Source organism: Tenrec ecaudatus, chromosome 12, assembly GCF_050624435.1.
Source record: "Tenrec ecaudatus isolate mTenEca1 chromosome 12, mTenEca1.hap1, whole genome shotgun sequence".
Taxonomy (NCBI): domain Eukaryota; kingdom Metazoa; phylum Chordata; class Mammalia; order Afrosoricida; family Tenrecidae; genus Tenrec; species Tenrec ecaudatus.
This window is the reverse complement of record NC_134541.1, coordinates 73,354,881-73,488,474: the sequence shown is the minus strand read 5'-3', so window position 1 is coordinate 73,488,474 and position 133,594 is coordinate 73,354,881.

The window sequence follows — 133,594 nt, the reverse complement described above, 5'->3', positions numbered from 1 at the left end:
ACATGCTTGCTCGCTGGCAGGCAGGCAGTCAGGCAGGCAGGCAGGCTCACACCAGGCAGGCTCGCTGGCAGGCAGGCAGGCAGGCTTGCAGGCAGTTAGGCAGTTAGGTTCGCAGTCAGTCAGGCTTGCAGGCAGGCAGGCAGGCAAGAAAGCTCACAGGCTCGCAGGCAGGCAGGCATGCAGGCAGCTAGGCAGGCAGGCAGGCATGCAGGCAGCTAGGCAGGCAGTTAGGCAGGAAGGTTCGCAGACAGGCAGGCAGGCAAGCAAGCTCGCAGGCTGGCAGGCTGGCAGGCAGGCAGGCAGGCAGGCAGGCAGGCATGCAGGCAGGCAGGCAGGCAGGCAGGCAGGCCCTCAGGCAGGCTGGCAGGCAGGCAGGCTCGCAGACAGGCAGGCAGGCAGGCAGGCTCGCAGGCAGGCAGGCAGGAGGGCAGGCAGGCAGGCAGGCAGGCAGGCAGGCAGGACAGCTTGCATGCTCGCAGGCAGGCAGACAGGCAGGCAGGCAGGCAGGCAGGCAGGCAGGCAGGCAGGCAGGAAGGCTAGCAGGCAGGCAGGCTCGCAGGCAGGCAGGCAAGTAGGCATTCAATCAAGCTTGCAGGCTCGCAGGAAGGCAGGAAGGCAGGAAGGCAGGCAGGCAGGCAGGCAGGCAGGCAGGTAGACAGGCAGGCAGGCAGGCAGGCAGGTAGACAGGCAGGCAGGCAGGAAGGCAGGCAGGCAGGCTTGAAGGCAGGCAGGCAGGCAAGGAAGCTCACATGCTTGCTCGCTGGCAGGCAGACAGTCAGGCAGGCAGGCAGGCTCACACCAGGCAGGCTCGCTGGCAGGCAGGCAGGCAGGCTTGCAGGCAGTTAGGCAGTTAGGTTCGCAGTCAGGCAGGCTTGCAGGCAGGCAGGCAGGCAAGAAAGCTCACAGGCTCGCAGGCAGGCAGGCATGCAGGCAGCTAGGCAGGCAGGCAGGCAGGTAGGCAGGCTCGCAGGCAGTTAGGCAGGAAGGTTCGCAGACAGGCAGGCAGGCAAGCAAGCTCGCAGGCTGGCAGGCTGGCAGGCAGGCAGGCAGGCAGGCAGGCAGGCATGCAGGCAGGCAGGCAGGCAGGCAGGCAGGCCCTCAGGCAGGCTGGCAGGCAGGCAGGCTCGCAGGCAGGCAGGCAGGCAGGCAGGCAGGCAGGCAGGTAGGCAGGCAGGCAGACAGGCAGGCAGGCAGGCAGGCAGGCTGGTAGACAGGCAGGAAGGCAGTAAGGCAGGCAGGCTAGCAGGCAGGCAGGCTTGAAGGCAGGCAGGCAGGCAAGGAAGCTCACATGCTTGCTCGCTGGCAGGCAGGCAGGCAGGCTCATAGGCAGTTAGGTAGTTAGGTTGGCAGGCAGGCAGGATGGCAGGCTTGCAGGCAGGCAGGCAGGCAGGTAGGCAGGCTCGCAGGCAGTTAGGCATGAAGGTTCGCAGACAGGCAGGCAGGCAAGCAAGCTCGCAGGCTGGCAGGCAGGCAGGCAGGCATGCAGGCATGCAGGCAGGCAGGCAGGCAGGCCCTCAGACCGGCTGGCAGGCAGGCAGGCAGGCAGGCAGGCAGGCAGTCAGGCAGGCAGGCAGGCTCCCAGGCAGGCAGGCAGGCAGGCAGGCAGGCAGGAAGGCAGGCTGGTAGACAGGCAGGAGGCAGGAAGGCAGGCAGGCTAGCAGGCAGGCAAGGAAGCTCACATGCTTGCTCGCTGGCAGGCAGGTAGGCAGGCAGGCAGGCTCGCACCAGGCAGGCTCGTTGGCAGGCAGGCAGGCAGGCAGGCAGGCAGGCAGGCAGGACGGCTTGCATACTCGCAGGCAGGCAGGCAGGCAGGCAGGCTCGCAGGCAGGCTCGCAGGCAGGCAGGCAGGCAGGCAGCTCGCACCAGGCAGGCTCGCTGGTAGGCAGGCAGGCAGGGTCGCAGGTAGGTAAGCAGGAAGGTCGTAGGCAGGCAGGCAGGCAGGCAGGCAGGCAGGCAGGAAGGCTAGCAGCAGGCAGGCTCGCAGGCAGGCAGGCAGGCAAGCAAGCTAGCAGGCTCACAGGCAGGCAGGCAGGTAGGCAGGACGGCTTGCATGCTCGCAGGCAGGCAAGCAGGCTCACAGGCAGGCAGGCAGGCTCGCAGGCAGGATCGCAGGCAGGCAGGCAAGCAGGCAAGCAGTCAAGCAAGCTCGCAGGCTCGCAGGCAAGCAGGCAGGAGGGCAGGCAGGCAGGCAGGCAGGCAGGCAGGCTCGCAGGCAGGCAGGCAGGCTTGCAGGCAGGCAGGCAAGCAGTCTCGCAGGCACAGACTCACAGGCAGGCAGGCAGGCAGGCTCGCAGGCAGGTAGGCAGGAAGGTTCACAGGCAGGCAGGCAGTTAAGCAAGCTCGCAGGCTCGAAGGCAGGCAGGCAGGCTGCAGGCAGGCAAGCAGGCAAGCAAGCTCGCAGGCTCACAGGGAGGCAGGCAGGCAGGCATGCAGGCAGGCAGGCAGGCATTCAGGCATGCATGCATGCAGGCAGGCAAGCTGGCAGGCTCGCACCAGGCAGGCTTGCAGGCAGGCAGGCAGGCATGCAGACAGGCAGGCAGGCAGGCAGGCAGGCTCGCACGAGGCAGGCTCCCTGGCAAGCTGGCAGGCAGGCTCGCAGGCAGGCAGGCTCGCAGGCAGGCAGGCTCGCAGCCAGGCAGGCTCGCAGGCAGGCAGACTCGCAGGCAGGCAGGCAGGCAGGCTCGCAGGCAGGCAGGCAGGCAGGCAAGCAAGCTCGCAGGCTTGCAGGCAGGCAGGCAGGCCGCAGGCAGGCAGGCAGGCAGGACGGCTTGCATACTCGCAGGCAGGCAGGCAGGCAGGCAGGCAGGCAGGCAGGCAGGCTCGCAGGCAGGCAGGCAGGCAAGCCGTCAAGCAAGCTCGCAGGCTCGCAGGTAGGCAGGCAGCTCGCACCAGGCAGGCTCGCTGGTAGGCAGGCAGGCAGGCTCGCAGGTAGGTAAGCAGGAAGGTCGTAGGCAGGCAGGCAGGCAAGCTAGCTCACAGGCTCGCAGGCAGGCAGGCAGGCAGGCAGGCAGGAAGGCTAGCAGCAGGCAGGCTCGCAGGCAGGCAGGCAGGCAAGCAAGCTAGCAGGCTCACAGGCAGGCAGGCAGGTAGGCAGGACGGCTTGCATGCTCGCAGGCAGGCAAGCAGGCTCACAGGCAGGCAGGCAGGCAGGCAGGCTCGCAGGCAGGCAGGCAGGAGGGCAGGCAGGCAGGCAGGCAGGCAGGCAGGCAGGACAGCTTGCATGCTCGCAGGCAGGCAGGCAGGCAGGCAGGCAGGCAGGCAGGCAGGAAGGCTAGCAGGCAGGCAGGCTCGCAGGCAGGCAGGCAAGTAGGCATTCAATCAAGCTTGCAGGCTCGCAGGAAGGCAGGAAGGCAGGAAGGCAGGCAGGCAGGCAGGCAGGCAGGCAGGTAGACAGGCAGGCAGGCAGGCAGGCAGGCAGGCAGGCAGGTAGACAGGCAGGCAGGCAGGAAGGCAGGCAGGCAGGCTTGAAGGCAGGCAGGCAGGCAAGGAAGCTCACATGCTTGCTCGCTGGCAGGCAGGCAGTCAGGCAGGCAGGCAGGCTCACACCAGGCAGGCTCGCTGGCAGGCAGGCAGGCAGGCTTGCAGGCAGTTAGGCAGTTAGGTTCGCAGTCAGTCAGGCTTGCAGGCAGGCAGGCAGGCAAGAAAGCTCACAGGCTCGCAGGCAGGCAGGCATGCAGGCAGCTAGGCAGGCAGGCAGGCATGCAGGCAGCTAGGCAGGCAGTTAGGCAGGAAGGTTCGCAGACAGGCAGGCAGGCAAGCAAGCTCGCAGGCTGGCAGGCTGGCAGGCAGGCAGGCAGGCAGGCAGGCAGGCATGCAGGCAGGCAGGCAGGCAGGCAGGCAGGCCCTCAGGCAGGCTGGCAGGCAGGCAGGCTCGCAGACAGGCAGGCAGGCAGGCAGGCTCGCAGGCAGGCAGGCAGGAGGGCAGGCAGGCAGGCAGGCAGGCAGGCAGGCAGGACAGCTTGCATGCTCGCAGGCAGGCAGGCAGGCAGGCAGGCAGGCAGGCAGGCAGGAAGGCTAGCAGGCAGGCAGGCTCGCAGGCAGGCAGGCAAGTAGGCATTCAATCAAGCTTGCAGGCTCGCAGGAAGGCAGGAAGGCAGGAAGGCAGGCAGGCAGGCAGGCAGGCAGGCAGGTAGACAGGCAGGCAGGCAGGCAGGCAGGTAGACAGGCAGGCAGGCAGGAAGGCAGGCAGGCAGGCTTGAAGGCAGGCAGGCAGGCAAGGAAGCTCACATGCTTGCTCGCTGGCAGGCAGGCAGTCAGGCAGGCAGGCAGGCTCACACCAGGCAGGCTCGCTGGCAGGCAGGCAGGCAGGCTTGCAGGCAGTTAGGCAGTTAGGTTCGCAGTCAGGCAGGCTTGCAGGCAGGCAGGCAGGCAAGAAAGCTCACAGGCTCGCAGGCAGGCAGGCAGGCAGGCAGGCAGGCAGGCAGGCAGGCAGGCAGGTAGGCAGGCAGGCAGACAGGCAGGCAGGCAGGCAGGCAGGCTGGTAGACAGGCAGGAAGGCAGTAAGGCAGGCAGGCTAGCAGGCAGGCAGGCTTGAAGGCAGGCAGGCAGGCAAGGAAGCTCACATGCTTGCTCGCTGGCAGGCAGGCAGGCAGGCTCACAGGCAGTTAGGTAGTTAGGTTGGCAGGCAGGCAGGATGGCAGGCTTGCAGGCAGGCAGGCAGGCAGGTAGGCAGGCTCGCAGGCAGTTAGGCATGAAGGTTCGCAGACAGGCAGGCAGGCAAGCAAGCTCGCAGGCTGACAGGCAGGCAGGCAGGCAGGCAGGCAGGCATACAGGCATGCAGGCAGGCAGGCAGGCAGGCCCTCAGGCCAGCTGGCAGGCAGGCAGGCAGGCAGGCAGGCAGGCAGTCAGGCAGGCAGGCAGGCTCCCAGGCAGGCAGGCAGGCAGGCAGGCAGGCAGGCAGGCTGGTAGACAGGCAGGAGGCAGGAAGGCAGGCAGGCTAGCAGGCAGGCAAGGAAGCTCACATGCTTGCTCGCTGGCAGGCAGGTAGGCAGGCAGGCAGGCTCGCACCAGGCAGGCTCGTTGGCAGGCAGGCAGGCAGGCAGGCAGGCAGGCAGGACGGCTTGCATACTCGCAGGCAGGCAGGCAGGCAGGCAGGCTCGCAGGCAGGCTCGCAGGCAGGCAGGCAGGCAGGCAGCTCGCACCAGGCAGGCTCGCTGGTAGGCAGGCAGGCAGGCTCGCAGGTAGGTAAGCAGGAAGGTCGTAGGCAGGCAGGCAGGCAGGCAGGCAGGCAGGCAGGCAGGCAGGCAGGAAGGCTAGCAGCAGGCAGGCTCGCAGGCAGGCAGGCAGGCAAGCAAGCTAGCAGGCTCACAGGCAGGCAGGCAGGTAGGCAGGACGGCTTGCATGCTCGCAGGCAGGCAAGCAGGCTCACAGGCAGGCAGGCAGGCTCGCAGGCAGGATCGCAGGCAGGCAGGCAAGCAGGCAAGCAGTCAAGCAAGCTCGCAGGCTCGCAGGCAAGCAGGCAGGAGGGCAGGCAGGCAGGCAGGCAGGCTCGCAGGCAGGCAGGCAGGCTTGCAGGCAGGCAGGCAAGCAGTCTCGCAGGCACAGACTCACAGGCAGGCAGGCAGGCTCGCAGGCAGGTAGGCAGGAAGGTTCACAGGCAGGCAGGCAGTTAAGCAAGCTCGCAGGCTCGAAGGCAGGCAGGCAGGCTGCAGGCAGGCAAGCAGGCAAGCAAGCTCGCAGGCTCACAGGGAGGCAGGCAGGCAGGCATGCAGGCAGGCAGGCAGGCATTCAGGCATGCATGCATGCAGGCAGGCAAGCTGGCAGGCTCGCACCAGGCAGGCTTGCAGGCAGGCAGGCAGGCAGGCATGCAGACAGGCAGGCAGGCAGGCAGGCAGGCTCGCACGAGGCAGGCTCCCTGGCAAGCTGGCAGGCAGGCTCGCAGGCAGGCAGGCTCGCAGGCAGGCAGGCTCGCAGGCAGGCAGGCTCGCAGGCAGGCAGACTCGCAGGCAGGCAGGCAGGCAGGCTCGCAGGCAGGCAGGCAGGCAGGCAAGCAAGCTCGCAGGCTTGCAGGCAGGCAGGCAGGCCGCAGGCAGGCAGGCAGGCAGGACGGCTTGCATACTCGCAGGCAGGCAGGCAGGCAGGCAGGCTCGCAGGCAGGCAGGCAGGCAGGCATTCAGGCAAGCCGTCAAGCAAGCTCGCAGGCTCGCAGGTAGGCAGGCAGCTCGCACCAGGCAGGCTCGCTGGTAGGCAGGCAGGCAGGCTCGCAGGTAGGTAAGCAGGAAGGTCGTAGGCAGGCAGGCAGGCAAGCTAGCTCACAGGCTCGCAGGCAGGCAGGCAGGCAGGCAGGCAGGCAGGCAGGAAGGCTAGCAGCAGGCAGGCTCGCAGGCAGGCAGGCAGGCAAGCAAGCTAGCAGGCTCACAGGCAGGCAGGCAGGCAGGTAGGCAGGACGGCTTGCATGCTCGCAGGCAGGCAAGCAGGCTCACAGGCAGGCAGGCAGGCAGGCAGGCTCGCAGGCAGGCAGGCAGGAGGGCAGGCAGGCAGGCAGGCAGGCAGGCAGGCAGGACAGCTTGCATGCTCGCAGGCAGGCAGGCAGGCAGGCAGGCAGGCAGGCAGGCAGGAAGGCTAGCAGGCAGGCAGGCTCGCAGGCAGGCAGGCAAGTAGGCATTCAATCAAGCTTGCAGGCTCGCAGGAAGGCAGGAAGGCAGGAAGGCAGGCAGGCAGGCAGGCAGGCAGGCAGGTAGACAGGCAGGCAGGCAGGCAGGCAGGCAGGCAGGCAGGTAGACAGGCAGGCAGGCAGGAAGGCAGGCAGGCAGGCTTGAAGGCAGGCAGGCAGGCAAGGAAGCTCACATGCTTGCTCGCTGGCAGGCAGGCAGTCAGGCAGGCAGGCAGGCTCACACCAGGCAGGCTCGCTGGCAGGCAGGCAGGCAGGCAGGCAGGCTCGCAGGCAGGCAGGCAGGCAGGCATTCAGGCAAGCCGTCAAGCAAGCTCGCAGGCTCGCAGGTAGGCAGGCAGCTCGCACCAGGCAGGCTCGCTGGTAGGCAGGCAGGCAGGCTCGCAGGTAGGTAAGCAGGAAGGTCGTAGGCAGGCAGGCAGGCAAGCTAGCTCACAGGCTCGCAGGCAGGCAGGCAGGCAGGCAGGCAGGCAGGCAGGCAGGAAGGCTAGCAGCAGGCAGGCTCGCAGGCAGGCAGGCAGGCAAGCAAGCTAGCAGGCTCACAGGCAGGCAGGCAGGTAGGCAGGACGGCTTGCATGCTCGCAGGCAGGCAAGCAGGCTCACAGGCAGGCAGGCAGGCAGGCAGGCTCGCAGGCAGGCAGGCAGGAGGGCAGGCAGGCAGGCAGGCAGGCAGGCAGGCAGGACAGCTTGCATGCTCGCAGGCAGGCAGGCAGGCAGGCAGGCAGGCAGGCAGGCAGGCAGGCAGGCAGGCAGGAAGCCTAGCAGGCAGGCAGGCTCGCAGGCAGGCAGGCAAGTAGGCATTCAATCAAGCTTGCAGGCTCGCAGGAAGGCAGGAAGGCAGGAAGGCAGGCAGGCAGGCAGGCAGGCAGGCAGGCAGGCAGGTAGACAGGCAGGCAGGCAGGCAGGCAGGCAGGCAGGCAGGTAGACAGGCAGGCAGGCAGGAAGGCAGGCAGGCAGGCTTGAAGGCAGGCAGGCAGGCAAGGAAGCTCACATGCTTGCTCGCTGGCAGGCAGGCAGTCAGGCAGGCAGGCAGGCTCACACCAGGCAGGCTCGCTGGCAGGCAGGCAGGCAGGCTTGCAGGCAGTTAGGCAGTTAGGTTCGCAGTCAGTCAGGCTTGCAGGCAGGCAGGCAGGCAGGCAGGCAAGAAAGCTCACAGGCTCGCAGGCAGGCAGGCATGCAGGCAGCTAGGCAGGCAGGCAGGCATGCAGGCAGCTAGGCAGGCAGTTAGGCAGGAAGGTTCGCAGACAGGCAGGCAGGCAAGCAAGCTCGCAGGCTGGCAGGCTGACAGGCAGGCAGGCAGGCAGGCAGGCAGGCATGCAGGCAGGCAGGCAGGCAGGCAGGCAGGCCCTCAGGCAGGCTGGCAGGCAGGCAGGCTCGCAGACAGGCAGGCAGGCAGGCAGGCTCGCAGGCAGGCAGGCAGGAGGGCAGGCAGGCAGGCAGGCAGGCAGGCAGGACAGCTTGCATGCTCGCAGGCAGGCAGGCAGGCAGGCAGGCAGGCAGGCAGGCAGGCAGGCAGGCAGGCAGGCAGGAAGGCTAGCAGGCAGGCAGGCTCGCAGGCAGGCAGGCAAGTAGGCATTCAATCAAGCTTGCAGGCTCGCAGGAAGGCAGGAAGGCAGGAAGGCAGGCAGGCAGGCAGGCAGGCAGGCAGGTAGACAGGCAGGCAGGCAGGAAGGCAGGCAGGCAGGCTTGAAGGCAGGCAGGCAGGCAAGGAAGCTCACATGCTTGCTCGCTGGCAGGCAGGCAGTCAGGCAGGCAGGCAGGCTCACACCAGGCAGGCTCGCTGGCAGGCAGGCAGGCAGGCTTGCAGGCAGTTAGGCAGTTAGGTTCGCAGTCAGTCAGGCTTGCAGGCAGGCAGGCAGGCAAGAAAGCTCACAGGCTCGCAGGCAGGCAGGCATGCAGGCAGCTAGGCAGGCAGGCAGGCATGCAGGCAGCTAGGCAGGCAGTTAGGCAGGAAGGTTCGCAGACAGGCAGGCAGGCAAGCAAGCTCGCAGGCTGGCAGGCTGGCAGGCAGGCAGGCAGGCAGGCAGGCAGGCATGCAGGCAGGCAGGCAGGCAGGCAGGCAGGACAGCTTGCATGCTCTCAGGCAGGCAGGCAGGCAGGCAGGCAGGCAGGCAGGCAGGAAGGCTAGCAGGCAGGCAGGCTCGCAGGCAGGCAGGCAAGTAGGCATTCAATCAAGCTTGCAGGCTCGCAGGAAGGCAGGAAGGCAGGAAGGCAGGCAGGCAGGCAGGCAGGCAGGCAGGCAGGTAGACAGGCAGGCAGGCAGGCAGGCAGGTAGACAGGCAGGCAGGCAGGAAGGCAGGCAGGCAGGCTTGAAGGCAGGCAGGCAGGCAAGGAAGCTCACATGCTTGCTCGCTGGCAGGCAGGCAGTCAGGCAGGCAGGCAGGCTCACACCAGGCAGGCTCGCTGGCAGGCAGGCAGGCAGGCTTGCAGGCAGTTAGGCAGTTAGGTTCGCAGTCAGGCAGGCTTGCAGGCAGGCAGGCAGGCAGGCAAGAAAGCTCACAGGCTCGCAGGCAGGCAGGCATGCAGGCAGCTAGGCAGGCAGGCAGGCAGGTAGGCAGGCTCGCAGGCAGTTAGGCAGGAAGGTTCGCAGACAGGCAGGCAGGCAAGCAAGCTCGCAGGCTGGCAGGCTGGCAGGCAGGCAGGCAGGCAGGCAGGCAGGCATGCAGGCAGGCAGGCAGGCAGGCAGGCAGGCCCTCAGGCAGGCTGGCAGGCAGGCAGGCTCGCAGGCAGGCAGGCAGGCAGGCAGGCAGGCAGGCAGGTAGGCAGGCAGGCAGACAGGCAGGCAGGCAGGCAGGCAGGCAGGCTGGTAGACAGGCAGGAAGGCAGTAAGGCAGGCAGGCTAGCAGGCAGGCAGGCTTGAAGGCAGGCAGGCAGGCAAGGAAGCTCACATGCTTGCTCGCTGGCAGGCAGGCAGGCAGGCTCACAGGCAGTTAGGTAGTTAGGTTGGCAGGCAGGCAGGATGGCAGGCTTGCAGGCAGGCAGGCAGGCAGGTAGGCAGGCTCGCAGGCAGTTAGGCATGAAGGTTCGCAGACAGGCAGGCAGGCAAGCAAGCTCGCAGGCTGGCAGGCAGGCAGGCAGGCATGCAGGCATGCAGGCAGGCAGGCAGGCAGGCCCTCAGGCCGGCTGGCAGGCAGGCAGGCAGGCAGGCAGGCAGGCAGTCAGGCAGGCAGGCAGGCTCCCAGGCAGGCAGGCAGGCAGGCAGGCAGGCAGGCAGGCTGGTAGACAGGCAGGAGGCAGGAAGGCAGGCAGGCTAGCAGGCAGGCAAGGAAGCTCACATGCTTGCTCGCTGGCAGGCAGGTAGGCAGGCAGGCAGGCTCGCACCAGGCAGGCTCGTTGGCAGGCAGGCAGGCAGGCAGGCAGGCAGGCAGGCAGGCAGGACGGCTTGCATACTCGCAGGCAGGCAGGCAGGCAGGCAGGCTCGCAGGCAGGCTCGCAGGCAGGCAGGCAGGCAGGCAGCTCGCACCAGGCAGGCTCGCTGGTAGGCAGGCAGGCAGGCTCGCAGGTAGGTAAGCAGGAAGGTCGTAGGCAGGCAGGCAGGCAGGCAGGCAGGCAGGCAGGAAGGCTAGCAGCAGGCAGGCTCGCAGGCAGGCAGGCAGGCAAGCAAGCTAGCAGGCTCACAGGCAGGCAGGCAGGTAGGCAGGACGGCTTGCATGCTCGCAGGCAGGCAAGCAGGCTCACAGGCAGGCAGGCAGGCTCGCAGGCAGGATCGCAGGCAGGCAGGCAAGCAGGCAAGCAGTCAAGCAAGCTCGCAGGCTCGCAGGCAAGCAGGCAGGAGGGCAGGCAGGCAGGCAGGCAGGCAGGCAGGCTCGCAGGCAGGCAGGCAGGCTTGCAGGCAGGCAGGCAAGCAGTCTCGCAGGCACAGACTCACAGGCAGGCAGGCAGGCAGGCTCGCAGGCAGGTAGGCAGGAAGGTTCACAGGCAGGCAGGCAGTTAAGCAAGCTCACAGGCTCGAAGGCAGGCAGGCAGGCTGCAGGCAGGCAAGCAGGCAAGCAAGCTCGCAGGCTCACAGGGAGGCAGGCAGGCAGGCATGCAGGCAGGCAGGCAGGCATTCAGGCATGCATGCATGCAGGCAGGCAAGCTGGCAGGCTCGCACCAGGCAGGCTTGCAGGCAGGCAGGCAGGCATGCAGACAGGCAGGCAGGCAGGCAGGCAGGCTCGCACGAGGCAGGCTCCCTGGCAAGCTGGCAGGCAGGCTCGCAGGCAGGCAGGCTCGCAGGCAGGCAGGCTCGCAGGCAGGCAGGCTCGCAGGCAGGCAGACTCGCAGGCAGGCAGGCAGGCAGGCTCGCAGGCAGGCAGGCAGGCAGGCAAGCAAGCTCGCAGGCTTGCAGGCAGGCAGGCAGGCCGCAGGCAGGCAGGCAGGCAGGACGGCTTGCATACTCGCAGGCAGGCAGGCAGGCAGGCAGGCAGGCAGGCAGGCAGGCAGGCTCGCAGGCAGGCAGGCAGGCAAGCCGTCAAGCAAGCTCGCAGGCTCGCAGGTAGGCAGGCAGCTCGCACCAGGCAGGCTCGCTGGTAGGCAGGCAGGCAGGCTCGCAGGTAGGTAAGCAGGAAGGTCGTAGGCAGGCAGGCAGGCAAGCTAGCTCACAGGCTCGCAGGCAGGCAGGCAGGCAGGCAGGCAGGCAGGAAGGCTAGCAGCAGGCAGGCTCGCAGGCAGGCAGGCAGGCAAGCAAGCTAGCAGGCTCACAGGCAGGCAGGCAGGTAGGCAGGACGGCTTGCATGCTCGCAGGCAGGCAAGCAGGCTCACAGGCAGGCAGGCAGGCAGGCAGGCTCGCAGGCAGGCAGGCAGGAGGGCAGGCAGGCAGGCAGGCAGGCAGGCAGGCAGGCAGGACAGCTTGCATGCTCGCAGGCAGGCAGGCAGGCAGGCAGGCAGGCAGGCAGGCAGGCAGGAAGGCTAGCAGGCAGGCAGGCTCGCAGGCAGGCAGGCAAGTAGGCATTCAATCAAGCTTGCAGGCTCGCAGGAAGGCAGGAAGGCAGGAAGGCAGGCAGGCAGGCAGGCAGGCAGGCAGGTAGACAGGCAGGCAGGCAGGCAGGCAGGCAGGCAGGCAGGTAGACAGGCAGGCAGGCAGGAAGGCAGGCAGGCAGGCTTGAAGGCAGGCAGGCAGGCAAGGAAGCTCACATGCTTGCTCGCTGGCAGGCAGGCAGTCAGGCAGGCAGGCAGGCTCACACCAGGCAGGCTCGCTGGCAGGCAGGCAGGCAGGCTTGCAGGCAGTTAGGCAGTTAGGTTCGCAGTCAGTCAGGCTTGCAGGCAGGCAGGCAGGCAAGAAAGCTCACAGGCTCGCAGGCAGGCAGGCATGCAGGCAGCTAGGCAGGCAGGCAGGCATGCAGGCAGCTAGGCAGGCAGTTAGGCAGGAAGGTTCGCAGACAGGCAGGCAGGCAAGCAAGCTCGCAGGCTGGCAGGCTGGCAGGCAGGCAGGCAGGCAGGCAGGCAGGCATGCAGGCAGGCAGGCAGGCAGGCAGGCAGGCCCTCAGGCAGGCTGGCAGGCAGGCAGGCTCGCAGACAGGCAGGCAGGCAGGCAGGCTCGCAGGCAGGCAGGCAGGAGGGCAGGCAGGCAGGCAGGCAGGCAGGCAGGCAGGACAGCTTGCATGCTCGCAGGCAGGCAGGCAGGCAGGCAGGCAGGCAGGAAGGCTAGCAGGCAGGCAGGCTCGCAGGCAGGCAGGCAAGTAGGCATTCAATCAAGCTTGCAGGCTCGCAGGAAGGCAGGAAGGCAGGAAGGCAGGCAGGCAGGCAGGCAGGCAGGCAGGTAGACAGGCAGGCAGGCAGGCAGGCAGGTAGACAGGCAGGCAGGCAGGAAGGCAGGCAGGCAGGCTTGAAGGCAGGCAGGCAGGCAAGGAAGCTCACATGCTTGCTCGCTGGCAGGCAGGCAGTCAGGCAGGCAGGCAGGCTCACACCAGGCAGGCTCGCTGGCAGGCAGGCAGGCAGGCTTGCAGGCAGTTAGGCAGTTAGGTTCGCAGTCAGGCAGGCTTGCAGGCAGGCAGGCAGGCAGGCAAGAAAGCTCACAGGCTCGCAGGCAGGCAGGCATGCAGGCAGCTAGGCAGGCAGGCAGGCAGGTAGGCAGGCTCGCAGGCAGTTAGGCAGGAAGGTTCGCAGACAGGCAGGCAGGCAAGCAAGCTCGCAGGCTGGCAGGCTGGCAGGCAGGCAGGCAGGCAGGCAGGCAGGCATGCAGGCAAGCAGGCAGGCAGGCAGGCAGGCCCTCAGGCAGGCCGGCAGGCAGGCAGGCTCGCAGGCAGGCAGGCAGGCAGGCAGGCAGGCAGGCAGGTAGGCAGGCAGGCAGACAGGCAGGCAGGCAGGCAGGCAGGCAGGCTGGTAGACAGGCAGGAAGGCAGGAAGGCAGTAAGGCAGGCAGGCTAGCAGGCAGGCAGGCTTGAAGGCAGGCAGGCAGGCAAGGAAGCTCACATGCTTGCTCGCTGGCAGGCAGGCAGGCAGGCTCACAGGCAGTTAGGTAGTTAGGTTGGCAGGCAGGCAGGATGGCAGGCTTGCAGGCAGGCAGGCAGGCAGGTAGGCAGGCTCGCAGGCAGTTAGGCATGAAGGTTCGCAGACAGGCAGGCAGGCAAGCAAGCTCGCAGGCTGGCAGGCAGGCAGGCAGGCAGGCAGGCTCCCAGGCAGGCAGGCAGGCAGGCAGGCAGGCAGGCAGGCTGGTAGACAGGCAGGAGGCAGGAAGGCAGGCAGGCTAGCAGGCAGGCAAGGAAGCTCACATGCTTGCTCGCTGGCAGGCAGGTAGGCAGGCAGGCAGGCTCGCACCAGGCAGGCTCGTTGGCAGGCAGGCAGGCAGGCAGGCAGGCAGGCAGGCAGGCAGGACGGCTTGCATACTCGCAGGCAGGCAGGCAGGCAGGGAGGCTCGCAGGCAGGCTCGCAGGCAGGCAGGCAGGCAGGCAGCTCGCACCAGGCAGGCTCGCTGGTAGGCAGGCAGGCAGGCTCGCAGGTAGGTAAGCAGGAAGGTCATAGGCAGGCAGGCAGGCAGGCAGGCAGGCAGGCAGGAAGGCTAGCAGCAGGCAGGCTCGCAGGCAGGCAGGCAGGCAAGCAAGCTAGCAGGCTCACAGGCAGGCAGGCAGGTAGGCAGGACGGCTTGCATGCTCGCAGGCAGGCAAGCAGGCTCACAGGCAGGCAGGCAGGCTCGCAGGCAGGATCGCAGGCAGGCAGGCAAGCAGGCAAGCAGCCAAGCAAGCTCGCAGGCTCGCAGGCAAGCAGGCAGGAGGGCAGGCAGGCAGGCAGGCAGGCAGGCAGGCTCGCAGGCAGGCAGGCAGGCTTGCAGGCAGGCAGGCAAGCAGTCTCGCAGGCACAGACTCACAGGCAGGCAGGCAGGCAGGCTCGCAGGCAGGTAGGCAGGAAGGTTCACAGGCAGGCAGGCAGTTAAGCAAGCTCGCAGGCTCGAAGGCAGGCAGGCAGGCTGCAGGCAGGCAAGCAGGCAAGCAAGCTCGCAGGCTCACAGGGAGGCAGGCAGGCAGGCATGCAGGCAGGCAGGCAGGCATTCAGGCATGCATGCATGCAGGCAGGCAAGCTGGCAGGCTCGCACCAGGCAGGCTTGCAGGCAGGCAGGCAGGCAGGCATGCAGACAGGCAGGCAGGCAGGCAGGCAGGCTCGCACGAGGCAGGCTCCCTGGCAAGCTGGCAGGCAGGCTCGCAGGCAGGCAGGCTCGCAGGCAGGCAGGCTCGCAGGCAGGCAGGCTCGCAGGCAGGCAGACTCGCAGGCAGGCAGGCAGGCAGGCTCGCAGGCAGGCAGGCAGGCAGGCAAGCAAGCTCGCAGGCTTGCAGGCAGGCAGGCAGGCCGCAGGCAGGCAGGCAGGCAGGACGGCTTGCATACTCGCAGGCAGGCAGGCAGGCAGGCAGGCAGGCAGGCAGGCTCGCAGGCAGGCAGGCAGGCAAGCCGTCAAGCAAGCTCGCAGGCTCGCAGGTAGGCAGGCAGCTCGCACCAGGCAGGCTCGCTGGTAGGCAGGCAGGCAGGCTCGCAGGTAGGTAAGCAGGAAGGTCGTAGGCAGGCAGGCAGGCAAGCTAGCTCACAGGCTCGCAGGCAGGCAGGCAGGCAGGCAGGCAGGCAGGAAGGCTAGCAGCAGGCAGGCTCGCAGGCAGGCAGGCAGGCAAGCAAGCTAGCAGGCTCACAGGCAGGCAGGCAGGTAGGCAGGACGGCTTGCATGCTCGCAGGCAGGCAAGCAGGCTCACAGGCAGGCAGGCAGGCAGGCAGGCTCGCAGGCAGGCAGGCAGGAGGGCAGGCAGGCAGGCAGGCAGGCAGGCAGGCAGGCAGGACAGCTTGCATGCTCGCAGGCAGGCAGGCAGGCAGGCAGGCAGGCAGGCAGGCAGGAAGGCTAGCAGGCAGGCAGGCTCGCAGGCAGGCAGGCAAGTAGGCATTCAATCAAGCTTGCAGGCTCGCAGGAAGGCAGGAAGGCAGGAAGGCAGGCAGGCAGGCAGGCAGGCAGGCAGGTAGACAGGCAGGCAGGCAGGCAGGCAGGCAGGCAGGCAGGTAGACAGGCAGGCAGGCAGGAAGGCAGGCAGGCAGGCTTGAAGGCAGGCAGGCAGGCAAGGAAGCTCACATGCTTGCTCGCTGGCAGGCAGGCAGTCAGGCAGGCAGGCAGGCTCACACCAGGCAGGCTCGCTGGCAGGCAGGCAGGCAGGCTTGCAGGCAGTTAGGCAGTTAGGTTCGCAGTCAGTCAGGCTTGCAGGCAGGCAGGCAGGCAAGAAAGCTCACAGGCTCGCAGGCAGGCAGGCATGCAGGCAGCTAGGCAGGCAGGCAGGCATGCAGGCAGCTAGGCAGGCAGTTAGGCAGGAAGGTTCGCAGACAGGCAGGCAGGCAAGCAAGCTCGCAGGCTGGCAGGCTGGCAGGCAGGCAGGCAGGCAGGCAGGCAGGCATGCAGGCAGGCAGGCAGGCAGGCAGGCAGGCCCTCAGGCAGGCTGGCAGGCAGGCAGGCTCGCAGACAGGCAGGCAGGCAGGCAGGCTCGCAGGCAGGCAGGCAGGAGGGCAGGCAGGCAGGCAGGCAGGCAGGCAGGCAGGACAGCTTGCATGCTCGCAGGCAGGCAGGCAGGCAGGCAGGCAGGCAGGCAGGCAGGAAGGCTAGCAGGCAGGCAGGCTCGCAGGCAGGCAGGCAAGTAGGCATTCAATCAAGCTTGCAGGCTCGCAGGAAGGCAGGAAGGCAGGAAGGCAGGAAGGCAGGCAGGCAGGCAGGCAGGTAGACAGGCAGGCAGGCAGGCAGGCAGGTAGACAGGCAGGCAGGCAGGAAGGCAGGCAGGCAGGCTTGAAGGCAGGCAGGCAGGCAAGGAAGCTCACATGCTTGCTCGCTGGCAGGCAGGCAGTCAGGCAGGCAGGCAGGCTCACACCAGGCAGGCTCGCTGGCAGGCAGGCAGGCAGGCTTGCAGGCAGTTAGGCAGTTAGGTTCGCAGTCAGGCAGGCTTGCAGGCAGGCAGGCAGGCAAGAAAGCTCACAGGCTCGCAGGCAGGCAGGCAGGCAGGCAGGCAGGCAGGCAGGCAGGCAGGCAGGTAGGCAGGCAGGCAGACAGGCAGGCAGGCAGGCAGGCAGGCTGGTAGACAGGCAGGAAGGCAGTAAGGCAGGCAGGCTAGCAGGCAGGCAGGCTTGAAGGCAGGCAGGCAGGCAAGGAAGCTCACATGCTTGCTCGCTGGCAGGCAGGCAGGCAGGCTCACAGGCAGTTAGGTAGTTAGGTTGGCAGGCAGGCAGGATGGCAGGCTTGCAGGCAGGCAGGCAGGCAGGTAGGCAGGCTCGCAGGCAGTTAGGCATGAAGGTTCGCAGACAGGCAGGCAGGCAAGCAAGCTCGCAGGCTGGCAGGCAGGCAGGCAGGCAGGCAGGCAGGCATGCAGGCATGCAGGCAGGCAGGCAGGCAGGCCCTCAGGCCGGCTGGCAGGCAGGCAGGCAGGCAGGCAGGCAGGCAGTCAGGCAGGCAGGCAGGCTCCCAGGCAGGCAGGCAGGCAGGCAGGCAGGCAGGCAGGCTGGTAGACAGGCAGGAGGCAGGAAGGCAGGCAGGCTAGCAGGCAGGCAAGGAAGCTCACATGCTTGCTCGCTGGCAGGCAGGTAGGCAGGCAGGCAGGCTCGCACCAGGCAGGCTCGTTGGCAGGCAGGCAGGCAGGCAGGCAGGCAGGACGGCTTGCATACTCCCAGGCAGGCAGGCAGGCAGGCAGGCTCGCAGGCAGGCTCGCAGGCAGGCAGGCAGGCAGGCAGCTCGCACCAGGCAGGCTCGCTGGTAGGCAGGCAGGCAGGCTCGCAGGTAGGTAAGCAGGAAGGTCGTAGGCAGGCAGGCAGGCAGGCAGGCAGGCAGGCAGGCAGGAAGGCTAGCAGCAGGCAGGCTCGCAGGCAGGCAGGCAGGCAAGCAAGCTAGCAGGCTCACAGGCAGGCAGGCAGGTAGGCAGGACGGCTTGCATGCTCGCAGGCAGGCAAGCAGGCTCACAGGCAGGCAGGCAGTCTCGCAGGCAGGATCGCAGGCAGTTAGGCAAGCAGGCAAGCAGTCAAGCAAGCTCACAGGCTCGCAGGCAAGCAGGCAGGAGGGCAGGCAGGCAGGCAGGCAGGCTCGCAGGCAGGCAGGCAGGCTTGCAGGCAGGCAGGCAAGCAGTCTCGCAGGCACAGACTCACAGGCAGGCAGGCAGGCTCGCAGGCAGGTAGGCAGGAAGGTTCACAGGCAGGCAGGCAGTTAAGCAAGCTCGCAGGCTCGAAGGCAGGCAGGCAGGCTGCAGGCAGGCAAGCAGGCAAGCAAGCTCGCAGGCTCACAGGGAGGCAGGCAGGCAGGCATGCAGGCAGGCAGGCAGGCATTCAGGCATGCATGCATGCAGGCAGGCAAGCTGGCAGGCTCGCACCAGGCAGGCTTGCAGGCAGGCAGGCAGGCAGGCATGCAGACAGGCAGGCAGGCAGGCAGGCAGGCTCGCACGAGGCAGGCTCCCTGGCAAGCTGGCAGGCAGGCTCACAGGCAGGCAGGCTCGCAGGCAGGCAGGCTTGCAGGCAGGCAGGCTCGCAGGCAGGCAGACTCGCAGGCAGGCAGGCAGGCAGGCTCGCAGGCAGGCAGGCAGGCAGGCAAGCAAGCTCGCAGGCTTGCAGGCAGGCAGGCAGGCCGCAGGCAGGCAGGCAGGCAGGACGGCTTGCATACTCGCAGGCAGGCAGGCAGGCAGGCAGGCTCGCAGGCAGGCAGGCAGGCAGGCATTCAGGCAAGCCGTCAAGCAAGCTCGCAGGCTCGCAGGTAGGCAGGCAGCTCGCACCAGGCAGGCTCGCTGGTAGGCAGGCAGGCAGGCTCGCAGGTAGGTAAGCAGGAAGGTCGTAGGCAGGCAGGCAGGCAAGCTAGCTCACAGGCTCGCAGGCAGGCAGGCAGGCAGGCAGGCAGGCAGGCAGGCAGGAAGGCTAGCAGCAGGCAGGCTCGCAGGCAGGCAGGCAGGCAAGCAAGCTAGCAGGCTCACAGGCAGGCAGGCAGGTAGGCAGGACGGCTTGCATGCTCGCAGGCAGGCAAGCAGGCTCACAGGCAGGCAGGCAGGCAGGCAGGCTCGCAGGCAGGCAGGCAGGAGGGCAGGCAGGCAGGCAGGCAGGCAGGCAGGCAGGACAGCTTGCATGCTCGCAGGCAGGCAGGCAGGCAGGCAGGCAGGCAGGCAGGCAGGCAGGCAGGAAGGCTAGCAGGCAGGCAGGCTCGCAGGCAGGCAGGCAAGTAGGCATTCAATCAAGCTTGCAGGCTCGCAGGAAGGCAGGAAGGCAGGAAGGCAGGCAGGCAGGCAGGCAGGCAGGCAGGTAGACAGGCAGGCAGGCAGGCAGGCAGGCAGGCAGGCAGGTAGACAGGCAGGCAGGCAGGAAGGCAGGCAGGCAGGCTTGAAGGCAGGCAGGCAGGCAAGGAAGCTCACATGCTTGCTCGCTGGCAGGCAGGCAGTCAGGCAGGCAGGCAGGCTCACACCAGGCAGGCTCGCTGGCAGGCAGGCAGGCAGGCTTGCAGGCAGTTAGGCAGTTAGGTTCGCAGTCAGTCAGGCTTGCAGGCAGGCAGGCAGGCAGGCAGGCAAGAAAGCTCACAGGCTCGCAGGCAGGCAGGCATGCAGGCAGCTAGGCAGGCAGGCAGGCATGCAGGCAGCTAGGCAGGCAGTTAGGCAGGAAGGTTCGCAGACAGGCAGGCAGGCAAGCAAGCTCGCAGGCTGGCAGGCTGGCAGGCAGGCAGGCAGGCAGGCAGGCCCTCAGGCAGGCTGGCAGGCAGGCAGGCTCGCAGACAGGCAGGCAGGCAGGCAGGCTCGCAGGCAGGCAGGCAGGAGGGCAGGCAGGCAGGCAGGCAGGCAGGCAGGCAGGACAGCTTGCATGCTCGCAGGCAGGCAGGCAGGCAGGACAGCTTGCATGCTCGCAGGCAGGCAGGCAGGCAGGCAGGCAGGCAGGCAGGCAGGCAGGAAGGCTAGCAGGCAGGCAGGCTCGCAGGCAGGCAGGCAAGTAGGCATTCAATCAAGCTTGCAGGCTCGCAGGAAGGCAGGAAGGCAGGAAGGCAGGAAGGCAGGCAGGCAGGCAGGCAGGCAGGCAGGTAGACAGGCAGGCAGGCAGGAAGGCAGGCAGGCAGGCTTGAAGGCAGGCAGGCAGGCAAGGAAGCTCACATGCTTGCTCGCTGGCAGGCAGGCAGTCAGGCAGGCAGGCAGGCTCACACCAGGCAGGCTCGCTGGCAGGCAGGCAGGCAGGCTTGCAGGCAGTTAGGCAGTTAGGTTCGCAGTCAGGCAGGCTTGCAGGCAGGCAGGCAGGCAAGAAAGCTCACAGGCTCGCAGGCAGGCAGGCATGCAGGCAGCTAGGCAGGCAGGCAGGCAGGTAGGCAGGCTCGCAGGCAGTTAGGCAGGAAGGTTCGCAGACAGGCAGGCAGGCAAGCAAGCTCGCAGGCTGGCAGGCTGGCAGGCAGGCAGGCAGGCAGGCAGGCAGGCATGCAGGCAGGCAGGCAGGCAGGCAGGCAGGCCCTCAGGCAGGCTGGCAGGCAGGCAGGCTCGCAGGCAGGCAGGCAGGCAGGCAGGCAGGCAGGCAGGTAGGCAGGCAGGCAGACAGGCAGGCAGGCAGGCAGGCAGGCTGGTAGACAGGCAGGAAGGCAGTAAGGCAGGCAGGCTAGCAGGCAGGCAGGCTTGAAGGCAGGCAGGCAGGCAAGGAAGCTCACATGCTTGATCGCTGGCAGGCAGGCAGGCAGGCTCACAGACAGTTAGGTAGTTAGGTTGGCAGGCAGGCAGGATGGCAGGCTTGCAGGCAGGCAGGCAGGCAGGTAGGCAGGCTCGCAGGCAGTTAGGCATGAAGGTTCGCAGACAGGCAGGCAGGCAAGCAAGCTCGCAGGCTGGCAGGCAGGCAGGCAGGCAGGCAGGCAGGCATGCAGGCATGCATGCAGGCATGCAGGCAGGCCCTCAGGCCGGCTGGCAGGCAGGCAGGCAGGCAGGCAGGCAGGCAGTCAGGCAGGCAGGCGGGCTCCCAGGCAGGCAGGCAGGCAGGCAGGCAGGCTGGTAGACAGGCAGGAGGCAGGAAGGCAGGCAGGCTAGCAGGCAGGCAAGGAAGCTCACATGCTTGCTCGCTGGCAGGCAGGTAGGCAGGCAGGCAGGCTCGCACCAGGCAGGCTCGTTGGCAGGCAAGCAGGCAGGCAGGCAGGCAGGCTCGCAGGCAGGCAGGCTCGCAGGCAGGCAGGCTCGCAGGCAGGCAGACTCGCAGGCAGGCAGGCAGGCAGGCTCGCAGGCAGGCAGGCAGGCAGGCAAGCAAGCTCGCAGGCTTGCAGGCAGGCAGGCAGGCCGCAGGCAGGCAGGCAGGCAGGACGGCTTGCATACTCGCAGGCAGGCAGGCAGGCAGGCAGGCTCGCAGGCAGGCAGCCAGGCAGGCATTCAGGCAAGCCGTCAAGCAAGCTCGCAGGCTCGCAGGTAGGCAGGCAGCTCGCACCAGGCAGGCTCGCTGGTAGGCAGGCAGGCAGGCTCGCAGGTAGGTAAGCAGGAAGGTCGTAGGCAGGCAGGCAGTCAAGCTAGCTCACAGGCTCGCAGGCAGGCAGGCAGGCAGGCAGGCAGGCAGGCAGGAAGGCTAGCAGCAGGCAGGCTCGCAGGCAGGCAGGCAGGCAAGCAAGCTAGCAGGCTCACAGGCAGGCAGGCAGGTAGGCAGGACGGCTTGCATGCTCGCAGGCAGGCAAGCAGGCTCACAGGCAGGCAGGCAGGCAGGCAGGCTCGCAGGCAGGCAGGCAGGAGGGCAGGCAGGCAGGCAGGCAGGCAGGCAGGCAGGACAGCTTGCATGCTCGCAGGCAGGCAGGCAGGCAGGCAGGCAGGCAGGCAGGCAGGCAGGCAGGCAGGAAGGCTAGCAGGCAGGCAGGCTCGCAGGCAGGCAGGCAAGTAGGCATTCAATCAAGCTTGCAGGCTCGCAGGAAGGCAGGAAGGCAGGAAGGCAGGCAGGCAGGCAGGCAGGCAGGCAGGTAGACAGGCAGGCAGGCAGGCAGGCAGGCAGGCAGGCAGGTAGACAGGCAGGCAGGCAGGAATGCAGGCAGGCAGGCTTGAAGGCAGGCAGGCAGGCAAGGAAGCTCACATGCTTGCTCGCTGGCAGGCAGGCAGTCAGGCAGGCAGGCAGGCTCACACCAGGCAGGCTCGCTGGCAGGCAGGCAGGCAGGCTTGCAGGCAGTTAGGCAGTTAGGTTCGCAGTCAGGCAGGCTTGCAGGCAGGCAGGCAGGCAGGCAGGCAAGAAAGCTCACAGGCTCGCAGGCAGGCAGGCATGCAGGCAGCTAGGCAGGCAGGCAGGCATGCAGGCAGCTAGGCAGGCAGTTAGGCAGGAAGGTTCGCAGACAGGCAGGCAGGCAAGCAAGCTCGCAGGCTGGCAGGCTGGCAGGCAGGCAGGCAGGCAGGCAGGCATGCAGGCAGGCAGGCAGGCAGGCAGGCAGGCCCTCAGGCAGGCTGGCAGGCAGGCAGGCTCGCAGACAGGCAGGCAGGCAGGCAGGCTCGCAGGCAGGCAGGCAGGAGGGCAGGCAGGCAGGCAGGCAGGCAGGCAGGCAGGACAGCTTGCATGCTCGCAGGCAGGCAGGCAGGCAGGCAGGCAGGCAGGCAGGCAGGCAGGCAGGCAGGAAGGCTAGCAGGCAGGCAGGCTCGCAGGCAGGCAGGCAAGTAGGCATTCAATCAAGCTTGCAGGCTCGCAGGAAGGCAGGAAGGCAGGAAGGCAGGCAGGCAGGCAGGCAGGCAGGCAGGCAGGTAGACAGGCAGGCAGGCAGGCAGGCAGGTAGACAGGCAGGCAGGCAGGAAGGCAGGCAGGCAGGCTTGAAGGCAGGCAGGCAGGCAAGGAAGCTCACATGCTTGCTCGCTGGCAGGCAGGCAGTCAGGCAGGCAGGCAGGCTCACACCAGGCAGGCTCGCTGGCAGGCAGGCAGGCAGGCTTGCAGGCAGTTAGGCAGTTAGGTTCGCAGTCAGGCAGGCTTGCAGGCAGGCAGGCAGGCAAGAAAGCTCACAGGCTCGCAGGCAGGCAGGCATGCAGGCAGCTAGGCAGGCAGGCAGGCAGGTAGGCAGGCTCGCAGGCAGTTAGGCAGGAAGGTTCGCAGACAGGCAGGCAGGCAAGCAAGCTCGCAGGCTGGCAGGCTGGCAGGCAGGCAGGCAGGCAGGCAGGCAGGCATGCAGGCAGGCAGGCAGGCAGGCAGGCAGGCCCTCAGGCAGGCTGGCAGGCAGGCAGGCTCGCAGGCAGGCAGGCAGGCAGGCAGGCAGGCAGGCAGGCAGGCAGGTAGGCAGGCAGGCAGACAGGCAGGCAGGCAGGCAGGCAGGCTGGTAGACAGGCAGGAAGGCAGTAAGGCAGGCAGGCTAGCAGGCAGGCAGGCTTGAAGGCAGGCAGGCAGGCAAGGAAGCTCACATGCTTGCTCGCTGGCAGGCAGGTAGGCAGGCAGGCAGGCTCGCACCAGGCAGGCTCGTTGGCAGGCAGGCAGGCAGGCAGGCAGGCAGGCAGGCAGGCAGGACGGCTTGCATACTCGCAGGCAGGCAGGCAGGCAGGCAGGCTCGCAGGCAGGCTCGCAGGCAGGCAGGCAGGCAGGCATTCAGGCAAGCCGTCAAGCAAGCTCGCAGGCTCGCAGGTAGGCAGGCAGCTCGCACCAGGCAGGATCGCTGGTAGGCAGGCAGGCAGGCTCGCAGGTAGGTAAGCAGGAAGGTCGTAGGCAGGCAAGCAGGCAGGCAGGCAGGCAGGCAGGCAGGAAGGCTAGCAGCAGGCAGGCTCGCAGGCAGGCAGGCAGGCAAGCAAGCTAGCAGGCTCACAGGCAGGCAGGCAGGTAGGCAGGACGGCTTGCATGCTCGCAGGCAGGCAAGCAGACTCACAGGCAGGCAGGCAGGCTCGCAGGCAGGATCGCAGGCAGGCAGGCAGGCAGGCAAGCAGTCAAGCAAGCTCGCAGGCTCGCAGGCAAGCAGGCAGGAGGGCAGGCAGGCAGGCAGGCAGGCAGGCAGGCAGGCTCACAGGCAGGCAGGCAGGCTTGCAGGCAGGCAGGCAAGCAGTCTCGCAGGCACAGACTCACAGGCAGGCAGGCAGGCAGGCAGGCTCGCAGGCAGGTAGGCAGGAAGGTTCACAGGCAGGCAGGCAGTTAAGCAAGCTCGCAGGCTCGAAGGCAGGCAGGCAGGCTGCAGGCAGGCAAGCAGGCAAGCAAGCTCGCAGGCTCACAGGGAGGCAGGCAGGCAGGCAGGCAGGCAGGCATGCAGGCAGGCAGGCAGGCAGGCATTCAGGCATGCATGCATGCAGGCAGGCAAGCTGGCAGGCTCGCACCAGGCAGGCTTGCAGGCAGGCAGGCAGGCAGGCTCGCACGAGGCAGGCTCCCTGGCAAGCTGGCAGGCAGGCTCGCAGGCAGGCAGGCTCGCAGGCAGGCAGGCTCGCAGGCAGGCAGGCTCGCAGGCAGGCAGACTCGCAGGCAGGCAGGCAGGCAGGCTCGCAGGCAGGCAGGCAGGCAGGCAAGCAAGCTCGCAGGCTTGCAGGCAGGCAGGCAGGCCGCAGGCAGGCAGGCAGGCAGGACGGCTTGCATACTCGCAGGCAGGCAGGCAGGCAGGCAGGCAGGCAGGCTCGCAGGCAGGCAGGCAGGCAGGCATTCAGGCAAGCCGTCAAGCAAGCTCGCAGGCTCGCAGGTAGGCAGGCAGCTCGCACCAGGCAGGCTCGCTTGTAGGCAGGCAGGCAGGCTCGCAGGTAGGTAAGCAGGAAGGTCGTAGGCAGGCAGGCAGGCAAGCTAGCTCACAGGCTCGCAGGCAGGCAGGCAGGCAGGCAGGCAGGCAGGCAGGAAGGCTAGCAGCAGGCAGGCTCGCAGGCAGGCAGGCAGGCAAGCAAGCTAGCAGGCTCACAGGCAGGCAGGCAGGTAGGCAGGACGGCTTGCATGCTCGCAGGCAGGCAAGCAGGCTCACAGGCAGGCAGGCAGGCAGGCAGGCTCGCAGGCAGGCAGGCAGGAGGGCAGGCAGGCAGGCAGGCAGGCAGGCAGGCAGGACAGCTTGCATGCTCTCAGGCAGGCAGGCAGGCAGGCAGGCAGGCAGGCAGGCAGGAAGGCTAGCAGGCAGGCAGGCTCGCAGGCAGGCAGGCAAGTAGGCATTCAATCAAGCTTGCAGGCTCGCAGGAAGGCAGGCAGGCAGGCAGGCAGGCAGGCAGGCAGGCAGGCAGGCATGCAGGCAGGCAGGCAGGCAGGCAGGCAGGCCCTCAGGCAGGCTGGCAGGCAGGCAGGCTCGCAGGCAGGCAGGCAGGCAGGCAGGCAGGCAGGCAGGTAGGCAGGCAGGCAGACAGGCAGGCAGGCAGGCAGGCAGGCTGGTAGACAGGCAGGAAGGCAGTAAGGCAGGCAGGGTAGCAGGCAGGCAGGCTTGAAGGCAGGCAGGCAGGCAAGGAAGCTCACATGCTTGCTCGCTGGCAGGCAGGCAGGCAGGCTCACAGGCAGTTAGGTAGTTAGGTTGGCAGGCAGGCAGGATGGCAGGCTTGCAGGCAGGCAGGCAGGCAGGTAGGCAGGCTCGCAGGCAGTTAGGCATGAAGGTTCGCAGACAGGCAGGCAGGCAAGCAAGCTCGCAGGCTGGCAGGCAGGCAGGCAGGCAGGCAGGCAGGCATGCAGGCATGCATGCAGGCAGGCAGGCAGGCCCTCAGGCCGGCTGGCAGGCAGGCAGGCAGGCAGGCAGGCAGGCAGGCAGTCAGGCAGGCAGGCAGGCTCCCAGGCAGGCAGGCAGGCAGGCAGGCAGGCAGGCAGGCTGTTAGACAGGCAGGAGGCAGGAAAGCAGGCAGGCTAGCAGGCAGGCAAGGAAGCTCACATGCTTACTCGCTGGCAGGCAGGTAGGCAGGCAGGCAGGCTCGCACCAGGCAGGCTCGTTGGCAGGCAGGCAGGCAGGCAGGCAGGCAGGCAGGACGGCTTGCATACTCGCAGGCAGGCAGGCAGGCAGGCAGGCTCGCAGGCAGGCTCGCAGGCAGGCAGGCAGGCAGGCATTCAGGCAAGCCGTCAAGCAAGCTCGCAGGCTCGCAGGTAGGCAGGCAGCTCGCACCAGGCAGGATCGCTGGTAGGCAGGCAGGCAGGCTCGCAGGTAGGTAAGCAGGAAGGTCGTAGGCAGGCAAGCAGGCAGGCAGGCAGGCAGGCAGGCAGGAAGGCTAGCAGCAGGCAGGCTCGCAGGCAGGCAGGCAGGCAAGCAAGCTAGCAGGCTCACAGGCAGGCAGGCAGGTAGGCAGGACGGCTTGCATGCTCGCAGGCAGGCAAGCAGGCTCACAGGCAGGCAGGCAGGCTCGCAGGCAGGATCGCAGGCAGGCAGGCAGGCAGGCAAGCAGTCAAGCAAGCTCGCAGGCTCGCAGGCAAGCAGGCAGGAGGGCAGGCAGGCAGGCAGGCAGGCAGGCAGGCAGGCTCGCAGGCAGGCAGGCAGGCAGGCTCGCAGGCAGGCAGGCAGGCTTGCAGGCAGGCAGGCAAGCAGTCTCGCAGGCACAGACTCACAGGCAGGCAGGCAGGCAGGCAGGCTCGCAGGCAGGTAGGCAGGAAGGTTCACAGGCAGGCAGGCAGATAAGCAAGCTCGCAGGCTCGAAGGCAGGCAGGCAGGCTGCAGGCAGGCAAGCAGGCAAGCAAGCTCGCAGGCTCACAGGGAGGCAGGCAGGCAGGCAGGCAGGCAGGCATGCAAGCAGGCAGGCAGGCATTCAGGCATGCATGCATGCAGGCAGGCAAGCTGGCAGGCTCGCACCAGGCATGCTTGCAGGCAGGCAGGCAGGCATGCAGACAGGCAGGCAGGCAGGCAGGCAGGCTCGCAGGCAGGTAGGCAGGAAGGTTCACAGGCAGGCAGGCAGTTAAGCAAGCTCGCAGGCTCGAAGGCAGGCAGGCAGGCTGCAGGCAGGCAAGCAGGCAAGCAAGCTCGCAGGCTCACAGGGAGGCAGGCAGGCAGGCAGGCAGGCAGGCATGCAGGCAGGCAGGCAGGCAGGCATTCAGGCATGCATGCATGCAGGCAGGCAAGCTGGCAGGCTCGCACCAGGCAGGCTTGCAGGCAGGCAGGCAGGCAGGCTCGCACGAGGCAGGCTCCCTGGCAAGCTGGCAGGCAGGCTCGCAGGCAGGCAGGCTCGCAGGCAGGCAGGCTCGCAGGCAGGCAGGCTCGCAGGCAGGCAGACTCGCAGGCAGGCAGGCAGGCAGGCTCGCAGGCAGGCAGGCAGGCAGGCAGGCAAGCAAGCTCGCAGGCTTGCAGGCAGGCAGGCAGGCCGCAGGCAGGCAGGCAGGCAGGACGGCTTGCATACTCGCAGGCAGGCAGGCAGGCAGGCAGGCAGGCAGGCTCGCAGGCAGGCAGGCAGGCAGGCATTCAGGCAAGCCGTCAAGCAAGCTCGCAGGCTCGCAGGTAGGCAGGCAGCTCGCACCAGGCAGGCTCGCTGGTAGGCAGGCAGGCAGGCTCGCAGGTAGGTAAGCAGGAAGGTCGTAGGCAGGCAGGCAGGCAAGCTAGCTCACAGGCTCGCAGGCAGGCAGGCAGGCAGGCAGGCAGGCAGGCAGGCAGGCAGGAAGGCTAGCAGCAGGCAGGCTCGCAGGCAGGCAGGCAGGCAAGCAAGCTAGCAGGCTCACAGGCAGGCAGGCAGGTAGGCAGGACGGCTTGCATGCTCGCAGGCAGGCAAGCAGGCTCACAGGCAGGCAGGCAGGCAGGCAGGCTCGCAGGCAGGCAGGCAGGAGGGCAGGCAGGCAGGCAGGCAGGCAGGCAGGCAGGACAGCTTGCATGCTCTCAGGCAGGCAGGCTCGCAGGCAGGCAGGCAGGCAGGCAGGAAGGCTAGCAGGCAGGCAGGCTCGCAGGCAGGCAGGCAAGTAGGCATTCAATCAAGCTTGCAGGCTCGCAGGAAGGCAGGAAGGCAGGAAGGCAGGAAGGCAGGAAGGCAGGCAGGCAGGCAGGCAGGCAGGCAGCTAGGCAGGCAGTTAGGCAGGAAGGTTCGCAGACAGGCAGGCAGGCAAGCAAGCTCGCAGGCTGGCAGGCTGGCAGGCAGGCAGGCAGGCAGGCAGGCAGGCATGCAGGCAGGCAGGCAGGCAGGCAGGCAGGCCCTCAGGCAGGCTGGCAGGCAGCCAGGCTCGCAGACAGGCAGGCAGGCAGGCAGGCTCGCAGGCAGGCAGGCAGGAGGGCAGGCAGGCAGGCAGGCAGGCAGGCAGGCAGGACAGCTTGCATGCTCGCAGGCAGGCAGGCAGGCAGGCAGGCAGGCAGGCAGGCAGGCAGGCAGGAAGGCTAGCAGGCAGGCAGGCTCGCAGGCAGGCAGGCAAGTAGGCATTCAATCAAGCTTGCAGGCTCGCAGGAAGGCAGGAAGGCAGGAAGGCAGGAAGGCAGGCAGGCAGGCAGGCAGGCAGGCAGGCAGGTAGACAGGCAGGCAGGCAGGCAGGCAGGTAGACAGGCAGGCAGGCAGGAAGGCAGGCAGGCAGGCTTGAAGGCAGGCAGGCAGGCAAGGCAGCTCACATGCTTGCTCGCTGGCAGGCAGGCAGTCAGGCAGGCAGGCAGGCTCACACCAGGCAGGCTCGCTGGCAGGCAGGCAGGCAGGCTTGCAGGCAGTTAGGCAGTTAGGTTCGCAGTCAGGCAGGCTTGCAGGCAGGCAGGCAGGCAAGAAAGCTCACAGGCTCGCAGGCAGGCAGGCATGCAGGCAGCTAGGCAGGCAGGCAGGCAGGTAGGCAGGCTCGCAGGCAGTTAGGCAGGAAGGTTCGCAGACAGGCAGGCAGGCAAGCAAGCTCGCAGGCTGGCAGGCTGTCAGGCAGGCAGGCAGGCAGGCAGGCAGGCATGCAGGCAGGCAGGCAGGCAGGCAGGCAGGCCCTCAGGCAGGCTGGCAGGCAGGCAGGCTCGCAGGCAGGCAGGCAGGCAGGCAGGCAGGCTCGCACCAGGCAGGCTCGCTGGCAGGCAGGCAGGCAGGCAGGCTCACAGGCAGTTAGGTAGTTAGGTTCGCAGGCAGGCAGGATGGCAGGCTTGCAGGCAGGCAGGCAGGCAAGCAAGCTCGCAGGCTCGCTGGCAGGCAGGCAGGCAGGCAGGCAAGAAGGCTCACAGGCAGGCAGGCTCACAAGCAGGCAGGCAGGCTAGCAGGCTGGCAGGCTCGCAAGCAGGCAGGCAGGCAAGCTAGCAGGCACAGGCTCGCAGGCAGGCAGGCAGGCAGGCAGCCTCGCAGGCAGGCAGGCTCGCAGGCAGGTAGGCAGGAAGGCATGCAGACAGGCATGCAGGCAGGTAGGCAGGAAGGTTCGCAGGCAGGCAGGCAAAAAAGTTCACAGGCTTGCAGGCAGGCAGGCTGGCCGCAGGCAGGCAGGCAGGCAGGCCAGAAAGCTCACAGGCTCACAGGCAGGCCGCAGGTAGGCAAGCAGGCAGGCAGGCAGGAAGGTTCGCAAGGAGGCAGGCTCGCAGGCAGGCAGGCTCGCTGCCAGTCAGGTAACTTCGCAGGCAGGCAGGCAGGCAGGCTAGCAGGCAGGTAGGCAGGAAGGATCGCACGCAGGCAAGCAGGCTCCCAGGAAGGCAGGCAGGCTCGCAGGCAGGCAGCTAGGCAGGCAGGCAGGCAGGTAGGCAGGCTCGCAGGCAGTTAGGCAGGAAGGTTCGCAGACAGGCAGGCAGGCAAGCAAGCTCGCAGGCTGGCAGGCTGGCAGGCAGGCAGGCAGGCAGGCAGGCATGCAGGCAGGCAGGCAGGCAGGCAGGCAGGCCCTCAGGCAGGCTGGCAGGCAGGCAGGCTCGCAGGCAGGCAGGCAGGCAGGCAGGCAGGCTCGCACCAGGCAGGCTCGCTGGCAGGCAGGCAGGCAGGCAGGCTCACAGGCAGTTAGGTAGTTAGGTTCGCAGGCAGGCAGGATGGCAGGCTTGCAGGCAGGCAGGCAGGCAAGCAAGCTCGCAGGCTCGCTGGCAGGCAGGCAGGCAGGCAGGCAAGAAGGCTCACAGGCAGGCAGGCTCACAAGCAGGCAGGCAGGCTAGCAGGCTGGCAGGCTCGCAAGCAGGCAGGCAGGCAAGCTAGCAGGCACAGGCTCGCAGGCAGGCAGGCAGGCAGGCAGCCTCGCAGGCAGGCAGGCTCGCAGGCAGGTAGGCAGGAAGGCATGCAGACAGGCATGCAGGCAGGTAGGCAGGAAGGTTCGCAGGCAGGCAGGCAAAAAAGTTCACAGGCTTGCAGGCAGGCAGGCTGGCCGCAGGCAGGCAGGCAGGCAGGCCAGAAAGCTCGCAGGCTCACAGGCAGGCCGCAGGTAGGCAGGCAGGCAGGCAGGCAGGCAGGTTCGCAAGGAGGCAGGCTCGCAGGCAGGCAGGCTCGCTGCCAGTCAGGTAACTTCGCAGGCAGGCAGGCAGGCAGGCTAGCAGGCAGGTAGGCAGGAAGGATCGCACGCAGGCAAGCAGGCTCCCAGGAAGGCAGGCAGGCTCGCAGGCAGGCAGGCAGGCATGCAGGCAGGCAGGCTTGCAGGCAGGCAGGCAGCAAGCTCGCAGGCTCACAGACAGGCAGGCAGGCCGCAGGCAGGCAGGCAGGCAAGCAGTCAAGCAAGCTCGCAGGCTCGCAGGCAGGCAGGCAGGCTCGCAGGCAGGCAGGCAGGCAGGTAGGCAGGACGGCTTGCATGCTCGCAGGCAGGCAAGCAGGCTCACAGGCAGGCAGGCAGGCAGGCAGGCTCGCAGGCAGGCAGGCAGGCAGGCAAGCAGACAAGCAAGCTCGCAGGCTCGCAGGCAGGAGGGCAGGCAGGCAGGCAGGCAGGCAGGACGGCTTGCATGCTCGCAGGCAGGCAGGCAGGCAGGCAGGCAGGCTCGCAGGCAGGCAGGCAGGCAGGCAGGAAGGCTAGCAGCAGGCAGGCTCGCAGGCAGGCAGGCAGGCAAGCAAGCTAGCAGGCTCACAGGCAGGCAGGCAGGTAGGCAGGACGGCTTGCATGCTCGCAGGCAGGCAAGCAGGCTCACAGGCAGGCAGGCAGGCTCGCAGGCAGGATCGCAGGCAGGCAGGCAGGCAGGCAAGCAGTCAAGCAAGCTCGCAGGCTCGCAGGCAAGCAGGCAGGAGGGCAGGCAGGCAGGCAGGCAGGCAGGCAGGCAGGCAGGCTCGCAGGCAGGCAGGCAGGCTTGCAGGCAGGCAGGCAAGCAGTCTCGCAGGCACAGACTCACAGGCAGGCAGGCAGGCAGGCAGGCTCGTAGGCTGGTAGGCAGGAAGGTTCACAGGCAGGCAGGCAGTTAAGCAAGCTCGCAGGCTCGAAGGCAGGCAGGCAGGCTGCAGGCAGGCAAGCAGGCAAGCAAGCTCGCAGGCTCACAGGGAGGCAGGCAGGCAGGCAGGCATGCAGGCAGGCAGGCATTCAGGCATGCATGCATGCAGGCAGGCAAGCTGGCAGGCTCGCACCAGGCAGGCTTGCAGGCAGGCAGGCAGGCATGCAGACAGGCAGGCAGGCAGGCAGGCAGGCTCGCACGAGGCAGGCTCCCTGGCAAGCTGGCAGGCAGGCTCGCAGGCAGGCAGGCTCGCAGGCAGGCAGGCTCGCAGGCAGGCAGGCAGGCAGGCAGGCAGGCAGGCTCGCAGGCAGGCAGGCAGGCAGGCAAGCAAGCTCGCAGGCTTGCAGGCAGGCAGGCAGGCCGCAGGCAGGCAGGCAGGCAGGACGGCTTGCATACTCGCAGGCAGGCAGGCAGGCAGGCAGGCAGGCTCGCAGGCAGGCTCGCAGGCAGGCAGGCAGGCAGGCATTCAGGCAAGCCGTCAAGCAAGCTCGCAGGCTCGCAGGTAGGCAGGCAGCTCGCACCAGGCAGGCTCGCTGGTAGGCAGGCAGGCAGGCTCGCAGGTAGGTAAGCAGGAAGGTCGTAGGCAGGCAGGCAGGCAAGCTAGCTCACAGGCTCGCAGGCAGGCAGGCAGGCAGGCAGGCAGGCAGGCAGGCAGGCAGGAAGGCTAGCAGCAGGCAGGCTCGCAGGCAGGCAGGCAGGCAAGCAAGCTAGCAGGCTCACAGGCAGGCAGGCAGGTAGGCAGGACGGCTTGCATGCTCGCAGGCAGGCAAGCAGGCTCACAGGCAGGCAGGCAGGCAGGCAGGCTCGCAGGCAGGCAGGCAGGAGGGCAGGCAGGCAGGCAGGCAGGCAGGCAGGCAGGACAGCTTGCATGCTCGCAGGCAGGCAGGCAGGCAGGCAGGAAGGCTAGCAGGCAGGCAGGCTCGCAGGCAGGCAGGCAAGTAGGCATTCAATCAAGCTTGCAGGCTCGCAGGAAGGCAGGAAGGCAGGAAGGCAGGCAGGCAGGCAGGCAGGCAGGCAGGTAGACAGGCAGGCAGGCAGGCAGGCAGGCAGGTAGACAGGCAGGCAGGCAGGAAGGCAGGCAGGCAGGCTTGAAGGCAGGCAGGCAGGCAAGGAAGCTCACATGCTTGCTCGCTGGCAGGCAGGCAGTCAGGCAGGCAGGCAGGCTCACACCAGGCAGGCTTGCTGGCAGGCAGGCAGGCAGGCTTGCAGGCAGTTAGGCAGTTAGTTTCGCAGTCAGGCAGGCTTGCAGGCAGGCAGGCAGGCAAGAAAGCTCACAGGCTCGCAGGCAGGCAGGCATGCAGGCAGCTAGGCAGGCAGGCAGGCAGGTAGGCAGGCTCGCAGGCAGTTAGGCAGGAAGGTTCGCAGACAGGCAGGCAGGCAAGCAAGCTCGCAGGCTGGCAGGCTGGCAGGCAGGCAGGCAGGCAGGCAGGCAGGCAGGCAGGCAGGCAGGCAGGCAGGCCCTCAGGCAGGCTGGCAGGCAGGCAGGCTCGCAGGCAGGCAGGCAGGCAGGCAGGCAGGCAGGCAGGCCGGTAGGCAGGCAGGCAGACAGGCAGGCAGGCAGGCAGGCAGGCTGGTAGACAGGCAGGAAGGCAGTAAGGCAGGCAGGCTAGCAGGCAGGCAGGCTTGAAGGCAGGCAGGCAGGCAAGGAAGCTCACATGCTTGCTCGCTGGCAGGCAGGCAGGCAGGCTCTCAGGCAGTTAGGTAGTTAGGTTGGCAGGCAGGCAGGATGGCAGGCTTGCAGGCAGGCAGGCAGGCAGGTAGGCAGGCTCGCAGGCAGTTAGGCATGAAGGTTCGCAGACAGGCAGGCAAGCAAGCAAGCTCGCAGGCTGGCAGGCAGGCAGGCAGGCAGGCCCTCAGGCCGGCTGGCAGGCAGGCAGGCAGGCAGGCAGGCAGGCAGGCAGGCAGGCTCCCAGGCAGGCAGGCAGGCAGGCAGGCAGGCAGGCTGGTAGACAGGCAGGAGGCAGGAAGGCAGGCAGGCTAGCAGGCAGGCAAGGAAGCTCACATGCTTGCTCGCTGGCAGGCAGGTAGGCAGGCAGGCAGGCTCGCACCAGGCAGGCTCGTTGGCAGGCAGGCAGGCAGGCAGGCAGGCAGGCAGGACGGCTTGCATACTCGCAGGCAGGCAGGCAGGCAGGCAGGCAGGCTCGCAGGCAGGCTCGCAGGCAGGCAGGCAGGCAGGCATTCAGGCAAGCCGTCAAGCAAGCTCGCAGGCTCGCAGGTAGGCAGGCAGCTCGCACCAGGCAGGATCGCTGGTAGGCAGGCAGGCAGGCTCGCAGGTAGGTAAGCAGGAAGGTCGTAGGCAGGCAGGCAGGCAGGCAGGCAGGCAGGCAGGCAGGCAGGAAGGCTAGCAGCAGGCAGGCTCGCAGGCAGGCAGGCAGGCAAGCAAGCTAGCAGGCTCACAGGCAGGCAGGCAGGTAGGCAGGACGGCTTGCATGCTCGCAGGCAGGCAAGCAGGCTCACAGGCAGGCAGGCAGGCTTGCAGGCAGGATCGCAGGCAGGCAGGCAGGCAGGCAAGCAGTCAAGCAAGCTCGCAGGCAAGCAGGCATGAGGGCAGGCAGGCAGGCAGGCAGGCAGGCAGGCTCGCAGGCAGGCAGGCAGGCTTGCAGGCAGGCAGGCAAGCAGTCTCGCAGGCACAGACTCACAGGCAGGCAGGCAGGCAGGAAGGTTCACAGGCAGGCAGGCAGTTAAGCAAGCTCGCAGGCTCGAAGGCAGGCAGGCAGGCTGCAGGCAGGCAAGCAGGCAAGCAAGCTCGCAGGCTCACAGGGAGGCAGGAAGGCAGGCAGGCAGGCAGGCATGCAGGCAGGCAGGCAGGCATTCAGGCATGCATGCATGCAGGCAGGCAAGCTGGCAGGCTCGCACCAGGCAGGCTTGCAGGCAGGCAGGCAGGCATGCAGACAGGCAGGCAGGCAGGCAGGCAGGCTCGCACGAGGCAGGCTCCCTGGCAAGCTGGCAGGCAGGCTCGCAGGTAGGCAGGCTCGCAGGCAGGCAGGCTCGCATGCAGGCAGGCTCGCAGGCAGGCAGACTCGCAGGCAGGCAGGCAGGCAGGCTCGCAGGCAGGCAGGCAGGCAGGCAAGCAAGCTCGCAGGCTTGCAGGCAGGCAGGCAGGCCGCAGGCAGGCAGGCAGGCAGGACGGCTTGCATACTCGCAGGCAGGCAGGCAGGCAGGCAGGCTCGCAGGCAGGCAGGCAGGCAGGCATTCAGGCAAGCCGTCAAGCAAGCTCGCAGGCTCACAGGTAGGCAGGCAGCTCGCACCAGGCAGGCTCGCTGGTAGGCAGGCAGGCAGGCTCGCAGGTAGGTAAGCAGGAAGGTCGTAGGCAGGCAGGCAGGCAAGCTAGCTCACAGGCTCGCAGGCAGGCAGGCAGGCAGGCAGGCAGGAAGGCTAGCAGCAGGCAGGCTCGCAGGCAGGCAGGCAGGCAGGCAAGCAAGCTAGCAGGCTCACAGGCAGGCAGGCAGGTAGGCAGGACGGCTTGCATGCTCGCAGGCAGGCAAGCAGGCTCACAGGCAGGCAGGCAGGCAGGCAGGCTCGCAGGCAGGCAGGCAGGAGGGCAGGCAGGCAGGCAGGCAGGCAGGCAGGCAGGACAGCTTGCATGCTCTCAGGCAGGCAGGCAGGCAGGCAGGCAGGCAGGCAGGCAGGAAGGCTAGCAGGCAGGCAAGCTCGCAGGCAGGCAGGCAAGTAGGCATTCAATCAAGCTTGCAGGCTCGCAGGAAGGCAGGAAGGCAGGAAGGCAGGCAGGCAGGCAGGCAGGCAGGCAGGCAGGCAGGCAGGTAGACAGGCAGGCAGGCAGGCAGGCAGGCAGGCAGGCAGGTAGACAGGCAGGCAGGCAGGAAGGCAGGCAGGCAGGCTTGAAGGCAGGCAGGCAGGCAAGGAAGCTCACAAGCTTGCTCGCTGGCAGGCAGGCAGTCAGGCAGGCAGGCAGGCTCACACCAGGCAGGCTCGCTGGCAGGCAGGCAGGCAGGCTTGCAGGCAGTTAGGCAGTTAGGTTCGCAGTCAGGCAGGCTTGCAGGCAGGCAGGCAGGCAAGAAAGCTCACAGGCTCGCAGGCAGGCAGGCATGCAGGCAGCTAGGCAGGCAGGCAGGCAGGTAGGCAGGCTCGCAGGCAGTTAGGCAGGAAGGTTCGCAGACAGGCAGGCAGGCAAGCAAGCTCGCAGGCTGGCAGGCTGGCAGGCAGGCAGGCAGGCAGGCAGGCATGCAGGCAGGCAGGCAGGCAGGCAGGCCCTCAGGCAGGCTGGCAGGCAGGCAGGCTCGCAGGCAGGCAGGCAGGCAGGCAGGCAGGTAGGCAGGCAGGCAGACAGGCAGGCAGGCAGGCAGGCAGGCTGGTAGACAGGCAGGAAGGCAGTAAGGCAGGCAGGCTAGCAGGCAGGCAGGCTTGAAGGCAGGCAGGCAGGCAAGGAAGCTCACATGCTTGCTCGCTGGCAGGCAGGCAGGCAGGCTCTCAGGCAGTTAGGTAGTTAGGTTGGCAGGCAGGCAGGATGGCAGGCTTGCAGGCAGGCAGGCAGGCAGGTAGGCAGGCTCGCAGGCAGTTAGGCATGAAGGTTGGCAGACAGGCAGGCAAGCAAGCAAGCTCGCAGGCTGGCAGGCAGGCAGGCAGGCAGGCAGGCCCTCAGGCCGGCTGGCAGGCAGGCAGGCAGGCAGGCAGGCAGGCAGGCAGGCAGGCAGGCTCCCAGGCAGGCAGGCAGGCAGGCAGGCAGGCAGGCTGGTAGACAGGCAGGAGGCAGGAAGGCAGGCAGGCAGGCAGGCAGGAAGGCTAGCAGGCAGGCAAGCTCGCAGGCAGGCAGGCAAGTAGGCATTCAATCAAGCTTGCAGGCTCGCAGGAAGGCAGGAAGGCAGGAAGGCAGGCAGGCAGGCAGGCAGGCAGGCAGGCAGGCAGGCAGGTAGACAGGCAGGCAGGCAGGCAGGCAGGCAGGCAGGCAGGTAGACAGGCAGGCAGGCAGGAAGGCAGGCAGGCAGGCTTGAAGGCAGGCAGGCAGGCAAGGAAGCTCACATGCATGCTCGCTGGCAGGCAGGCAGTCAGGCAGGCAGGCAGGCTCACACCAGGCACGCTCGCTGGCAGGCAGGCAGGCAGGCTTGCAGGCAGTTAGGCAGTTAGGTTCGCAGTCAGGCAGGCTCGCAGGCAGGCAGGCATGCAGGCAGCTAGGCAGGCAGGCAGGCAGGTAGGCAGGCTCGCAGGCAGTTAGGCAGGAAGGTTCGCAGACAGGCAGGCAGGCAAGCAAGCTCGCAGGCTGGCAGGCTGGCAGGCAGGCAGGCAGGCAGGCAGGCATGCAGGCAGGCAGGCAGGCAGGCAGGCAGGCAGGCCCTCAGGCAGGCTGGCAGGCAGGCAGGCTCACAGGCAGGCAGGCAGGCAGGCAGGCAGGCAGGCTCGCACCAGGCAGGCTCGCTGGCAGGCAGGCAGGCAGGCAGGCTCACAGGCAGTTAGGTAGTTAGGTTCGCAGGCAGGCAGGATGGCAGGCTTGCAGGCAGGCAGGCAGGCAAGCAAGCTCGCAGGCTCGCTGGCAGGCAGGCAGGCAGGCAGGCAAGAAGGCTCACAGGCAGGCAGGCTCACAACAGGCAGGCAGGCTAGCAGGCTGGCAGGCTCGCAAGCAGGCAGGCAGGCAAGCTAGCAGGCACAGGCTCGCAGGCAGGCAGGCAGGCAGGCAGCCTCGCAGGCAGGCAGGCTCGCAGGCAGGTAGGCAGGAAGGCATGCAGACAGGCATGCAGGCAGGTAGGCAGGCAGGCAGGCAGGCTCGCTGGCAGGCAGGCAGACAGGCTCGCAGGCAGGTAGGCAGGAAGGTTCGCAGGCAGGCAGGCAAACAAGTTCACAGGCTTGCAGGCAGGCAGGCTGGCCGCAGGCAGGCAGGCAGGCAGACCAGAAAGCTCGCAGGCTCACAGGCAGGCCGCAGGTAGGCAGGCAGGCAGGCAGGCAGGTTCGCAAGCAGGCAGGCTCGCAGGCAGGCAGGCTCGCTGCCAGTCAGGTAACTTCGCAGGCAGGCAGGCAGGCAGGCTAGCAGGCAGGTAGGCAGGAAGGATCGCACGCAGGCAAGCAGGCTCCCAGGAAGGCAGGCAGGCTCGCAGGCAGGCAGGCAGGCATGCAGGCAGGCAGGCTCGCCGGCAGGCAGGCAGGCAGCAAGCTCGCAGGCTCACAGACAGGCAGGCAGGCCGCAGGCAGGCAGGCAGGCAAGCAGTCAAGCAAGCTCGCAGGCTCGCAGGCAGGCAGGCAGGCTCGCAGGCAGGCAGGCAGGCAGGCAGGCTCGCAGGCAGGCAGGCAGGCAGGTAGGCAGGACGGCTTGCATGCTCGCAGGCAGGCAAGCAGGCTCACAGGCAGGCAGGCAGGCAGGCAGGCTCGCAGGCAGGCAGGCAGGCAGGCAAGCAGTCAAGCAAGCTCGCAGGCTCGCAGGCAGGAGGGCAGGCAGGCAGGCAGGCAGGCAGGCAGGACGGCTTGCATGCTCGCAGGCAGGCAGGCAGGCAGGCAGGCAGGCAGGCTCGCAGGCAGGCAGGCAGGCAGGCAGGCAGGCAGGCAGGCAGGCAGGCAGGCAGGCAGGCAGACAGGCTCGCAGGCAGGCAGGCTCGCAGGCAGGCAGGCTCACATGCAGGCAGGCTCGCAGGCAGGCAGGCTCGCAGGCAGGCAGGCTCGCTGGCAGGCAGGCAGCTTCGCAGGCAGGCAGGCTAGCAGGCAGGTAGGCAGGAAGGTTCGCAGGTAGGCATGCAGGCTCCCAGGAAGGCAGGCAGGCTCGCAGGCAGGGAGGATGGCAGGCTTACAGGCAGGCAGGCAGGCAAGCAAGCTCGCAGGCTCGCAGGCAGGCAGGCAGGCTCGCAGGCAGGCAGGCAGGCTCGCAGGCAGGCAGGCAAGCAGTCTAGCAGGCACAGACTCACAGGCAGGCAGGCAGGCAGGCAGGCTCGCAGGCAGGCAGGCAGGCTTGCAGGCAGGCAGGCAAGCAGTCTCGCAGGCACAGACTCACAGGCAGGCAAGCAGGCAGGCAGGCTCGCAGGCAGGTAGGCAGGAAGGTTCACAGGCAGGCAGGCAGTTAAGCAAGCTGGCAGGCTCGAAGGCAGGCAGGCAGTCTGCAGGCAGGCAAGCAGGCACGCAAGCTCGCAGGCTCACAGGGAGGCAGGCAGGCAGGCAGGCAGGCAGGCATGCAGGCAGGCAGGCAGGCATTCAGGCATGCATGCATGCAGGCAGGCAAGCTGGCAGGCTCGCACCAGGCAGGCTTGCAGGCAGGCAGGCAGGCATGCAGACAGGCAGGCAGGCAGGCAGGCAGGCTCGCACGAGGCAGGCTCCCTGGCAAGCTGGCAGGCAGGCTCGCAGGCAGGCAGGCTCGCAGGCAGGCAGGCTCGCAGGCAGGCAGGCTCGCAGGCAGGCAGACTCGCAGGCAGGCAGGCAGGCAGGCTCGCAGGCAGGCAGGCAGGCAGGCAAGCAAGCTCGCAGGCTTGCAGGCAGGCAGGCAGGCCGCAGGCAGGCAGGCAGGCAGGACGGCTTGCATACTCGCAGGCAGGCAGGCAGGCAGGCAGGCAGGCTCGCAGGCAGGCTCGCAGGCAGGCAGGCAGGCAGGCATTCAGGCAAGCCGTCAAGCAAGCTCGCAGGCTCGCAGGTAGGCAGGCAGCTCGCACCAGGCAGGCTCGCTGGTAGGCAGGCAGGCAGGCTCGCAGGTAGGTAAGCAGGAAGGTCGTAGGCAGGCAGGCAGGCAAGCTAGCTCACAGGCTCGCAGGCAGGCAGGCAGGCAGGCAGGCAGGCAGGAAGGCTAGCAGCAGGCAGGCTGGCAGGCAGGCAGGCAGGCAGGCAAGCAAGCTAGCAGGCTCACAGGCAGGCAGGCAGGTAGGCAGGACGGCTTGCATGCTCGCAGGCAGGCAAGCAGGCTCACAGGCAGGCAGGCAGGCAGGCAGGCTCGCAGGCAGGCAGGCAGGAGGGCAGGCAGGCAGGCAGGCAGGCAGGCAGGCAGGACAGCTTGCATGCTCTCAGGCAGGCAGGCAGGCAGGCAGGCAGGCAGGCAGGAAGGCTAGCAGGCAGGCAAGCTCGCAGGCAGGCAGGCAAGTAGGCATTCAATCAAGCTTGCAGGCTCGCAGGAAGGCAGGAAGGCAGGAAGGCAGGCAGGCAGGCAGGCAGGCAGGCAGGCAGGCAGGCAGGCAGGTAGACAGGCAGGCAGGCAGGCAGGCAGGCAGGCAGGCAGGTAGACAGGCAGGCAGGCAGGAAGGCAGGCAGGCAGGCTTGAAGGCAGGCAGGCAGGCAAGGAAGCTCACATGCTTGCTCGCTGGCAGGCAGGCAGTCAGGCAGGCAGGCAGGCTCACACCAGGCAGGCTCGCTGGCAGGCAGGCAGGCAGGCTTGCAGGCAGTTAGGCAGTTAGGTTCGCAGTCAGGCAGGCTTGCAGGCAGGCAGGTAGGCAAGAAAGCTCACAGGCTCGCAGGCAGGCAGGCATGCAGGCAGCTAGGCAGGCAGGCAGGCAGGTAGGCAGGCTCGCAGGCAGTTAGGCAGGAAGGTTCGCAGACAGGCAGGCAGGCAAGCAAGCTCGCAGGCTGGCAGGCTGGCAGGCAGGCAGGCAGGCAGGCAGGCAGGCATGCAGGCAGGCAGGCAGGCAGGCAGGCCCTCAGGCAGGCTGGCAGGCAGGCAGGCTCGCAGGCAGGCAGGCAGGCAGGCAGGCAGGCAGGCAGGCAGGCAGGCAGGCAGGTAGGCAGGCAGGCAGACAGGCAGGCAGGCAGGCAGGCAGGCTGGTAGACAGGCAGGAAGGCAGTAAGGCAGGCAGGCTAGCAGGCAGGCAGGCTTGAAGGCAGGCAGGCAGGCAAGGAAGCTCACATGCTTGCTCGCTGGCAGGCAGGCAGGCAGGCTCTCAGGCAGTTAGGTAGTTAGGTTGGCAGGCAGGCAGGATGGCAGGATTGCAGGCAGGCAGGCAGGCAGGTAGGCAGGCTCGCAGGCAGTTAGGCATGAAGGTTCGCAGACAGGCAGGCAAGCAAGCAAGCTCGCAGGCTGGCAGGCAGGCAGGCAGGCAGGCAGGCCCTCAGGCCGGCTGGCAGGCAGGCAGGCAGGCAGGCAGGCAGGCAGGCAGGCAGGCAGGCTCCCAGGCAGGCAGGCAGGCAGGCAGGCAGGCAGGCTGGTAGACAGGCAGGAGGCAGGAAGGCAGGCAGGCTAGCAGGCAGGCAAGGAAGCTCACATGCTTGCTCGCTGGCAGGCAGGTAGGCAGGCAGGCAGGCTCGCACCAGGCAGGCTCGTTGGCAGGCAGGCAGGCAGGCAGGCAGGCAGGCAGGACGGCTTGCATACTCGCAGGCAGGCAGGCAGGCAGGCAGGCAGGCTCGCAGGCAGGCTCGCAGGCAGGCAGGCAGGCAGGCATTCAGGCAAGCCGTCAAGCAAGCTCGCAGGCTCGCAGGTAGGCAGGCAGCTCGCACCAGGCAGGATCGCTGGTAGGCAGGCAGGCAGGCTCGCAGGTAGGTAAGCAGGAAGGTCGTAGGCAGGCAGGCAGGCAGGCAGGCAGGCAGGCAGGCAGGCAGGAAGGCTAGCAGCAGGCAGGCTCGCAGGCAGGCAGGCAGGCAAGCAAGCTAGCAGGCTCACAGGCAGGCAGGCAGGTAGGCAGGACGGCTTGCAATCTCGCAGGCAGGCAAGCAGGCTCACAGGCAGACAGGCAGGCTCGCAGGCAGGATCGCAGGCAGGCAGGCAAGCAGTCAAGCAAGCTCGCAGGCTCGCAGGCAAGCAGGCAAGCAGGCAGGAGGGCAGGCAGGCAGGCAGGCAGGCAGGCTCGCAGGCAGGCAGGCAGGCTTGCAGGCAGGCAGGCAAGCAGTCTCGCAGGCACAGACTCACAGGCAGGCAGGCAGGCAGGCAGGCTCGCAGGCAGGTAGGCAGGAAGGTTCACAGGCAGGCAGGCAGTTAAGCAAGCTCGCAGGCTCGAAGGCAGGCAGGCAGGCTGCAGGCAGGCAAGCAGGCAAGCAAGCTCGCAGGCTCACAGGGAGGCAGGCAGGCAGGCAGGCAGGCAGGCATGCAGGCAGGCAGGCAGGCATTCAGGCATGCATGCATGCAGGCAGGCAAGCTGGCAGGCTCGCACCAGGCAGGCTTGCAGGCAGGCAGGCAGGCATGCAGTCAGGCAGGCAGGCAGGCAGGCAGGCTCGCACGAGGCAGGCTCCCTGGCAAGCTGGCAGGCAGGCTCGCAGGCAGGCAGGCTCGCAGGCAGGCAGACTCGCAGGCAGGCAGGCAGGCAGGCTCGCAGGCAGGCAGGCAGGCAGGCAAGCAAGCTCGCAGGCTTGCAGGCAGGCAGGCAGGCCGCAGGCAGGCAGGCAGGCAGGACGGCTTGCATACTCGCAGGCAGGCAGGCAGGCAGGCAGGCTCGCAGGCAGGCAGGCAGGCAGGCATTCAGGCAAGCCGTCAAGCAAGCTCGCAGGCTCGCAGGTAGGCAGGCAGCTCGCACCAGGCAGGCTCGCTGGTAGGCAGGCAGGCAGGCTCGCAGGTAGGTAAGCAGGAAGGTCGTAGGCAGGCAGGCAGGCAAGCTAGCTCACAGGCTCGCAGGCAGGCAGGCAGGCAGGCAGGCAGGAAGGCTAGCAGCAGGCAGGCTCGCAGGCAAGCAGGCAGGCAAGCAAGCTAGCAGGCTCACAGGCAGGCAGGCAGGTAGGCAGGACGGCTTGCATGCTCGCAGGCAGGCAAGCAGGCTCACAGGCAGGCAGGCAGGCAGGCAGGCTCGCAGGCAGGCAGGCAGGAGGGCAGGCAGGCAGGCAGGCAGGCAGGCAGGCAGGACAGCTTGCATGCTCTCAGGCAGGCAGGCAGGCAGGCAGGCAGGCAGGCAGGCAGGAAGGCTAGCAGGCAGGCAAGCTCGCAGGCAGGCAGGCAAGTAGGCATTCAATCAAGCTTGCAGGCTCGCAGGAAGGCAGGAAGGCAGGAAGGCAGGAAGGCAGGCAGGCAGGCAGGCAGGCAGGCAGGCAGGCAGGTAGACAGGCAGGCATGCAGGCAGGCAGGCAGGCAGGCAGGCAGGTAGACAGGCAGGCAGGCAGGAAGGCAGGCAGGCAGGCTTGAAGGCAGGCAGGCAGGCAAGGAAGCTCACATGCTTGCTCGCTGGCAGGCAGGCAGTCAGGCAGGCAGGCAGGCTCACACCAGGCAGGCTCGCTGGCAGGCAGGCAGGCAGGCTTGCAGGCAGTTAGGCAGTTAGGTTCACAGTCAGGCAGGCTTGCAGGCAGGCAGGCAGGCAAGAAAGCTCACAGGCTCGCAGGCAGGCAGGCATGCAGGCAGCTAGGCAGGCAGGCAGGCAGGTAGGCAGGCTCGCAGGCAGTTAGGCAGGAAGGTTCGCAGACAGGCAGGCAGGCAAGCAAGCTCGCAGGCTGGCAGGCTGGCAGGCAGGCAGGCAGGCAGGCAGGCATGCAGGCAGGCAGGCAGGCAGGCAGGCAGGCCCTCAGGCAGGCTGGCAGGCAGGCAGGCTCGCAGGCAGACAGGCAGGCAGGCAGGCAGGCTCGCACCAGGCAGGCTCGCTGGCAGGCAGGCAGGCAGGCAGGCTCACAGGCAGTTAGGTAGTTAGGTTTGCAGGCAGGCAGGATGGCAGGCTTGCAGGCAGGCAGGCAGGCTCGAAGGCAGGCAGGCTCGCAGTCAGGTAGGCAGGAAGGCATGCAGGCAGGCAGGCAGCTAGGCAGGCTCGCTGTCAGGCAGACAGGCAGGCAGGAAGGCTAGCAGGCAGGCAGGCTCGCAGGCAGGAAGGCAGGCAAGCATACTCACAGGCTCGCAGGCAGGCAGGCATGCAGGCAGGCAGGCAGGCAGGCACGCTGGCAGGCAGGCAGGCAGGCTCGCAGGCAGGTAGGCAGGAAGGTTAGCAGGCAGGAAGGCAGGCAAGCAAGCTCACTGGCTTGCAGGCAGGCAAGCAGGCCGCAGGCAGGCAGGCAGGCAGGCAGGCAGGCAGGCAAGCAGGCATGCAGGCAGGCAGGCAGGCAGGCAGGCAGGCAGGAAGACAGGCAGGAAGGCAGGAAGGCAGGCAGGCTAGCAGGCAGGCAGGCTTGCAGGCAGGCAGGCAAGCAAGCTCACATGATCGCTCGTAGGCAGGCAGGCAGGCATGCAGACAGGTAGGTAGGCAAGCAGGCAGGCAGGCAGGCAGGCTCGCACCAGGCAGGCTCGCTGGCAGGCAGGCAGGCAGGCTCGCACCAGGCAGGCTCGCTGGCAGGCAGGCAGGCAGGCTCGCACCAGGCAGGCTCGCTGGCAGGCAGGCAGGTAGGCTCACAGGCAGGAAAGCAAGAAGGTTCGCAGGCAGGCAGGCAGGCACGCAAGCTCGCTGGCTCGCAGGCAGGCAGGCCACAGGCAGGTAGGCAGGCAATCAGGCAGGCATGCTGGCAGGTAGGCAGGCAGGCAGGCAGGCAGGAAGGCTACCAGGCAGGCAGGCTCGCAGGCAGGCAGGCAGGTAGGCAGGCTAGCAAGCTCGCTCGCAGGCTCACAGGCAGGCAGGCAGGCAGGCAGCCAGGCTAGCAGGCAGGCAGGCAGGCAGGCATGCAGGCATGCAGGCAGGCAGGCAGGCAGGCATGCAGGCAGGCAGGTAGGCAGGCAGGCAGGCAGGCTCGCTGGCAGGCAGGCAGGCAGGCTCGCAGTAGGTAGGCAGGAAGGTTCGCAGGCAGTCAGGCAGGCAAGCAAGCTCGCAAGCTTGCAGGCAGGCAGGCAGGCTGCAGGCAGGCAGGCAGGCCGGCAGGTAGGCAAGCAGGCAAGCAAGCTCGCAGGCTCGCAGGCAGGCAGGCAGGCATCCAGGCTAGAAGGCTAGCAGGCAGGCAGGCATGCAGGCAGGCAGGCATGCAGGCAGGCAAGCAGGCAGGCTCTCAGGCAGGTAGGCAGGAAGGTTCACAGGCATTCAGGCAGGCAGGCATGCAGACAGACAGGCAGGCAGGCAGGTAGGCAGGCAGGCAGGCTCGCACCCAGCAGGCTAGCTGGCAGGCAGGCAGGCAGACTCTCAGGCAGGTAGGCAGGAAGGTTCGCAGGCAGCCAGGCAGGCTAGCAAACTCGCAGGCTCGCAGGCAGGCAGGCAGGCAGGCAGGCAAGCAGGCAGGCAAGCAGGCAGGCAAGCACGCTCTCAGGCTGGCAGGCAGCAGGCATGCAGGCAGTCAGGCATACAGGCAGGTAGGCAGGCAGGCAGGGAGGCAGGAAGGCTAGCAGGCAGGCAGGCTCGCAGGCAGGCAGGCTCGCTGGCAGGCAGGCCGGTAGGCAGGCTCGCAGATAGGCAGCCAGGCTAGCAGCCAGGCAGGCAGGCAGGCAGGCAGGCAGGCAGACATGCAGAAGGACAGGCAGGCAGGCAGGCAGGCAGGCAGGCAAGCATACTCGCAGGCTCGCAGGTAGGCAGGCAGGCAGGGAAGCTCGCTGGCAGTCAGGCAGGCAGGCTCGCAGGCAGGTAGGCAGGAAGGTTCGCAGGCAGGAAGGCAGGCAAGCAAGCTCACAGGCTTGCAGGCAGGCAAACAGGCCGCAGGCAGGCAGGCAGGCAGGCAGGCAGGCAAGTAAGCTCGCAGGCTCGCAGGCAGGCAGGCAGGTAGGCAGGCAGGCAGGCATGCATGCAGGCAGGCAGGCAGGCAGGCAGGTAGACAGGCAGGAAGGCAGGAAGGCAGGCAGGCTAGCAGGCAGGCAGGCTTGCAGGCAGGCAGGCAGGTAAGCAAGCTCTCATGATCGCTCGCAGGCAGGCAGGCAGGCAAGCAGGCAGGCATGCAGACAGGTAGGTAGTCAAGCAGGCAGGCAGGCAGGCAGGCTCGCACCTGGCAGGCTCGCACCAGGCAGGCTCGATGGCAGGCAGGTAGGTAGGCTAACAGGCAGGTAAGCAAGAAGGTTCGCAGGCAGGCAGGCAGGCAAGCAAACTCGCAGGCTCGCAGGCAGGCAGGCCACAGGCAGGTAGGTAGGCAGGCTGGCAGGTAGGCAGGCAGGCAGGCAGGCAGGAAGGCTATCAGGCAGGCAGGCTACCAGGCAGGCAGGCAGGTAGGCAGGCAAGCAAGCTCGCTCGCAGGCTCACAGGCAGGCAGGCAGGCAAGCAGGCAAGCAAGCTGGCAGGCTCGCAGGCAGGCAGGCCGGCAGCCTACCAGGGTAGCAGGCTAGCAGGCAGGCAGGCAGGCAGCCAGGCCGTAGGCAGGCAGGCAGGCAAGCAAGCTCACATGCTCGCTCACAGGCAGGCAGGCTGGCAGGCAGGCATGTAGGCGGGCAGTTAGGCAGGCAGGCCGGCAGGCAGGTTCGCACCAGGCAGGCTCGCTGGCAGGCAGGCAGGCTGCAGGCAGGCAAGCAGGCAGGCAGGTAGGCAAGCAGGCAAGCAAGCTCACAGGCTCGCAGGCAGGCAGGCAGGCTAGCAGGCTAGCAGGCTTGCATGCAGGCTAGCAGGCAGGCAGGCTTGCAGGCAGGCAGGCAGGCAGGCAGGCATGCAGGTAGGCAGGTAGGCAGGCAGGCAGGCAGGTTCGCACCAGGCAGGCTCGCTGGCAGGCAAGCAGGCAGGCTCACAGTAGGTAGGCAGGAAGGTTCGCAGGCAGGCAGGCAGGCAAGCAAGCTCACAAGCTCGCAGGCAGGCAGGCAGGCTGCAGGCAGGCTGACAGGCCGGCAGGTAGGCAAGCAGGCAAGCAAGCTCGCAGGCTTGCAAGCAGGCATGCAGGCAGGCAGGCAGGCAGGCAGGCTAGCAGGCAGGCAGGCAGGCAGGCATGCAGGCAGGCAGGTAGGCAGCCAGCCAGGCAGGCAGGCAGACTCGCACCAGGCAGGCTAGTTGGCAGGCAGGCAGGCAGGCTCGCAGGAAGGTAGGCAGGAGGGTTCGCAGGCGGGCAGGCAGGCTAGCAAACTCGCAGGCTCGCAGGCAGGCAGGCAGGCAAGCAAGCTCTCAGGCAGGCAGGCAGCAGGCAGGCAGGCAGGCAGGTATACAGGCAGGTATGCAGGCAGGCAGGCAGGCAGGAAAGCTAGCAGGCAGGCAGGCTCGCAGGCAGGCAGGCTCGCTGGCAGGCAGGCGGGTAGGCAAGCTCACAGGCAGGCAGCCAGGCTAGCAGCCAGGCAGGCAGGCAGGCTTGCAGGCAGGCAGGCAGGCAGGCATGCAGACGGACAGGCAGGCAGGCAGGCTCACAGGCAGGCAGGCAGGCAAGCATACTCCCAGGCTCACAGGCAGGCAGGCAGGTAGGCAGGCAGGCAGGCTCGCTGGCAGTCAGGCAGGCAGGCTCGCAGGCAGGTAGGCAGGAAGGTTCGCAGGCAGGAAGGCAGGCAAGCAAGCTCACAGGCTTGCAGGCAGGCAAACAGGCCGCAGGCAGGCTGGCAGGCAAGCAAGCTCGCAGGATCGCAGGCAGGCAGGCAGGCAGGCAGGCAGGCAGGCAGGCAGGCAGGCAGGCATGCTTGCAGGCAGGCAGGCAGGCAGGCAGGCAGGCCGCAGGCAGGCAGGCAGGCTCACAGGCAGGCAGCCAGGCTAGCAGGCAGGCAGGCAGCCAGGCAGGCTTCCAGGCAGGCAGGCTTGCAAGCAGACAGGCAGGCAGGTAGGCAGGCAGGCTGGCTCTCACCAGGCTGGCTCGCTGGCAAGCAGGCAGGCAGGATCACAGGCAGCTAGGCAGGAAGGTTCGCAGGCAGGCAGGCAGGCAAACAAGCTCGCATGCTCGCCGGCAGGAAGGCCACAGGCAGCCAGGCTAGCAGGCTAGCAGGCAGGCAGGCAAGCAGGCAGGCAGGCTCGCACTAGGCAGGCTCGCTGGCAAGCAGGCAGGCAGGCTCACAGGCAGGTAAGCAAGAAGGTTCGCAGGCAGGCAGGCAAGCAAACTCGCAGGCTCGCAGGCAGGCAGGCCACAGGCAGGTAGGTAGGCAGGCTGGCAGGTAGGCAGGCAGGCAGGCAGGCAGGAAGGCTATCAGGCAGGCAGGCTACCAGGCAGGCAGGCAGGTAGGCAGGCAAGCAAGCTCGCTCGCAGGCTCACAGGCAGGCAGGCAGGCAGGCAGGCAAGCTAGCAGGCACAGACTCGCAGGCAGGCAGGCAGGCAGGCAGCCTCGCAGGCAGGCAGGCTCGCAGGCAGGTAGGCAGGAAGGCATGCAGACAGGCATGCAGGCAGGTAGGCAGGCAGGCAGGCAGGCTCGCTGGCAGGCAGGCAGACAGGCTCGCAGGCAGGTAGGCAGGAAGGTTCGCAGGCAGGCAGGCAAACAAGTTCACAGGCTTGCAGGCAGGCAGGCTGGCCGCAGGCAGGCAGGCAGGCAGGCCAGAAAGCTCGCAGGCTCACAGGCAGGCCGCAGGTAGGCAGGCAGGCAGGCAGGCAGGTTCGCAAGCAGGCAGGCTCGCAGGCAGGCAGGCTCGCTGCCAGTCAGGTAACTTCGCAGGCAGGCAGGCAGGCAGGCTAGCAGGCAGGTAGGCAGGAAGGATCGCACGCAGGCAAGCAGGCTCCCAGGAAGGCAGGCAGGCTCGCAGGCAGGCAGGCAGGCATGCAGGCAGGCAGGCTCGCCGGCAGGCAGGCAGGCAGCAAGCTCGCAGGCTCACAGACAGGCAGGCAGGCCGCAGGCAGGCAGGCAGGCAAGCAGTCAAGCAAGCTCGCAGGCTCGCAGGCAGGCAGGCAGGCTCGCAGGCAGGCAGGCAGGCTCGCAGGCAGGCAGGCAGGCAGGACGGCTTGCATGCTCGCAGGCAGGCAAGCAGGCTCACAGGCAGGCAGGCAGGCAGGCAGGCTCGCAGGCAGGCAGGCAGGCAGGCAAGCAGTCAAGCAAGCTCGCAGGCTCGCAGGCAGGAGGGCAGGCAGGCAGGCAGGCAGGCAGGCAGGACGGCTTGCATGCTCGCAGGCAGGCAGGCAGGCAGGCAGGCAGGCAGGCTCGCAGGCAGGCAGGCAGGCAGGCAGGCAGGCAGGCAGGCAGGCAGGCAGACAGGCTCGCAGGCAGGCAGGCTCGCAGGCAGGCAGGCTCGCATGCAGGCAGGCTCGCAGGCAGGCAGGCTCGCAGGCAGGCAGGCTCGCTGGCAGGCAGGCAGCTTCGCAGGCAGGCAGGCTAGCAGGCAGGTAGGCAGGAAGGTTCGCAGTTAGGCATGCAGGCTCCCAGGAAGGCAGGCAGGCTCGCAGGCAGGGAGGATGGCAGGCTTACAGGCAGGCAGGCAGGCAAGCAAGCTCGCAGGCTCGCAGGCAGGCAGGCAGGCTCGCAGGCAGGCAGGCAGACTCGCAGGCAGGCAGGCAAGCAGTCTAGCAGGCACAGACTCACAGGCAGGCAGGCAGGCAGGCAGGCTCGCAGGCAGGCAGGCAGGCTTGCAGGCAGGCAGGCAAGCAGTCTCGCAAGCACAGACTCACAGGCAGGCAAGCAGGCAGGCAGGCTCGCAGGCAGGTAGGCAGGAAGGTTCACAGGCAGGCAGGCAGTTAAGCAAGCTCGCAGGCTCGAAGGCAGGCAGGCAGTCTGCAGGCAGGCAAGCAGGCAAGCAAGCTCGCAGGCTCACAGGGAGGCAGGCAGGCAGGCAGGCAGGCAGGCATGCAGGCAGGCAGGCAGGCATTCAGGCATGCATGCATGCAGGCAGGCAAGCTGGCAGGCTCGCACCAGGCAGGCTTGCAGGCAGGCAGGCAGGCATGCAGACAGGCAGGCAGGCAGGCAGGCAGGCTCGCACGAGGCAGGCTCCCTGGCAAGCTGGCAGGCAGGCTCGCAGGCAGGCAGGCTCGCAGGCAGGCAGGCTCGCAGGCAGGCAGGCAGGCAGGCAGGCAGGCTCGCAGGCAGGCAGGCAGGCAGGCAAGCAAGCTCGCAGGCTTGCAGGCAGGCAGGCAGGCCGCAGGCAGGCAGGCAGGCAGGACGGCTTGCATACTCGCAGGCAGGCAGGCAGGCAGGCAGGCAGGCTCGCAGGCAGGCTCGCAGGCAGGCAGGCAGGCAGGCATTCAGGCAAGCCGTCAAGCAAGCTCGCAGGCTCGCAGGTAGGCAGGCAGCTCGCACCAGGCAGGCAGGCTCGCTGGTAGGCAGGCAGGCAGGCTCGCAGGTAGGTAAGCAGGAAGGTCGTAGGCAGGCAGGCAGGCAAGCTAGCTCACAGGCTCGCAGGCAGGCAGGCAGGCAGGCAGGCAGGCAGGAAGGCTAGCAGCAGGCAGGCTCGCAGGCAGGCAGGCAGGCAAGCAAGCTAGCAGGCTCACAGGCAGGCAGGCAGGTAGGCAGGACGGCTTGCATGCTCGCAGGCAGGCAAGCAGGCTCACAGGCAGGCAGGCAGGCAGGCAGGCTCGCAGGCAGGCAGGCAGGAGGGCAGGCAGGCAGGCAGGCAGGCAGGCAGGCAGGACAGCTTGCATGCTCGCAGGCAGGCAGGCAGGCAGGCAGGCAGGCAGGCAGGCAGGCAGGAAGGCTAGCAGGCAGGCAAGCTCGCAGGCAGGCAGGCAAGTAGGCATTCAATCAAGCTTGCAGGCTCGCAGGAAGGCAGGAAGGCAGGCAGGCAGGCAGGCAGGCAGGCAGGTAGACAGGCAGGCAGGCAGGCAGGCAGGCAGGCAGGCAGGTAGACAGGCAGGCAGGCAGGAAGGCAGGCAGGCAGGCTTGAAGGCAGGCAGGCAGGCAAGGAAGCTCACATGCTTGCTCGCTGGCAGGCAGGCAGTCAGGCAGGCAGGCAGGCTCACACCAGGCAGGCTCGCTGGCAGGCAGGCAGGCAGGCTTGCAGGCAGTTAGGCAGTTAGGTTCGCAGTCAGGCAGGCTTGCAGGCAGGCAGGCAGGAGGGCAGGCAGGCAGGCAGGCAGGCAGGCAGGCAGGACAGCTTGCATGCTCGCAGGCAGGCAGGCAGGCAGGCAGGCAGGCAGGCAGGCAGGAAGGCTAGCAGGCAGGCAGGCTCGCAGGCAGGCAGGCAAGTAGGCATTCAATCAAGCTTGCAGGCTCGCAGGAAGGCAGGAAGGCAGGAAGGCAGGCAGGCAGGCAGGCAGGCAGGCAGGTAGACAGGCAGGCAGGCAGGCAGGCAGGTAGACAGGCAGGCAGGCAGGAAGGCAGGCAGGCAGGCTTGAAGGCAGGCAGGCAGGCAAGGAAGCTCACATGCTTGCTCGCTGGCAGGCAGGCAGTCAGGCAGGCAGGCAGGCTCACACCAGGCAGGCTCGCTGGCAGGCAGGCAGGCAGGCTTGCAGGCAGTTAGGCAGTTAGGTTCGCAGTCAGGCAGGCTTGCAGGCAGGCAGGTAGGCAAGAAAGCTCACAGGCTCGCAGGCAGGCAGGCATGCAGGCAGCTAGGCAGGCAGGCAGGCAGGTAGGCAGGCTCGCAGGCAGTTAGGCAGGAAGGTTCGCAGACAGGCAGGCAGGCAAGCAAGCTCGCAGGCTGGCAGGCTGGCAGGCAGGCAGGCAGGCAGGCAGGCAGGCATGCAGGCAGGCAGGCAGGCAGGCAGGCCCTCAGGCAGGCTGGCAGGCAGGCAGGCTCGCAGGCAGGCAGGCAGGCAGGCAGGCAGGCAGGCAGGCAGGCAGGCAGGCAGGTAGGCAGGCAGGCAGACAGGCAGGCAGGCAGGCAGGCAGGCTGGTAGACAGGCAGGAAGGCAGTAAGGCAGGCAGGCTAGCAGGCAGGCAGGCTTGAAGGCAGGCAGGCAGGCAAGGAAGCTCACATGCTTGCTCGCTGGCAGGCAGGCAGGCAGGCTCTCAGGCAGTTAGGTAGTTAGGTTGGCAGGCAGGCAGGATGGCAGGATTGCAGGCAGGCAGGCAGGCAGGTAGGCAGGCTCGCAGGCAGTTAGGCATGAAGGTTCGCAGACAGGCAGGCAAGCAAGCAAGCTCGCAGGCTGGCAGGCAGGCAGGCAGGCAGGCAGGCCCTCAGGCCGGCTGGCAGGCAGGCAGGCAGGCAGGCAGGCAGGCAGGCAGGCAGGCAGGCTCCCAGGCAGGCAGGCAGGCAGGCAGGCAGGCAGGCTGGTAGACAGGCAGGAGGCAGGAAGGCAGGCAGGCTAGCAGGCAGGCAAGGAAGCTCACATGCTTGCTCGCTGGCAGGCAGGTAGGCAGGCAGGCAGGCTCGCACCAGGCAGGCTCATTGGCAGGCAGGCAGGCAGGCAGGCAGGCAGGCAGGACGGCTTGCATACTCGCAGGCAGGCAGGCAGGCAGGCAGGCAGGCTCGCAGGCAGGCTCGCAGGCAGGCAGGCAGGCAGGCATTCAGGCAAGCCGTCAAGCAAGCTCGCAGGCTCGCAGGTAGGCAGGCAGCTCGCACCAGGCAGGATCGCTGGTAGGCAGGCAGGCAGGCTCGCAGGTAGGTAAGCAGGAAGGTCGTAGGCAGGCAGGCAGGCAGGCAGGCAGGCAGGCAGGCAGGCAGGAAGGCTAGCAGCAGGCAGGCTCGCAGGCAGGCAGGCAGGCAAGCAAGCTAGCAGGCTCACAGGCAGGCAGGCAGGTAGGCAGGACGGCTTGCAATCTCGCAGGCAGGCAAGCAGGCTCACAGGCAGGCAGGCAGGCTCGCAGGCAGGATCGCAGGCAGGCAGGCAAGCAGTCAAGCAAGCTCGCAGGCTCGCAGGCAAGCAGGCAAGCAGGCAGGAGGGCAGGCAGGCAGGCAGGCAGGCAGGCTCGCAGGCAGGCAGGCAGGTAGACAGGCAGGCATGCAGGCAGGCAGGCAGGCAGGCAGGCAGGTAGACAGGCAGGCAGGCAGGAAGGCAGGCAGGCAGGCTTGAAGGCAGGCAGGCAGGCAAGGAAGCTCACATGCTTGCTCGCTGGCAGGCAGGCAGTCAGGCAGGCAGGCAGGCTCACACCAGGCAGGCTCGCTGGCAGGCAGGCAGGCAGGCTTGCAGGCAGTTAGGCAGTTAGGTTCACAGTCAGGCAGGCTTGCAGGCAGGCAGGCAGGCAAGAAAGCTCACAGGCTCGCAGGCAGGCAGGCATGCAGGCAGCTAGGCAGGCAGGCAGGCAGGTAGGCAGGCTCGCAGGCAGTTAGGCAGGAAGGTTCGCAGACAGGCAGGCAGGCAAGCAAGCTCGCAGGCTGGCAGGCTGGCAGGCAGGCAGGCAGGCAGGCAGGCATGCAGGCAGGCAGGCAGGCAGGCAGGCAGGCCCTCAGGCAGGCTGGCAGGCAGGCAGGCTCGCAGGCAGACAGGCAGGCAGGCAGGCAGGCTCGCACCAGGCAGGCTCGCTGGCAGGCAGGCAGGCAGGCAGGCTCACAGGCAGTTAGGTAGTTAGGTTTGCAGGCAGGCAGGATGGCAGGCTTGCAGGCAGGCAGGCAGGCAAGCAAGCTCGCAGGCTCGCTGGCAGGCAGGCAGGGAGGCAGGCAAGAAGGCTCACAGGCAGGCAGGCTCACAAGCAGGCAGGCAGTCTAGCAGGCTGGCAGGCTCGCAAGCAGGCAGGCAGGCAAGCTAGCAGGCACAGACTCGCAGGCAGGCAGGCAGGCAGGCAGCCTCGCAGGCAGGCAGGCTCGCAGGCAGGTAGGCAGGAAGGCATGCAGACAGGCATGCAGGCAGGTAGGCAGGCAGGCAGGCAGGCTCGCTGGCAGGCAGGCAGACAGGCTCGCAGGCAGGTAGGCAGGAAGGTTCGCAGGCAGGCAGGCAAACAAGTTCACAGGCTTGCAGGCAGGCAGGCTGGCCGCAGGCAGGCAGGCAGGCAGGCCAGAAAGCTCGCAGGCTCACAGGCAGGCCGCAGGTAGGCAGGCAGGCAGGCAGGCAGGTTCGCAAGCAGGCAGGCTCGCAGGCAGGCAGGCTCGCTGCCAGTCAGGTAACTTCGCAGGCAGGCAGGCAGGCAGGCTAGCAGGCAGGTAGGCAGGAAGGATCGCACGCAGGCAAGCAGGCTCCCAGGAAGGCAGGCAGGCTCGCAGGCAGGCAGGCAGGCATGCAGGCAGGCAGGCTCGCCGGCAGGCAGGCAGGCAGCAAGCTCGCAGGCTCACAGACAGGCAGGCAGGCCGCAGGCAGGCAGGCAGGCAAGCAGTCAAGCAAGCTCGCAGGCTCGCAGGCAGGCAGGCAGGCTCGCAGGCAGGCAGGCAGGCTCGCAGGCAGGCAGGCAGGCAGGACGGCTTGCATGCTCGCAGGCAGGCAAGCAGGCTCACAGGCAGGCAGGCAGGCAGGCAGGCTCGCAGGCAGGCAGGCAGGCAGGCAAGCAGTCAAGCAAGCTCGCAGGCTCGCAGGCAGGAGGGCAGGCAGGCAGGCAGGCAGGCAGGCAGGACGGCTTGCATGCTCGCAGGCAGGCAGGCAGGCAGGCAGGCAGGCAGGCAGGCTCGCAGGCAGGCAGGCAGGCAGGCAGGCAGGCAGGCAGGCAGGCAGGCAGACAGGCTCGCAGGCAGGCAGGCTCGCAGGCAGGCAGGCTCGCATGCAGGCAGGCTCGCAGGCAGGCAGGCTCGCAGGCAGGCAGGCTCGCTGGCAGGCAGGCAGCTTCGCAGGCAGGCAGGCTAGCAGGCAGGTAGGCAGGAAGGTTCGCAGGTAGGCATGCAGGCTCCCAGGAAGGCAGGCAGGCTCGCAGGCAGGGAGGATGGCAGGCTTACAGGCAGGCAGGCAGGCAAGCAAGCTCGCAGGCTCGCAGGCAGGCAGGCAGGCCGCAGGCAGGCAGGCAGGCTCGCAGGCAGGCAGCCAGGCTAGCAGGCAGGCAGTCAGGCAGGCTAGTAGGCAGGCAGGCAGGCAGGCTTCCAGGCAGGCAGGCAGGCAGGCAGGCAAGCAAGCTCACAGGCTCACAGGCAGGCAGGCAGGCCACAGGCAGGTAGGCAGGCAGGCAGGCAGGCAGGCAGGCAGGCAGGCATGCTGGCAGGTAGGCAGGCAGGCAGGCAGGCAGGCAAGAAGGTTAGCAGATAGGCAGGCTCGCAGGCAGCAGGCAGGTAGGCAGGCAAGCAAGCTCGCAGGCTCGCAGGCAGGCAGGCAGGCAGGCAGGCAGGCAGGCAGGCAGGCAGACAGACAGGCTCGCAGGCAGGCTCGCAGGCAGGCAGGCTCGCAGGAAGGCAATCAGGGAGGCAAGCAGGCTCGCAGGCAGGCAGGCTCGCAGGCAGGCAGGCTCGCAGGCAGGCAGGCTCGCAGGCAGGCAGGCTAGCTGCCAGTCAGGTAGCTTCGCAGGCAGGCAGGCAGGCTCCCAGGAAGGCAGGCAGGCTCCCAGGCAGGCAGGCAGGCATGCAGGCCGGCAGGCTCGCAGGCAGGCAGGCAGGCAGCAAGCTCGCAGGCTCGCAGGCAGGCAGGCAGGCCGCAGGCAGGCAGGCTCTCAGGCAGGCAGGCTCGCAGGAAGGCAAGCAGGGAGGCAGGCAGGCTCGCAGGCAGGCAGGCTCGCAGGCAGCCAGGCAGGCAGCCTAGAAGGCAGGTAGGCAGGAAGGTTCGCAGGCAGGCAGGCAGGCTCCCAGGAAGACAGGCAGGCTCCCAGACAGGCAGGCAGGCAGGCAGGCAGGCAGGCCGACAGGCTCGCAGGCAGGCAGGCAGGCAGCAAGCTCGCAGGCTCGCAGGCAGGCAGGCAGGCCGCAGGCAGGCAGGTTCGCAGGCAGGCAGGTTCGCAGGCAGGCAGGCAAGCAGTCAAGCAAGCTCGCAGGCTCGCAGGCAGGCAGGCAGGCTCGCAGGCAGGCAGGCAGGCAGGCAGGCCGCAGGCAGGCAGGCTCTCAGGCAGGCAGGCTCGCAGGAAGGCAAGCAGGGAGGCAGGCAGGCTCGCAGGCAGGCAGGCTCGCAGGCAGCCAGGCAGGCAGCCTAGAAGGCAGGTAGGCAGGAAGGTTCGCAGGCAGGCAGGCAGGCTCCCAGGAAGACAGGCAGGCTCCCAGACAGGCAGGCAGGCAGGCAGGCAGGCAGGCCGACAGGCTCGCAGGCAGGCAGGCAGGCAGCAAGCTCGCAGGCTCGCAGGCAGGCAGGCAGGCCGCAGGCAGGCAGGTTCGCAGGCAGGCAGGCTCGCAGGCAGTCAGGCAGGCTCGCAGGCAGGCAGGAAGGCAGGCAGGCAGGCAGGAAGGCTCGCAGGCAGGCAGGCTCACAGGCAGGCAGGCAGGCAGGCAGGCTCGCAGGCAGGCTCGCAGGGAGGCAGGCTCGCAGGCAGGCAGGCATGCAGGAATGCTAGCAGGCAGGCAGGCTCGCAGGAAGGCAGGCAGGCAGGCAAGCATGCTCGCAGTCTCAATGGCAGGCAGGCAGTCAGGCATGCAGGCAGGTAGGCATGCAGTCAGGCAGGCAGGCTCGCTGGCAGGCAGGCAGGTAGGCTCGCAGGCAGGTAGGCAGGAAGGTTCTCAGGCAGGCAGGCAGGCAGGCAGGCAGGCAAGCAAGCTCGCAGGCTCGCAGGCAGGCAGGCAGGCAGGCAGGCAGGCAGGCAGGGAGGCAGCCAGGCAGACAAGCAGGCAGGCAGGTAGGCAGGCAGGCAGGCTCGCACCAGGCAGGCTCGCTGGCAAGCAGGCAGGCAGGCTCGCAGGCAGTTAGGCAGAAAGTTTCGCAGGCAGGCAGGCAGACAAGCAAACTCGCAGGCTCGCATGCAGGGAGGCAGGCCGCAGGCAGGTAGGCAGGCAGGCAAGCAGGCAAGCAAGCTCGCAGGCTCGCATGCAGGCAGGCAGTTATGCAGGCAGGTAGGCAGGCAGGCAGGCAGGAAGGAAGGCTAGCAGGAAGGCCGGCTCGCAGGCAGTCAGGCAAGTAAGCAGGCAAGCAAGCTAGCAGGCTGGCAGGCAGGTAGGCAGGCAGGCAGGCAGGTAGGCAGGCAGGCAGGCAGGAAGGAAGGCTAGCAGGCAGGCCGGCTCGCAGGCAGTCAGGCAAGTAAAATGCCTGCCGGCCTGCCTGCGTGCCTGCCTGCCTGTGAGAATGCCTGCCTGCCTGCCTGCCTGTGAGAATGACTGCCTGCCTACCTGAGAGAATGCCTGCTTTCCTGCCTGCCTGTCTGCCTGCCTGTGAGAATGCCTGCCTGCCTGCCTGCCTACTTGAATTCCTGCCTGCCTGCCTGCCTGCCTGCCTGCCTGCGAGAATGCCTGCCTGCCTTCCTGCCTGCCAGAATGCCTGCCTGCCTGCCTGCCTGTCTGCCTGCGAGAATGCCTGCCTGCCTGCATGTATGTCTGCCTGCCTGCCTCCTAGAATGCCTGCCTGCCTGCCTGCCTGCGAGAATGCCTGCCCGCTAGAATGCCTGCCTGCGAGAATGCCTACCTGCGAAAATGCCTGCCGGCCTGCCGGCCTGCCTGCCTGCGTGACTGCGAGAATGCCTTCCTGCCTGTTCCCTGTCTGCCTGCTAGAATGCCTGCCTGCATGCATGCGTGTCTGCCTGCCTGCCTGTTAGAATGCCTGCCTGCCTGCCTGCCTGCGAGAATGCCTGCCTGCCTGCCTGCCTGTGAGAATGCCTGCCTGCCGGCCTGCCTGCTAGAATGCCTTCCTTCCTGCCTTCCTGTCTGCCTGCGAGAATGCCTGCCTGCCTGCCTGCGTGTCTGCATGCCTGCCTGCCTGCCTGCCTGCGAGAATGCCTGCCTACATGCCTGCCTGCCTGCCTGTGAGAATGCCTGCCAGCCTTCCTACCTGCGAGAATGCCTGCCTGCCTGCGAGAATGCCTGCCTGCCTGCCTGCCTGCGAGAATGCCTACCTGCCTGCCTGCCTGCCTGCCTGCGAGAATGCCTGCCTGCCTGCCTGCTTGCGAGAATGCCTGCCTGGCTACCTTTGAGAATGCCTGCCTGCCTGCCAGCCTGTGAGAATGTGTGCCTGCCTGCCTGCCTACCTTACTGCGTGCGAGAATGCCTGCCTACCTGCCTGCCTGCCAGAATGCCTGCCTGCCTGCCTGCCTGTCTGCCTGCGAGAATGCCTGCCTGCCTGCATGTATGTCTGCCTGCCTGCCTCCTAGAATGCCTGCCTGCCTGCCTGCCTGCAAGAATGCTTGCCCGCTAGAATGCCTGCCTGCGAGAATGCCTACCTGCGAAAATGCCTGCTGGCCTGCCGGCCTGCCTGCCTGCGTGACTGCGAGAATGCCTTCCTGCCTGTTGCCTGTCTGCTTGCTTGAATGCCTGCCTGCGAGAATGCCTGCCTGCCTGCCTGCCTGTGAGAATGCCTGCCTGCCTGTCTGTCTGCGAGAATGCCTGCCTGCCGGCCTGCCTACCTGCCCGCCTGCCTGCCTGCTATAATGCCTTCCTTCCTGCTTTCCTGTCTGCCTGCGAGAATGCCTGCCTGCCTGCATGCGTGTCTGCATGCCTGCCTGCGAGAATGCCTGCCTGCCTGCCTGCCTGCGAGAATGCCTGCCTGCCTGCCTGCCTGTGAGAATGCCTGCCTGGCTGCCTGCCTGCGAGAATGCCTGCTTGCCTACCTGCTTGCCTGCGAGAATGCCTGTCGGCCTGCCTGCCTACCTGCCTGAGAGAATGCCTGCCTTCTTGCCTGCCTCCCTGCTTGCCTGCGCGAATGCCTGCCTGCCGCCTGCGAGAATGACTGCCTACCTGCCTGCCTGCGAAACTGCCTGCCTGCTTTCGAGAATGCCTGCCTGCCTGCCTGCCTGCCAGAATGCCAGCATACCCTCCCTCCAGCCTCCCAGCATCCCCATTCATAACACCTGTCCTAAAGGGCTCATCCACCTTGTATTCCCTGTGTTTCTAGTTCCTATCTGTCCCAGTGTACATTCTCTGTTCTAGCCAGATTAGAAAGTTATAATTGGGATCTTGATAGTGAGGGCAGAGGAAGCATTGAGGAGCTAGAGGAAAATTGTGTTTCATCATTGCTGTCTAGTACTCTGTGTAGGCTTTTCTCCTCACTGAGACCTTTCTTAAGGGAATGTCCAGTGGACTACAAATGGGCTTTGGCTCTCTACCCAACATTCCCCACCCATTCGCAATGATGAGATTTTTTTTTGCGGATGATGCCTGATCCCTTTGAAACCTCGTGATCGCACAGGCTGGTATGCTTATTCCATGTGGGCTCTGTTGTTTCGGAGCTACATGGCCGCTTGCTTACCCTTCAAGCCTTTAAGACCTCAGACGCCATATCTTTTGGTAGCAGGACACCATCAAATTTCTTGACCACATTTGCTTATGCAACCGCTTAGACTTCAGGGAACGTGTCTGGAAGGTGAGCATCATAGAATGCCAATGTAATAGAACAAAGTATTCTTGCATTGAGAGAGTCCTTGAGTGGAGGCCCAAATGCCATCTGCTACCTTAATAGGAATCCTATAAAGATATGGACATAGGTGTATTTCCCCATGCTCACAGATAAATATATTTACATCTGTTCGTGCCTTTCTTTACACCTCAATAACTGGCCCGTGCTTCCTAGGTCGCTCTGCTATTTCATTTCCCTCTTGTGCCCACTGCCATGCTCAGGCTTCATTTGGGTTTCAGTAAATCCCCTTGGTTCCTTTGCCCTTGATCACGCCCTACCAGGATTCCTACATCGCCCTCACCACGGATTTGCATCCACTTGTTGTTCCCTCGTCTCTGGGTTTCTTGACACCACTTCCTTTCCCCCCAACTCCCTCTTTCCCGTGTCCCTCCCCCAAAGCGTTGCTCCCCTTTTTCTCTCCTGCAGATTGTGCATCCAGCATCTCTTTTTAGACATACAGGAGAGGTAATAACATGCACAAACACAAGACAGAGCAATAGCAAGCACCAACAGAAAGAAAACAGCCAAAATCCAATGACCATAAACGAAAACACAACTCATCAAGAAAGGAAAGCTCGTAGGTAGTTCACGGACTGTTTGTCGGCCCTTAGGAGTGTTTTCCAGTCCAGTCTGTGCGGGCACCAAGTCCTGCCCCCAAAGTCCTCCTTTGACATTCCCTGGGGACCTTGCTGCTCCACTTCCTTGCTCTTCTGCTGCACGCCCTTAGTGCTATGCCTCGGTGTGGCGAGATCCGTTCCCGCACTGTGTCTCCAGTGTTGTCCCTTCTAGGGCTATGGGTCTTTGAGGGACGTCATGCCTCATCTTGGGCTGGCCATGTGGTCTTCTGTGTGGACTGTCTTCTCTGCATGGGAACATCATCCTCAAGGCCTGGTGGGCCAGGATGTGCTCCACTCTCCCCTACACCCCCCCTCGTCTGCTCCGTGTGCTCCCATTAGCTATGTCCCTCTCCCAGAGCTGCAGATTCGGTGCCATTGTATGAAAAAACATATTCGGGTGGGGGAGGGGGGCACCTGGGCCGGGGAAGATCTGCTCAGACCTTTTGAGGGTCCAGGAGAGAGTGACTGCTCAGCTGGGCTGAGGCATGTGGGGCTCCAAGCTCTGGCTCCAGACACTGGTTGGGAATGTGGCTTTGTTGTTAACCAGTTGTGTTCCTGTGGGTCAGTACCTGTGTCTTTTTGAGGGAGTTTTCTCATCTGGAAAGTAAAGGTATTCCATGGTCTAGTGTCCCATGTCACTAAGTGATCGAGAGGGGTTAACCCGCACCTGATTCAAACCATGTGCACATGTCAAGCGCATTCTAGATCTGGGGTGGCGATTCAGAGCCCAGGACATTGATAATGTCCAAGAGGTGATATAGGTGGCTTCGTATTGAAACAAGTAGCCCACTGTGGAGGTTTTGTCCTTCCACTGATGGCCACCTCAACTCCTGCTAAAAGAGTTTCACTGGCTCCACAGCCGAGCAGGGAGCCAGTGCCATGAAAACCATGTGGCTAACTGGGACATTTTTTACCTCGATGGCTTGGGAAGCCCCCCAATCTCCAGGCAAACCATCTGGTGTGAGTTATCCTTGGAAGCACTCATAGGCTGACAGTGATTCCCATCTTTCCTTTGACAATGTGGCTGTTCTCTTTTTTAAACCAGAGAAGATGGCCCCTGTGTCCTCCAAGACATTTCCTGGCTGGCCCCCGACTTGGACAGTTAGCACGGGATCCTGGGGGCCAGTGAAACAGAGCCAAGAGACATTCCTTCAGCTTCCTCAAGCGTTATTGTCTCTAGCTTGGGTTTTTCTAGGCGAGGCCGAGGCCCGTCCTCTCTAGTGTAGGTTTGTCCGTCTCTCCTGGGGTTTTCAATGCAGTGCTTTTTTTCCAATGTCTGTCTCTTCTGTAGTAGGCACCTGGATCCTTCCTTCCTCGGGGCTTGGCGGTGCCACAGGTCAGTCTCTTCGTGAGTGGGCCAAGATCTCTTTTCCTGAGTCTCTGGTGTGTCTCATGGCAATTCCTATTATTTTAGCTATTTGTTTGTTTCTGTCGTGGTAGGGTCATCTGTGTTGTGATACACCCACTAAGACACTTCTACCAAATCACTAAGATTGTTCCCTTTAAATGCTTCCCATTTTTTTTTCATGTCTGATGCGGGCTGAGTAATAAAGGAAATACTTATTGCCCTCATGTTTTCGGGGGCCTCTGGGTCCTTGGAGGTACAAAGAACACAGGCTTCCATCAGCCACTCTAAAAAGGCAGACAGTCAGGCAGGCAGGCAGGCAGACATTCTCTTGTAGGCGCCTGAAAATTCTCACTGACCTTAGAAAAATGCATAGGTTTCCTAGCTGTCCCGTGGAGGCCCTGCAAGAGAAACTGGTGATACCTGTTTAAGCCCTCGGGGCCTTACTGGGAGTTATGTCCCACAATATTCGTGGAGTGGCAAAAAGAGTTTCTGTCCAGTGGGGAGTGCCCGCTGGCTGACCATCAGGTCTATTGACTGCTTTCTGGGCCTCTCTCTGGAAGGGCTCCCGTTCCTCTGTTGTGAACAGCACCTGGAGAAGTGGCTGGCACTTGTCTGAGGTGGGCTGATGCATGTGGAAAAGCTAGTCTAGCAAAGAAATCAGTTCTTGTGGTTTGTCAGACCGGGGGGGTTTGTTTATTCCAATTATACAATCCCTGGAAAAAAAGGGGACAGAGACCCAAAGAGGGACTCGGGGGTTTTCCCCAGGTGTTGGGGCTGCTTACCTTAAGCAGAGAATGCTGTTGCCCCGTGATCCTTTTGGGGGGTGGAGAGGACATGCCAGCCCTAGTGCACGTGTTGGGGGGTGACTTTAAAAGGGGTGGTATTTCTCTCTCTCTGGCACCCAATGAACTGATAGGCAGGTTCCGTCAGCCCTCTTGAGAGGTGTCTGAGTAGCCCCGAGTCGAATTTCCCAAGGGTTTTAAAACTTTTGCAATGTGCATGTGTGCAAGCAGGCAGAGTGAGAAGCGGGGTATTAGGGTTAGCCATTCTTAGTTGAACCAAAACTGCTCTGTTCGTTCTCGCAACCCTCTGAACATCCATTTTGTCCGTGACATTCCCTTGGGCGACATCTGCACAGCCTACCTCCCCAATATCAGCTAATTGATTTACACTTGCTAGCTACTTTATTTTCTTTTCATGGTGGCTTCTGTCAGCCCCAAATGGCTTCTCTCTTGTCAAAGCTGTTTCAGCTTTTCCCAGAGATCCTACACAGTCGCCATTGTAGCCGAGATGTAAGAGGGTCTGTGACCATGGCCAAAATGGCACCCACCAGTCCAAACATGTGGAAGGGCGCTGCCTAGAGAACTGGGTGAAGAGGCCTGGGAGTTAGCCCTGCCTTGTCCCGGGAGCCAAAAGTTTCCCTTTCCCCTCCATTCTCTTTGCCTTTCTCCTGGTTTTTCAAACAAGCTGCTCTAGCCCTATAACACCAAGCACAAAATTGTCATAATTCTTAATGAAAACGTATCTGGTACCCAAATTATAAATGTGACAATTTGGTCACATTTCAAAAACACTGAAAATTTTATGCTTTTAAAATATATTTTGAATGCCATATATTGATAAGTATGAAAGTAAAGAATAAAAACCAAAAAAAATTTCCTGAATTTAAAACCTGAGGCGTTATAGGGCTAGTGTTCTTCCAGTTTAGGTTTGTTCCTTCTTACAGGCTGGTTTTCCGTTGCCCACACTTAGGCCAATGTCGTTCGGAAGCATAGGCGGAGTCACTGTTACCTTTAGGCTTTCAGTGATGCTGCTTCAGGCACTTTTGGGGACAGCTCTTAACTTAATACACAGCTCCTCTGCCATGATGTTCCAGCCAGAAATTCCAATTTCCATTAAGATTCCCTGAGCTGCCACATGTCCCTTCCCTTCAGAGATATGAGCGTCAGCCCCGCCAGCAGGCGTCTTGGAGGGCCTTGGGGCCATCCCAAGCAGTGGTCCTCCTAGCCTGTTGTCCAGAAAAATGGTTGGAACTAAAGGTCGCCCTCGGCGACTGGTCATTGACCCCTTCCCTCAGGCTGAGGCATGAGGTTCAGGGCAACTCAGGGGTGCGCTCTCAAGTGGGGGTTATTGACCTGTAGGCAGCAAGCTCTCAATCGCCTCCTTGTTTTGTGCTTTCTGGATGGGACTTAGCAGCGTGATGCTCAGGAATTGCCCCCTTGCATGAATCCTGTCCATTTGGGATAGAGTTGATACAGAGAGGCTGGGCAACAAAAGCTGATAGATTCACTTTGCAACACTATTTGGCCACAGTATCGTTTTGAGAAAGGCTACGCTTTCCCTTCCAACCGTGATTCACCAGGAACAGTTCGGTAGAGTGCCGGGAAAGTGGGCGGAGATGCCAGAACTTAGAGCTTTTCTCCTCTCGAGGAGCTGTAGGAGACTTTCATCCCCAGTGCACCCAGGAACCCCTAAGGCAGGCGTCCTCAAACTGTGGTCCATTGGGCACATGTGGCGCGATGCCATTTATCCCACCCTCGGGGTGTTTTTGCTGCCACTGCCTGTCCTGCTAAGCAGCCGACTCGTGCAGTGTGCATAGGAATTTTTTTCATAGGTTCTTTGAAAACCATAGTCTGGCCCTCCAACGGTCGGAGAGACAATGAACTGGCCCCCTGTGTGGAGCAGAGAATGGTACGCTTTCCCTTCCAACCGTGATTCACCGGGAACAGTTCTGTAGAATGCCGGGAAAGAGTTTAAGGAGGTCTCCTTTAAGACTTAATACCTCCCCCAAAAGACTGGGTTCTTTCCCCCAAGATTTCAGGAAACATGGCATAACCGGGAAAGACAACCGGTCCAGTTCCTAAAGCCACCAAGGTGGAGGCCGTCCCTCCCCATCAACGTAGTCTTTATCCCACTTTGCAGGAGGACTCGGGGAGTGGCAGAGCTGGCGTAAGACCCAATGTGACCGCTGCCTGCCTGCATTGAAAACCCCAGGAGAGACGGACAAACCTCCACTAGAGCAGATGGGCCTCGTCCTCGCCTAGAAAAACCCAAGCGAGAGACAATAACACATGAGGAAGCTGAAGGAATGTCTCAGGGCTCTGTTTCACTGGCCCCCAGGATCCGTGCTAACTGTCCAAGTCGGGGGACTGCCAGGAAATGTGTTGGAGGACACAGGGCCCATCTTCTCAGGTTCAAAAAAGAGAACGGGCACATTGTCAAAGGAAAGATGGGAATTACTGTCAGCCTATGATTGCTTCCAAAGATAACTCACACCAGAAGGTTTGCATGGAGATTGGGGGGCTTCCCAAGCCATCGAGGTAAAAAATGTCTCTCTGCCCTATGTCCCAGTTAGCCACATGGTTTTCATGGCACTGGCTCCCGGCTCGGCTGTTGAGCCAGTGAAACTCTTTTAGCAGGAGTTGAGGTGGCCATCAGCGGAAGGACAAAACCTCCACAGTGGGCTTCCCGTTTCAATACGAAGCCACCTATATCGCCTCTTGGACATTATCATTGTCCTGGGCTCTGAATAGCCACCCCAGATCTAGAATTCGCCTGACATGTGCACATGGTTTGAATCAGGTTCGGGTTAACCCCTCTCGATCACTTAGTGACATGGGACACTAGACCATGGAATACCTTTACTTTCCAGATGAGAAAACTCCCTCAAAAAGACACAGGTACTGACCCACAGGAACACAACTGGTTAACAACAAAGCCACATTCCCAACCAGTGTCTGGAGCCAGAGCTCGGAGCCCCACATGCCTGTGCCCAGCTGAGCAGTCACTCTCTCCTGGACCCTCAAAAGATCTGAGCAGATCCTCCCTCCCCATGAGCCCCACTCCCCTGCCCGAATATGTTTTTTCATAGGATGGCACCGAATCTGCAGCTCTGGGAGAGGCACATAACTGATGGGAACACACGGAGCAGACGAAGGGGAAGGAGGGGAGAGTGAAGCACATCCTGGCCCACCAGGCCTTGAGGATGATGTTCCCATGCAGAGAAGACAGTCCACACAGAAGACCACATGGCCAGCCCAAGATGAGGCATGACGTCCCTCAAAGACCCATAGCCCTAGAAGGGACAACACTGGAGACACAGTGCGGGAACGGATCTCGCCACACCGAGGCATAGCACTAAGGGCGTGCAGCAGAAGAGCAAGGAAGTGGAGCAGCAAGGTCCCCAGGGAATGCCAAAGGAGGACTTTGGGGGCAGGACTTGGTGCCCGCACAGACTGGACTGGAAAACACTCCTAAGGGCCGACAAACAGTCCGTGAACTACCTACGAGCTTTCCTTTCTTGATGAGTTGTGTTTTCGTTTATGGTCATTGGATTTTGGCTGTTTTCTTTCTGTTGGTGATTGCTATTGCTCTGTTTTGTGCTTGTGCATGTTATTACCTGTTTACTGTATGTCTAAAAAGAGATGCTGGATGCACAACCTGCAGGAGAGAAAAAGGGGACCAACGCTAAGGGGGAGGGCCACGGGAAAGAGGGATTTGGGGGGAAAGGGAGTGGTGTCAAGAAACCCAGAGACGAGGGAACAACAAGTGGATGCAAATCCGTGGTGAGGGCGATGTAGTAATCCTGGTAGGGCGTGATCAAGGGTAAAGGAATCAAGAGGATTTACTGAAACCCAAATGAAGACTGAGCATGGCAGTGGGCACAAGAGGGAAATGAAAGGGAACAGCAGAGAGACCTAGGAAGCACGGGCCAGTTATAGAGGTGTAAAGAAAGGCACGAACAGATGTAAATATATTTATCTGTGAGCATGGGGAAATACACCTATGTCCATATCTTTATAGGATTCCTATTAAGGTAGCAGATGGCCTTTGGGCCTCCACTCAAGGACTGTCTCATTGCAAGAATACTTTGTTCTATTACATTGGCATTCTATGATGCTCAACTTCCTGACAAGTTCCCTGAAGTCTAAGCGGTTAATATGCAAATGTGGTCAAGAAAGCTGATGGTGCCCTGCTATCAAAAGATATGGCATCTCAGTTCTTAAAGGCTTGAAGGGTAAGCAAGCGGCCATGTAGCTCAGAAACAACAGAGCCCACATGGAATAAGCATACCAGCCTGTGCGATTACGAGGTTTCAAAGGGATCAGGCATCATCAGCACAAAAAAATCTCATCATTGCCAATGAGAGGGGAATGCTGGGTAGAAAGCCAAAGCCCATTTGCAGTCCACTGGACATTCCCTTAAGAAAGGTCTCAGGGAGGAGACAAGCCTACACAGAGTACTAGACAGCAGTGATGAAACACAACTTTCCTCTAGCTCGTCAATGCTTCCTCTACCCTCACTATCAAGATCCCAATTATAACTTTCAAATCTGGCTAGAACAGAGAATGTACACTGGTACAGATAGGAACTAGAAACACAGGGAATTCAAGGTGGATGAGCCCTTTAGGACCAGTGTTATGAATGGGGATGCTGGGAGGGTGGAGGGAGGGTAGGCTGGCACCAGGGAACCGATGACAAGGATCTACATAAAACCTCAAAAGAAAGGGGTCGAAGAGGGACATCAGACAGTGCAAGATATGATAAAATAATAATTCGTTAGTGATGAAGGATTTATGAGGGAGGGGTAGTGAGAATGGGGGTGGAGTGAATGAGGAGCTTAGGCCACGGGCTTGGGTGAGAGAAGATATTTTGAGAATAATGAGGGCAATGAATGTACAAATGTGCCTTATATCAGTGCTGTTTGCACGTATTGTGGTTATTGTTGTATGAACCTCTACAAAAGGAGAGAGAAAAAAGACCCTGGCAGAGGGCTGATGCTAGGATGATCTCAGGCTGGATTAGACCAGCAAAAGCAGGTGCTGCAGTCGCCTCACCCTGTGTCTATTCCTGTGTGAGGCATGAAACTTAGGGTCCACAGCCCCGGCAGCTGGACAGTGAGAGAGGCGCAGCTCTGAGGTCATTCCACAGGGGGAATGGCCCTCCGGTTCCTGCAGGGCCCAACGTCCTGGGTAGTCCTGCTGTCTGGGGCACCTCTTTCATGTAGCTCACACCAGGGGAGCTGTATAACTCATGGGGGATTGGCAGGAAGCCTCTGCTCATGCACACACACCACCACCTAGCTGGAGGACCTTGGTGAACAAAGCCTGAGGCAGACAACAAGCCCACTAACTGATCCTGTGAGAGATATAAACAGGATCCAGAAACCGGCAACTGGGAGTAAGGGGCAGCATACCTGGGTCACAGTCCCTTCCACTGCCATCTCCAAGGAGTGACATTCCAAAGCACAGTGTTTTCCAAAGGCACTGTCAGGACTTTGGAATGGGCAGCTCATTTGTGGACATGGATACTATGTGATCCAGACATACTACCTCCTCCAATCCTGTCAGCCGAGACTAAAAACCCTCCAAGAAGAAAGCCATGCATCTGAATAGTATCCACAATCCACTCACGTCAACTCCTGCTTCCTCCAAAGAGCTTTCCTGGGTTGGTCAGATATCTCTGGGGACAGATATCCCTCGGTCCTTGGTTCTGCGTGAGAAAGAATTCACGCCAAGGCCTGTTTGTGATCCAAGTGAGGTTTACGAGAGTTAACGAGGTATGGTGGGCAACCCTGGTCGATCTCAGTGGCTGAATTGAATATACTTGTCCTAGGTGGGTCGATGCAGGTGCAGCGCCCACCCAGGTGGACCTGCCCTTCCTGGCCGGAAACCTGGACCTCTGAGCACACACAGTGTGCCAATCCTTCCTGGGCCGCTAACTGGGCCCTCTGAGCATGTGTAATGAACAGCCCAGTCCCTATGCTAGCTACCTAACATTTCCACCCTGAAGAGATATGGACCCAAATCTTTGGGGTACTGGGCGACGACATCTCTCGCTACTTCCTGCTTGTTAAAGGGGCGAAGTGGGGCTTTGGGTACACACCCTTCCTGCTCTGCTGGGAGGGCTTGTCCATTCAGCGCTAAGATGGATAAGGTTGAAGTGGTCCAGGAGATGGTGGTCCTGGAGCTGGCACACTTGGATTAGGGGCCTTGGTAACTTGAGAACTTCTGGGAAAACCAACAAACGCACAAAAGGGTGAACAGTTTAACTGAGACAAGGCTAGGATTGTGAGGTGGGAGTGCCCTTGAAAGTAGGTGAGTATCACAGGAAGTAAGTAAAAATATTAGGATTATCAGGCATGTGTGTTTGTTCATTCTAAGTACCGGCATGGGGGTAAAAGCATTCACAATTTCCCCTAGGGGGTTCCAGGGTTTGGGCACTACTGGGTGCAGTGGGATCACAGCTTCACTTATGATCCTAAGGCATTGGCTCCTCTGATAAGAACCATCCTTCTTTTTAACCCTATAACGCCTCACTTAAATTTTTGGGCCAAAAAAAATTTCGTTTTTATTCATTACTTTCATAGTTATCAATATACATACATTTATATTCATTTGAATAAATGTTAGGGAAAGGTCACGCTCGGCGTTATAGGGTTAAATTGTAATATTGGGATACTACAGGCGGAGTCAACAGGGAGCAAAAGTAGAGTAACTGCCTGTGTCATTTTTAATTTTCTCAGGTTCCATCTGAGTAAAAGGCTTGTACATTATCCGGGGACCAAATGCCCCTGGTGCCTCTACTAGGGCTAGAATATTGAGGGAGGGTTCAGGGCTGGGAGAATAGTGACCTGAAGTCCAGGATCCCTTAGCGCAGGGGTCCTCAAATTGTTTACACAGGGGCCCAGTTCATTGTCCCTCCGACCGTTGGAGGGCCAGACTATGGTTTTCAAAAAACCTATGAACAAATTCCTATGCACACTGCACGAGTCGGCTTCTAAGCAGGACAGGCAGTGGCAGCAAAAACACCCTGAGGGTGGGATAAAAGGCATCGCGCCACATGTGCCCCACGGACCACAGTTTGAGGACGCCTGCCTTAGGGATTCCTTGGTGCACTGGGGATGAAATTCTCCTACTGCTCCTCGAGAGGAGAAATGCTCTAAGTTCTGGCATCTCCGCCCACTTTCCCTGCACTCTACCGAACTGTTCCCGGTGAATCACGGTTGGAAGGGAAAGTGTACCATTCTCTGCCCACCATTCTCTTTTCTCAAAACGATGCTGTGGCCAAATAGAGTTGCAAAGTGAATCTATCAGCTTTTTTTTGCCCAGCCTCTCTATATCAACTCTATCCCAATTGGACAGGATTCATTCAAGGGGGCAATTCCTGAGCATCAAGCTGCTAAGTCCCATCTAGAAAGCACAAAACAAGGAGGCGATTGAGAGCTTGCTGCCTCCAGGTCAATAACCCCCACTTGAGAGCGCACCCCTGGGTTGCCCTGAATCTCATGCGTCAGCCCGAGGGATGGGGTCAAGGACCAGTCGCCGAGGGCGACCTTTAGGTCCAACCATTTTTCTGGACTACAGTCTAGGAGGACCACTGCTTGGGATGGCCCCAAGGCCCTCCAAGACGTATGCTGGCAGGGCTGACGCTCAAATCTCTAAAGGGAAGGGACACGTGGCAGCTCAGGGAACCTTCAGGGAAACGGAAATTTCTGGCTGGAACATCATGGCAGAGGAACTGTGTATTAAGTTAAGAGCTGTCCCCAAAAGTGCCTGAAGCAGCATCACTGAAAGCCTAAAGGTAACAGTGACTCCGCCTAGGCTTCCGAACGCCTTTGGCATAAGCGTGGGCAACGGAAAACCAGTCTGTAACAAGGAACAAACCTAAACTGGAAGAACACTAGCCCTATAACGCCTCAGCTTTTAAATCCAGGATATTTTTTTTTTTTGGTTTTTATTCTTTACTTTCATACTTATCAATATATATGGCATTCAAAATATATTTTAAAAGCATAAAATTTTCAGTGTTTTTGAAATGTGACCAAGTAGTCACATTTATAATTTGGGTACCAGATACGTTTTCATTAAGAATTATGACAATTTTGTGCTTGGCGTTAGAGGGCTAGAGCAGCTTGTTTGAAAAATCAGGAGAAAGGCAAAGAGAATGGAGGGGAAAGGGAAACTTTTGGCTCCCGGGACAAGGCAGGGCTAACTCCCAGGCCTCTTCACCCAGCTCCCTAGGCAGCGCCCTTCCACATGTTTGGACTGGTGGGTGCCATCTTGACCAGGGTCACAGACCCTGTTACCTCTCGGCTACAATGGCGACAGTGTAGGATCTCTGGGAAAAGCTGAAACAGCTTTGACAAGAGTGAAGCCACTTGGGGTTCACAGAAGCCACCATGAAAAGAAACTTAAGTAGCTAGGAAGTGTAAATCAACTAGCTGATATTAGGGAGGTAGGCTGTGCAGATATCGCCCAAGGGAATGTCACGGAGGAAATGGATGTTCAGAAGGCTTGCGAGAATGACCAGAGCCATTTTGGTTCAACTAAGAATGGCTAACCCTAATACCCCGCTTCTCACTCTGCCTGCTTGCACACATGCACATTGCAAAAGTTTTAAAACCCTTGGGAAATTCGACTCGGGGCTGCTCAGACTTCTCTCAAGAGGGCAGACGGAGCCTGCTCAGGAAATAAAACTTTTTCTGTTGAACTTGCTGACGGTGTGAGTTGTTCTTTTCTGGGAATGGACAGTGGCTACAACATTTCAAGGTGCACCGAGCTCCGACTGCCACTGTCTGGGCCTGCATAGAAAGGAGACCACCTGTACAGGAGGGCTCTCCCCAGAACTAGGGGATTTCTGATTACTCTAGGCCAGGGGTCCTTAAACTCCTTAAACCGGCACCAGTTCTCTGTCCCTCCACCCGTTGGAGGGCCAGACTACAGTTTAAAAAAAAAACTAAGAACAAATTCCAAGACACACTGCACACATCTAATTGTGGAGTTAAAAAACAAACCAACAAACGGGGCACAAACACCCGGCGGACAGGATCAATGTCCTCGGCAGTCCCTATGTGGCCTGCAGTCTGTTGTTTGAAGACCCCTGCTCTAGGCACTCACAAAGAGCATGTGGGTTCAACCGAAAGCCTGGAGACTCCGCAATTGTTTTAAAGGTGATTGGGCAGAAGGAGTCCCCGATGGGCCCACGCTAGACTCGTTTTCCCTTCCCCTATTTCTCAGAAGTCATAGACCTGTTTCTGGGCAACCAGGAACCCTGATTTGTTCTCTAAAATTAATGGGGGTTGGGGATTGGGTGTTGGGGATTGGGGGTTGGGGGTTGAGGGTTGAGGGTTGAGGGTTAGGGTTGAGGGTTAGGTTTAGGGTTAGAAAAATAAATAAATAAATAAAATTGATGTGTGACTTGAATGAGGCACTAATTAGCCATCATATATAAAAGACTTACTTCCTCCCCCAACAGAATGGGTTCTTTTCCCCCAAGATTTCAGGAAACATGTCATGACCGGGAAAGACAACTGGTCCAAGTTCCTAAAGCCACCAAGGTGAAGGCCGTCCCTCCCCTCCCCTCCCCTCCCCATCCCCGTCCTCTTTATCCCGCTTTGCAGGAGGACTCGGGGAGCGGGAGAGCTGGCTTAAGACCCATTTTGACCGCTGCCTGCCTATCAGTTCATGGGGGGCCCGAGAGAGAAATACCACCCCTTTTAAAGTCACCCAACACGTGCACTAGGGCTGGCATGTCCTCTCCACCCCCCAGAAGGATCACTGGGCAGCAGCATTCTCTGCTTAAGGCAAGCAGCCCCTAAACCTGGGGAAACCCCCCTCGTCCCTCTTTGCGACTATGTCCCCTTTTCTTCCAGGGATTGCATAATTGGAATCAACAACCCCCCTCGTCTGACAAACCACAAGGTCTGATTTCTTTGCTAGACAAGCTTTTCCACATGCATCAGCCCACTTCAGACAAGTTCCAGCCACTTTTCCAGGTGCTGTTCACAACAGAGGAACGGGAGCCCTTCCAGAGAGAGGCCCAGAAAGCAGTCAATAGACCTGATGGTCAGCCAGTGGGCACTCCCCACTGGAGAGAAACTCTTTTTGCCACTCCACGAATAATGTGGGACCCAAACTCCCAGTAAGGTCCCGAGGGCTTAACCAGGTATCACCAGCTTCTCTTGCAGGGCCTCCACAGGACAGCTAGGAAACCTATGCATTTTTCTAAGGTCAGTGAGAATTTTCAGGCGCCTACAAGAGAATGTCTGCCTGCCTGCCTGCCTGCCTGACTGTCTGCCTTTTTAGAGTGGCTGATGGAAGCCTGTGTTCTTTGTACCCCCAAGGACCCAGAGGCCCCCGAGAACAAGAGGGCAATAAGTATTGCCTTTATTACTCAGCCCGCCTCAGACATGAAAAAGAAATGGGAAGCATTTGAAGGGAACAATCTTAGTGATTTGGTAGAAGTGTCTCAGTGGGTGTATCACAACACAGATGACCCTACCACGACAGAGACAAAGAAATAGCTAAAATACTAAGAATTGCCATGAGACACACCAGAGACTCAGGAAAAGAGATCATGGCCCACCCTCGGAGAGACTGACCTGTGGCACCTCCAAGACCCGAGGAAGGTAGGATCCATGTTGGGGGTTAAGTGGTAGGGGGTAGGTGGTAGGGGTTAAAGGTTAGGGGTTAGGGTTAGGGGTTAGGGGAGGGGATTGGGCGTTGGGGGTTTAGGTAACGTTTAGGGTAAGGTTTTAGGGTAAGGCTAAGGGTAGAGGTAAAGGTTTAGTGTAAGGGTTTAGGGTAAGGTTTTAGGGTAAGGGTAAGAGTAAGGATAACGGCAAGGGTAAGGGTTTAAGGGTAAGGGCAAGTGTAAGGGCAAGGGTTTAGGGGTAAGGACAAGGGCAAGGTTTTAGGGGTAAGGGCAAGGTCAAGGACAAGGGTTTAGGGGTAAGGGCAAGGGAAAGATCAAGGCAAAAGGTAACGGTTTAGGGGTAAGGGCAAGGGCAAGGGTTTAGGGGTAAGGGCAAGGGAAAGGTTTAGGGCTAAGGGCAAGAGCAAGGGCAAGGGCAAGGACAAGGGTTTAGCGGTAAGGGAAGGGCAAGGGCAAGGTTTTAGGGGCAAGGGTAAGGGCAAGGGCAAGGGTTTAGGGGCAAGGGCAAGGGCAAGGGTTATGGGGCAAGGGCAAGGGTTTAGGGGCAAGGGCAAAGGGTTAGAGGCAAGGACAAGGGCAAGGGTTTAGGGGCAAGGTCAAGAGTTTAGTGGAAAGGGATTAGGGGCAGTGAGAGGTTCAATGGTTTATGGGCAAGGGTTTTGGGGCAGGGGCAGGGGCAAGGGTTGAGGGGAGGGGAAAGGGCTTAGTGGCAGGGACAAGGGCTTCGGGGCAGGGGCAGGGGCAAGGGCTTAGGGGCAGGGGCAGGAGCAAGGGCTTAATGGGAGGGGCAGGGGCAAGGGCTTAGTGGCAGGGTGGGGGGAAGGGCTTAGTGGCATGGGCAGGGGCAAGGCTTAGGGGCTGGGGCAGGGGCAAGGAATTAGGGGCAGGGGCAAGGGCAAGGTCTTCGGGGCAGGGGCAGGGGCAAGGGCTTAGGGGCAGTGGCAGGGGCAAAGGCTTAGCGGCAGGGGCAGGGGCAAGGGCTTTGGGGCAGGGGCAGAAGCAAGGGCTTAGGGGCAGGGGCAGGGGCAAAGGCTTAGTGGCAGGGGCAGGGGCTAGGGCTTAGGGGCAGGGGAAGGGGCAAGGGCTTAGGGGCAGGGAAGGGGCAAGGACTTAGGGGCAGGGGCAAGGGCTTAGTGGCAGGGGCAAGGCTTAGGGGCTGGGGCAGGGGCAAGGAATTAGGGGCAGGGGCAAGGGCAAGGTCTTCGGGGCAGAGGCAGGGGCAAGGGCTTTGGGGCAGTGGAAGGGGCAAGGGCTTAGGGGCAGGGGCAGGGGCTAGGGCTTAATGGGAGGGGCAGGGGCAAGGGCTTAGTGGCAGGGTGGGGGGAAGGGATTAGTGGCAGGTGCAGGGACATGGGCTTATGGGCAAGGGCAGGGGCAGGGGCTTAGCGGCAGGGGCAGGGGCAAGGGCTTAGGGGCAGGGGCAGAGGATTAGGGGCAGGGGCAGGGGCAAGTCTTAGGGGCAAGTGCAAGGGCTTAGGGGCAGGGGCAAGGGCTTAGGGGCAAGCACAAGGGCTTATGGCAAGGGCAAGGGCTTAGGGGCAAAGGCAAAGGCTTAGGGGCAAGGGTAAGGGCTTAGGGGCAAGGTCAAGGGTTTAGGGCAAGGGCAAGGGCGTAGGGGAAAGGGCAAGGGCTTAGGGGCAAGAGCATGGGCTTAGGGGCTAGGGCAAGGATTTAGGTGCAAGGGCAAGGGCTTAAGGGCAAGGGAAAGGGCTTAAGGCAAGGGCAGGGACTTAGCGGCTAGGGCAGTGGCTTAGGGGCAAGGGCAAGGGCTTAGGGGCAAGGGTTTAAGGGCCGAGGTAAGGGCAAGGGCTTAGGGGAAAGGGTAAAGCGCAGCGGCAAGGGCAAGGGTTTAGGGGCAAGGGTTTAGGGGCAGGGGCAGCGGCAAGGGTTTAGGGGCAAGGGTTTAGGGGCAAGGGTTAAGGGGCAGGGGCAGGGGCAAGGGTTTAGGGGAGGGGCAAGGGATTAGTGGCAGGGGCAAGGGCTTAGGGGCAGGGGCAGGGGCAAGGAATTAGGGGCAGGGGCAGGAGCAAGAGTTTGGGGGTAGGGGCAGGGGCAAAGGCTTAGGGGCAGGAGCAGGGCAGGGGCTAGGGCTTAGGGGCAGGGGAAAGGGCAAGGGCTTAGGGGCAGGGGAAGGGGCAAGGGCTTAAGGGGAGGGGCAGGGGTAAGGGCTTAGTGGCAGGATGGGGGCAAGGGCTTAGTGGAAGGTGCAGGGACATGGGCTTAGGGGCAGGGGCAGGGGCTTGGGGGCAGGGGCAAGAGCTTAGGGGCAGGGGCAGGGGCAAGGGATTAGGTGCAGGGGCAGGGGCAAGTCTTAGGGGCAAGGGCAAGGGCTTAGGAGCAGGGCAGGGGCAAGGGCTTAGAGGCAGGGGCAAGGGCTTAGGGGCAAGCACAAGGGCTTATAGCAAGGGCAAGGGCTTAGGGGCAAGGGCAAGGGGTTAGGGGCAAGGGTAAGGGCTTAGGGGCAAGGGCTTAGGGGCAAGGGCAAGGGCGTAGGGGAAAGGGCAAGGGCTTAGGGGCAAGAGCACCGGTTTAGGGGCAAGGGAAAGGATTTAGGTGCAAGGGCAAGGGCTTAAGGCAAGGTCAAGGGCTTAGGGGCAAGGGCAGTGGCTTAGGCGCAAGGGTTTAGGGGCAGAGGCAAGGGCAAGGGTTTAGGGGCAATGGTTTAGGGGCAGGGTCAGGGGCAAGGGTTTAGGGGCAAAAGTTTAGGGGCAGGGGCAGGTGCAAGGGTTTAGGGGAGGGGCAAGGGCTTAGTGGCAGGGAAAAGGGCTTAGGGGCAGTGGCAGGGGCAAGGACTTAGGGGCAGGGGCAAGGGCAAGGGCTTCGGGGCAGGGGCAAGGGCTTAGGCGCAGGGTCAGGGACAAGAGCTTAGGGGCAGGGGTAAGGGTAAAGTCTTAGGGGCAGGGGCAGGGGCTAGGGCTTAGGGGCAGGGGAAGGGACAAACTTAGGGGCAGGGGCAGGGGCAAGGGCTTAGGGGGAGGGGCAAGGGCAAGGGCATAATGGCAGGGTGGGGGCAAGGGCTTAGTGGCAGGGGCATGGACATGGGCTTAGGGACCGGGGCAGGAGCAGGGGCTTAGGGGCAGAGGTAGGGGCAGTGGCTTAGGGGCAGAGGCAGGGGCTTAAGGGCAAGGGTAAGGGCTTAGGGGCAAGGGCAAGGGCTTAGGGGCAAGGGCAAGGGCGTAGGGTAAAGGGCAAGGGCTTAGGGGCAAGAGCATGGGCTTAGGGGCTAGGGCAAGGATTTAGGTGCAAGGGCAAGGGCTTAAGGGCAAGGGAAAGGGCTTAAGGCAAGGTCAAGGGCTTAGGGGCCAGGGCAGTGGCTTAGGGGGAAGGATTTAGGGGCAGAGGCAAGGGCAAGGGTTTAGGGGCAATGGTTTAGGGGCAGGGTCAGGGGCAAGGGTTTGGGGGAAAAGGTTTACGGGCAGGGGCAAGGGTTTAGGGGAGGGGCAAGGGCTTAGTGGCAGGGAAAAAGGCTTAGGGGCAGTGGCAGGTGCAAGGACTGAGGGGCAGGGGCAAGGGCAAGGGCTTCGGGGCAGGGGCAGGGGCAAGGGCTTAGGGGCAGGGGAAGGGACAATGGATTAGGGGCAGGGGCAGGGGCAAGGGCTTCTGGAAGGGCAAGGGGTTAGGGGAAATAGCAAGAGCTTAGCGGCAAGGGCAAGGGCTTTGGTGCAAAGGAAAGGCTTAGGGGCAAGGGCAAGGGCAAGGGTTTAGGGGCAAGGTTTTAGGGACAGGGGAAAGGGTTAAGGGGCAGGGGCCGGGGCAAGGGCTTAGGGGCTGGGGAAGGGGCAAGGGATTGGACAGGGGCAAAGGTAAGGGCTTAGGGGCAGGGGCAGAGGCAGGGCTTAGCGACAGGTGCAAGGGCAAGGGCTTAGGGGCAGGGACAGGGGCAAGGGCTTAGGGGCAGGAGCAAGGGCTTAGGGGCAGTGGCAGGGACAGGGGCAAGGGCTTAGGGCAGTGGCAAGGGCTTAGGGGCAGGGGCAGTGGCAAGAGCTTAGGGGCAGTGGCAGGGGCAGGAAGGGCTTAGCGGTAAGGCAGGGGCAAGTTCATAGGGGCACGGGCAGGGGCAATGGCTTCGGGGCAGGGTCAGGGGCAAGGGCTTAGAGGCAGGGGCAGGGGCAATGGCTCTGGGGCAGTGACAGGTGCATGGGCTTAGGGGTAGGGGCAAGGGCTTAGGGCAATGGCAAGTGCTTAGGGGCAGGGGCAGGGGCAATGACATATGGGCAGGGGCAAGGATTTAGGGGCAGGGGCAAGGGCAAGGGCTTAGTGGCAGGGGAAGGGGCAAGGGTTTAGGGGCAGCGGCAGGGGCAAGTTCTTAGGGGCAGGGGCAATGTCTTCGGGGCTGGGTCAGGGGCAAGGGCTTAGGGGCAGGCCAGGGACATTGGCTCTGGGTCAGTGACAGGGGCATGGGCTTAGGGGCAGGGGCAGTGGAAAGAGCTTAGGGGCAGGGGCAAGGGATAAGGGGCAGGGGCAAGGGCAAGGGCTTAGGGGCAAGGTCAAGGGCTTAGGGGGAAGGGCTTAGGGGCAATGGCAAGCGCTTAGGGGCAAGAGCAAGAGTTAGGGAAAAGGGCAAGAGCAAAGGATTGCGGCAAAAGCAAGTGGTTAGCGGCAAAGACAAGGGCTTAGGGGCAAGGGCAAGGGCTTTGGGGCAAGGGCAAGGGCTTAGGGGCAAGAACAAGGGCTTAGGGGCAAGTGCAAGGGCTTAGGGGCAAGGGCAAGGGCTTAGGGAAGGGGCAAGGGATTAGGGACAAGGGCAAGGGCTTAGCGGCAAGGGTTTAGGGGCAGGGGCAAGGTCAAGGGTTTAGGGGCAAGGGTTTAGGGGCAGGGGCAGGGGCAAGGGTTTAGGGGCAGGGGAAGGGGCAAGGGCTTAGGGGCAGGGGCAGGGGAAGGGCTTAAAGGGAGGGGCAGGGGCAAGGGCTTAGTGGCAGGGTGGGGGAAAGGGCTTAGTGGCAGGTGCAGGGACATGGGCGCAGGGGCAGGGGCAGGGGATTAGGAGCAGGGGCAAGGACTTAGGGGCAGGGGCAGGGGCAAAGGCTTAGGGGGAGGGGCAGGGGCAAGGGCATAATGGCAGGGTGGGGGCAAGGGCTTAGTGGCAGGGGCATGGACATGGGCTTAGGGACCGGGGCAGGGGCAGGGGCTTAGGGGCAGAGGTAGGGGCAGTGGCTTAGGGGCAGAGGCAGGGGCTTAGGAGCAGGGAAGGGGTAAGGGCTTAGGGGCAGGGGCATGGACATGGGCTTAGGGACCGGGGCAGGGGCAGGGGCTTAGGGGCAGAGGTAGGGGCAGTGGCTTAGGGGCAGAGGCAGGGGCTTAGGAGCAGGGAAGGGGTAAGGGCTTAGGGGCAGGGGCAGTGGCAAGGGCTTAGATGCAGGCGTAAGGGCAAGGGCCTAGGGGCAGGGACAGGGGCAAGGGCTTAGGACCAGGGGTAAGGGCAAGGGCTTAGGGCAGGGTCAGGGGCAAGGGCTTATGGACAGGGTCAAGGGCTTAGGGGCAAGCGCAAGGGCTAATGGCAAGGGCAAGGGCTTAGGGGCAAGGGCAAGGACTTAGGGGCAAGGGCAAGTGCTTAGGGGCAATGGCAAAGGCTTAGGGGCAAGGGCAAGGGCTTAAGGGCTAGGGCAAGGGCTTAGGTGCAAGCGCAAGTACTTAGGGGACAGGACAAGGGCTTAGGGGCAATGGCAAGGGCTTAGGGGCAAGGGCTTCTGGAAGGGCAAGGGGTTAGGGGAAATGGCAAGAGCTTAGCGGCAAGGGCAAGGGCTTAGGGTCCAAGGCAAAGGCTTAGGGGCAAGGGCAAGGGCAATGGCAAGGGTTTAGGGGCAAGGTTTTAGGGACAGGGGAAAGGGTTAAGGGGCAGGGGCCAGGGCAAGGGCTTAGGGGCTGGGGAAGGTGCAAGGGATTGGACAGGGGCAAAGGCAAGGGCTTAGGGGCAGGGGCAGAGGCAGGGCTTAGCGACAGGTGCAAGGGCAAGGGCTTAGGGGTAGGGGCAGGGGCAAGGGCTTAGGGGCAGGCGCAAGGGCTTAGGGGCAGTGGCAGGGACAGGGGCAAGGGCTTAGTGGCAGTGGCAAGGACTTAGGGGCAGGGGCAGTGGCAAGAGCTTAGGGGCAGCGGCAGGGGCAGGAAGTGCTTAGCGGTAAGGCAGGGGCAATTTCATAGGGGCACGGGCAGGGGCAATGGCTTCGGGGCAGGGTCAGGGGCAAGGGCTTAGAGGCAGGGGCAGGGGCAATGGCTCTGGGGCAGTGACAGGGGCATGGGCTTAGGGGCAGGGGCAAGGGCTTAGGGCAAGGGCAAGTGCTTTGGGGCAGCGGCAGGGGCAATGAATTATGGGCAGGGGCAAGGATTTAGGGGCAGGGGCAAGGGCAAGGGCTTAGTGGCAGGGGAAGGGGCAAGGGCTTAGGGGCAGCGGCAGGGGCAAGTTCTTAGTGGCAGGGGCAATGTCTTCGGGGCAGGGGCAGGGGCAAGGGCTTAGGGGCAGGCCAGGGACATTGGCTCTGGGGCAGTGACAGGGGCATGGGCTTAGGGGCAGGGGCAGTGGAAAGAGCTTAGGGGCAGGGGCAAGGGATAAGGGGCAGGGGCAAGGGCTTAGGGGCAAGGGCAAGAGCTTAGGGAAAAGGGCAAGAGCAAAGGATTGTGGCAAAAGCAAGTGGTTAGCGGCAAAGACAAGGGCTTAGGGGCAAGGGCAAGGGCTTAGGGGCAAGGGCAAGGGCTTAGGGGCAAGAACAAGGGCTTAGGGGCAAGTGCAAGGGCTTAGGGGCAAGGGCAAGGGCTTAGGGAAGGGGCAAGGGATTACGGACAAGGACAAGGTCTTAGGGGCAAGGGTTTAGGGGCAGGGGCAAGGTCAAGGGTTTAGGGGCAAGGGTTTAGGGGCAGGGGCAGGGGCAAGGGTTTAGGGGCAGGGGAAGGGGCAAGGGCTTAGGGGCAGGGGCAGGGGAAGGGCTTAAAGGGAGGGGCAGGGGCAAGGGCTTAGTGGCAGGGTGGGGGAAAGGGCTTAGTGGCAGGTGCGGGGGACATGGGCGCAGTGGCAGGGGCAGGGGATTAGGAGCAGGGGCAAGGATTTAGGGGGAGGGGCAGGGGAAAGGGATTAGGGGCTGGGGCAGATGCAAGTCTTAGGGGTAAGGGCAAGGGCTTAGGGGAAAGGACAAGGGTTAAGGACAAGGTTAAGAGCAAGGGATTGGGGCAAGGGCAAGGGATTAGGGGCAGGGGGAGGGGCAAGGGCTTAAGGGGAGTGGCAGGGGCAAGTGCTTAGTGGCAGGGTGGGGGCAAGGGCTTAGTGGCAGGTGCAGGGACATGGGCTTATGGGCAAGGGCAAGGGCAGGGGCTTAGGGGCAGGGGCAGGGGCAAGGGCTTAGGGGCAGGGGAAGGGCAAGGTCTTAGGGGCAGGGGCAGGGGCAAGGGCTTAGGGTCAGTGGCAAGGGATTAGCGGCAGGGGCAGGGGCAAGTCTTAGGGGCAAGTGCATGGGCTTAGGTGCAGGGCAGGGGCAATGGCTTAGGGGCAGGGGCAAGGGCAAGGGCTTAGCGGCAGGGGAAGGGGCAAGGGCTTAGGGGCAGCGGCAGGGGCAAGTTCTTAGGGGCAGGGGCAATGTCTTCGGGGCAGGGGCAGGGGCAAGGGCTTAGGGGCAGGCCAGGGACAATGGCTCTGGGGCAGTGACAGGGGCATGGGCTTAGGGGCAAAGGCAAAGGCTTAGGGGCAAGGGCAAGGGCAAGGGTTTAGGGGCAAGGTTTTAGGGACAGGGGAAAGGGTTAAGGGGCAGGGGCCGGGGCAAGGGCTTAGGGGCTGGGGAAGGTGCAAGGGATTGGACAGGGGCAAAGGCAAGGGCTTAGGGGCAGGGGCAGAGGCAGGGCTTAGCGACAGGTGCAAGGGCAAGGGCTTAGGGGCAGGGGCAGGGGCAAGGGCTTAGGGGCAGGCGCAAGGGCTTAGGGGCAGTGGCAGGGACAGGGGCAAGGGCTTAGGGGCAGTGGCAAAGGCTTAGGGACAGGGGCAGTGGCAAGAGCTTAGGGGCAGCGGCAGGGGCAGGAAGGGCTTAGCGGTAAGGCAGGGGAAATTTCATAGGGGCACGGGCAGGGGAAATGGCTTCGGGGCAGGGTCAGGGGCAAGGGCTTAGAGGCAGGGGCAGGGGCAATGGCTCTGGGGCAGTGACAGGTGCATGGGCTTAGGGGCAGGGGCAAGGGCTTAGGGCAAGGGCAAGTGCTTTGGGGCAGCGGCAGGGGCAATGACTTATGGGCAGGGGCAAGGATTTAGGGGCAGGGGTAAGGGCAAGGGCTTAGGGGCAGGGGCAGGGGCAAGGGCTTAGGGGCAGGCGCAAGGGCTTAGGAGCAGTGGCAGGGACAGGGGCAAGGGCTTAGGGGTAGTGGCAAAGGCTTAGGGACAGGGGCAGTGGCAAGAGCTTAGGGGCAGCGGCAGGGGCAGGAAGGGCTTAGCGGTAAGGCAGGGGCAATTTCATAGGGGCACGGGCAGGGGCAATGGCTTCGGGGCAGGGTCAGGGGCAAGGGCTTAGAGGCAGGGGCAGGGGCAATGGCTCTGGGGCAGTGACAGGTGCATGGGCTTTGGGGCAGGGGCAAGGGCTTAGGGCAAGGGCAAGTGCTTTGGGGCAGCGGCAGGGGCAATGACTTATGGGCAGGGGCAAGGATTTAGGGGCAGGGGCAAGGGCAAGGGCTTAGTGGCAGGGGAAGGGGCAAGGGCTTAGGGGTAGCGGCAGGGGCAAGTTCTTAGGGGCAGGGGCAATGTCTTCGGGGCAGGGGCAGGGGCAAGGGCTTAGGGGCAGGCCAGGGACATTGGCTCTGGGGCAGTGACAGGGGCAAGTTCTTAGTGGCAGGGGCAGTGGAAAGAGCTTAGGGGCAGGGGCAAGGGATAAGGGGTAGGGGCAAGGGCTTAGGCGCAATGGCAAGCGCTTAGGGGCAAGGGAAAGAGCTTGGGAAAAGGGCAAGAGCAAAGGATTGCGGCAAAAGCAAGTGGTTAGCGGCAAAGACAAGGGCTTAGGGGCAAGGGCAAGGGCTTAGGGGCAAGGGCAAGGGCTTAGGGGCAAGTGCAAGGGCTTAGGGGCAAGGGCAAGGGCTTAGGGAAGGGGCAAGGGATTAGGGACAAGGGCAAGAGCTTAGCGGCAAGGGTTTAGGGGCAGGGGCAAGGTCAAGGGTTTAGGGGCAAGGGTTTAGGGGCAGGGGCAGGGGCAAGGGTTTAGGGGCAGGGGAAGGGGCAAGGGCTTAGGGGCAGGGGCAGGGGAAGGGCTTAAAGGGAGGGGCAGGGGCAAGTGCTTAGTAGCAGGGTGGGGGAAAGGGCTTAGTGGCAGGTGCAGGGACATGGGCGCAGGGGCAGGGGCAGGGGATTAGGAGCAGGGGCAAGGACTTAGGGGCAGGGGCAGGGGCAAGGGATTAGGGGCTGGGGCAGGCGCAAGTCTTAGGGGCAAGGGCAAGGGCTTAGGGGAAAGGACAAGGGTTTAAGGACAAGGTTAAGAGCAAGGGATTGGGGCAAGGGCAAGGGATTAGCGGCAAGGACAAGGGCTTATGGGCAGGGGGAGGGGCAAGGGCTTAAGGGGAGGGGCAGGGGCAAGTGCTTAGTGGCAGGTTCAGGGACATGGGCTTATGGGCAAGGCCAAGGGCAGGGGCTTAGGGGCAGGGGCAGGGACATGGGCTTATGGGCAAGGGCAAGGGCAGGGTCTTAGGGGCAGGGGCAGGGGCAAGGGCTTAGGGTCAGGGGCAAGGGATTAGGGGCAGGGGCAGGGGCAAGGCTTAGGGGCAAGTGCATGGGCTTAGGTGTAGGGCAGGGGCAATGGCTTAGGGGCAGGGGCAAGGGCAAGGGCTTAGCGGCAGGGGTAGGGTCAAGGGCTTAGGGGCAGCTGCAGGGGCAAGTTCTTAGGGGCAGGGGCAATGTCTTCGGGGCAGGGGCAGGGGCAAGGGCGTAGGGGCAGGCCAGGGACAATGGCTCCTTGGCAGTGACAGGGGCATGGGCTTAGGGGCAGGGGCAGGGGCAAGAGCTTAGGGGCAGGGGCAAGTGATTAGTGGCAGGGGCAAGGTCTTAGGGGCAAGGGCAAGGGCAAGAGCTTAGGGACAAGGGCAAGAGCAAAGGATTGCGACAAGAGCAAGTGGTTAGCGGCAAGGACAAGGGCTTAGGGGCAAGGGCAAGGGCTTAGGGGCAAAGGCAAGGGCTTAGGGGCAAGAGCAAGGGCTTAGGGGCAAGAGCATGGGCTTAGGGGCAAGGGCAAGGGCTTAGGGAAGGGGCAAGGGATTAGGGACAAGGGCAAGGGATTAGGGGCAAGGGCAAGGTCTAAGGGGCAAGGGCAAGGCCTTAGGGGCAAGGGTTTAGTGGCAGGGGCAGGGGCAAGGGCTTTGGGGCAGGGGCAGGGGAAAGGTCTTAGAAGCAGGGGAAGGGGCAAGGGTTTCGGGGCAGGGGCAGGGGCAGGGTAAGGGGCTTAGGGGCAGAGGCAGGGGCACTGGCTTAGGGGTAGGGGCAGGGGCTAGGGCTTAGAGGCAGTGTGGGGCAATGGCCAGTGGCAGGGGCAGGGGCAAGGGTTTAGGGGTAGGGGCAGGGCAAGGGCTTAGGGGCAGGGGCAGGGGCTTAGGGGCATGGGCAAGGATTTAGGTGCAAGGGCAAGGACTTTAGGGCAAGGGAAAGGGCTTTAGGCAAGGGCAAGGGCTAGGGGAGTGGCTTAGGGGCAAGGGCAAGGGCTTAGGGGCAAGGGTTTAAGGGCCGAGGCAAGGGCAAGGGCTTAGGGGCTAGGGTTTAGGGGCAGCGGCAAGGGCAAGGGTTTAGGGGCAAGGGTTTAGGGGCAGGGGCAGGGGCAAGGGTTTAGGGGCAAGGGTTTAGGGGAGGGGCAAGGGCTTAGTGGCAGGGGCAAGGGCTTAGGGGCAGGGGCAGGGGCAAGGAATTAGGGGCAGGGGCAAGGGCAAGTTCTTCGGGGCAGGGGCAGGGGCAAGGGCTTAGGGGCAGTGGCAGGGGCAAAGGCTTACGCGAATGGGCCGGGGCAAGGTCTTAAGGGGAGAGGCAGGGGAATGGGCTTAGTGGCAGGGTGGGGGCAAGGGCTTAGTGGCAGGTTCAGGGACATGGACTTAGGGGCAGGGGCAGGGGCTTAGGGGCAGGGCCAAGGGCTTTGGGGCAGGGGCAGGGACAAGGGATTAGGGGCACGGGCAGGGGCAAGTCTTAGGGGCAAGGGCAAGGGCTTAGGAGCAGGGCAGGGGCAAGTGCTTAGGGGCAGGGGCAAGGGTTTAGGGGCAAACGCAAGGGCTTATAGCAAGGACAAGGGCTTAGGGGAAAGGGCAAGGGCTTAGGGGAAAGGGCAAGGGCTTAGGGGCAAAGGAAAGGCTTAGGGGCAAGGGTAAGGGCTTAGGGGCAAGGGCAAGGGCTTAGGGGCAAGGGCAAGGGCTTAGGGGCAAGGGCAAGGGCGTAGGGGAAAGGGCAAGGGCTTAGGGTCAAGAGCACGGGTTTAGGGGCAAGGGAAAGGATTTAGGTGCAAGGGCAAGGGCTTAAGGGCAAGGGAAAGGACTTAGGGCAAGGTCAAGGACTTAGGGGCAAGGGCAGTGGCTTAGGGGCAAGGGTTTAGGGGCAGAGGCAAGGGCAATGGTTTAGGGGCAGGGTCAGGGGCAAGGGTTTAGGGGCAAAGGTTTAGGGGCAGGGGCAAGGGCTTAGTGGCAGGGAAAAAGGCTTAGGGGCAGTGGCAGGGGCAAAGGCTTAGGGGTAGGGCCAGGGGCAAGGGCTAAGGCGCAGGGGCAGGGGCAAGGGCTTAGGAGCAGGGGCAGGAGCAAGAGTTTAGGGGCAGGGGCAGGGGCAGGGGCAAAGTCAAGGTCTTCGGGGCAAGGGCAGGGGCAAGGGCTTAGGGGTAGTGGCAGGGGCAAAGGCTTAGGCGAAGGGGCAGGGGCAAAGGCTTTAGGTCAGGGGCAGGAGCAAGAGTTTAGGGCAGGGGCAGGGGCAAAGGCTTAGGGGCAGGGGCAGGGGCAAGGGCTTAAGGGGAGAGGCAGGGGCAAGGGCTTAGTGGCAGGGTGGGGGCAATGGCTTAGTGGCAGGTGCAGTGACATGGGCTTAGGGGCAGGGGCAGGGTCTTAGGGTCTGGGGCAAGGGCTTAGGGGCAGGGCCCGGGGCAAGTCTTAGGGGCAAGGGCAAGGGCTTAGGATCAGGGCAGGGCCAAGGGCTTAGGGGTAGGAGCAAGGGCTTAGGGGCAAGCTCAAGGGCTTAGGGGAAAGGGCAAGGTCTTAGGGGCAAAGGAAAGGCTTAGGGGCAAGGGTAAGGGCTTAGGGGCAAGGGCAAGGGCTTAGGGGCAAGGGCAAGGGCGTAGGGGAAAGGGCAAGGGCTTAGGGGCAAGAGCACGGGTTTAGGGGCAAGGGAAAGGATTTAGGTGCAAGGGCAAGGGCTTAAGGCAAGGTCAAGGGCTTAGGGGCAAGGGCAGTGGCTTAGGGGCAAGGGTTTAGGGGCAGAGGCAAGGGCAAGGGTTTAGGGGCAATGGTTTAGGGGCAGGGTCAGGGGCAAGGGTTTAGGGGCAAAGGTTTAGGGGCAGGGGCAGGTGCAAGGGTTTAGGGGAGGGGCAAGGGCAAGGGCATAATGGCAGGGTGGGGGCAAGGGCTTAGTGGCAGGGGCATGGACATGGGCTTAGGGACCGGGGCAGGGGCAGGGGCTTAGGGGCAGAGGTAGGGGCAGTGGCTTAGGGGCAGAGGCAGGTGCTTAGGAGCAGGGAAGGGGTAAGGGCTTAGGGGCAGGGGCAGTGGCAAGGGCTTAGATGCAGGCGTAAGGGCAAGGGCCTAGGGGCAGGGACAGGGGCAAGGGCTTAGGGGCAGGGGTAAGGGCAAGGGCTTAGGGCAGGGTCAGGGGCAAGGGCTTAGGGACAGGGTCAAGGGCTTAGGGTCAAGCGCAAGGGCTAATGGCAAGGGCAAGGGCTTAGGGGCAAGGGCAAGGACTTAGGGGCAAGCGCAAGTACTTAGGGGACAGGACAAGGGCTTAGGGGCAAGGGCAAAGGGTTAGGGGCAAGGGCAAGGGCTTAAGGGCTAGGGCAAGGGCTTAGGGGCAAGCACAAGGACTCAGGGGACAGGACAAGAGCTTAGGGGCAAGGGCAAGGGCTTAGGGGCAAGGGCAAGGACTTAGGGGCAATGGCAAGCGCTTAGGGGCAAGGGCAAGAGCTTAGGGACAAGGCCAAGAGCAAAGGATTGCGACAAGAGCAAGTGGTTAGCGGCAAGGACAAGGGCTTAGGGGCAAGGGCAAGGGCTTAGGGGCAAAGGCAAGGGCTTAGGGGCAAGAGCAAGGGCTTAGGGGCAAGGGCAAGGGCTTAGGGAAGGGGCAAGGGATTAGGGACAAGGGCAAGGGATTAGGGGCAAGGGCAAGGTCTAAGGGGCAAGGGCAAGGCCTTAGGGGCAAGGGTTTAGGGGCAGGGGCAGGGGCAAGGGCTTTGGGGCAGGGGCAGGGGAAAGGGCTTAGAAGCAGGGGAAGGGGCAAGGGTTTCGGGGTAGGGGCAGGGCAAGGGCTTAGGGGCAGGGGCAAGGGCTTAGGGGGAGGGGCAGGGGCTTAGGGTTATGGGCAAGGATTTAGGTGCAAGGGCAAGGGCTTTAGGGCAAGGGAAAGGGCTTAAGGCAAGGGCAAGGGCTTAGGGGCTAGGGCAGTGGCTTAGGGGCAAGGGCAAGGGCTTAGGGGCAAGGGTTTAAGGGCCGAGGCAAGGGTAATGGCTTAGGGGCTAGGGTTTAGGGGCAGCGGCAAGGGCAAGGGTTTAGGGGCAAGGGTTTAGGGGTGTGGACGCCATTACAAGATGGCGCTGGACCGCGCCCTTATCTTCAGGGTTAGTGATAACAAGTTATGCCACGCATGCGCTCAGTCTGGACTTTGATGTAGGAGAGCTTTGCGCCTATCTGAGAGAGCCCCGTCACCCCGAAGCATATATAAGCCAGGGTTTTTAGCCTGCCCGGGGTCTTCCATAGCTGACCTCGGATCTAGAGGCAGCTCTCAATAAACTCCGCTTATCACGCTATCAGAAGGATCCTGGTCAATTTGTCTCGTCGTGTGTCGCGTTCATCCTCTTATCTTCCGCCGTGGGAGGGTCGCGCGTGACAGCTGGTGCCGGAAACCCGGGATTTCGAGTCCTTAAGAAGGCGACGAGACGGTTGAGTGGAGACCCCCGAAAGGGAGGATTCAGAACTGATTAGCGCTGCGGAGAGGGTGAGTTCTGCAAGGCCACTGCTGTGTGAATGTTTATCCGCTACGGCTGCGGCGGCCCTGGCTGAGTGTGAGAGAGAGTGCTGCTTCCGCTTTCGGTTTAGACCGAGAAGAAAATCCTGTGCTTAAGTCCCGTGTAGATAAACGGGCAACATGGGAAATGTTCCAATAAAACAGATGGTTAAAACTTTGCAGCAAATCTTGCTAGCTCGTAAACTGAAGATATCAGAAGGCACGCTTAGCAAATTTGTGAGGGAAATTGACCAGATTGCACCATGGTTTCTAACAACGGGCTCTCTGACTGTCCCATGTTGGGACAAGTTGGGAAGAGACATTGATCGAGCAAAAGAAGAGGGACAGATAAGACCGGGCACGAGACCGGTCTGGAAACTAGTTAGAAGCTGCTTAGTGGACGAAGCTTGTGCAGAAGTGATACGTCAGGGGCAGCGTGAGTGGATTGACTTTCAAGACAGCATGTCAGAAGCAGGACAGGAACACACCCGAGGAAACGGGACGTCCGAAAAGGACGATCCGGGAATAGATCGATCTAAAAGGAAAAAACACAGGAGCTCAAAATTGGAGACAAATACGGAGTCAGAGGAAACCTCCGTGACCGGCTCGGAATCAGAGACCGGAGAGGAAACGGAGACAAAACAGCCAAAAACAGGAGGGACCACAAGAGAGAGGGGGGCTGCCGCGCGGGCACGGCAGGAAGCCCCTACTGAGATTAAGCTTAAAGACAAATCCAAAGTGCCAGGAAATATTTATCCCTGGAAGGAATTAGGGGCTTTAGGCCTTACCGAAAGTGATGAGGAGGAATTGGAGGAGGCGGCGGCTGCATATGACAGAGGGAGGTACGATGAGTTTGCTGCTATTAAGTCTATACCTCCGGCACCTCAGATACCTCCCCCCTATAGCTCAGGGGGACAAAATTATTCTCTTTTGACGCCGAAGAGCCAACGGATGCTTAGTCAGATGTTCCCGGTTTCTGAAAATGCCAACCAACAGCGATATCATGAACCTTTAGATTATAAAATTGTCAAGGAATTGGCCGAGGCAGTAAGATCTTACGGAGTCAATGCTAATTACACACAATCTTTAATAGATCGTGTCTGTGCGCATTGTATGACTCCTACTGACTGGTGTTCAGTCACCAAGGCGGTCCTAACCACAGGACAGTACCTAGAGTGGAAGTCTATGTGGATGGAAAACAGCATGACCCAAGCAAGACAAAATGCAGCCAGGGGCATGCCTCAGCAGGCTTGGACATATGAGATGCTAACAGGAAATGGTCAATGGGTAAACAATCAGACAGGTTACCCTATAGATGTATACCAACAAATTAATTTAGCCGCCAGAAAGGCCTGGAAAGCACTGCCCAATAGGGGAGAAGTAAGAGGGAACCTTACAAAAATAATACAAGGCCCTACGGAGCCATTTTCAGATTTTGTGGCTAGAATGCTAGAAGCAGCAGGAAAAATTTTTGGGGATCAAGAAGTGGCTCAACCATTGATCGAGCAATTAATCTTTGAACAATGCACTAAGGAGTGTAGAACTATCATCACTCCCTGGAAGACTAAGGGACTCGAGGCCTGGATGAGAGCTTGCAGAGAGGTTGGCGGACCCCTAACTAACTCTGGGTTAGCAGCAGCAGTAATGGCATTAAACAAGAGAACCGTTAGCTGCTACAGATGTGGTAAACAAGGCCATATAAGGAAAGAATGTAAGAGCCAACCAGTGGGCGGACCCCATGGGTCCACGGGGCCACCGCCCGGAAATTGCCCAAGATGTCAAAAGGGAAGACATTGAGCCAATGAGTGCCGATCCACCCGTGATGCAATGGGGCGTGACCTTTCTCAAAATTCAAAAAACGGGATGAGGGGCCCTTGCCCACAGGGCCCAAAAATATATGGGGCAGTACAGGAACCAAATTTGAAGAAGTACACTCCCAGCAACCAGTCCCAAAGAGAGCCACCTCAGGATCCGCAGGGGTGGACCTCAGTGCCACCACCAGAGCAGTACTAACTCCACAGCAAGGGTGTCAGCCTATTGCAGTAAATTTCTCGGGCCCATTACCAGAAAACACGGTAGGCCTGATACCAGGCAGATCTAGTTGTACTTTAAAGGGACTGGTTGTACATCCAGGAGTCGTGGATCAAGATTTTACAGGAGGAGTTAGGGTACTTTGCTCCTCCCCTAGGGGCATGTATGCCATTATGCCTGGAGACCGTATTGCACAACTTCTGTTGTTGCCTAGTTTGCATACTAGCTTTCCTAGTACAAATAAGGAAAGGGGGAGTCGAGGATTTGGATCTTCAGGATCAGGAGAAATCTTTCTCTCGGTGGATCTGGATACTCGACCCACCTTGACATTAAGTGTGGAAGGAAAAAGATTTCAAGGCATTCTGGATACGGGTGCAGATAAAAGTATCATGGCTTTACAATGGTGGCCCTCTAATTGGCCTCTTAAAACATCCTCTCATTCTCTTCAAGGACTAGGATATGCAGATGCACCAAAAATCAGCTCAAGATTATTGTATTGGTTGACTGATGAAGGAGTAGCCGGAACTTTCCAGCCATACGTGCTACCCCTACCTGTTAACCTGTGGGGCAGAGATTTGCTCAACAAACTGGGCTATGTTTTGACTAATGATAAGATACCAGTGGCCCAAAGAATCATGAACAAATGGGGCTATGAAGAAGGACAAGGGTTAGGTAAATACAAGCAAGGCAGGACAGAGCCTATAGAAACTCAACAAAAGCAAGACAAACAAGGCTTGGGTTTTATATAGCGTCCTCTGGGGAGCCGCTACCCCTTACCTGGGAACATAATAAACCAGTATGGGTACCCCAGTGGCCGCTAACAAGCGAGAAGCTTGCGGCAGCTCATGAGCTTGTAAAACAACAGCTTTTAGCGGGACACGTAGAACCCTCTACCTCTCCATGGAACACACCTATATTCGTGATTAAAAAGGCCTCTGGAAAATGGCGACTTCTACATGACCTCAGAGCCATTAATGCCCAAATGCAGCCCATGGGGATTATACAAAGAGGTATGCCTCTATTATCAGCCTTACCTAAAGACTGGAGAGTCATTATCCTGGACATCAAGGACTGTTTTTTCTCTATTCCATTACATCCGCTTGATGTGCCACGATTCGCATTCACCCTACCTTCCATTAATCAAGAAAAGCCAGATGAAAGATATCAGTGGTTAAACCTCCCTCAAGGAATGCAAAATTCTCCAACTATGTGTCAACTTTATGTTAGTACCGCCATCCAGCCTGCCCGAGAAAAGTTTCCAAAGGCAAAAATTGTACATTATATGGATGACATTCTTTTAGCAGCCCCGACAGAACTTATGGTGGAACAATTGTTTTTGGAAATAACTCGACTTCTTCAAAAAAGGGGGCTAGAGATTGCCCCCGAAAAGATTCAAAAACAGTCTGTAGGAAAATTTTTAGGCGCAAGAATAGAGCATACAGTTATTAGCCCACAAAAGATATCAATTAGGTGTGACCAATTGACTACTTTGAATGATTTTCAAAAACTATTAGGAGATATTAATTCGATTCGACCTTATTTAAAATTGCCTACTGTTGTTTTAGAACCCCTTTTCAAAATCTTAGAAGGAGATTCTGACTTAAACTCTCCTAGAGAATTATCGGAAGAAGCTAGGAAAAGTTTAATGAAAGTTGAAGAGGCCCTTAGCAAGGCTCAGGTCCTTAGGTTCGATCCTAAAAAGGAATTACAGGTCTGTGTAATCCAGACCCCACATAGCCCCACAGCTGCTTTATGGCAAGAGGGTCCTTTGTTATGGGTTCACATGCCCTCTCACACAGGGAGAACAATTAGCTATTATCCTAACCTGGTAGCTACCATAGCTTTAAACACCATTATTACCTCTATAAAGCATTTTGGAACACAGCCTAAAAAGCTAGTTGTACCATACACCAAAGACCAAGTAGATACGTTAAGTGCCTTGTTAGATGATTGGGCTATATTAGTATGCTCCTTTACTGGTATGATAGATAACCACTACCCCAAACACCCTGTGTTAAGTTTTATCCAACAGCATCCTTATTTTTCCCAAACTTACTAGAGTTAAACCCATTCTTGGTGCGAAAACTATATATACTGATGGATCTAAATCTGGGATCGGAAGCATGGTCATTGACACAAAAGTTCAGACCTTTCACTTTGAGAAAGGAGTACCTCAAATAGTAGAATGTCAAGTAGACTTAGAAGTTTTTAAAGCAATAAAAGAACCCTTTAATTTAATTACCGATTCTCAATATGTAGTTAATGCAGTGCAGCAATTAGAAGTCGCGGGAAAAATAAGCGCCAAGAGTAACGTTTCTAGAATTTTGAGTTGCATTCAGGAGTGTATTCTTAATAGAACCAACCCTTTTTACATAGGGCATATCCGGGCTCACTCGGGCCTCCCGGGACCCATGAGTCAGGGCAATGACCTAGCTGATAAGGCCACAAGAACATTAGCCCTTGTGATACTAACGCCTGTCCAACAGGCCGTGGATTTTCACAAACTTTTTCATGTCCCTTCCCGAACTTTGAGTCATAAATTTAATATATCCCGAGAAGAGGCTCGAAAAATTGTCCGAGCCTGTCCTAGTTGTATCCCATTTATTCATGAACCACATACGGGAGTCAACCCTAGAGGACTACGTCCTTTAGACGTGTGGCAAATGGATGTCACACATGAAAATTCGTTTGGAAAAATGAAATATATTCACGTGTCCGTTGACACCTGCTCTGGCATCCTGGTAGCCACCCCGTTGACGGGAGAAAAGGTGCAACATGTGATCCAGCACTGTTTAGAAGCTTGGAGTGCGTGGGGAAAACCCCAATGCATAAAAACAGACAATGGCCCAGCCTACACAGCTCGGTCCTTTCAACAGTTTTGTGAACGTATGCAAGTTAAACATATTACTGGTCTACCTTACAATCCCCAAGGACAAGGTATTGTAGAACGTGCCAATCAAACGCTTAAACATTATTTACAAAAACAAAAAGGGGGAGATGGTCAGTCTTCAGTCGTCTGTTTAGTAACCCCTCGACAAAAACTGGCATTAGCCTTATTTACTATAAATTTTTTAAAATTGGATATCAATAATCAGTCGGCTGCTGAGCGCCATGGACAATGGCCAACACCAACCAAGGAAATGGTTAAATGGAAAAACGTGCTAGATAATAAATGGTATGGTCCGGATCCGGTGTTGATCAGATCCAGGGGAAGTCTTTGTGTTTTTCCGCAGAATGAAAGACAGCCTGTGTGGGTGCCATCGCGATTGACCAGAGAAGTGACGAGGACGTCAGAGACAAAGGAGGATATAAGAAAAGAAGAGAAACAAACAGAGATTGTTGAAAAGCCTGATGTGGCCCCATAGCCATTGTTTTGGCCTCAATTTTTTGAGCATTATCCCCATTGCTTTATTTTTTGCAATTGCCCTTGTTGCCTCCGCGCCAAACGATTGGTCTTGGCAGGACAGGATTTGGCTATGACTTTTTTATTGTTTTTGGGTTCTTGTTTTTGCAGGAACACAGTGCTTTTAACATTTGAAGATAGAAAATTACTATGATCATGATACAGGTCATATTTAGTTTGATTATTATAGTAGAAGCAACCCGTGCAGAAAAATTGTGGGGAGTGGTGAGAACCTGGCCTATACCCCATCCAGTAAATAGACAAGCCCCAGTTCTCCCAGTATTTTTTGCTCAAAAATGTGATAGATTGGGAGTCCCTTGTAGTCCTCCTGTGAGTAAAGTATCAAAATTTTATAATGTCACAAATTTTACTTTAGTTAATAGCTTATGTTTCCATATCGTAAAAAATTCTTCCAGTAATCAGTGCATAAATTTGAGAAAGATAAATGTTACAACATGGCTTGATCCTGAAGTTACCCCAGGGTCGACTGTCAAGGTAGAGGTCGATCAAGAAGGCGAGATGATTTTTAGTGGCTCGCCCCCAGCCCCGCAACTAGGCGAATGGTCGACACCAGCAACTCCGCCGGTGACGCGTGTCGAGACATATGTCTGGCAAGAAGAATTGCTGGCACCAGTAGAGACGGGCGAAGAACATGAGGAAAGAACTCGATGCAATGGTACTCTGGAAAGAGTGAGGGTATTCCCTCCCTGTCGTCCTAGAGAAAGATTTCCACCAGAGTTTGAAAACTGTGACCCAGGGGTACAGGATAAATTGTATTTATCTAAACTAAACCTCAATTTTTCCCCAAAATTATATAACAGCACCCAGAATGTGAGCAAGAATACATGGCCGTGGCATCAGTGGATTCTAAATAACAGATTGAATGCTGCCACTATTATGTCCCCTTTTGCTGGCTTGTTGGGAAGCGTCATACGTCTCAAAAGAGCTAATGTAGTTATTGTGGGAAATATGGCAAACGTTAGTGAAGGCTTGAGTTATAGCCATAATTATATTTATGATTATAATCCAGTTTGCGTAAAAAGTCCTTTTTTATTTTTAGTTTTTAATGATACATGTATTATAAATGATGTTGTTAGTTGCAATAGTAGTAAATGTAGATGTAAAATTAGAGAGTGTTGGTCTGGAAACCGAACGCATAATGCTATGGTCATTCGCATTCCCACCTTAGTTCCTATACCTGTGGAAGCGGATCCGAATCAATTCCCCATTACTACTCTATTGAGACATAAAAGAGATTTTGGCATAACAGCTGCAATTGTTACAGCAATAGCGATATCAGCAACAGCGGCCGTAACTGCGGGTATCGCTATGGCCAATCAAGTGCAGACAGCTAAAGTTATAAATGAAGTTGTGGAAAAAACCGCGGATGCACTAATGGAAGCCCGCAATGCCCAAGCTCATTCAGCGGCAGGAATAATTCTGTTGAATCAAAAAACGGATTTATTGCAACAAGAAATTGAGCAACTTACCAGCTTGGTACAACTGAGCTGTGTATTATCAACACCTGTGGTTTGTGTCACCCCTATTGTATATAATGAATCAAGCAGCATTATTAAAAACATTTCAGATTTTTTGACAGGCCAATGGAGTGAAGAGCTGGAAGCGATACAGGACCAGATATTGTTGAAGATTTTGAAATTGAATGGCACACGTACTAAGCCTATCATGCTTGGAGATTACACCTCTTGGTTGTCCTCTGCTTTTTCCTATTTCAAGGAGTGGGTGGGAACATTTTTATTTTTGGGCTTAATCTGCTTCGGTGGCATAATTCTTCTCTGGATGATTTGCAAGCTCAAGCGCAATCAGGCTAGCGAAAAGCGTGTGATATTACAAGCCCTCATGGCTCTTGAAAAGGGCGAGCAGCCAGAGATTTGGCTTTCCCTCCTCAAGCGCTAGACCATGCGCAAGCTGAGTCTGCAGCCAAAGACGGGAAAGACCAGTGGGACATGGTACCAACCTAAGACAGGAGCCTGCCGCTAGAGGGCAGGAGTTCCGATGACGGGTAAGGACCATGTGGCATGCTAGGTCACCTAAGACAGGCGGGATTCCAAAATCTTATTATATAAAAAGGTAGGAGATGTGGACGCCATTACAAGATGGCGCTGGACTGCGCCCTTATCTTCAGGGTTAGTGATAACAAGTTATGCCACGCATGCGCTCAGTCTGGACTTTGACGCAGGAGAGCTTTGCGCCTATCTGAGAGAGCCCCGTCACCCTGAAGCATATATAAGCCAGGGTTTTTAGCCTGCCCGGGGTCTTCCATAGCTGACCTCGGATCTAGAGGCAGCTCTCAATAAACTCCGATTATCACGCTATCAGAAGGATCCTGGTCAATTTGTCTCGTCGTGTGTCGCGTTCATCCTCTTATCTTCCGCCATGGGAGGGTCGCGCGTGACATAGGGGCAGGGGCAGGGGCAAGGGTTTAGGGGCAAGGGTTAAGGGGCAGGGCAGGGGCAAGGGTTTAGGGGAGGGGCAAGGGCTTAGTGGCAGGGGCAAGGGCTTAGGGGCAGGGGCAGGGGCAAGGAATTAGGGGCAGGGGCAAGGGCAAGTTCTTCGGGGCAGGGGCAGGGGCAAGGGCTTAGGGGCAGTGGCAGGGGCAAAGGCTTAGGCGAAGGGGCCGGGGCAAGGTCTTAAGGGGAGAGGAAGGGGAATGGGCTTAGTGGCAGGGTGGGGGCAAGGGCTTAAGGCAGGTGCAGGGACATGGACTTAGGGGCAGGGGCAGGGGATTAGGGGCAGAGGCAAGGGCTTAGGGGCAGGGGCAGGGGCAAGGGCTTAGGGGCAGGGGCAGGGGCAAGTCTTAAGGGCAAGGGCAAGGGCTTCGGAGCAGGGCAGGGGCAAGGGCTTAGGGGCAGGGGCAATGGCTTAGGGGCAAGCACAAGGGCTTATAGCAAGGGCAAGGGTTTAGGGGCAAGGACAAGGGCTTAGGGGAAAGGGCAAGGGCTTAGGGGCAAAGGAAAGGCTTAGGGGCAAGGGTAAGGGCTTAGGGGCAAGGGCAAGGGCTTAGGGGCAAGGGCAAGGGCGTAGGGGAAAGGGCAAGGGCTTAGGGTCAAGAGCACAGGTTTAGGGTCAAGGGAAAGGATTTAGGTGCAAGGGCAAGCGCTTAAGGGCAAGGGAAAGGGCTTAAGGCAAGGTCAAGGACTTAGGGGCAAGGGCAGTGGCTTAGGGGCAAGGGTTTAGGGGCAGAGGCAAGGGCAAGGGTTTAGGGGCAATGGTTTAGGGGCAGGGTCAGGGGCAAGGGTTTAGGGGCAAAGGTTTAGGGGCAGGGGCAGGGGCAAGGGATTAGGGGAGGGGCAAGGGCTTAGTGGCAGGGAAAAGGCTTAGGGGCAGTGGCAGGGGCAAAGGCTTAGGGGTAGGGCCAGGGGCAAGGGCTAAGGCGCAGGGGCAGGGGCAAGGGCTTAGGGGCAGGGGCAGGAGCAAGAGTTTAGGGGCAGGGGCAGGGGCAGGGGCAAAGTCTTAGGGGCAGGGGCTAGGGCTTAGGGGCAGGGGGAGGGGCAAAGGCTTAGGAGCAGGGGCAGGGGAAGGGCTTAGTGGCAGGGTGGGGGCAAGGGCTTAGTGGCAGGTGCAGGGACATGGGTGCAGGGGCAGGGGCAGGGGCTTAGGGGCAGGGGCAAAGGCTTAGGGGCAGGGGCAGGGGCAAGGGATTAGGGGCTGGGGTAGGGGCAAGTCTTAGGGGCAAGGGCAAGGGCTTAGGGGCAAGCGCAAGGGCTTATGGCAAGGGCAAGGGCTTAGGGGCAAAGGCAAGGCTTAGGGGCAAGGGCCAGGGCTTAGGGGAAAGGACAAGGGCTTAGGGACAAGGTTAAGTGCAAGGGATTGGGGCAAGGGCAAGGGATTAGCGGCAAGGACAAGGGCTTAGCGGCAAGGGCAATAGCTTACGGGCAAGGGCTTAGGGGCTAGGGCAAGAGCTTAGGGGCAAGCGCCAGGGCTTAGGGGCAAGGGCAAGGGCTTAGGGGGAAGGGCAAGGGCTTAGGGGCAAGGGCAATGTCTTAGCGGCAAGGGCAAGGGTTTATGGGCAGGAGCACGGGCAAGGGCTTAGGGGCAGGGGCAAGGGCTTAGGGACAGGCGCAAGGGCTTAGGGACAGTGGCACGGACAGGAGCAAGGGCTTAGGAGCTGGGGCAAGGACTTAGGGGCAGGGGCAGTGACAAGAGCTTAGGGCAGCGGCAGGGGCAGGAAGGGCTTAGCAGTAAGGCAGGGGCAATTTCATAGGGGCACAGGCAGGGGCAATGGTTCTGGGGCAGTGACAGGGGCATGGGCTTAGAGGCAGGGGCAAGGGCTTAGGGCAAGGGCAAGTGCTTAGGGGCTGCGGCAGGGGCAAGGGCTTAGGGGCAGGGGTAAGGGCAAGGGCTTAGGGGCAGGGTCAGGGGCAAGGGCTTAGAGGCAGGGTCAAGGGCTTAGGGGCAAGCGCAAGGGCTTATGGCAAGGGCAAGGGCTTAGGGGTAAGGGCAAGGACTTAGGGGCAAGGGCAAGTGCTTAGGGGCAATGGCAAAGGCTTAGGGGCAAGGGCTTAAGGGCTAGGGCAAAGGGTTAGGGGCAAGCGCAAGTACTTAGGGGACAGGACAAGGGCTTAGGGGCAATGGCAAGGGCTTAGGGGCAAGGGCTTCTGGAAGGGCAAGGGGTTAGGGGAAGGGCAAGAGCTTAGCGGCAAGGGCAAGGGCTTAGGGGCAAAGGCAAAGGCTTAGGGGCAAGGGCAAGGGCAAGGGTTTAGGGGCAAGGTTTTAGGGACAGGGGAAAGGGTTAAGGGGCAGGGGCCGGGGCAAGGGCTTAGGGGCTGGGGAAGGGGCAAGGGATTGGACAGGGGCAAAGGCAAGGGCTTAGTGGCAGGGGCAGAGGCAGGGCTTAGCGACAGGTGGAAGGGCAAGGGCTTAGGGGCAGGGGCACGGGCAAGGGCTTAGGGGCAGGCGCAAGGGCTTAGGGGCATTGGCAGGGACAGGGGAAAGGGCTTAGGGGCAGTGGCAAGGACTTAGGGGCAGGGGCAGTGGCAAGAGCTTAGGGGCAGCGGCAGGGGCAGGAAGGGCTTAGCGGTAAGGCAGGGACAATTTCATAGGGGCACGGGCAGGGGCAATGGCTTCGGGGCAGTGACAGGGGAATGGGCTTAGTGGCAGGGGCAAGGGCTTAGGGTAAGGGCAAGTGCTTAGGGGCAGCGGCAGGGGCAATGACTTATGGGCAGGGGCAAGGATTTAGGGGCAGGGGCAAGGGCAAGGGCTTAGCGGCAGCGGCAGGGGCAAATTCTTAGGGGCAGGGGAAGGGGCAATGTCTTCGGGGCAGGGGCAGGGTCAAGGGCTTAGGGGCAGGCCAGGGACAATGGCTCTGGGGCAGTGACAGGGGCATGGGCTTAGGGGCAGGGGCAGGGGCAAGAGCTTAGGGGCAGGGGCAAGTGATTAGTGGCAGGGGCAAGGTCTTAGGGGCAGGGGCAAGGTCTTAGGGGCAAGAGCAAGGGCTTAGGGGCAAGGGAAAGGGCTTAGGGAAGGGTCAAGGGATTAGAGACAAGGGCAAGGTATTAGGGGCAAGGGCAAGGTCTAAGGGGCAAGGGCAAGGCCTTAGGGGCAAGCGTTTAGGGGCTGGGGCAGGGGCAAGGGCTTTGGGGCAGGGGCAGGGGAAAGGGCTTAGATGCAGGGGAAGGGGCAAGGGTTTCGGGGCAGGGGCAGGGTAAGGGGCTTAGGGGCAGAGGCAAGGGCACTGGCTTAGGGGTAGGGGCAGGGGCTAGGGCTTAGAGGCAGGGTGGGGCAATGGCCAGTGGCAGGGGCAGGGGCAAGGTTTTAGGTGTAGGGGCAGGGCAAGGGCTTAGGGGCAGGGGCAGGGGCAAGGGCTTAGGGGGAGGGGCAGGGGCTTAGGGGCATGGGCAAGGATTTAGGTGCAAGGGCAAGGGCTTTAGGGCAAGGGAAAGGGCTTAAGGCAAGGGCAAGGACTTAGGGGCTAGGGCAGTGGCTTAGGTGCAAGGGCAAGGGCTTAGGGGCAAGGGTTTAAGGGCCGAGGCAAGGGCAAGGGCTTAGGGGCTAGGGTTTAGGGGCAGCGGCAAGGGCAAGTTCTTAGGGGCAAGGGTTTACGGGCAGGAGCACGGGCAAGGGCTTAGGGGCAGGGGCAAGGGCTTAGGGAAAGGCGCAAGGGCTTAGGGGCAGTGGCAGGGACAGGGGTAAGGGCTTAGGGGCAGTGGCAAGGACTTAGGGACAGGGGCAGTGGCACGAGCTTAGGGGCAGCGGCAGGGGCAGGAAGGGCTTAGCGGTAAGGCAGGGGCAATTTCATAGGGGCACGGGCAGGGGCAATGGCTTTGGGGCAGGGTCAGGGGCAATGGCTTAGAGGCAGGGGCAAGGGCCTAGGGCAAGGGAAAGTGCTTAGGGGCAGCGGCAGGGTCAAGGGCTTAGGGTCAGGGGTAAGGGCAAGGGCTTAGGGGCAGGGTCAAGGGCTTAGGGGCAAGCGCAAGGGCTTATGGCAAGGGCAAGGGATTAGGGGCAAGGGCAAGGACTTAGGGACAAGGGCAAGTGCTTAGGGGCAATGACAAAGGCTTAGGGGCAAGGGCAAGGGCTTAAGGGCTAGGGCAAGGGCTTAGGGGCAAGCGCAAGTACTTAGGGGCAAGGACAAGGGCTTAGGGGCAAGGGCAAGGGCTTAGGGGCAAGGGCTTCTGAAAGGACAAGGGGTTAGGGGAAAGGGCAAGAGCTTAGCGGCAAGGGCAAGGGCTTAGGTGCAAAGGAAAGGCTTAGGGGCAAGGGCAAGGGCAAGGGTTTAGGGGGAAGGTTTTAGGGACAGGGGAAAGGGTTAAGGGGCAGGGGCCGGGGCAAGGGCTTAGGGGCTGGGGAAGGGGCAAGGGATTGGCCAGGGGCAAAGGTAAGGGCTTACGGGCAGGGGCAGAGGCAGGGCTTAGCGACAGGTGCAAGGGCAAGGGCTTAGGGGCAAGGGCAAGGGCTTAGGGGCAGGGGCAAGGGCTTACGGACAGGCGCAAGGGCTTAGGGGCATTGGCAGGGACAGGGGCAAGGGCTCAGGGGCAGTGGCAAGGACTTAGGGGCAGGGGCTGTGGCAAGAGATTAGGTGCAGCGGCAGGGGCAGGAAGGGCTTAGCGGTAAGGCAGGGGCAATTTCATAGGGGCACGGGCAGGGGCAATGGCTTCGGGGCAGGGTCAGGGGCAAGGGCTTAGAGGCAGGGGCAAGGGCAATGGCCCTGGGGCAGTGACAGGTGCATGGGATTAGTGGCAGGGGCAAGGGCTTAGGGCAAGGGAAAGGGCTTAAGGCAAGGTCAAGGACTTAGGGGCAAGGGCAGTGGCTTAGGGGCAAGGGTTTAGGGGCTGAGGCAAGGGCAAGGGTTTAGGGGCAATGGTTTAGGGGCAGGGTTAGGGGCAAGGGTTTAGGAGCAGGGGCAGGAACAAGGGATTAGGGGCAGGGGCAGGGGCAAGTCTTAGGGGCAAGGTCAAGGGCTTAGGAGCAGGGCAGGGGCAAGGGCTTAGGGGCAAGCGCAAGGGCTTATAGCAATGGCAAGGGCTTAGGGGCAAGGACAAGGGCTTAGGGGAAAGGGCAAGGGCTTAGGGTCAAGAGCACGGGTTTAGGGGCAAGGGAAAGGATTTAGGTGCAAGGGCAAGCGCTTAAGGGCAAGGGAAAGGGCTTAAGGGCAAGGGAAAGGGCTTAGGGGCAAGGGCAGTGGCTTAGGGGCAAGGGTTTAGGGGCAGAGGCAAGGGCAAGGGTTTAGGGGCAATGGTTTAGGGGCAGGGGCAGGGGCAAGGGTTTAGGGGAGGGGCAAGGGCTTAGTGGCAGGGAAAAGGGCTTAGGGGCAGTGGCAGGGGCAAAGGCTTAGGGGTAGGGCCAGGGGCAAGGGCTAAGGCTCAGGGGCAGGGGCAAGGGCTTAGGGGCAGGGGCAGGAGCAAGAGTTTAGGGGCAGGGGCAGGGGCAAAGTCTTAGGGGCAGGGGCTAGGGCTTAGGAGCAGGGGAAGGGGCAAAGGCTTAGGAGCAGGGGCAAGGGAAGGGCTTAGTGGCAGGGTGGGGGCAAGGGCTTAGTGGCAGGTGCAGGGACATGGGTGCAGAGGCAGGGGCAGGGGCTTAGGGGTAGGGGCAAAGGCTTAGGGGCAGGGGCAGGGGCAAGGGATTAGGGGCTGGGTAGGGGCAAATTTAGGGGCAAGGGCAAGGACTTATGGCAAGGGCAAGGGCTTAGGGGCAAAGGCAAGGCTTAGGGGCAAGGGCCAGGGCTTAGGGGAAAGGACAAGGGCTTAGGGACAAGGTTAAGTGCAAGGGATTGGGGCAAGGGCAAGGGATTAGCGGCAAGGACAAGGGCTTAGGAGCAAGGGCAATAGCTTAGGGGCAAGGGCAAGGGCTTAGGGGCAAGGACAAGGGCTTAGGGGCAAGGGCAATGTCTTAGCGGCAAGGCCAAGTTCTTAGGTGCAAGGGTTTATGGGCAGGAGCACGGACAAGGGCTTAGGGGCAGGGGCAAGGGCTTAGGGACAGGCGCAAGGGCTTAGGGGCAGTGGCAGGGACAGGGGCAAGGGCTTAGGGGCAGTGGCAAGGACTTAGGGGCAGGGGCAGTGGCAAGAGGTTAGGGGCAGCGGCAGGGGCAGGAAGGGCTTAGCGGTAAGGCAGGGGCAATTTCATAGGGGCATGGGCAGGGGCAATGGCTTCGGGGCAGGGTCAGTGGCAAGGGCTTAGAGGCAGGGGCAGGGGCAATGGCTCTGGGGCAGTGACAGGTGCATGGGCTTAGTGGCAGGGCCAAGGGCTTAGGGCAAGGGCAAGTGCTTAGGGGCAGCGGCAGGGGCAATGACTTATGGGCAGGGGCAAGGATTTAGGGGCAGGGGCAAGGGCAAGGGCTTAGTGGCAGGGGAAGGGGCAAGGGTTTAGGGGAAGCGGTAGGGGCAACTTCTTAGGGGCAGGGGCAATGTCTTCGGGGCAGGGGCAGGGGCAAGGGCTTAGGGGCAGGCCAGGGACAATGGCTCTGGGGCAGTGACAGGGGCATGGGCTTAGGGGCAGGGCCAGGGGAAAGAGCTTAGGGGCAGGGGCAAGGGATAAGGGGCAGGGGAAAGGGCTTAGGGGCAAGGGCAAGGGCTTAGGGGCAAGAACAAGGGCTTAGGGGCAAGTCCAAGGGCTTAGGGGCAAGGGCAAGGGCTTAGGGAAGGGGCAAGGGAGTAGGGGCAAGGTCAAGGGTTTAGGGGCAAGGGTTTATGGGCAAGGCCTTAGGGGCAGTGGCAAGGACTTAGGGGTAGGGGCTGTGGCAAGAGCTTAGGGGCAGCGGCAGGGGCAGGAAAGGCTTAGCGGTAAGGCTGGGGCAATTTCATAGGGGCACGGGCAGGGTCAATGGCTTCGGGGCAGGGTCAGGGGCAAGGGCTTAGAGGCAGGGGCAGGGACAATGGATCTGGGGCAGTGACAGGTGCATGGGCTTAGTGGGCTAGGGCAAGTGTTTAGGGGCAAGTGCAAGGGTTAGGGGGAAGGGCTTCTGGAAGGGCAAGGGGTTAGGGGAAATGGCAAGAGCTTAGCGGCAAGGACAAGGGCTTAGGTGCAAAGGAAAGGCTTAGGGGCAAGGGCAAGAGCAAGGGTTTAGGGGCAAGGTTTTAGGGACAGGGGAAAGGGTTATGGGGCAGGGGCCGGGGCAAGGGCTTAGGGGCTGGGGAAGGGGCAAGGGATTGGACAGGGCCAAAGGTAAGGGCTTAGGGGCAGGGGCAGAGGCAGGGCTTAGCGACAGGTGCAAGGGCAAGGGCTTAGGGGCAGGGACAGGGGCAAGGGCTTAGGGGCAGGAGCAAGGGCTTAGGGGCAGTGGCAGGGACAGGGGCAAGGGCTTAGGGGCAGTGGCAAGGGCTTAGGGACAGCGGCAGGGGCAGGAAGGGCTTAGCGATAAGGCAGGGGCAAGTACATAGGGGCACGGGCAGGGGCAATGGCTTCGGGGCAGGTCAGGGGCAAGGGCTTAGAGGCAGGGGCAGGGGCAATGGCTCTGGGGCAGTGACAGGTGCATGGGCTTAGTGGCAGGGGCAAGGGTTTAGGGCAAGGGCAAGTGCTTAGGGGCAGCGGCAGGGGCAATGACTTATGAGCAGGGGCAAGGATTTAGGGGCAGGGGCAAGGGCAAGGGCTTAGTGGCAGGGGAAGGGGCAAGGGCTTAGGGGAAGCGTCAGGGGCAAGTTTTTAGGGGCAGGGGCAATGTCTTCGGAGCAGGGGCAGGGGCAAGGGCTTAGGGGCAGGCCAGGGACATTGGCTCTGGGGCAGTGACAGGGGCATGGGCTTAGGGGCAAGGGCAAGGGCTTAAGGGCTAGGGCAAGGGCTTAGGGGCAAGCGCAAGTACTTAGGGGCAAGGACAAGGGCTTAGGGGCAAGGGCAAGGGCTTAGGGGCAAGGGCTTCTGGAAGGGCAAGGGGTTAGGGGAAATGGCAAGAGCTTAGCGGCAAGGGCAAGGGCTTAGGTGCAAAGGAAAGGCTTAGGGGCAAGGGCAAGGGCAAGGGTTTAGGGGCAAGGTTTTAGGGACAGGGGAAAGGGTTAAGGGGCAGGGGCCGGGGCAAGGGCTTAGGGGCTGGGGAAGGGGCAAGGGATTGGACAGGGCCAAAGGTAAGGGCTTAGGGGCAGGGGCAGAGGCAGGGCTTAGCGACAGGTGCAAGGGCAAGGGCTTAGGGGCAGGGACAGGGGAAGGGCTTAGAGGCAGGAGCAAGGGCTTAGGGGCAGTGGCAGGGACAGGGGCAAGGGCTTAGGGGCAGTGGCAAGGGCTTAGGGACAGCGGCAGGGGCAGGAAGGTCTTAGCGGTAAGGCAGGGGCAAGTTCATAGGGGCACGGGCAGGGGCAATGGCTTCGGGGCAGGTCAGGGGCAAGGGCTTAGAGGCAGGGGCAGGGGCAATGGCTCTGGGGCAGTGACAGGTGCATGGGCTTAGTGGCAGGGGCAAGGGCTTAGGGCAAGGGCAAGTGCTTTGGGGCAGCGGCAGGGGCAATGACTTATGAGCAGGGGCAAGGATTTAGGGGCAGGGGCAAGGGCAAGGGCTTAGTGGCAGGGGAAGGGGCAAGGGCTTAGGGGAAGCGGCAGGGGCAAGTTCTTAAAGGCAGGGGCAATGTCTTCGGGGCAGGGGCAGGGGCAAGGGCTTAGGGGCAGGCCAGGGACATTGGCTCTGGGGCAGTGACAGGGGCACGGGCTTAGGGGCAGGGCCAGGGGAAAGAGCTTAGGGGAAGGGGCAAGGGATAAGGGGCAGGGGAAGGCCTTAGGGGCAAGGGGAAGGGCTTAGGGGCAAGAACAAGGGCTTAGGGGAAAGTGCAAGGGCTTAGGGGTAAGGGCAAAGGCTTAGGGAAGGGGCAAGGGAGTAGGGGCAAGGTCTAGGGTTTAGGGCCAGGGCTTAGGGGCAGGGGCAGGGGAAGGGCTTAAAGGGAGGAGCAGGGGCAAGGGCTTAGTGGCAGGGTGGGGGCAAAGGCTTAGTGGCAGGTGCAGGGACATGGGCGCAGGGGCAGGGGCAGGGGATTAGGAGCAGGGGCAAGGACTTATGGGCAGGGGCATGGGCAAGGGATTAGTGGCTGGGGCAAGGGCAAGTCTTAGGGGCAAGGCCAAGGGCTTAGGGGAAAGGACAAGGGTTTTTGGACAAGGTTAGGAGCAAGGGATTAGGGCAAGGTCAAGGGATTAGTGGCAAGGACAAGGGCTTAGGGGCAGGGACAAGGGCTTAAGGGGAGGGGCAGGGGCAAGGGATTAGGGGCAGGGGCAAGTCTTAGGGGCAAGTGCATGGGCTTAGGGGCAGGGCAGGGACAATGACTTAGGGGCAAGCACAAGGGCTTATGGCAAGGGCAAGGGCATAGGGGCTAGGGCAAGAGCTTAGGGGCAAGCGCAAGGGCTTAGGGGCAAGGGCAAGGTCTTAGGGGCAAGGGCAAGGGCTTAGGGGCAAGGGCAATGTCTTAGCGGCAAGGGCAAGTTCTTAGGGGCAAGGGTTTATGGGCAGGAGCACAGGCAAAGGCTTAGGGGCAGGGGCAAGGGCTTAGGGACAGGCGCAAGGGCTTAGGGGCAGTGGCAGGGACAGGGGCAAGGGCTTAGGGGCAGTGCCAAGGACTTAGGGGCAGGGGCAGTGGCAAGAGCTTAGGGGCAGCGGCAGGGGCAGGAAGGGCTTAGCGGTAAGGCAGGGGCAATTTCATTGGGGCACGGGCAGGGGCAATGGCTTCGGGGCAGGGTCAGGGGCAAGGGCTTAGAGGCAGGGGCAAGGGCTTAGGGCAACGGCAAGTGCTTAGGGGCAGCGGCAGGGGCAAGGACTTAGGGGCAGGGGTAGGGCAAGGGCTTAGGGGCAGGGGCAGGGCTAAGGGCTTAGGGGCAGGGTCAAGGGCTTAGGGGCAAGCGCAAGGGCTTATGGCAAGGGCAAGGGCTTAAGGTCTAGGGCAAGGGCTTAGGGGCAAGCGCAAGTACTTAGGGGCAAGGACAAGGGCTTAGGGGCAAGGGCAAGGGCTTAGGGGCAAGGGCTTCTGGAAGGGCAAGGGCTTAGGGGAAATGGCAAGAACTTAGCGGCAAGGGCAAGGGCTTAGGTGCAACGAAAAGGCTTAGGGGCAAGGGCAAGGGCAAGGGTTTAGGGGCAAGGTTTTAGGGACAGGGGAAAGGGTTAAGGGGCAGGGGCCGGGGCAAGGGCTTAGGGGCTGGGAAGGGGCAAGGGATTGGACAGGGCCAAAGGTAAGGGCTTAGGGGCAGGGGCAGAGGCAGGGCTTAGCGACAGGTGCAAGGGCAAGGGCTTAGGGGCAGGGACAGGGGCAAGGGCTTAGGGGCAGGAGCAAGGGCTTAGGGGCAGTGGCAGGGACAGGGGCAAGGGCTTAGGGGCAGTGACAAGGGCTTAGGGACAGGGGCAGTGGCAAGAGATTAGGGGCAGCGGCAGGGCAGGAAGGGCTTAGCGGTAAGGCAGGGGCAAGTTCATAGGGGCACGGGCAGGGGCAATGGCTTCAGGGCAGGTCAGGGGCAAGGGCTTAGAGGCAGGGGCAGGGGCAATGGTTCTGGGGCAGTGACAGGTGCATGGGCTTAGTGGCAGGGGCAAGGGCTTAGGGCAAGGGCAAGTGCTTAGGGGCAGCGGCAGGGGCAATGACTTATGGGCAGGGGCAAGCATTCAGGGGCAAGGGCAAGGGCTTAGTGGCAGGGGAATGGGCAAGGGCTTAGGGGAAGCGGTAGGGGCAAGTTCTTAGGGGCAGGGGCAATGTCTTCGGGGCAGGGGCAGGGGCAAGGGCTTAGGGGCAGGCCAGGGACAATGGCTCTGGGGCAGTGACAGGGGCATGGGCTTAGGGGCAGGGCCAGGGGAAAGAGCTTAGGGGCAGGGGCAAGGGATAAGGGGCAGGGGAAAGGGCTTAGGGGCAAGGGCAAGGGCTTAGGGGCAAGAACAAGGGCTTAGGGGCAAGTTCAAGGGCTTAGGGGCAAGGGCAAGGGCTTAGGGAAGGGGCAAGGGAGTAGGGGCAAGGTCAAGGGTTTAGGGGCAAGGGTTTATGGGCAAGGCCTTAGGGGCAGTGGCAAGGACTTAGGGACAGGGGCTGTGGCAAGAGCTTAGGGGCAGCCGCAGGGGCAGGAAAGGCTTAGCGGTAAGGCAGGGGCAATTTCATAGGGGCACGGGCAGGGGCAATGGCTTCGGGGCAGGGTCAGGGGCAAGGGCTTAGAGGCAGGGGCAGGGGCAATGGCTCTGGGGCAGTGACAGGTGCATGGGCTTAGTGGCAGGGGCAAGGGCTTAGGGCAAGGGAAAGGGCTTAAGGCAAGGTCAAGGACTTAGGGGCAAGGGCAGTGGCTTAGGGGCAAGGGTTTAGGGGCTGAGGCAAGGGCAAGGGTTTAGGGGCAATGGTTTAGGGGCAGGGGCAGAGGCAAGGGTTTAGGGGCAGGGGCAGGGGCAAGGGTTTAGGGGAGGGGCAAGGGCTTAGTGGCAGGGAAAAGGGCTTAGGGGCAGTGGCAGGGGCAAAGGCTTAGGGGTAGGGCCAGGGGCAAGGGCTAAGGCGCAGGGGCAGGGGCAAGGGCTTAGGGGCGGGGCAGGTGCAAGAGTTTAGGGGCAGGGGCAGGGGAAGGGGCAAAGTCTTAGGGGCAGGGGCTAGGGCTTAGGGGCAGGGGAAGTGGAAAAGGCTTAGAAGCAGGGGCAGGGGAAGGGCTTAGTGGCAGGGTGGGGGCAAGGGCTTAGTGGCAGGTGCAGGGACATGGGTGCAGGGGCAGGGGCAGGGGCTTAGGGGCAGGGGCAAAGGCTTAGGGGCAGGGGCAGGGGCAGGGGCAAAGTCTTAGGGGCAGGGGCTAGGGCTTAGGGGAAAGGACAAGGGTTTTTGGACAAGGTTAGGAGCAAGGGATTAGGGCAAGGTCAAGGGATTAGCGGCAAGGACAAGGGCTTAGGGGCAGGGGCAGGGGCAAGGGCTTAAGGGGAGGGGCAGGGGCAAGGGATTAGGGGCAGGGGCAAGTCTTAGGGGCAAGTGCATGGGCTTAGGGGCAGGGCAGGGACAATGGCTTAGGGGCAAGCACAAGCGCTTATGGCAAGGGCAAGGGCTTAGGGGCTAGGGCAAGAGCTTAGGGGCAAGCGCAAGGGCTTAGGGGCAAGGCCAAGGTCTTAGGGGCAAGGGCAAGGGCTTAGGGGCAAGTGCAATGTCTTAGCGGCAAGGGCAAGTTCTTAGGGGCAAGGGTTTACGGGCAGGAGCACGGGCAAGGGCTTAGGGGCAGGGGCAAGGGCTTAGGGACAGGCGCAAGGGCTTAGGGGCAGTGGCAGGGACAGGGGCAAGGGCTTAGGGGCAGTGCCAAGGACTTAGGGGCAGGGGCAGTGGCAAGAGCTTAGGGGCAGCGGCAGGGGCAGGAAGGGCTTAGCGGTAAGGCAGGGGCAATTTCATTGGGGCACGGGCAGGGGCAATGGCTTCGGGGCAGGGTCAGGGGCAAGGGCTTAGAGGCAGGGGCAAGGGCTTAGGGCAAGGGCAAGTGCTTAGGGGCAGCGGCAGGGGCAAGGACTTAGGGGCAGGGGTAGGGCAAGGGCTTAGGGGCAGGGGCAGGGGTAAGGGCTTAGGGGCAGGGTCAAGGGCTTAGGGGCAAGCGCAAGGGCTTATGGCAAGGGCAAGGGCTTAAGGTCTAGGGTAAGGGCTTAGGGGCAAGCGCAAGTACTTAGGGGCAAGGACAAGGGCTTAGGGGCAAGGGCAAGGGCTTAGGGGCAAGGGCTTCTGGAAGGGCAAGGGGTTAGGGGAAATGGCAAGAGCTTAGCGGCAAGGGCAAGGGCTTAGGTGCAAAGAAAAGGCTTAGGGGCAAGGGCAAGGGCAAGGGTTTAGGGGCAAGGTTTTAGGGACAGGGGAAAGGTTTAAGGGGCAGGGGCCGGGGCAAGGGCTTAGGGGCTGGGAAGGGGCAAGGGATTGGACAGGGCCAAAGGTAAGGGCTTAGGGGCAGGGGCAGAGGCAGGGCTTAGCGACAGGTGCAAGGGCAAGGGCTTAGGGGCAGGGACAGGGGCAAGGGCTTAGGGGCAGGAGCAAGGGCTTAGGGGCAGTGGCAGGGACAGGGGCAAGGGCTTAGGGGCAGTGGCAAGGGCTTAGGGACAGGGGCAGTGGCAAGAGATTAGGGGCAGCGGCAGGGCAGGAAGGGCTTAGCGGTAAGGCAGGGGCAAGTTCATAGGGGCACGGGCAGGGGCAATGGCTTCAGGGCAGGTCAGGGACAAGGGCTTAGAGGCAGGGGCAGGGGCAATGGTTCTGGGGCAGTGACAGGTGCATGGGCTTAGTGGTAGGGGCAAGGGCTTAGGGGCAAGGGCAAGGTCTTAGGGGCAAGGGCAAGGGCTTAGGGGCAAGTGCAATGTCTTAGCGGCAAGGGCAAGTTCTTAGGGGCAAGGGTTTACGGGCAGGAGCACGGGCAAGGGCTTAGGGGCAGGGGCAAGGGCTTAGGGACAGGCGCAAGGGCTTAGGGGCAGTGGCAGGGACAGGGGCAAGGGCTTAGGGGCAGTGCCAAGGACTTAGGGGCAGGGGCAGTGGCAAGAGCTTAGAGGCAGGGGCAAGGGCTTAGGGCAAGGGCAAGTGCTTAGGGGCAGCGGCAGGGCAAGGGCTTAGGGGCAGGGGTAAGGCAAGGGCTTAGGGGCAGGGGCAGGGGTAAGGGCTTAGGGGCAGGGTCAAGGGCTTAGGGGCAAGCGCAAGGGCTCATGGCAAGGGCAAGGGATTAGGGGCAAGGGCAAGGACTTAGGGGCAAGGGCAAGTGCTTAGGGGCAATGGCAAAGGCTTAGGGGCAAGGGCAAGGGCTTAAGGGCTAGGGCAAGGGCTTAGGGGCAAGCGCAAGTACTTAGGGGCAAGGACAAGGGCTTAGGGGCACGGGCAAGCGCTTAGGGGCAAGGGCTTCTGGAAGGGCAAGGGGTTAGGGGAAATGGCAAGAGCTTAGCGGCAAGGGCAAGGGCTTAGGTGCAAAGGAAAGGCTTAGGGGCAAGGGCAAGGGCAAGGGTTTAGGGGCAAGGTTTTAGGGACAGGGGAAAGGGTTAAGGGGCAGGGACCGGGGCAAGGGCTTAGGGGCTGGGGAAGGGGCAAGGGATTGGACAGGGCCAAAGGTAAGGGCTTAGGGGCAGGGGCAGAGGCAGGGCTTAGCGACAGGTGCAAGGGCAAGGGCTTAGGGGCAGGGACAGGGGCAAGGGCTTAGGGGCAGGAGCAAGGGCTTAGGGGCAGTGGCAAGGGCTTAGGGACAGGGGCAGTGGCAAGAGATTAGGGGCAGCGGCAGGGGCAGGAAGGGTTTAGCGGTAAGGCAAGGGCAAGTTCATAGGGGCACGGGCAGGGGCAATGGCTTCGGGGCAGGTCAGGGGCAAGGGCTTAGAGGCAGGGGCAGGGGCAATGGCTCTGGGGCAGTGACAGGTGCATGGGCTTAGTGGCAGGGGCAAGGGCTTAGGGCAAGGGCAAGTGCTTAGGGGCAGCGGCAGGGGCAATGACTTATGGGCAGGGGCAAGGATTTAGGGGCAGGGACAAGGGCAAGGGCTTAGTGGCAGGGGAACGGGCAAGGGCTTAGGGCAAGCGGTAGGGGCAAGTTCTTAGGGGCAGGGGCAATGTCTTCGGGGCAGGGGCAGGGGCAAGGGCTTAGGGGCAGGCCAGGGACAATGGCTCTGGGGCAGTGACAGGGGCATGGGCTTAGGGGCAGGGCCAGGGGAAAGAGCTTAGGGGCAGGGGCAAGGGATAAGGGGCAGGGGAAAGGGCTTAGGGGCAAGGGCAAGGGCTTAGGGGCAAGAACAAGGGCTTAGGGGCAAGTTCAAGGGCTTAGGGGCAAGGGCAAGGGCTTAGGGAAGGGGCAAGGGAGTAGGGGCAAGGTCAAGGGTTTAGGGGCAAGGGTTTATGGGCAAGGCCTTAGGGGCAGTGGCAAGGACTTAGGGGCAGGGGCTGTGGCAAGAGCTTAGGGGCAGCGGCAGGGGCAGGAAAGGCTTAGCGGTAAGGCAGGGGCAATTTCATAGGGGCACGGGCAGGGGCAATGGCTTCGGGGCAGGGTCAGGGGCAAGGGCTTAGAGGCAGGGGCAGGGGTAATGGCTCTGGGGCAGTGACAGGTGCATGGGCTTAGTGGCAGGGGCAAGGGCTTAGGGCAAGGGAAAGGGCTTAAGGCAAGGTCAAGGACTTAGGGGCAAGGGCAGTGGCTTAGGGGCAAGGGTTTAGGGGCAGAGGCAAGGGCAAGGATTTAGGGGCAATGGTTTAGGGGCAGGGTCAGCGGCAAGGGTTTAGGGGCAGGGGCAGGGGCAAGGGATTAGGGGCAGGGGCAGGGGCAAGTCTTAGGGGCAAGGGCAAGGGCTTAGGAGCAGGGCAGGGTCAAGGGATTAGGGGCAGGGGCAAGGGCTTAGGGGCAAGCGCAAGGGCTTATAGCAAGGGCAAGGGCTTAGGGGCAAGGGCAAGGGCTTAGGGGAAAGGGCAAGGGCTTAGGGGCAAGGGAAAGGCTTATGGGCAAGGGTAAGGGCTTAGGGGCAAGGGCAAGGGCTTAGGGGCAAGGGCAAGGGCGTAGGGGAAAGGGCAAAGGCTTAGGGTCAAGAGCACGGTTTTAGGGGCAAGGGAAAGGATTTAGGTGCAAGGGCAAGGGCTTAAGGGCAAGGGAAAGGGCTTAAGGCAAGGTCAAGGACTTAGGGGCAAGGGCAGTGGCTTAGAGGCAAGGGTTTAGGGGCAGAGGCAAGGGCAAGGGTTTGGGGGCAATGGTTTAGGGGCAGGGGCAGGGGCAAGGGTTTAGGGGAGGGGCAAGGGCTTAGTGGCAGGGAAAAGGGCTTAGGGGCAGTGGCAGGGGCAAAGGCTTAGGGGTAGGGCCAGGGGCAAGGGCTAAGGCGCAGGGGCAGGGGCAAGGGCTTAGGGGCAGGGGCAGGAGCAAGAGTTTAGGGGCAGGGGCAGGGGAAGGGGCAAAGTCTTAGGGGCAGGGGCTAGGGCTTAGGGGCAGAGGAAGGGGAAAAGGCTTAGAAGCAGGGGCAGGGGAAGGGCTTAGTGGCAGGGTGGGGGCAAGGGCTTAGTGGCAGGTGCAGGGACATAGGTGCAGGGGCAGGGGCAGGGGCTTAGGGGCAGGGGCAAAAGCTTAGGGGCAGGGGCAGGGGCAGGGGCAAAGTCTTAGGGGCAGGGGCTAGGGCTTAGGGGCAGGGGAAGGTGCAAAGGCTTAGGAGCAGGGGCAGGGGAAGGGCTTAGTGGCAGGGTGGGGGCAAGGGCATAGTGGCAGGTGCAGGGACATGGGTGCAGGGGCAGGGGCAGGGGCTTAGGGGCAGGGGTAAAGGCTTAGGGGCAGGGGCAGGGGCAAGGGATTAGGGGCTGGGGTAGGGGCAAGTCTTAGGAGCAAGGGCAAGGGCTTAGGGGCAAGCGCAAGGGCTTATGGCAAGGGCAAGGGCTTAGGGGCAAAGGCAAGGCTTAGGGACAAGGTTAAATGCAAGGGTATGGGGCAAGGGCAAGGGATTAGCGGCAAGGACAATGGCTTAGGGGCAAGGGCAATAGTTTACGGGCAAGGGCAAGGGCTTAGGGGCTAGGGCAAAAGCTTAGGGGCAAGCGCAATGGCTTAGGGGCAAGGGCAAGGGCTTAGGGGCAAGGGCAAGGGCTTAGGGGCAAGGGCAATGTCTTAGCGGCAAGGGCAAGTTCTTAGGGGCAAGGATTTACGGGCAGGAGCACGGGCAAGGGCTTAGGGGCAGGGGCAGAGGCAGGGCTTAGCGACAGGTGCAGGGGCAAGGGCTTAGGCGCAGGGACAGGGGCAAGGGCTTAGGGGCAGGAGCAAGGGCTTAGGGGCAGTGGCAGGGACAGGGGCAAGGGCTTAGGGGCAGTGGCAAGGGCTTAGGGACAGGGGCAGTGGCAAGAGATTAGGGGCAGCGGCAGGGCAGGAAGGGCTTAGCGGTAAGGCAGAGGCAAGTTCATAGGGGCACGGGCAGGGGCAATGGCTTCAGGGCAGGTCAGGGGCAAGGGCTTAGAGGCAGGGGCAGGGGCAATGGTTCTGGGGCAGTGACAGGTGCATGGGCTTAGTGGCAGGGGCAAGGGCTTAGGGGCAAGGGCAAGGTCTTAGGGGCAAGGGCAAGGGCTTAGGGGCAAGTGCAATGTCTTAGCGGCAAGGGCAAGTTCTTAGGGCAAGGGTTTACGGGCAGGAGCACGGGCAAGGGCTTAGGGGCAGGGGCAAGGGCTTAGGGACAGGCGCAAGGGCTTAGGGGCAGTGGCAGGGACAGGGGCAAGGGCTTAGGGGCAGTGCCAAGGACTTAGGGGCAGGGGCAGTGGCAAGAGCTTAGAGGCAGGGGCAAGGGCTTAGGGCAAGGGCAAGTGCTTAGGGGCAGCGGCAGGGCAAGGGCTTAGGGGCAGGGGTAGGGCAAGGGCTTAGGGGCAGGGGCAGGGGTAAGGGCTTAGGGGCAGGGTCAAGGGCTTAGGGGCAAGCGCAAGGGCTTATGGCAAGGGCAAGGGATTAGGGGCAAGGGCAAGGACTTAGGGGCAAGGGCAAGTGCTTAGGGGCAAGGACAAGGGCTTAGGGGCAAGGGCAAGTACTTAGGGGCAAGGGCAGTGGCTTAGAGGCAAGGGTTTAGGGGCAGAGGCAAGGGCAAGGGTTTGGGGGCAATGGTTTAGGGGCAGGGGCAGGGGCAATGGTTTAGGGGAGGGGCAAGGGCTTAGTGGCAGGGAAAAGGGCTTAGGGGCAGTGGCAGGGGCAAAGGCTTAGGGGTAGGGCCAGGGGCAAGGGCTAAGGCGCAGGTGCAGGGGCAAGGGCTTAGGGGCAGGGGCAGGAGCAAGAGTTTAGGGGCAGGGGCAGGGGAAGGGGCAAAGTCTTAGGGGCAGGGGCTAGGGCTTAGGGGCAGGGGAAGGGGAAAAGGCTTAGAAGCAGGGGCAGGGGAAGGGCTTAGTGGCAGGGTGGGGGCAAGGGCTTAGTGGCAGGTGCAGGGACATAGGTGCAGGGGCAGGGGCAGGGGCTTAGGGGCAGGGGCAAAAGCTTAGGGGCAGGGGCAGGGGCAGGGGCAAAGTCTTAGGGGCAGGGGCTAGGGCTTAGGGGCAGGGGAAGGGGCAAAGGCTTAGGAGCAGGGGCAGGGGAAGGGCTTAGTGGCAGCGTGGGGGCAAGGGCATAGTGGCAGGTGCAGGGACATGGGTGCAGGGGCAGGGGCAGGGGCTTAGGGGCAGGGGTAAAGGCTTAGGGGCAGGGGCAGGGGCAAGGGATTAGGGGCTGGGGTAGGGGCAAGTCTTAGGGGCAAGGGCAAGGGCTTAGGGGCAAGCGCAAGGGCTTATGGCAAGGGCAAGGGCTTAGGGGCAAAGGCAAGGCTTAGGGACAAGGTTAAATGCAAGGGTTTGGGGCAAGGGCAAGGGATTAGCGGCAAGGACAAGGGCTTAGGGGCAAGGGCAATAGTTTACGGGCAAGGGCAAGGGCTTAGGGACTAGGGCAAAAGCTTAGGGGCAAGCGCAATGGCTTAGGGGCAAGGGCAAGGGCTTAGGGGCAAGGGCAAGGGCTTAGGGACAAGTGCAATGTCTTAGCGTTAAGGGCAAGTTCTTAGGGGCAAGGGTTTACGGGCAGGAGCACGGGCAAGGGCTTAGGGGCAGGGGCAAGGGCTTAGGGACAGGCGCAAGGGCTTAGGGGCAGTGGCAGGGACAGGGGCAAGGGCTTAGGGGCAGTGCCAAGGACTTAGGGGCAGGGGCAGTGGCAAGAGCTTAGAGGCAGGGGCAAGGGCTTAGGGCAAGGGCAAGTGCTTAGGGGCAGCGGCAGGGCAAGGGCTTACGGGCAGGGGTAGGGCAAGGGCTTAGGGGCAGGGGCAGGGGTAAGGGCTTAGGGGCAGGGTCAAGGGCTTAGGGGCAAGCACAAGGGCTTATGGCAAGGGCAAGGGATTAGGGGCAAGGGCAAGGACTTAGGGGCAAGGGCAAGTGCTTAGGGGCAATGGCAAAGGCTTAGGGGCAAGGGCAAGGGCTTAAGGGCTAGGGCAAGGGCTTAGGGGCAAGCGCAAGTACTTAGGGGCAAGGACAAGGGCTTAGGGGCAAGGGCAAGGGCTTAGGGGCAAGGGCTTCTGGAAGGGCAAGGGGTTAGGGGAAATGGCAAGAGCTTAGCGGCAAGGGCAAGGGCTTAGGTGCAAAGGAAAGGCTTAGGGGCAAGGGCAAGGGCAAGGGTTTAGGGGCAAGGTTTTAGGGACAAGGGAAAGGGTTAAGGGGCAAGGACCGGGGCAAGGGCTTAGGGGCTGGGGAAGGGGCAAGGGATTGGACAGGGCCAAAGGTAAGGGCTTAGGGGCAGGGGCAGAGGCAGGGCTTAGCGACAGGTGCAAGGGCAAGGGCTTAGGGGCAGGGACAGGGGCAAGGGCTTAGGGGCAGGAGCAAGGGCTTAGGGGCAGTGGCAAGGGCTTAGGGACAGGGGCAGTGGCAAGAGATTAGGGGCAGCGGCAGGGGCAGGAAGGGTTTAGCGGTAAGGCAAGGGCAAGTTCATAGGGGCACGGGCATGGCCAATGGCTTCGGGGCAGGTCAGGGGCAAGGGCTTAGAGGCAGGGGCAGGGGCAATGGCTCTGGGGCAGTGACAGGTGCATGGGCTTAGTGGCAGGGGCAAGGGCTTAGGGCAAGGGCAAGTGCTTAGGGGCAGCGGCAGGGGCAATGACTTATGGGCAGGGGCAAGGATTTAGGGGCAGGGGCAAGGGCAAGGGCTTAGTGGCAGGGGAAGGGGCAAGGGCTTAGGGCAAGCGGTAGAGGCAAGTTCTTAGGGGCAGGGGCAATGTCTTCGGGGCAGGGGCAGGGGCAAGGGCTTAGGGGCAGGCCAGGGACAATGGCTCTGGGGCAGTGACAGGGGCATGAGCTTAGGGGCAGGGCTAGGGGAAAGAGCTTAGGGGCAGGGGCAAGGGATAAGGGGCAGGGGAAAGGGCTTAGGGGCAAGGGCAAGGGCTTAGGGGCAAGAACAAGGGCTTAGGGGCAAGTTCAAGGGCTTAGGGGCAAGGGCAAGGGCTTAGGGAAGGGGCAAGGGAGTAGGGGCAAGGTCAAGGGTTTAGGGGCAAGGGTTTATGGGCAAGGCCTTAGGGGCAGTGGCAAGGACTTAAGGGCAGGGGCTGTGGCAAGAGCTTAGGGGCAGCGGCAGGGGCAGGAAAGGCTTAGCGGTAAGGCAGGGGCAATTTCATAGGGGCACGGGCAGGGGCAATGGCTTCGGGGCAGGGTCAGGGGCAAGGGCTTAGAGGCAGGGGCAGGGGTAATGGCTCTGGGGCAGTGACAGGTGCATGGGCTTAGTGGCAGGGGCAAGGGCTTAGGGCAAGGGAAAGGGCTTAATGCAAGGTCAAGGACTTAGGGGCAAGGGCAGTGGCTTAGGGGCAAGGGTTTAGGGGCAGAGGCAAGGGCAAGGATTTAGGGGCAATGGTTTAGGGGCAGGGTCAGCGGCAAGGGTTTAGGGGCAGGGGCAGGGGCAAGGGATTAGGGGCAGGGGCAGGGGCAAGTCTTAGGGGCAAGGGCAAGGGCTTAGGAGCAGGGCAGGGTCAAGGGATTAGGGGCAGGGGCAAGGGCTTAGGGGCAAGCGCAAGGGCTTATAGCAAGGGCAAGGGCTTAGGGGCAAGGGCAAGGGCTTAGGGGAAAGGGCAAGGGCTTAGGGGCAACGGAAAGGCTTATGGGCAAGGGTAAGGGCTTAGGGGCAAGGGCAAGGGCTTAGGGGCAAGGGCAAGGGCGTAGGGGAAAGGGCAAAGGCTTAGGGTCAAGAGCACGGTTTTAGGGGCAAGGAAAAGGATTTAGGTGCAAGGGCAAGGGCTTAAGGGCAAGGGAAAGGGCTTAAGGCAAGGTCAAGGACTTAGGGGCAAGGGCAGTGGCTTAGAGGCAAGGGTTTAGGGGCAGAGGCAAGGGCAAGGGTTTGGGGGCAATGGTTTAGGGGCAGGGGCAGGGGCAATGGTTTAGGGGAGGGGCAAGGGCTTAGTGGCAGGGAAAAGGGCTTAGGGGCAGTGGCAGGGGCAAAGGCTTAGGGGTAGGGCCAGGGGCAAGGGCTAAGGCGCAGGGGCAGGGGCAAGGGCTTAGGGGCAGGGACTGGAGCAAGAGTTTAGGGGCAGGGGCAGGGGAAGGGGCAAAGTCTTAGGGGCAGGGGCTAGGGCTTAGGGGCAGGGGAAGGGGAAAAGGCTTAGAAGCAGGGGCAGGGGAAGGGCTTAGTGGCAGGGTGGGGGCAAGGGCTTAGTGGCAGGTGCAGGGACATAGGTGCAGGGGCAGGGGCAGGGGCTTAGGGGCAGGGGCAAAAGCTTAGGGGCAGGGGCAGGGGCAGGGGCAAAGTCTTAGGGGCAGGGGCTAGGGCTTAGGGGCAGGGGAAGGTGCAAAGGTTTAGGAGCAGGGGCAGGGGAAGGGCTTAGTGGCAGGGTGGGGGCAAGGGCATAGTGGCAGGTGCAGGGACATGGGTGCAGGGGCAGGGGCAGGGGCTTAGGGGCAGGGGTAAAGGCTTAGGGGCAGGGGCAGGGGCAAGGGATTAGGGGCTGGGGTAGGGGCAAGTCTTAGGGGCAAGGGCAAGGGCTTAGGGGCAAGCGCAAGGGCTTATGGCAAGGGCAAGGGCTTAGGGGCAAAGGCAAGGCTTAGGGACAAGGTTAAATGCAAGGGTTTGGGGCAAGGGCAAGGGATTAGCGGCAAGGACAAGGGCTTAGGGGCAAGGGCAATAGTTTACGGGCAAGGGCAAGGGCTTAGGGGCTAGGGCAAAAGCTTAGGGGCAAGCGCAATGGCTTAGGGGCAAGGGCAAGGGCTTAGGGGCAAGGGCAAGGGCTTAGGGGCAAGGGCAATGTCTTAGCGGCAAGGGCAAGTTCTTAGGGGCAAGGATTTACGGGCAGGAGCACGGGCAAGGACTTAGGGGCAGGGGCAGAGGCAGGGCTTAGCGACAGGTGCAAGGGCAAGGGCTTAGGGGCAGGGACAGGGGCAAGGGCTTAAGGGCAGGAGCAAGGGCTTAGGGGCAGTGGCAGGGACAGGGGCAAGGGCTTAGGGGCAGTGGCAAGGGCTTAGGGACAGGGGCAGTGGCAAGAGATTAGGGGCAGCGGCAGGGCAGGAAGGGCTTAGCGGTAAGGCAGGGGCAAGTTCATAGGGGCACGGGCAGGGGCAATGGCTTCAGGGCAGGTCAGGGGCAAGGGCTTAGAGGCAGGGGCAGGGGCAATGGTTCTGGGGCAGTGACAGGTGCATGGGCTTAGTGGCAGGGGCAAGGGCTTAGGGGCAAGGGCAAGGTCTTAGGGGCAAGGGCAAGGGCTTAGGGGCAAGTGCAATGTCTTAGCGGCAAGGGCAAGTTCTTAGGGGCAAGGGTTTACGGGCAGGAGCACGGGCAAGGGCTTAGGGGCAGGGGCAAGGGCTTAGGGACAGGCGCAAGGGCTTAGGGGCAGTGGCAGGGACAGGGGCAAGGGCTTAGGGGCAGTGCCAAGGACTTAGGGGCAGGGGCAGTGGCAAGAGCTTAGAGGCAGGGGCAAGGGCTTAGGGCAAGGGCAAGTGCTTAGGGGCAGCGGCAGGGCAAGGGCTTAGGGGCAGGGGTAGGGCAAGGGCTTAGGGGCAGGGGCAGGGGTAAGGGCTTAGGGGCAGGGTCAAGGGCTTAGGGGCAAGCACAAGGGCTTATGGCAAGGGCAAGGGATTAGGGGCAAGGGCAAGGACTTAGGGGCAAGGGCAAGTGCTTAGGGGCAATGGCAAAGGCTTAGGGGCAAGGGCAAGGGCTTAAGGGCTAGGGCAAGGGCTTAGGGGCAAGCGCAAGTACTTAGGGGCAAGGACAAGGGCTTAGGGGCAAGGGCAAGGGCTTAGGGGCAAGGGCTTCTGGAAGGGCAAGGGGTTAGGGGAAATGGCAAGAGCTTAGCGGCAAGGGCAAGGGCTTAGGTGCAAAGGAAAGGCTTAGGGGCAAGGGCAAGGGCAAGGGTTTAGGGGCAAGGTTTTAGGGACAAGGGAAAGGGTTAAGGGGCAGGGACCAGGGCAAGGGCTTAGGGGCTGGGGAAGGGGCAAGGGATTGGACAGGGCCAAAGGTAAGGGCTTAGGGGCAGGGGCAGAGGCAGGGCTTAGCGACAGGTGCAAGGGCAAGGGCTTAGGGGCAGGGACAGGGGCAAGGGCTTAGGGGCAGGAGCAAGGGCTTAGGGGCAGTGGCAAGGGCTTAGGGACAGGGGCAGTGGCAAGAGATTAGGGGCAGCGGCAGGGGCAGGAAGGGTTTAGCGGTAAGGCAAGGGCAAGTTCATAGGGGCACGGGCAGGGGCAATGGCTTCGGGGCAGGTCAGGGGCAAGGGCTTAGAGGCAGGGGCAGGGGCAATGGCTCTGGGGCAGTGACAGGTGCATGGGCTTAGTGGCAGGGGCAAGGGCTTAGGGCAAGGGCAAGTGCTTAGGGGCAGCGGCAGGGGCAATGACTTATGGGCAGGGGCAAGGATTTAGGGGCAGGGACAAGGGCAAGGGCTTAGTGGCAGGGGAACGGGCAAGGGCTTAGGGCAAGCGGTAGGGGCAAGTTCTTAGGGGCAGGGGCAATGTCTTTGGGGCAGGGGCAGGGGCAAGGGCTTAGGGGCAGGCCAGGGACAATGGCTCTGGGGCAGTGACAGGGGCATGGGCTTAGGGGCAGGGCCAGGGGAAAGAGCTTAGGGGCAGGGGCAAGGGATAAGGGGCAGGGGAAAGGGCTTAGGGGCAAGGGCAAGGGCTTAGGGGCAAGAACAAGGGCTTAGGGGCAAGTTCAAGGGCTTAGGGGCAAGGGCAAGGGCTTAGGGAAGGGGCAAGGGAGTAGGGGCAAGGTCAAGGGTTTAGGGGCAAGGGTTTATGGGCAAGGCCTTAGGGGCAGTGGCAAGGACTTAGGGGCAGGGGCTGTGGCAAGAGCTTAGGGGCAGCGGCAGGGGCAGGAAAGGCTTAGCGGTAAGGCAGGGGCAATTTCATAGGGGCACGGGCAGGGGCAATGGCTTCGGGGCAGGGTCAGGGGCAAGGGCTTAGAGGCAGGGGCAGGGGTAATGGCTCTGGGGCAGTGACAGGTGCATGGGCTTAGTGGCAGGGGCAAGGGCTTAGGGCAAGGGAAAGGGCTTAAGGCAAGGTCAAGGACTTAGGGGCAAGGGCAGTGGCTTAGGGGCAAGGGTTTAGGGGCAGAGGCAAGGGCAAGGATTTAGGGGCAATGGTTTAGGGGCAGGGTCAGCGGCAAGGGTTTAGGGGCAGGGGCAGGGGCAAGGGATTAGGGGCAGGGGCAGGGGCAAGTCTTAGGGGCAAGGGCAAGGGCTTAGGAGCAGGGCAGGGGCAAGGGATTAGGGGCAGGGGCAAGGGCTTAGGGGCAAGCGCAAGGGCTTATAGCAAGGGCAAGGGCTTAGGGGCAAGGGCAAGGGCTTAGGGGAAAGGGCAAGGGCTTAGGGGCAACGGAAAGGCTTATGGGCAAGGGTAAGGGCTTAGGGGCAAGGGCAAGGGCTTAGGGGCAAGGGCAAGGGCGTAGGGGAAAGGGCAAAGGCTTAGGGTCAAGAGCACGGTTTTAGGGGCAAGGGAAAGGATTTAGGTGCAAGGGCAAGGGCTTAAGGGCAAGGGAAAGGGCTTAAGGCAAGGTCAAGGACTTAGGGGCAAGGGCAGTGGCTTAGAGGCAAGGGTTTAGGGGCAGAGGCAAGGGCAAGGGTTTGGGGGCAATGGTTTAGGGGCAGGGGCAGGGGCAAGGGTTTAGGGGAGGGGCAAGGGCTTAGTGGCAGGGAAAAGGGCTTAGGGGCAGTGGCAGGGGCAAAGGCTTAGGGGTAGGGCCAGGGGCAAGGGCTAAGGCGCAGGGGCAGGGGCAAGGGCTTAGGGGCAGGGGCAGGAGCAAGAGTTTAGGGGCAGGGGCAGGGGAAGGGGCAAAGTCTTAGGGGCAGGGGCTAGGGCTTAGGGGCAGGGGAAGGGGAAAAGGCTTAGAAGCAGGGGCAGGGGAAGGGCTTAGTGGCAGGGTGGGGGCAAGGGCTTAGTGGCAGGTGCAGGGACATAGGTGCAGGGGCAGGGGCTTAGGGGCAGGGGCAAAAGCTTAGGGGCAGGGGCAGGGGCAGGGGCAAAGTCTTAGGGGCAGGGGCTAGGGCTTAGGGGCAGGGGAAGGTGCAAAGGATTAGGAGCAGGGGCAGGGGAAGGGCTTAGTGGCAGGGTGGGGGCAAGGGCATAGTGGCAGGTGCAGGGACATGGGTGCAGGGGCAGGGGCAGGGGCTTAGGGGCAGGGGTAAAGGCTTAGGGGCAGGGGCAGGGGCAAGGGATTAGGGGCTGGGGTAGGGGCAAGTCTTAGGAGCAAGGGCAAGGGCTTAGGGGCAAGCGCAAGGGCTTATGGCAAGGGCAAGGGCTTAGGGGCAAAGGCAAGGCTTAGGGACAAGGTTAAATGCAAGGGTTTGGGGCAAGGGCAAGGGATTAGCGGCAAGGACAATGGCTTAGGGGCAAGGGCAATAGTTTACGGGCAAGGGCAAGGGCTTAGGGGCTAGGGCAAAAGCTTAGGGGCAAGCGCAATGGCTTAGGGGCAAGGGCAAGGGCTTAGGGGCAAGGGCAAGGGCTTAGGGGCAAGGGCAATGTCTTAGCGGCAAGGGCAAGTTCTTAGGGGCAAGGATTTACGGGCAGGAGCACGGGCAAGGGCTTAGGGGCAGGGGCAGAGGCAGGGCTTAGCGACAGGTGCAGGGGCAAGGGCTTAGGGGCAGGGACAGGGGCAAGGGCTTAGGGGCAGGAGCAAGGGCTTAGGGGCAGTGGCAGGGACAGGGGCAAGGGCTTAGGGGCAGTGGCAAGGGCTTAGGGACAGGGGCAGTGGCAAGAGATTAGGGGCAGCGGCAGGGCAGGAAGAGCTTAGCGGTAAGGCAGGGGCAAGTTCATAGGGGCACGGGCAGGGGCAATGGCTTCAGGGCAGGTCAGGGGCAAGGGCTTAGAGGCAGGGGCAGGGGCAATGGTTCTGGGGCAGTGACAGGTGCATGGGCTTAGTGGCAGGGGCAAGGGCTTAGGGGCAAGGGCAAGGTCTTAGGGGCAAGGGCAAGGGCTTAGGGGCAAGTGCAATGTCTTAGCGGCAAGGGCAAGTTCTTAGGGGCAAGGGTTTACGGGCAGGAGCACGGGCAAGGGCTTAGGGGCAGGGGCAAGGGCTTAGGGACAGGCGCAAGGGCTTAGGGGCAGTGGCAGGGACAGGGGCAAGGGCTTAGGGGCAGTGCCAAGGACTTAGGGGCAGGGGCAGTGGCAAGAGCTTAGAGGCAGGGGCAAGGGCTTAGGGCAAGGGCAAGTGCTTAGGGGCAGCGGCAGGGCAAGGGCTTAGGGGCAGGGGTAGGGCAAGGGCTTAGGGGCAGGGGCAGGGGTAAGGGCTTAGGGGCAGGGTCAAGGGCTTAGGGGCAAGCACAAGGGCTTATGGCAAGGGCAAGGGATTAGGGGCAAGGGCAAGGACTTAGGGGCAAGGGCAAGTGCTTAGGGGCAATGGCAAAGGCTTAGGGGCAAGGGCAAGGGCTTAAGGGCTAGGGCAAGGGCTTAGGGGCAAGCGCAAGTACTTAGGGGCAAGGACAAGGGCTTAGGGGCAAGGGCAAGGGCTTAGGGGCAAGGGCTTCTGGAAGGGCAAGGGGTTAGGGGAAATGGCAAGAGCTTAGCGGCAAGGGCAAGGGCTTAGGTGCAAAGGAAAGGCTTAGGGGCAAGGGCAAGGGCAAGGGTTTAGGGGCAAGGTTTTAGGGACAAGGGAAAGGGTTAAGGGGCAGGGACCGGGGCAAGGGCTTAGGAGCTGGGGAAGGGGCAAGGGATTGGACAGGGCCAAAGGTAAGGGCTTAGGGGCAGGGGCAGAGGCAGGGCTTAGCGACAGGTGCAAGGGCAAGGGCTTAGGGGCAGGGACAGGGGCAAGGGCTTAGGGGCAGGAGCAAGGGCTTAGGGGCAGTGGCAAGGGCTTAGGGACAGGGGCAGTGGCAAGAGATTAGGGGCAGCGGCAGGGGCAGGAAGGGTTTAGCGGTAAGGCAAGGGCAAGTTCATAGGGGCACGGGCAGGGGCAATGGCTTCGGGGCAGGTCAGGGGCAAGGGCTTAGAGGCAGGGGCAGGGGCAATGGCTCTGGGGCAGTGACAGGTGCATGGGCTTAGTGGCAGGGGCAAGGGCTTAGGGCAAGGGCAAGTGCTTAGGGGCAGCGGCAGGGGCAATGACTTATGGGCAGGGGCAAGGATTTAGGGGCAGGGACAAGGGCAAGGGCTTAGTGGCAGGGGAACGGGCAAGGGCTTAGGGCAAGCGGTAGGGGCAAGTTCTTAGGGGCAGGGGCAATGTCTTTGGGGCAGGGGCAGGGGCAAGGGCTTAGGGGCAGGCCAGGGACAATGGCTCTGGGGCAGTGACAGGGGCATGGGCTTAGGGGCAGCGCCAGGGGAAAGAGCTTAGGGGCAGGGGCAAGGGATAAGGGGCAGGGGAAAGGGCTTAGGGGCAAGGGCAAGGGCTTAGGGGCAAGAACAAGGGCTTAGGGGCAAGTTCAAGGGCTTAGGGGCAAGGGCAAGGGCTTAGGGAAGGGGCAAGGGAGTAGGGGCAAGGTCAAGGGTTTAGGGGCAAGGGTTGATGGGCAAGGCCTTAGGGGCAGTGGCAAGGACTTAGGGGCAGGGGCTGTGGCAAGAGCTTAGGGGCAGCGGCAGGGGCAGGAAAGGCTTAGCGGTAAGGCAGGGGCAATTTCATAGGGGCACGGGCAGGGGCAATGGCTTCGGGGCAGGGTCAGGGGCAAGGGCTTAGAGGCAGGGGCAGGGGTAATGGCTCTGGGGCAGTGACAGGTGCATGGGCTTAGTGGCAGGGGCAAGGGCTTAGGGCAAGGGAAAGGGCTTAAGGCAAGGTCAAGGACTTAGGGGCAAGGGCAGTGGCTTAGGGGCAAGGGTTTAGGGGCAGAGGCAAGGGCAAGGATTTAGGGGCAATGGTTTAGGGGCAGGGTCAGCGGCAAGGGTTTAGGGGCAGGGGCAGGGGCAAGGGATTAGGGGCAGGGGCAGGGGCAAGTCTTAGGGGCAAGGGCAAGGGCTTAGGAGCAGGGCAGGGTCAAGGGATTAGGGGCAGGGGCAAGGGCTTAGGGGCAAGCGCAAGGGCTTATAGCAAGGGCAAGGGCTTAGGGGCAAGGGCAAGGGCTTAGGGGAAAGGGCAAGGGCTTAGGGGCAACGGAAAGGCTTATGGGCAAGGGTAAGGGCTTAGGGGCAAGGGCAAGGGCTTAGGGGCAAGGGCAAGGGCGTAGGGGAAAGGGCAAAGGCTTAGGGTCAAGAGCACGGTTTTAGGGGCAAGGGAAAGGATTTAGGTGCAAGGGCAAGGGCTTAAGGGCAAGGGAAAGGGCTTAAGGCAAGGTCAAGGACTTAGGGGCAAGGGCAGTGGCTTAGAGGCAAGGGTTTAGGGGCAGAGGCAAGGGCAAGGGTTTGGGGGCAATGGTTTAGGGGCAGGGGCAGGGGCAAGGGTTTAGGGGAGGGGCAAGGGCTTAGTGGCAGGGAAAAGGGCTTAGGGGCAGTGGCAGGGGCAAAGGCTTAGGGGTAGGGCCAGGGGCAAGGGCTAAGGCGCAGGGGCAGGGGCAAGGGCTTAGGGGCAGGGGCAGGAGCAAGAGTTTAGGGGCAGGGGCAGGGGAAGGGGCAAAGTCTTAGGGGCAGGGGCTAGGGCTTAGGGGCAGGGGAAGGGGAAAAGGCTTAGAAGCAGGGGCAGGGGAAGGGCTTAGTGGCAGGGTGGGGGCAAGGGCTTAGTGGCAGGTGCAGGGACATAGGTGCAGGGGCAGGGGCTTAGGGGCAGGGGCAAAAGCTTAGGGGCAGGGGCAGGGGCAGGGGCAAAGTCTTAGGGGCAGGGGCTAGGGCTTAGGGGCAGGGGAAGGTGCAAAGGCTTAGGAGCAGGGGCAGGGGAAGGGCTTAGTGGCAGGGTGGGGGCAAGGGCATAGTGGCAGGTGCAGGGACATGGGTGCAGGGGCAGGGGCAGGGGCTTAGGGGCAGGGGTAAAGGCTTAGGGGCAGGGGCAGGGGCAAGGGATTAGGGGCTGGGGTAGGGGCAAGTCTTAGGAGCAAGGGCAAGGGCTTAGGGGCAAGCGCAAGGGCTTATGGCAAGGGCAAGGGCATAGGGGCAAAGGCAAGGCTTAGGGACAAGGTTAAATGCAAGGGTTTGGGGCAAGGGCAAGGGATTAGCGGCAAGGACAATGGCTTAGGGGCAAGGGCAATAGTTTACGGGCAAGGGCAAGGGCTTAGGGGCTAGGGCAAAAGCTTAGGGGCAAGCGCAATGGCTTAGGGGCAAGGGCAAGGGCTTAGGGGCAAGGGCAAGGGCTTAGGGGCAAGGATTTACGGGCAGGAGCACGGGCAAGGGCTTAGGGGCAGGGGCAGAGGCAGGGCTTAGCGACAGGTGCAGGGGCAAGGGCTTAGGGGCAGGGACAGGGGCAAGGGCTTAGGGGCAGGAGCAAGGGCTTAGGGGCAGTGGCAGGGACAGGGGCAAGGGCTTAGGGGCAGTGGCAAGGGCTTAGGGACAGGGGCAGTGGCAAGAGATTAGGGGCAGCGGCAGGGCAGGAAGAGCTTAGCGGTAAGGCAGGGGCAAGTTCATAGGGGCACGGGCAGGGGCAATGGCTTCAGGGCAGGTCAGGGGCAAGGGCTTAGAGGCAGGGGCAGGGGCAATGGTTCTGGGGCAGTGACAGGTGCATGGGCTTAGTGGCAGGGGCAAGGGCTTAGGGGCAAGGGCAAGGTCTTAGGGGCAAGGGCAAGGGCTTAGGGGCAAGTGCAATGTCCTAGCGGCAAGGGCAAGTTCTTAGGGCAAGGGTTTACGGGCAGGAGCACGGGCAAGGGCTTAGGGGCAGGGGCAAGGGCTTAGGGACAGGCGCAAGGGCTTAGGGGCAGTGGCAGGGACAGGGGCAAGGGCTTAGGGGCAGTGCCAAGGACTTAGGGGCAGGGGCAGTGGCAAGAGCTTAGAGGCAGGGGCAAGGGCTTAGGGCAAGGGCAAGTGCTTAGGGGCAGCGGCAGGGCAAGGGCTTAGGGGCAGGGGTAGGGCAAGGGCTTAGGGGCAGGGGCAGGGGTAAGGGCTTAGGGGCAGGGTCAAGGGCTTAGGGGCAAGCGCAAGGGCTTATGGCAAGGGCAAGGGATTAGGGGCAAGGGCAAGGACTTAGGGGCAAGGGCAAGTGCTTAGGGGCAATGGCAAAGGCTTAGGGGCAAGGGCAAGGGCTTAAGGGCTAGGGCAAGGGCTTAGGGGCAAGCGCAAGTACTTAGGGGCAAGGACAAGGGCTTAGGGGCAAGGGCAAGCGCTTAGGGGCAAGGGCTTCTGGAAGGGCAAGGGGTTAGGGGAAATGGCAAGAGCTTAGCGGCAAGGGCAAGGGCTTAGGTGCAAAGGAAAGGCTTAGGGGCAAGGGCAAGGGCAAGGGTTTAGGGGCAAGGTTTTAGGGACAGGGGAAAGGGTTAAGGGGCAGGGACCGGGGCAAGGGCTTAGGGGCTGGGGAAGGGGCAAGGGATTGGACAGGGCCAAAGGTAAGGGCTTAGGGGCAGGGGCAGAGGCAGGGCTTAGCGACAGGTGCAAGGGCAAGGGCTTAGGGGCAGGGACAGGGGCAAGGGCTTAGGGGCAGGAGCAAGGGCTTAGGGGCAGTGGCAAGGGCTTAGGGACAGGGGCAGTGGCAAGAGATTAGGGGCAGCGGCAGGGGCAGGAAGGGTTTAGCGGTAAGGCAAGGGCAAGTTCATAGGGACACGGGCAGGGGCAATGGCTTCGGGGCAGGTCAGGGGCAAGGGCTTAGAGGCAGGGGCAGGGGCAATGGCTCTGGGGCAGTGACAGGTGCATGGGCTTAGTGGCAGGGGCAAGGGCTTAGGGCAAGGACAAGTGCTTAGGGGCAGCGGCAGGGGCAATGACTTATGGGCATGGGCAAGGATTTAGGGGCAGGGGCAAGGGCAAGGGCTTAGTGGCAGGGGAAGGGGCAAGGGCTTAGGGCAAGCGGTAGGGGCAAGTTCTTAGGGGCAGGGGCAATGTCTTCGGGGCAGGGGCAGGGGAAAGGGCTTAGGGGCAGGCCAGGGACAATGGCTCTGGGGCAGTGACAGGGGCATGGGCTTAGGGGCAGGCCAGGGGAAAGAGCTTAGGGGCAGGGGCAAGGGATAAGGGGCAGGGGAAAGGGCTTAGGGGCAAGGGCAAGGGCTTAGGGGCAAGAACAAGGGCTTAGGGGCAAGTTCAAGGGCTTAGGGGCAAGGGCAAGGGCTTAGGGAAGTGGCAAGGGAGTAGGGGCAAGGTCAAGGGTTTAGGGGCAAGGGTTTATGGGCAAGGCCTTAGGGGCAGTGGCAAGGACTTAGGGGCAGGGGCTGTGGCAAGAGCTTAGGGGCAGCGGCAGGGCCAGGAAAGGCTTAGCGGTAAGGCAGGGGCAATTTCATAGGGGCACGGGCAGGGGCAATGGCTTCGGGGCAGGGTCAGGGGCAAGGGCTTAGAGGCAGGGGCAGGGGTAATGGCTCTGGGGCAGTGACAGGTGCATGGGCTTAGTGGCAGGGGCAAGGGCTTAGGGCAAGGGAAAGGGCTTAAGGCAAGGTCAAGGACTTAGGGGCAAGGGCAGTGGCTTAGGGGCAAGGGTTTAGGGGCAGAGGCAAGGGCAAGGATTTAGGTGCAATGGTTTAGGGGCAGGGTCAGCGGCAAGGGTTTAGGGGCAGGGGCAGGGGCAAGGGATTAGGGGCAGGGGCAGGGGCAAGTCTTAGGGGCAAGGGCAAGGGCTTAGGAGCAGGGCAGGGGCAAGGGATTAGGGGCAGGGGCAAGGGCTTAGGGGCAAGCGCAAGGGCTTATAGCAAGGGCAAGGGCTTAGGGGCAAGGGCAAGGGCTTAGGGGAAAGGGCAAGGGCTTAGGCGCAACAGAAAGGCTTATGGGCAAGGGTAAGGGCTTAGGGGCAAGGGCAAGGGCTTAGGGGCAAGGGCAAGGGCGTAGGGGAAAGGGCAACGGCTTAGGGTCAAGAGCACGGTTTTAGGGGCAAGGGAAAGGATTTAGGTGCAAGGGCAAGGGCTTAAGGGCAAGGGAAAGGGCTTAAGGCAAGGTCAAGGACTTAGGGGCAAGGGCAGTGGCTTAGAGGCAAGGGTTTAGGGGCAGAGGCAAGGGCAAGGGTTTGGGGGCAATGGTTTAGGGGCAGGGGCAGGGGCAAGGGTTTAGGGGAGGGGCAAGGGCTTAGTGGCAGGGAAAAGGGCTTAGGGGCAGTGGCAGGGGCAAAGGCTTAGGGGTAGGGCCAGGGGCAAGGGCTAAGGCGCAGGTGCAGGGGCAAGGGCTTAGGGGCAGGGGCAGGAGCAAGAGTTTAGGGGCAGGGGCAGGGGAAGGGGCAAAGTCTTAGGGGCAGGGGCTAGGGCTTAGGGGCAGGGGAAGGGGAAAAGGCTTAGAAGCAGGGGCAGGGGAAGGGCTTAGTGGCAGGGTGGGGGCAAGGGCTTAGTGGCAGGTGCAGGGACATAGGTGCAGGGGCAGGGGCAAAGTCTTAGGGGCAGGGGCTAGGGCTTAGGGGCAGGGGAAGGGGCAAAGGCTTAGGAGCAGGGGCAGGGGAAGGGCTTAGTGGCAGGGTGGGGGCAAGGGCATAGTGGCAGGTGCAGGGACATGGGTGCAGGGGCAGGGGCAGGGGCTTAGGGGCAGGGGTAAAGGCTTAGGGGCAGGGGCAGGGGCAAGGGATTAGGGGCTGGAGTAGGGGCAAGTCTTAGGGGCAAGGGCAAGGGCTTAGGGGCAAGCGCAAGGGCTTATGGCAAGGGCAAGGGCTTAGGGGCAAAGGCAAGGCTTAGGGACAAGGTTAAATGCAAGGGTTTGGGGCAAGGGCAAGGGATTAGCGGCAAGGACAAGGGCTTAGGGGCAAGGGCAATAGTTTACGGGCAAGGGCAAGGGCTTAGGGGCTAGGGCAAAAGCTTAGGGGCAAGCGCAATGGCTTAGGGGCAAGGGCAAGGGCTTAGGGGCAAGGGCAAGGGCTTAGGGGCAAGTGCAATGTCTTAGCGGCAAGGGCAAGTTCTTAGGGGCAAGGGTTTATGGGCAGGAGCACGGGCAAGGGCTTAGGGGCAGGGGCAAGGGCTTAGGGACAGGCGCAAGGGCAAGGGCTTAGGGGCAGGGACAGGGGCAAGGGCTTAGGGGCAGTGCCAAGGACTTAGGGGCAGGGGCAGTGGCAAGAGCTTAGAGGCAGGGGCAAGGGCTTAAGGCAAGGGCAAGTGCTTAGGGGCAGCGGCAGGGCAAGGGCTTAGGGGCAGGGGTAGGGCAAGGGCTTAGGGGCAGGGGCAGGGGTAAGGGCTTAGGGGCAGGGTCAAGGGCTTAGGGGCAAGCGCAAGGGCTTATGGCAAGGGCAAGGGATTAGGGGCAAGGGCAAGGACTTAGGGGCAAGGGCAAGTGCTTAGGGGCAATGGCAAAGGCTTAGGGGCAAGGGCAAGGGCTTATGGGCTAGGGCAAGGGCTTAGGGGCAAGCGCAAGTACTTAGGGGCAAGGACAAGGGCTTAGGGGCAAGGGCAAGGGCTTAGGGGCAAGGGCTTCTGGAAGGGCAAGGGGTTAGGGGAAATGGCAAGAGCTTAGCGGCAAGGGCAAGGGCTTAGGTGCAAAGGAAAGGCTTAGGGGCAAGGGCAAGGGCAAGGGTTTAGGGGCAAGGTTTTAGGGACAAGGGAAAGGGTTAAGGGGCAGGGACCGGGGCAAGGGCTTAGGGGCTGGGGAAGGGGCAAGGGATTGGACAGGGCCAAAGGTAAGGGCTTAGGGGCAGGGGCAGAGGCAGGGCTTAGCGACAGGTGCAAGGGCAAGGGCTTAGGGGCAGGGACAGGGGCAAGGGCTTAGGGGCAGGAGCAAGGGCTTAGGGGCAGTGGCAAGGGCTTAGGGACAGGGGCAGTGGCAAGAGATTAGGGGCAGCGGCAGGGGCAGGAAGGGTTTAGCGGTAAGGCAAGGGCAAGTTCATAGGGGCACGGGCAGGGCCAATGGCTTCGGGGCAGGTCAGGGGCAAGGGCTTAGAGGCAGGGGCAGGGGCAATGGCTCTGGGGCAGTGACAGGTGCATGGGCTTAGTGGCAGGGGCAAGGGCTTAGGGCAAGGGCAAGTGCTTAGGGGCAGCGGCAGGGGCAATGACTTATGGGCAGGGGCAAGGATTTAGGGGCAGGGGCAAGGGCTTAGTGGCAGGGGAAGGGGCAAGGGCTTAGGGCAAGCGGTAGAGGCAAGTTCTTAGGGGCAGGGGCAATGTCTTCGGGGCAGGGGCAGGGGCAAGGGCTTAGGGGCAGGCCAGGGACAATGTCTCTGGGGCAGTGACAGGGGCATGAGCTTAGGGGCAGGGCCAGGGGAAAGAGCTTAGGGGCAGGGGCAAGGGATAAGGGGCAGGGGAAAGGGCTTAGGGGCAAGGGCAAGGGCTTAGGGGCAAGAACAAGGGCTTAGGGGCAAGTTCAAGGGCTTAGGGGCAAGGGCAAGGGCTTAGGGAAGGGGCAAGGGAGTAGGGGCAAGGTCAAGGGTTTAGGGGCAAGGGTTTATGGGCAAGGCCTTAGGGGCAGTGGCAAGGACTTAAGGGCAGGGGCTGTGGCAAGAGCTTAGGGGCAGCGGCAGGGGCAGGAAAGGCTTAGCGGTAAGGCAGGGGCAATTTCATAGGGGCACGGGCAGGGGCAATGGCTTCGGGGCAGGGTCAGGGGCAAGGGCTTAGAGGCAGGGGCAGGGGTAATGGCTCTGGGGCAGTGACAGGTGCATGGGCTTAGTGGCAGGGGCAAGGGCTTAGGGCAAGGGAAAGGGCTTAAGGCAAGGTCAAGGACTTAGGGGCAAGGGCAGTGGCTTAGGGGCAAGGGTTTAGGGGCAGATGCAAGGGCAAGGATTTAGGGGCAATGGTTTAGGGGCAGGGTCAGCGGCAAGGGTTTAGGGGCAGGGGCAGGGGCAAGGGATTAGGGGCAGGGGCAGGGGCAAGTCTTAGGGGCAAGGGCAAGGGCTTAGGAGCAGGGCAGGGGCAAGGGATTAGGGGCAGGGGCAAGGGCTTAGGGGCAAGCGCAAGGGCTTATAGCAAGGGCAAGGGCTTAGGGGCAAGGGCAAGGGCTTAGGGGAAAGGGCAAGGGCTTAGGCGCAACAGAAAGGCTTATGGGCAAGGGTAAGGGCTTAGGGGCAAGGGCAAGGGCGTAGGGGCAAGGGCAAGGGCGTAGGGGAAAGGGCAACGGCTTAGGGTCAAGAGCACGGTTTTAGGGGCAAGGGAAAGGATTTAGGTGCAAGGGCAAGGGCTTAAGGGCAAGGGAAAGGGCTTAAGGCAAGGTCAAGGACTTAGGGGCAAGGGCAGTGGCTTAGAGGCAAGGGTTTAGGGGCAGAGGCAAGGGCAAGGGTTTGGGGGCAATGGTTTAGGGGCAGGGGCAGGGGCAAGGGTTTAGGGGAGGGGCAAGGGCTTAGTGGCAGGGAAAAGGGCTTAGGGGCAGTGGCAGGGGCAAAGGCTTAGGGGTAGGGCCAGGGGCAAGGGCTAAGGCGCAGGTGCAGGGGCAAGGGCTTAGGGGCAGGGGCAGGAGCAAGAGTTTAGGGGCAGGGGCAGGGGAAGGGGCAAAGTCTTAGGGGCAGGGGCTAGGGCTTAGGGGCAGGGGAAGGGGAAAAGGCTTAGAAGCAGGGGCAGGGGAAGGGCTTAGTGGCAGGGTGGGGGCAAGGGCTTAGTGGCAGGTGCAGGGACATAGGTGCAGGGGCAGGGGCAAAGTCTTAGGGGCAGGGGCTAGGGCTTAGGGGCAGGGGAAGGGGCAAAGGCTTAGGAGCAGGGGCAGGGGAAGGGCTTAGTGGCAGGGTGGGGGCAAGGGCATAGTGGCAGGTGCAGGGACATGGGTGCAGGGGCAGGGGCAGGGGCTTAGGGGCAGGGGTAAAGGCTTAGGGGCAGGGGCAGGGGCAAGGGATTAGGGGCTGGAGTAGGGGCAAGTCTTAGGGGCAAGGGCAAGGGCTTAGGGGCAAGCGCAAGGGCTTATGGCAAGGGCAAGGGCTTAGGGGCAAAGGCAAGGCTTAGGGACAAGGTTAAATGCAAGGGTTTGGGGCAAGGGCAAGGGATTAGCGGCAAGGACAAGGGCTTAGGGGCAAGGGCAATAGTTTACGGGCAAGGGCAAGGGCTTAGGGGCTAGGGCAAAAGCTTAGGGGCAAGCGCAATGGCTTAGGGGCAAGGGCAAGGGCTTAGGGGCAAGGGCAAGGGCTTAGGGGCAAGTGCAATGTCTTAGCGGCAAGGGCAAGTTCTTAGGGGCAAGGGTTTATGGGCAGGAGCACGGGCAAGGGCTTAGGGGCAGGGGCAAGGGCTTAGGGACAGGCGCAAGGGCAAGGGCTTAGGGGCAGGGACAGGGGCAAGGGCTTAGGGGCAGTGCCAAGGACTTAGGGGCAGGGGCAGTGGCAAGAGCTTAGAGGCAGGGGCAAGGGCTTAAGGCAAGGGCAAGTGCTTAGGGGCAGCGGCAGGGCAAGGGCTTAGGGGCAGGGGTAGGGCAAGGGCTTAGGGGCAGGGGCAGGGGTAAGGGCTTAGGGGCAGGGTCAAGGGCTTAGGGGCAAGCGCAAGGGCTTATGGCAAGGGCAAGGGATTAGGGGCAAGGGCAAGGACTTAGGGGCAAGGGCAAGTGCTTAGGGGCAATGGCAAAGGCTTAGGGGCAAGGGCAAGGGCTTATGGGCTAGGGCAAGGGCTTAGGGGCAAGCGCAAGTACTTAGGGGCAAGGACAAGGGCTTAGGGGCAAGGGCAAGGGCTTAGGGGCAAGGGCTTCTGGAAGGGCAAGGGGTTAGGGGAAATGGCAAGAGCTTAGCGGCAAGGGCAAGGGCTTAGGTGCAAAGGAAAGGCTTAGGGGCAAGGGCAAGGGCAAGGGTTTAGGGGCAAGGTTTTAGGGACAAGGGAAAGGGTTAAGGGGCAGGGACCGGGGCAAGGGCTTAGGGGCTGGGGAAGGGGCAAGGGATTGGACAGGGCCAAAGGTAAGGGCTTAGGGGCAGGGGCAGAGGCAGGGCTTAGCGACAGGTGCAAGGGCAAGGGCTTAGGGGCAGGGACAGGGGCAAGGGCTTAGGGGCAGGAGCAAGGGCTTAGGGGCAGTGGCAAGGGCTTAGGGACAGGGGCAGTGGCAAGAGATTAGGGGCAGCGGCAGGGGCAGGAAGGGTTTAGCGGTAAGGCAAGGGCAAGTTCATAGGGGCACGGGCAGGGCCAATGGCTTCGGGGCAGGTCAGGGGCAAGGGCTTAGAGGCAGGGGCAGGGGCAATGGCTCTGGGGCAGTGACAGGTGCATGGGCTTAGTGGCAGGGGCAAGGGCTTAGGGCAAGGGCAAGTGCTTAGGGGCAGCGGCAGGGGCAATGACTTATGGGCAGGGGCAAGGATTTAGGGGCAGGGGCAAGGGCTTAGTGGCAGGGGAAGGGGCAAGGGCTTAGGGCAAGCGGTAGAGGCAAGTTCTTAGGGGCAGGGGCAATGTCTTCGGGGCAGGGGCAGGGGCAAGGGCTTAGGGGCAGGCCAGGGACAATGTCTCTGGGGCAGTGACAGGGGCATGAGCTTAGGGGCAGGGCCAGGGGAAAGAGCTTAGGGGCAGGGGCAAGGGATAAGGGGCAGGGGAAAGGGCTTAGGGGCAAGGGCAAGGGCTTAGGGGCAAGAACAAGGGCTTAGGGGCAAGTTCAAGGGCTTAGGGGCAAGGGCAAGGGCTTAGGGAAGGGGCAAGGGAGTAGGGGCAAGGTCAAGGGTTTAGGGGCAAGGGTTTATGGGCAAGGCCTTAGGGGCAGTGGCAAGGACTTAAGGGCAGGGGCTGTGGCAAGAGCTTAGGGGCAGCGGCAGGGGCAGGAAAGGCTTAGCGGTAAGGCAGGGGCAATTTCATAGGGGCACGGGCAGGGGCAATGGCTTCGGGGCAGGGTCAGGGGCAAGGGCTTAGAGGCAGGGGCAGGGGTAATGGCTCTGGGGCAGTGACAGGTGCATGGGCTTAGTGGCAGGGGCAAGGGCTTAGGGCAAGGGAAAGGGCTTAAGGCAAGGTCAAGGACTTAGGGGCAAGGGCAGTGGCTTAGGGGCAAGGGTTTAGGGGCAGATGCAAGGGCAAGGATTTAGGGGCAATGGTTTAGGGGCAGGGTCAGCGGCAAGGGTTTAGGGGCAGGGGCAGGGGCAAGGGATTAGGGGCAGGGGCAGGGGCAAGTCTTAGGGGCAAGGGCAAGGGCTTAGGAGCAGGGCAGGGGCAAGGGATTAGGGGCAGGGGCAAGGGCTTAGGGGCAAGCGCAAGGGCTTATAGCAAGGGCAAGGGCTTAGGGGCAAGGGCAAGGGCTTAGGGGAAAGGGCAAGGGCTTAGGGGCAACGGAGAGGCTTATGGGCAAGGGTAAGGGCTTAGGGGCAAGGGCAAGGGCTTAGGGGCAAGGGCAAGGGCGTAGGGGAAAGGGCAAAGGCTTAGGGTCAAGAGCACGGTTTTAGGGGCAAGGGAAAGGATTTAGGTGCAAGGGCAAGGGCTTAAGGGCAAGGGAAAGGGCTTAAGGCAAGGTCAAGGACTTAGGGGCAAGGGCAGTGGCTTAGAGGCAAGGGTTTAGGGGCAGAGGCAAGGGCAAGGGTTTGGGGGCAATGGTTTAGGGGCAGGGGCAGGGGCAATGGTTAAGGGGAGGGGCAAGGGCTTAGTGGCAGGGAAAAGGGCTTAGGGGCAGTGGCAGGGGCAAAGGCTTAGGGGTAGGGCCAGGGGCAAGGGCTAAGGCGCAGGGGCAGGGGCAAGGGCTTAGGGGCAGGGGCAGGAGCAAGAGTTTAGGGGCAGGGGCAGGGGAAGGGGCAAAGTCTTAGGGGCAGGGGCTAGGGCTTAGGGGCAGGGGAAGGGGAAAAGGCTTAGAAGCAGGGGCAGGGGAAGGGCTTAGTGGCAGGGTGGGGGCAAGGGCTTAGTGGCAGGTGCAGGGACATAGGTGCAGGGGCAGGGGCAGGGGCTTAGGGGCAGGGGCAAAAGCTTAGGGGCAGGGGCAGGGGCAGGGGCAAAGTCTTAGGGGCAGGGGCTAGGGCTTAGGGGCAGGGGAAGGTGCAAAGGCTTAGGAGCAGGGGCAGGGGAAGGGCTTAGTGGCAGGGTGGGGGCAAGGGCATAGTGGCAGGTGCAGGGACATGGGTGCAGGGGCAGGGGCAGGGGCTTAGGGGCAGGGGTAAAGGCTTAGGGGCAGGGGCAGGGGCAAGGGATTAGGGGCTGGGGTAGGGGCAAGTCTTAGGGGCAAGGGCAAGAGCTTAGGGGCAAGCGCAAGGGCTTATGGCAAGGGCAAGGGCTTAGGGGCAAAGGCAAGGCTTAGGGACAAGGTTAAATGCAAGGGTTTGGGGCAAGGGCAAGGGATTAGGGGCAAGGGCAATAGTTCACGGGCAAGGGCAAGGGCTTAGGGGCTAGGGCAAAAGCTTAGGGGCAAGCGCAATGGCTTAGGGGCAAGGGCAAGGGCTTAGGGGCAAGGGCAAGGGCTTAGGGGCAAGGGCAATGTCTTAGCGGCAAGGGCAAGTTCTTAGGGGCAAGGGTTTACGGGCAGGAGCACGGGCAAGGGCTTAGGGGCAGGGGCAAGGGCTTAGGGACAGGCGCAAGGGCTTAGGGGCAGTGGCAAGGACTTAGGGGCAGTGGCAAGGACTTAGGGGCAGGGGCTGTGGCAAGAGCTTAGGGGCAGCGGCAGGGGCAGGAAAGGCTTAGCGGTAAGGCAGGGGCAATTTCATAGGGGCACGGGCAGGGGCAATTGCTTCGGGGCAGGGTCAGGGGCAAGGGCTTAGAGACAGGGGCAGGGGCAATGGCTCTTGGGCAGTGACAGGTGCATGGGCTTAGTGGCAGGGGCAAGGGCTTAGGGCAAGGGAAAAGGCTTAAGGCAAGGTGAAGGACTTAGGGGCAAGGGCAGTGGCTTAGGGGCAAGGGTTTAGGGGCAGAGGCAAGGGCAAGGGTTTAGGGGCAATGGTTTAGGGGCAGGGTCTAGGCCAAGGGTGTAGGGGCAGGGGCAGGGGCAAGGGATTAGGGGCAGGGGCAGGGGCAAGTCTTAGGGGCAAGGGCAAGGGCTTAGGAGCAGAGCAGGGGCAAGGGATTAGGTGCAGGAGAAAGGGCTTTGGGGCAAGCGCAAGGGCTTATAGCAAGGGCAAGGGCTTAGGGGCAAGGGCAAGGGCTTAGGGGAAAGGGCAAGGGCTTAGGGGCAAAGGAAAGGCTTATGGGCAAGGGTAAGGGCTTATGGGCAAGGGCAAGGGCTTAGGGGCAAGGGCAAGGGCGTAGGGGAAAGGGCAAAGGCTTAGGGTCAAGAGCACGGTTTTAGGGGCAAGGGAAAGGATTTAGGTGCAAGGGCAAGGGCTTAAGGGCAAGGGAAAAGGCTTAAGGCAAGGTGAAGGACTTAGGGGCAAGGGCAGTGGCTTAGAGGCAAGGGTTTAGGGGCAGAGGCAAGGGCAAGGGTTTGGGGGCAATGGTTTAGGGGCAGGGGCAGGGGCAAGGGTTTAGGGGAGGGGCAAGGGCTTAGTGGCAGGGAAAAGGGCTTAGGGGCAGTGGCAGGGGCAAAGGCTTAGGGGTAGGGCCAGGGGCAAGGGCTAAGGCGCAGGGGCAGGGGCAAGGGCTTAGGGGCAGGGGCAGGAGCAAGAGTTTAGGGGCAGGGGCAGGGGAAGGGGCAAAGTCTTAGGGGCAGGGGCTAGGGCTTAGGGGCAGGGGAAGGGGAAAAGGCTTAGAAGCAGGGGCAGGGGAAGGGCTTAGTGGCAGGGTGGGGGCAAGGGCTTAGTGGCAGGTGCAGGGACATGGGTGCAGGGGCAGGGGCAGGGGCTTAGGGGCAGGGGCAAAAGCTTAGGGGCAGGGGCAGGGGCAGGGGCAAAGTCTTAGGGGCAGGGGCTAGGGCTTAGGGGCAGGGGAAGGGGAAAAGGCTTAGAAGCAGGGGCAGGGGAAGGGCTTAGTGGCAGGTTGGGGGCAAGGGCTTAGTGGCAGGTGCAGGGACATGGGTGCAGGGGCAGGTGCAGGGGCTTAGGGGCAGGGGCAAAAGCTTAGGGGCAGGGGCAGGGGCAAAGTCTTAGGGGCAGGGGCTAGGGCTTAGGGGCAGGGGAAGGGGCAAAGGCTTAGGAGCAGGGGCAGGGGAAGGGCTTAGTGGCAGCGTGGGGGCAAGGGCATAGTGGCAGGTGCAGGGACATGGGTGCAGGGGCAGGGGCAGGGGCTTAGGGGCAGGGGTAAAGGCTTAGGGGCAGGGGCAGGGGCAAGGGATTAGGGGCTGGGGTAGGGGCAAGTCTTAGGGGCAAGGGCAAGGGCTTAGGGGCAAGCGCAAGCGCTTATGGCAAGGGCAAGGGCTTAGGGGCAAAGGCAAGGCTTAGGGACAAGGTTAAATGCAAGGGATTGGGGCAAGGGCAAGGGATTAGCGGCAAGGACAAGGGCTTAGGGGCAAGGGCAATAGTTTTCGGGCAAGGGCAAGGGCTTAGGGGCTAGTGAAAGAGCTTAGGGGCAAGCGCAAGGGCTTAGGGGCAAGGGCAAGGGCTTAGGGGCAAGGGCAAGGGCTTAGGGGCAAGGGCAATGTCTTAGAGGCAAGGGCAAGTTCTTAGGGGCAAGGGTTTACGGGCAGGAGCACGGGCAAGAGCTTAGGGGCAGGGGCAAGGGCTTAGGGACAGGCGCAAGGGCTTAGGGGCAGTGGCAAGGACTTAGGGGCAGGGGCAGTGGCAAGAGCTTAGGAGCAGCGGCAGGGGCTGGAAGGGCTTAGCGGTAAGGCAGGGGCAATTTCATTGGGGCACGGGCAGGGCAATGGATTCGGGGCAGGGTGAGGGGCAAGGGCTTAGAGGCAGAGGCAAGGGCTTAGGGCAAGGGCAAGTGCTTAGGGGCAGCGGGAGGGGCAAGGGCTTAGGGGCAGGGGTACGGGCAAGGGCTTAGGGGCAGGGGCAGGGGCAAGGGCTTAGGGGCAGGGTCAAGGGCTTAGGGGCAAGCGC